The sequence below is a fragment of the Camelus dromedarius genome, chromosome 19, assembly GCF_036321535.1.
Source record: "Camelus dromedarius isolate mCamDro1 chromosome 19, mCamDro1.pat, whole genome shotgun sequence".
Lineage (NCBI taxonomy): Eukaryota > Metazoa > Chordata > Mammalia > Artiodactyla > Camelidae > Camelus > Camelus dromedarius.
This window is the reverse complement of record NC_087454.1, coordinates 31,051,546-31,173,441: the sequence shown is the minus strand read 5'-3', so window position 1 is coordinate 31,173,441 and position 121,896 is coordinate 31,051,546. Positions and strand designations below refer to the sequence as shown.

Below are 121,896 nucleotides of genomic sequence, written 5' to 3'. Positions count from 1 at the left end.
AAGTATTTTTGCCCCCAACTTTTTTGTCCTGCCAAGTATTAAAATTAAACATTTTTCCAATGGAAGTCCTGAGGGAATCTGTTTTTATTAACAGAAAAGAACGTGTATAACTATTAACTATTTCCATTGTAAATAAATGGTTATGCTTAAAAGTTTGAAGATGACAGAAAAGCAATTTTTTTTTTTTTTTTTTTTTTACATTTAAAGCCTCCCTGAATTTGCTTCCTTTTTTCCTTGACTAAGTGAAAGAAGTTTCAGGCTATTCTTATGATAGTCACAGATCTCCAAATAATGAAGACAAAATTAACTGATTCACATTCTGTGTAACTTTTGTTGACTACCAAATAGCAAACAAATGCTACCAATGAGAGTAGAGATTTCTGTAAAAACAAGACATAGTCCTACTACTAGTGGCTTATAATCAAATAGGATTTGGAGCCCTTGATAAAGACGCTTTATTCCTCATTGAAAGCAAATTTAAGAAATGTTATCTCTTCATTTAGATATATATGCTAATTCACTTATATGTATAAGGAACAAAGAACTGTATATAATTAAAAATAATATATATTTCTCAACGAGAAAAAAATCACTTGGGAAGAGAAAAAATGTGAAAGCCAAGCAAAGAAAACTCAGTGTTAAGTATTATCGATACTAAGCTGAACATAAATACCACATAGAGTTGTGTTATAACAAGGAAGTGAGATTGAAAGGTTAAATCTTTCAGTAATGGAGACAAAATTCCTGAAATTTTCATTTTTTTTTTAATTTCCTGTGGGTCATTTTGGAGAGGAACAAGATCATTTCAAGTTGGTAAAATAAAGCAAAGTTCCAGGAGACATTAATGAATATGATTTCACTGGAAAAGTGTGAATGTGATGGGACAGATGTGTTGGATATACAGGGTTTGGTCAGATTCTGGAGGGTCTTAACATTAAGCTAAAGCACGGTGACTCCACTCTAAAATGTACGGTAAAAGCAATTCAAATACATTTTAAAATGTGTAAGACAAAAAATGCCGTAAAGAAAAACCTGTTTTTGGAAGATTCAGTAGCACTGGACTGGGTCTGGGTTGTTGTGAAGGTAACGCAAGGCATTTACTCGGTACCTAATCAGTGTACTGTAACTGTCGGTTGGAATAATAATTGGGAGATCTGTATTTTCATCCTGGCTCTGCTCCTAACTTACCAGCAGGATCAACTCTACCTCTCTGGGCCTCAGTTTCCTAACATATAAACGACAGAGTTAAACCAGATGAACCCAAAGAGTCTCTTCAGGTTAAAAAATTCCAGTTATTCACGTTGAATCCAGATCTCAGGGAGCAGTCTCAGTACTTAAGTGATGTTTTCACCTCAAGCCCCTCAAGGAATAAAGCTAAATAAATTTTTTCATGGTCCAGTTTGCATATCATTATTTTGATCCAGTATTTACTTGATTTAAAAAATTATAAAATACACACAAAAAACCAACACAGAACAGTTGAGAACTTAAGTACATAGTATTATTTTAAAGATATTTAACAACTCAATTTATACAGGTTGACAAATGCAATGGAAAGTAAGACCCCTATGGATTTTAAGAGATTAAACTCCACATTCTGCAAATCTTATATAAAAAAAAAGCCAGTAAGCCTGCATATTAGTACATCACATTAAAATATATTTTAAAGTGTACTTCCCCTCTTAAATGGCAGTGATTATGCAATCGTGCGACCACAGAGCACTTGTATACTTTTTCTGTTCAGCATCATCCATGTCCATGATGAATTCTGTTCGCTCAGCTCCAAGGTCTTTCCTGGATCTGAGCTTTCTGAGTTTTCCTGTAACTGCCTGTAACTGCAGCCACCCTTCCAGGAATGCCCGCTGTCTGAGGCTGGGGAACAGGTGGCCCAGAGGCAGGTCTGAAGAACTTGCTCCCCTTTCTAAGAAAAGGGATGTGATTCAGACATACCTGTATACCACAGGCAGTTTGTCCTTGTCACTTTTTAGGCAGGCAGCTTCGTCAAATTAAGTAAAATTCAGGCTAGAGACAGCTTTAGTGTGATTTCTGAGTTCTCTCTCTCTCTGGGGCCCCTAGTGTCAGGGATGGGAGATTAAGAAAGGATGTGTGTCAGAAGGGGCTGACTGCATCTTAGCCTTGCTTTTAAAATGCCACCGAAAGGCGGATGATAACAGATGTTTCTTTACAAAAGGACCCGTCCACCTGAGCTTTCATCGAGTGAGCTGCGTTTTTCACACACTGAGATTCTTGAGCCCTAGGGAATGGGATATGTGACAAAGCAAACACTCCTCTCTGTTTTCCTCCAGGTCGGATCTGCGGCTGCCGGCAAGGCCTTAGCCTGCGCCGCGGAGCACTGACCGGTGAGCACAGATCACCTGCCGGCGGGGCACTGACAGAAAACCGCTTCTTCCCCTGAGATCCAAACATCACCTCTACGTGATGTTTTTCATTCTCCTGGCAAGAAAAGGTACGTCAGCTTCCGTCCACACTAGGGCACCTTAACGTGTTCATTCACTCACCTCCCTTTAATTTACAATGTGTACACTTTCACAGCAACAGAAAAGTGACTTAATCAAAGTTCAGTCGTAAACACCGACGTAACAGGTCACGTGTCTTGGTCGCTCTGTGTGTTTCCACATTCCTGTTGCCTGCTTCAGGTTTGCGAGGCCACTCCCCTTCTGGCACTTGCTCCTCTAAGCAGGCCCTTCAGCAGAGAATAGGATCTTGAAGCTCAGGTCTTCTCGCTCAGGGTAAGTGGTGGAGACTTGATTCTTCTTTAGGAAATGCAGTGCTGGGTCTCACGGGGTGGCCTTGTGTGATTCCAACCAGATTGCTTTTGAACAAAAAGAGGAGTCAAAGAGAACTTGGGTTTCCAGATAAAAAATAAAGTGCTGCCCCCTATAAATCACAGTCTCTGTGGAGTAAGGTGTCTTCCTAAAGAGGTAGAAACAACAGGGGGATGTGCTGCAGATGCCCATATGTCAGTGACACTGAACACTGTATCTTTAAGGGCTTAAAATGGACTGACTCCACTCATCTCTCTGATTTTTTCATAAGTAAGCCAGAACACCAGTGACCAAGGGGTCTGAAAGATTAACCAAAGAAGTTAGTGCGTATTTCAAAGCAATTATAAATATTCTGCATATAGGCATACACATCTTTGCATGACAAAGTCATTTTGAATCTACTTAGGCTGCAAACAAATACGTTGGTATTCCACCTTTGGAGAGCACTGTATAACTGGCAGAGCATTTTCATGTCATTTCTCACTGATTTCTCTGAGCAATTTACATCGGAAAGGAAAGGGACTGATACCCTGATTTTACAGATGAGGACACTGAGGGTTAGCAATCAGACGTCTGTCAGCAGGTGGAGGCACTAGACCGTGGGCTTCTGGCTTCCACCCCAGGGTTCTCTGTGCTGAACCATCACTAGATAAAAGGCTGGGAGCTGTCATTCCTGAACTGGGCTCCTTTCGTCTGTATGTAGCTGGTGTACGGAGCAAGACAAGGAGGCACTTAAGAACTCGAAACTCAAGATGAAAGATTATTGTTTGAGAGGCAGGTCATAAAACCAACACCTGATGTGTTACAAAACAAATATAAAAATTCACATAAATGGAGATAAGTGCTTTCAGCTTAGAAAGAACTGACTATGAAGGTGTAACTATGCCAAAAGGAATTGTAAGGGGATGAGGGTTATTCAATAATAAAAGATGAAAACGCTGAAGACACAGAGGGAGATCACAGAGTAAACACTGCCTGGCAGTAACCATCAGGGAAAGTGTGTCTTGGGTCCAGTTCCTATCTGGTTTGGTTCATAGGTTAAGGGTAATATTGATCAGAGAGAAATTCTAGTCACACTCGAGTAGGGAAGTGAGCTTCAGCAGTTAGAATGTAAAATGTATTTGGTGGGAGAGTTTGTAAAGGAATATTTATGTCACACGTGTTTGGAAATATTGAGCAAGTTACACGGGTAGACTGAGAATTTACTAGTGGATTTAGGGGAACACATCTTGGTCAGTTAAATGTACAAAGATGCAGACAAAGTAAAGAAGCTGTGACAATACAGTATTCTGGTGACAATAAAAATGAAGGGAGCCAAGGATCTAAGTGCCGCTGGACTAGAAGCAGAGGTCTTAGTTAAGAACGGACTGCGCAGTCATTCCTAATGGCTCTGCTAGTCAGCCTTCAGGAACCAAACTACAGCAAGTGAAATAAATATGAACCAGGGAGTGAGCAAAGCGAGGCCGTAGGACCTCGACCTACTGGAAGGGACTGGGACGGAGTTTAGCTGGGCTCTGAAGGGAAGTTCAAGAGGGAGATCATATAACCAAACAGCATCGTAGCATAATAACGGGACAGACTGAGGCTCTTTGCAGAAGCTCATGTAGGCAGGACACGCTTACTTGGTTTTTCCCTACTGGCACAGTGGTCCCACTGAAAATAATCCAGGTGTATGTGAACCCATGTTGTCATAACTGCTGGGAGAAAAAAGCAGTTTTTCTCCACGCCTGTTACTGTGCGGCTGAGCACAGAAGGGCTCTCAGGTTGATCTTCTTCAAAGTTAAGTTTACAAATAAGCTCTTGCTGTTACCATTCTCTGTTCAGCAAGCAACCTTCTGATCATAAGTTGGCTCCCCAGACAGCTTGAATTTAGCTGTCCAGAGGACTGTGGCATCTGGACCATTGGCCAAGTATGTTTCTCGGTGTGGATGAGCCAGTGTTGTGGCCCCGTCATCAGTTTCAGTGAGTTCAGCTGAAGGGAATCTGAGTGTGCAAGGCCAATTTACTTGGAAGTACTCACAAGACAGGCTTCTAAGCTCACGGTCCTGCCCGGTGAAGGACCAACAAGGCAGCGCCACCCTGGTGCTCTTTGGTGGTGAGCCAGCCTGTCTCTGGTAACACCTTTCCATCAGCACACGCTGCTCTCTTTTTCTTTTAAAACTTCTATACCAAGCTGCAGGATCTTGAGAAACTCAGTATATTCTGTCTTAGGAGCATGTGTTTAGAGTTGAACAGCCCTGCAGTCAGTTCCCAGCTCTGCCATATACTAGCTACCTGAACTTGAATGAGTTTCTTATACTTTGAGCTATGTTTTTCTCATCTGAAAAATGAGGATAACACCACCTGTTCTACTAGGTTCTTGTGAGACTTAAAAAATCATTAATCTGTGTAAGGAGCTTTAGCCCAGAGCTTGTCATATATTAAGTACTCATTTTGGGGGTCATTTATACATCCTGGGTCTCATATGTGAAGAGAATGGGTCAGATGAAGGGGTCTTGGGACTCCCTTGTACTTGGATATTCTGCCTCCTCTCACCTCTTGTGACCCTAATTTTGTTTTCCATCCATGGTCTCACCCATCCTCATCCTCTCCCACACTAGAAACATCAAAGTCCCATTTCCTTCTTTCCCTTGCTCCCTTTTTCCGTATGATCAGTTCCTAAGTCCTGAGGAGTCAACCATAAATGTCCCTGGCATCTGTCTTCTCTCCACGTGTACCGTCAGCTCCTGCCTGCACCACTGCCCAAGCCTCCTCTCGTGCATTCTGGCCTTCAGAGCATCTTCTGCATGGCTGCCACAGTCATCCTGTCCCCCAACAAATCTTAGTACATCACACCCACATTTAAACAGCTGGCTGCTAACTGTTGGGTTTCACCTAAACTACTGAACTTGCCCCACAAGGTCCTTCTCAGCCTGGTCTTTAAGTTCACCTCTAGCATCCTCTCCCACCACCTCCCCTCTGAGGACCTGTCCTTCAGCCGCATAGAATCTTCGGCAGTTCCTGCAGGCGTATCGGGTCCACACATGACTTGATGCCTCTGCTCATGGTGCTGTTTTGGACAAACACCTACTGATCATTCAAAGCTCAGATCCAGTATCACCTCTGGTAAGCCTTTTGGGACTTCCCAAAGGGTTAAAACCATTTTACTCCACTCCCTCTGTTCTCACAGTTTGTCCATAGCACTGGCAAAACACTAACATGGCCTCCTCAGTAAGACTATGTCCTCTGGAGTCAGACTGACTGGGTTTGAGTCCCTGAATCCAGTAGTTAATACCTAGACTGGCCAAGTTATTTAGACTCTGTAAGCCTGTGTCTCCTCCTCTGTAAAAGAGAGATAATAGTAACCCACTAAACAGATTGTTGGGAGAATTCAGTGAGTTAAGCCACGAGCATGGTTAGCACGGTGCTGGCCATGTACCACGTGACTCAATGACATTAGCTTTGTAAGTTCTGTGATCTGAGCTGCTGCCATGTCTGTCTGCTCTCATCGCATTGTAAGCTCCTCTAGTGCAAAAAATAGACATCTCATTCCTTAGTGTTACCAGCACTTACAATAGCGCCTGGCCTAGCAGGCCAAGTCAAAATTTTCCTTTCCACTAAATATCCACAGATTTGAGATAATTTCAAAGTATAATCAAGACAATCAAAATAATGTTTTACAAGTTAGGTCTGCTTTTGTGTCTGACACTGCCAAGGACTTGGCTACGAGCTTCATGTTAATAGACGGATGCCTACCACCCTTGGTGATGCCGTTTATCCCCAGAGCTTCTGCTGTCGCCTGCAGGTAGACAGTGCTCAGATCTGAATCTCCATCCTTTTCATTCTAAGATCCAGGCCAATATATTAGTCTAGTGACCTAGGCATCTCTTCTTAGATGTCCTGTGGGTATTCCCAAACCTAACACATCTAAACGAAACCTGTTATTCTACCACAAAATCTTTCCTACAAATGGTCCCCACTGTAGGAAATGACCTCATTTGTTGCTGAGGGCAGGAATCTGGGAATGAAGCCGACTTTCCCTTGTCTTCTCCACCCATTTCCCCATCCCCATCCCGTCATGTTTTCAGTTCCTTCCTGCCTCCTAGATATCATTTAAATCTACCTTCCTCTGTCCCCACTGTTACACTGTAGTCCAAGTTGTCATTCTCTCTCGTCTGTCACTACTCCTGGTCTTTCTCAACCCAAGCGGCAGCCAGAACGGTCTTCCCAAAGGCACACAAGTCACCAAGACAACGCCCCTCACTCTCATGGGTCCCACGGCCCTCCCCAATCTGGTCCCTGCCTCTCTCCGGCCTCCCTGTGCAGCTCTCCTCCGCATCTCCGTGCCTCGGCTGGCTGGGTTTCCTTAAGTTCTCTGCACTCATCATGTTCTTTGTCCACTCCACCTATTTCCTCCCCCTAGAAAGTTCTCCTCTGCCCTCTTCACCTGGCTAAGTCCTGTTCATTCTTCAGATCTCAATTCCAAAGTCCACTCTCCAAGGAGGTTTTCTTAATCTCCCAGCCCGGGCTCCACTTACTTGCTCTGTATTTTCATAGCACCGTGCACTTTCCCCCACCACTCGTCACTTCTAGCTTCTTGCTCAGTTTTGTCCTGACCAACACCGGAAGCTCCATCACTAGAGCAGGGGCTGAATCTCTTCTGTTCATCCCAAAGCCAGGCTTGGAGTACAGGGCTTTGCATGGAGTCGGTGCTCAATTAATATTATTATATTATATTGTGTAAAGTTTTGATTGCTTGAATTTCTAAACCCATGACTCATTCATTCTTTCAAATATGTTCTAACTTACAAAATACTTGAGTACCCTGTTTTGTTACATTATGTTACTTACCTAAGTCTATCTCATTCTATACCTTAGTTCATGTCGGTTAAAAAAAGAAGCATTAAACCAAATTAAAATGAGATAATGCTTTCTCACTAAGCAGAGCTTTGTGGTACTAAGTATTAATGGGTAATGCAATGTTTACCATGAAAGTAACAAATTTTGTTTCAAACAGTAACATTTTCATAGGAATGGCCTCTAGTATGACATCTGTCTCAAACTAGAATATTTTGGCTAAACAGCAAACGGCTTTACATTTCAGAACAATCTATCCACTGACTTTATCACAACAGAAATATCAACCTATTCATTTCTGATGTAGCTGAATTATTGTACCTTCATCTACCAAGAAAGGTAACAGGACTCTGAGGAGAGGTGAAAGAAAACAAAAAGAGATACAGAAAAGAAAGAACCATGGTTTGGGAGCAGAACCATGCCAAAAACCAGAAGAGAAAAAATGGAAATATTTACAGATTGGAAGTAATTTAACAAAGAAAACAAAAAGAAAGGCAGGAAAAACCAGACTTTACCATTCGCAGCCAAGATGGTAAAAAGCCTTTATAAAGACTCATGAATCCCTCTCCTTGAACAGCTTGAATCAAGCAGTCAGTTGATGACTTATACAAAAGGCCCCTAAAAAGGAAAGAAAACAATTTGGCTAACTTTCTTGTGTATAAATAGGTGTATAAATAAATTTTTTTTAAAAAGTCTTAGGAAATGTACTTAAAATTTTTCTGCTAGTTTAGAACAAGTACTTTTTGTGGTTCTAGGTATATGTAGATTACTTCTGTCAAGTTTAAAAATATTTTCAAGGTTGATTCTTCTGATTCACCCTGCCCTTGGTCTTATAACTTAGACTTCACTCCACCTGACCTAGTCCAGAGAGAATATACTGATTTCCATCAAATCAAATGACCCATGTTATACTAAGTGAAGCAAGCCAGAAAGAGAGAGAAAAATACCATATGATATCACTTATACGTGGAATCTAAAAAAAAAAAAAAAAGACACAACTGAACTTATTTACGAAACAGAAACAGAAACAGACTCACAGACATAGAAAACAAACTTATGGTTACCAGGGAAGAAGGGTCGGGGGAAGGATAAACTAGGAGTTAGGGACTGGCAGATTAAAAACTACTATATATAAAATAGATAAACAACAAAGTTCTACTGAATAGCCCAGGGAACTGTATTCAATATCTTGTAATAACATATATTGAAAAAGAATATGAAAAGGAATATACATCTATGTATAACTGAATCACTTTGCTGTACACCAGAAACTAACACAACATTGTAAACTGCCTATAGTTTAATTTAAAAAAACAAAAAGCAAATTACCCATGTTACCTGTAAGTCATAAGCTTCTGAGGAAAGTGATCTGTAAATTCTCAACAGAGTATATTTTTCAGAAACTCTTTGAAAACAGCAAAGTCACAATAACACCTTGTATCTAAGTAACATGATCATTAAATTAACTTATTTCCCCAAATGCACAGTACTTTTTGGTCAAACATAAAGCAGGAAATTGCATAAATACAATTTCCTGGTTGAACACACAAACACAACATAAACACAAAAATACAGTTCTATCAAGAATCAATACAGGGAAGTGCCTTTAAAGAACAATATTATTAGAGACATTCAGATACATGGATACTGAAGACTTTGTATCTACCTTCCTTGTTTATCTCGTGGTTGATTCATTATTCGGCTTTTGATGACATCTGCGGGTGTCCCCAGAATAGAAGCTACCAGTCCAGAACATAAACTATAGATACAAATAAATGAAATTGAAAGATAATATGTAGCAGGCTCTAAATTTTAAGCAAAGGGGATTTGATATTTAGAAAGAATGGAATACTAAATCTATCACTTACAATATTCTTCATAATAACACTCTTTTAGCTTAAAAATCAATGCTAAGTTAATTCACTAAAGAGGTAGAGGAAAAAAAATTAAAAGAATGTCTGGTCAACAAACATACACTGAATGCCTGCTGGTGGCATTCAGGCACTCTTCTACGCAGTAAAAAGGACAGATGAGATCCTGTCCCTCAAGGCACTTAAACGGGGAGAGGCAGAGGAGAAATGAGTAATTTCGGATGCAGTTAAGTGCTGTGTGAGGTGGGATCGTGTGATAGGGAGTAAGCGGGTGATGGGCAGTCATGGAAGGCTCTGGGGTGATGGCAGGTCTTGACGTAGGTGCTTCTGTCTCACCAGTCAGACGAGACAAAAGCAGCAGGCAAAAAAGGCTAACTTGGGTCTGATTTTATTCTAGACCTGCAGGGAAGTCACTGAAAGAATTGTAAACAGGGGAAATCACATAATTTGGTTAATAATCACTCCTTCTTGAGAAAGGCTTCTTGTCATTACTCAAAGCAGACAGAATGGCTGGGGCCAAGCCACTGCAGAGTAAATCAAGATTGTGTGAGTGAGTGACTAAAATGTGAAGAAATTAACAAGCAGTTCATCCATGTATGTGGGCGTGAGAGAGGCAGTACAGGAACATGATGGAAATTCCATAACCAGAAAAGCCAGGAACTGCTGGCAGCTTTTCCAGGAGAAACAGAGATGGTGAGACGAGGGGTGGTGGTCCGGCGTCACAGAAAGTGGAAGGCCCAGGGCCCGGGAGCTGGCAGCCGGGTCCACAGACTGGGATCAGGGGAGCAGGAGGAACAGCTTCGGTTGGGCCAGTGGGAAGCTGGAAAGGAAAACTGTCGAAAACTTTTCTGTCCTTCTGGAACATCAACTACCTCACAGAGATCAGGACCACTGAATTCTGTGCCCATCAAGGCCTTTGAAGTTTCTAAATCTCCAGGGTCAGGAAGTTGACGCTGTGTTAGGAATCCTCATACTCTCTTACCCTGATCTGTGGTCACAGAAAGTACCAGACTCTTTCTGACTCCCTTGGGCCAGGAGTTATCACTCAAAGGAGGAACGCACTTTCGAAATACTTGAATTCAAGAGAAGGATCCTAGTGACCTATTTACGTATTCTAGCAAATGACCCAACTGTGCATATAACTTTCCTTGGGTCTCTGTGCACACGACAGGCATTGCTTATGTGGGAAGAGCTTCCGGTTTCACCAACTGTATCCCAGTAGGTGCAGCCCACTGCACTTTCCTGTTTGTTCAGATTCTCCCAATATCAAAGTTTAACATCATTGATTTCAATATACCTTCATGTTTTCACACAGAAACGTCTCCATTAACATGAAATTCATCCAAGTTCTGAAACTTAGGTCTACCAGAAACAGCATACAAGACCAATCAAGAGGTAAGGAAGAACAAGGCAACAGGGTAGAAACAGACACACAGTTCCCCCTCTTTGCTCTGAAGGTTGGAGGGAGACACTGCACTTGTTTGTTTGCCTCAGAGAGGCCGGGTGCCAGCTCAGCCTCACGTGTAAGTGCCGAGAGTGGAAACTACCTCTGCCAGTGTTCATAGTATTGATACGTTCTATGTTTAAAACGTAAGTAGCCCTCATTAATAAGTCGCCATTAATTAACTTATTTAGGATTAAAGGATTTGTTTTTACCTGCATACTAACCACACCAAGGACCCCCTTCAGCACGTGTGGCCCCATCTGGCACACACAGACCCTAGGAGGCAGCTGCGAGTGCCCCGCCTCATCCTCTTCTTATTAAACGGTTTTCAGGAGGTAGTGTGACCTGGCTAGACTCCTTTGAAAAGGTAAACATTAAAAGAGAGCAAATAATGTATGAAGGAGGCCTCAGGTAGGATGGTGCCTAGAGTCAAAGTGAGAAGACAGGACGATAAAAGGAACGTCAGTTTCACAGCTACTTGAAATGAACATTGCTGCTTCTGGCTACCGACCTATGTCATAGCTCCTTGCTGGGGACACCCCAGAGAGAAGCCCAGGGCGTGGCTAAAGGGATAATGGAAAGAGAGCGATTGGGGGTGTCTTCTGTTCTCTCCAGGAGACCAGATGGCCATCTGCAAGGCCAGTCTGTAATATTCCATCAGCACTGGTCAGGGTCAGCCATCCTCTCCAGGAGCAACTAGATAATCATGCTCGTGTATCGTCTTCACACAGTGTAGGCTCGCCCTTTGCACAGTCTCACCTCTCAATAGCTTCATGCTTTAAAAAGAGAGATAAGGGGGTGGTTCTGGCTCTTCTGTTCTCGATAATGCCCAGACCATTAATTCAGTGCCCTGCCTTTCCTCTGCCTCTCGTATTAACACACCTTGCCACCTGCCTCCCCACCTCACTGAAATCCTAGCCACCGTCTCTGCTGCTCCTGCCCTGGCCCAGAACTTCATTTTATTTACCCCACTGTTTTTAAGTATAAAAGTATACAGAACATACAACTTAAACCATTTTAGCCGTATTAAACCACACAGTTCAGGGCTTACACCATTTTTATTCCCCTTCATATGAGATTCCTTTTCCCCAGATGTTGATGGCTCATATAAATCTCCCTGATTGCACAGCTACAGGCCCCTCAGACCCCCATGAGCACTCATTCTGTCCTGTGACACTGCACTGTTTATCTCCGTAGATGTGAGTTCATGGGTAGCAGCCTTGGAGCTGCCTCACATACCCACATACTTATCCCAACCCATTTAAATACCTGATCTAGGGAGCTCAGGAATGAACCAAGTACCGATCATCCCATGTTCGCAAAACCTCAATCAGAGAACAGTGGGGTGAAGTTATTTCAGATTAGGGCTGGAAGACAGTGATGGGGAATCTTACATCTTTCCAAAAAAGACAGATCCGTTAGGTGGAGCAGCACACATTAGGCGGATTTACACCTGCTGAGAAATCTTTGAATCTTAGATTAGAAGTGTGGTATTTCAAAGACCGTTTGGGTAGAAAGACAATGAAAAAGAAACAGAGGTACCACCGCTGTGGCCCTGTCAGACCTGAACACCCTGCTCCCAGAACAGATCGTGACGCTGAAACAGACAAGCCTCTCGAAGGATGAGAATATCTCACAAGATGACTTGACTGGCTAGTAACTGGGGAAGAAAGTCTCACAGGCAGAGAGGACAGCATGAACAAAGGTAGTGAAGGGAAGAAGGCCAGGGTGGCACAGATGTCATACAGGTGTTTACAGGCACAGGGGTAACAGAGGCCTAAAATCCTCACTTGTCTCTGTGGAAAAAGAGGCTGGACTGACTACTGGCTACAGAAAGGATGGCGTAGCTTGTGAACACACCTGGGTGAGAGTTTGGAACATGAAAGAAAGGTGAGCAAAGACATATATAGAGAGATTGCCCTAGCAGCACCAAAGATAATACTTATTTTAAAAGAGAAAGAATGAAGAAAAACTACTCTAGGAAAATTAAGTTAAGGTGAACCTGAGATTCGGAATCATTTATATCTATATCTTTATCTGTGTATCTCCAAGTGTCATTGATTTGGCAGTATTAATATTCTTTGGGGGTTGTCTAAACAGCATAAAGGGTTCTAGAATTTGGAAACAAGATGAGTAGCAAAATAAAAATCACTATAATGTTAAGGACATGATATAGCTACAAAGTAACTCACTCTGATGGATGATGTGAAGTCGTGCTGCAAAGAACTGAAGGTACTGCTCCTTTCTAGGATGAAGACATCTCTGTCCATCAGGAGCCACAGCCCTCAAAACAATTATCTGTCTCCTCGGTAGGCCCCTCCAGGTGGTTATTTTTTCTCTCCTCCTCCCCCCGAACTCTACAGTAAGTGGCCACTTTTTTTTAGCACTTACTGTACAGTGTTTTTATACTTGTCTTGTTTTCCTCCTTGGTAAACTCCCTGGGAAGGGGTGTGGTTTACCGTCTGTATCCAGTGCCGGGCCTCAGACGGTGCCTTTCACATAAAAGATGCTCAGACGTATCCGCTGAATTGAGTTGGAGGATCAGTGGTCAGAATCCGACCCTGGGGTGGCCCCACCAAGGTGCAGACATTCTGGGAAGTTTAATCTGAAACCTTCTGCAACTTTGTCCCTCTCTTCCCTATCTGAACTGCCACAAACTTTTATAAATGTACTATCACCTTTTTCTAAGGGCAATTCCACTAGGTTCCCAATCAAAAGAGACAAGAAGTTAGAATTTATGTCAAACATGGAAGAAAAGGTGAGATGGGAAAAAACCAGAGAGAGAGAGAGATTAAAACAGTCTTACCTTGATAAGCCATGAGTCATGATGTTATCCTCAAGTGGTGTATTCAATACCAAGTAGTGTTTCACTGTATCGTAAGTGGTTAAATCTGGCAATAGATAGAAGAAGAAAGCTTAAATATCATTCATTCAACCATGAATGTCTTTTGTGTCAAGAATATGCTAAGTTTGAGGCAGGAATGTGGACAGGGAAGAAAGATCCCATTCTTGTTCTCAAGCAGAAAAGCAGAGCTCCCGATGGAGGGGGAGGGAAAAAGGAAGAGGGACAGACACTCGGTTGTAGCCTCTGAACATCTGAATCCAGCAATGCTGAAAGTCAGCCTAAACCCTGCACTTTTCAGTGTTTGAGCTGATGAATTCCTTTTTTTAGCCTCAGTTAGGTTGAGTTGAGATTCTGTCACTTTTCAACAAAAGATCCTGGCCATTATTCTACATTAAGCTTTTTATAGACTTTTTTTTTTTTTTCTAATGACAATGAAGTGCTGTCAGGTTTTAAACAGGGGAGAGATACACCGTAGTCCTGGAGCTTTATAAAGGCTATCTACACTGAAGTATAGGGAAGTGAACTGTAAAGAGAAAAGAATGAGCAGATACGTTTGCTCATTCACCAGATATCTGAGTGCCTACCATGTGGTGGGTGTTATTCCAGGTGCTGGGGAAAGAGCCTCGGACAAAGTGAACAAAACCCCCATTCTTTATTGAAGGATGAAACAATAAATAAGTAAACCACATGGCGTTTCAGATGGTAGCAGCTGCCCTGAAGACAAATAAAGCAGGGAAAGGGGACAGCGAGTGTGCGAGGGTGGGGAGCAACGGTGCATGTGAACTTTAAGTAGGGTGATCGGGGAAGACCTCGCGGTAACATTTGGGCAGAGACCTGAAGGAAACTTGAGAGAGTAAACTTTGTAGGTGTCTAAGAGAAAGTGTCCCAGGCAGGACCACAGGATGTGTCACAGCCCTGAAGCAAAAGTCAGCTCTGTGTGTTCGAGGAACTGCAGGAAGACTGGTTTATCAGGGGCAGAGGGAGCAAGAGCCAGAGAAGGGGAGGGTTTTGAGCAGAGTGACCAGGGTTACTGTTTATGGCTGTTCTGTTGAGAGTAGGCTACAGGGAGACAAGGCAGGTTAGACATGAGACCATGGCAGTCGTTCTGGTGAGAAATGATGGTGGCTTGGATAAGGGAGTTGTGGAGCGCTGGTCAGATTCTGGGTGTTTTAAGAAGGAATCAACAGGATCAGCCAGCGGACTGAACATGGAGTGAAAGAAAGGAGGCAAAGATGACGGCAAGACTTTGCACTTGAACAGTTTGAAGAACAAAGCTGCTAGTTATGGAGATGTAAAAATGAGCATTGGCTAATTTAGATTTTTTTTTTAATAAGATGGCAGACGCTGATGATCTTGGTAAGGGCAATTTCAGACGCACAGTGGGACAAAATGGCTGTGGGACAGATGTGGGGAGGCCACTTGGGAGGCTTTTGCAGTGGTCCAGCAGGGGGAGCTGACACGTGGACAAAGGGGTGGCTCCAGCGATGAAGAGAAGTGGGTGAATTTGAGGAGTATCTGGGAGATAGAACTGGCTGGATCTGGTGACTCGTTGGCCATAAGGAGTAAGTGAAAGCAAAAAGATAAAAATCATGCCTAGGTTTCTGAGTCGTTCAACTAAAAGATGGTGAGGTCATGTTTTTGAGACTGGGAAGAACGGAGAAGGAAGTGATTTAATGAAATGAGTTCAGTCTGGATACATTCAAAGTGATAGAACCAAATAAGATAACCAAATGAAAATGCTGATTAGGTAGCTGGAACTTGGAAGAGAAATCTGGGCTGCAACAGATTTCAAAGCAATGAATTGAGAAACTATAATCAGAAAGGTTTTTTGACGCCCAAAATACCCACCAATACGATGCAGTAGACACTGATGGACTGAAACAGCAGCATATGAAATAGATTCACTTCCTTCGATGTTTAAGTGATATGTTACTATAATTCTCAAAAAATGCTATTTATCAATTTCTTAGAATCACATAATTTTGGTCTTAGGATTCTTTCATTCATTGATTCATTCATGAAATGTTTATTGATCACATATGAGGGACCGGGAAAATAAAGATAAATAAAACACAGCCCTTGCCTTTAGGGGGCTCAAAGTCTAGAGGAGGAGACAGCTGTGTAGTGGAAGGCAATGAAAGGAGGTGAAAGCTACTACAGATAAGCCCAGGGAGCTACAGAAGCACATAAAGGGGCGTCTAACACAGCACGACTGGAGAGGGGTGGTTGTCAGAGGTTCAGGGAAAATACAGGAGTGGAAAAGACACCTTAGCTACATATTAAAATATCTGCAGGGGAAAGCTCAATAGGAGAAGAGGGAAGAGGACAGCGAGAATGGAGGTGAAGAAGAGTTTGGTGTGTGGGCAGTGGCACCTTTCAGTTCATGACTCTGCTTCCATCTCTGCTGCAGAATCAATGAGTTGCTCAATGCCAGAAGGCACAGGTTGGATCATGCAGACCTGTGTTCTGTTTTGAAACTCCCACTGTATTCTTTGAGTGATGAGAAGCCAGTGAAGGGTTTTAAGGATATCATTAACACATTCAGATCTGTATTTTAGATAAAGCGCTCTGGATACTGGGTACCAATTTGAGGACAGAGAAGACCAGTTCGATGGCTGTGGCAGTGGTCTAGTTGTGTTTTGACACTTAATGTTGTAAAAATGGTCATTTTAAGGATACTAAGGTAGTAGGTATTGGAGGTGGGGAAACTTTCTTTTTTAACTGAAATATAGTTGATGTATAATGTTTTTCAATTTCGGGTATATTAAATAGTGATTGACATTTGCATACATTATGAAATGGTCACCATGATAAGTCTAGTAACCATCTATCCCCATGCAAAGTTATTATAATATTACTGTAATAATTCCTTATGCTGTATATTACATCCTTGTGGCTTATTTATTTTATAACTGGAGGTTTGAATCTCTTAATCCTCTTCACCTATCTTGGCCGCCTCCCCACTGGCAACCGCCTGTTTGTTCTCTGTATCTGAGTCTGTTTTCATTTTGTTTTGTTTGTTTTGCTTTTTAGATTCCACATTAAGTGAGATCATATGATATTTATCTTTCTCTGTCTGACTTATTTCACTTTGCATAACACTGGAAGGGGGAAGGAACTTTTAAGAAACATGCAGGAGATAGAAGAAACTGAATATAGGAAGTGCGTGAAGGGGATGAGTTAAGGAAACACTCAGGTCCCCAGCCTGCAGCGCCCTGCTGTACAAGGTGGATTATGTGGTAACAGGAGCAGGGTTACTGGGGGGAATGATCTGCAGTCTGGATATACGACCACCACACGGTTACATACACCAGTGTGAATCTTAGAGGAAGGTGTAGGGTGGAGAGGAGACCTTAGAAATGGTTTGGTCTTCTTTCATTATTGTCACAATTTGCTAGTTTTAGGAAATCCTTTGCATGCATCATTGTAGAATAAAGTGACAATGCTCTGGGGAAAATACTCAATTATGAGATTACAATATACAAGAAGACTGTTTCCAATATGAATTATTAAAAATACTAAAACAAAAATGTTCATTTTCCCTGATGTAAGTGCTTACAATCATAATGATCATGGCAGTTAGGACTTCTCAGAATTCAATAAAGTTTCCATTACCTCCCATATTCACCAGCGCGGCTCTTTGTATATTGGGTACCCAGCCTGCCCAAAGCCCACGTATTCCTCCTTCAGTGAAGATTTTTGCAAACGCATGATGCACACCACGAAACCTAAAGGAAAACAATCATAATAATAATGAAATAATGAAATAATAATGAAAACTATGCACTCCTGTGGATGGAATGCAACTGGGTAAGCTTCACCTATAGCTGTTATGATCTGGAGTAAAATAACGTCTTAATTATCTAGAATTCTTGGAAATTAAAACTGAATACTTTGGCTTTATGAAAATGTATTATCTCTTCCTTATTTTGCACATTTTTCTGTACACAGATGAAAAATGGTGCTGAACCATGAACCAAATCTGGAAACCTCTGATAGAAAATTAAACAAATATAGTCAGAAATGCCTGGTGTCAAAGGCCACCTTACCAGTTAGCTAGCTGTGTGGCTTTTACTCAGGCACTAAACTCTGAGTCTCACCAAAAAGATAATATGACATATTTATTGGGCATTGATAATTGCTATCATGCCACATAAGAAATATGCTCACAAATGACAGTCATTGTAGTTAAAATTTATTGTGCACTTATTAAGCACCAGACTTTTTATATCTATAAGATACATTTTATTCCTGAATACTCCACAAAGTGTGTATTATTATTCCAATTTATATTTGAAGAAACTGAGGCTTAGGAAGGTTAAGGAACTTGACTAGGGTTACAGAGCTGTAATGTGGCAAGGGCTGGATTTGACTCCCAGGCTATCTGATCCAATGTTCATGTTCTTTGCACCAACCTTAAATATTTTTTTTAACTACTATATCAAACCAAAAATTTCCAACGGTAGAGACAAAGAAGGAAAAATACTGAGGTGATCAGTTAAAACTCAGATATTTCTGGACCCCAACAGTTAGTTCTTTCCATGGATCCAGCCAAAGCATCACTTCACCCCGCTAGGTAGTAATTAGAAGTTGGTACAAGATGGCAGCATGGGCTCTGGGATTCTGTAAACTACTTGGCTAAGTCAGAGTGGTACCCTTTCCTCCTCTACGGTACATATTACTTATCTCCCTGTTTGGAAGGGGAGCCTGGACTGCTGCAGCCCAACCTCCTTTTCCACGGAGTCAGCTAGAGGGGCAGCAGAGCCCAGGGCAGCCCCATACCCTCCTGCACCTGTGTTTCAGCCGCACGTGTGCAGCGTTCAGAGAAGCAGACCTCACTGTCCTCAGCTCAGGGTGTCCTGCACTTTCCCTCTTTCCTGGGAAAGGTCAGTCAGTCTGTCTGTCTGTCTGCCTATCTGTCTCTCTATCTGCAACATCTGCCCTTTTCCCAGGGGAAACTGGCTAAGTGGTGTTTTAATAAACTGTTGAACAGGAGGCCCTTTGAAGAAAGGCAGACTTTGACAATACAGAGTAATGCAATCAGAGGATTTTATATCACAACACCATTGAAAAAAAAGTCCTTAAAGTTGGGAAAAGAGGAGGAGCAGAATTATACAGGGAAGTAGGAACAATCTGCAAGGTCAACCTTGCTGTTTCCCTTCTTTTGAGGAGAGAGGGGAGGAAAGCAAGCTTTCTGGCACCTGATGAGCCAGGCACTCTGTCACGAAAACCATCTGAGATAGCCCCTTTTAAAGATGAAGACACAGAGACTGGAAGTGTTAAGTGACTTCCACAACGCCAAGCCACAGTGGCACACCTGGAATTCACACCAGGGCAAATGCTAATATCAGACGCTTTGTCTGGTCAGCTGCAGTAGAGGACAGGTCTAGCTACTGGCTGGGAGAGCAGCAAAGAGTTAGGCACAGGTAGTTTGTCCGGTAGAGAGCACCACATACACCTCATCAGGCAAAGAAAAGGTCCATCTTAGCTCTCCTCTTAGTGAACATCACTTCCAAATGCAGAGAGTCAGGGTTAATATCCTCACTGAGTGCTGGGTGACAAAAATGGGTAAGTCATGAGGGAAATGCTCAAAGCATGACGGTGGCAAAGGGGCAAGGAAAGGTACCCGTTAGTTGGAGAACTTACCGCAGTGGTTTTCCTTCAAGTTTCCTCTTTCCTTCCATTTGCATCTGAACCTTCACTAGGTCAGTTGGGTTGGCTAAAAATTGGCCAACAACACCAGCCATCATCCCTCCGATCACTGATTTCCTAGTTAGAAAAGGAGATACATTTTTTTAAAAGGTTGCTATTAATTTCACACATTTTGTAGGGAAAAGTACCACGCTGGTACAGCCTCTACATGAGAGACTGAAGACAAAGTGAAGCAAAGGAGAGATCCAGATAAACAACAAAGGAAAACAGATCGTTTGTCTGTTTACTGAGGGCGGGGGTCAAGGACCACAAGGAGTCAGAATTCACATCTGAACTTTCAGGGGCCTTCCGTGGCCTGAAATGCAAAGGAAGGACAGTTGCTTCAAAGATATAATTTAATTGCCATTTAATTCTGACCATAGGGGAATAGAAACAGCACTGATGTGATCAGTCTAACAGACAAAGGCTGGCAAGTCCAATTTTATAGATGCCTGTTTGAGTAGCTTTCCAAAGTGAAGGGGTTTTGAGAATGGTCCTCTCTTTGAAGAAACTCTTTCTGCCCTGGGGCTCTTCCTCTTCCTCACCTACCGGAGCCAACAGTGACCAAGTCTGAACAAGTGTGCTTGAACATGCTGTGAAGCCTTCCTCCTCCCCCCACTCCAGCTCCTCTCCGCTCCCGCCAGGCCCCGGTCATCTTCTGCCTCAATGACGGCAGCAGTCTCTTGTGGGGGAAGGGGTAGTTTCTCTCCTTCTACTCTAAAACAATGTTTTAAGAGACACAAATGGCTACAGGGTAGAAAAGGGCCCCTCTCCCCAGCTCCTCCCTTCTGAAGTCATCACAACGACTAGCTTCTCTTTTACCTTTCTAGAGGCAGTAATGATGCATCCACCGAATGTTTATTATGTCCGGCACTGTTTTAAGCATTTTGAAAACTATCATTTAATTCTCTTATCAACCCTGTGACATTCGTACTACTGTGATTTCCTTTTTAAAGATAAGGGAACTGAGGTGCAAAGCAGCTAAATGACAGCTAGTATAGACAGTGAGTGGTACAGCCAGGAGGGAGCCCCCAGCAGCCTGAGCGCAGAGCCCACGGTCTTAAACAGTAAGTTACAAGTGATGGTTAGTGCACACAGGAACATACATGCATAAATCATCTTTTTTTTTTAAAGTAAAATACAGCATGCCAGGTTGTATACTGTTCTGCACTTTGATTTTTTCCCCCCTAATAGTATGTCTTAAAGGTTATCCCTGTGGGTTCATATAGAGCTGCCTCATTTGAAAAATAGTTCCACAGCATCCCATTTTGTGATTTCTCTATAATTTACATAATGAGCTAGCTTTTCACTAAGACATTTGAACGTTTACATGGCATCTGATAGATCCTGCCAAATCCATTTCCATACCACCAGTAACCTGTGAGCGTGACTGTTCCTCCCCATTGCTTTTTCCTGTTGGGAATCTCATAACCACTCCCTCCTGTGACTGTTACATAATTCTAATTGTTTGGGCATCTGTCTCTCTTATCCTGAGCCCAGTGACAGCAGGGACCGTGTCTTTTTCATCACCATAGCCTCACCGTGAAGTACAGGACTGGCATGGCGTAAACAATAAATAACTCGTGACTGAATGAATTGTTCTGACGGGGTCAAAGGACAGGGAGCCAGCCCACCCTGAGACTTGACTTCACAGTGACATATTTCCTTCCGGCTCCTCACCTATACCTTTCCCTTCTGGAAGGAATTACAAAATACAAGGACTACTCATCTATTCCTTTCCAACTCAGGGAAAGCAATTATATAATGTATAGCTCAGTACATTACAGTTTTTCAAAAACAGGTAAGAGATTTTGCCTGGAAGGCGAAATTCTACTTACTGCCCTTTTCTTATAGTCGAGACTTGGATTTGTTTTTTTAAGCCCAGAAAAGATACTGTATCTTTGTATGTTAGTCATATAAAACCTACCCCATTCTTTCAATAGCTGTGTTATATTTCCCTGTATAGATATGTCATAACTTATTTGACAGCTTCCAAATTGATAGTTACTTAAGGTTAAAATGTTTGCTATTATCAATACTGCTACAGTCAATATCTCTGTGTGTGTGTGTGTGTGTCTTTATGCAGATACAAATATTTCTGACTGATTATAATCATAAAGAAGGTGTTGCTAGGTCAAAGGATTACACATTTTTAAAATTTAACAGGTATTTTATGCTCCAAAAAATTTATAATAACTTATATTCCCATTAGCGGTTTAGCGGCTAAAAGTAGTTTTAGCTTATTTCCCTGATGATTGGTGAGGGTGAACATGTTTACATGTGTAATGAAAATTTATATTTCTTTTGTGAACTGCTTGTTGATATGCTTTCTTTTCTTTGGTGTTCTTTTATTGACCTATGGAAGTTCTGTATATTTTATTTAAAAATAATCTATTTTTGTTTCTTTTATAAATGTTATAAGTGATATGCACTTCCATGTATCATCTCATCTAATCCTATAAAAAAACAAAGCCTGGTGGGAGGTGTCACTTCCACAGCGGAGAAAACCGAAGATAAAAAGGTGAAGCAGTTTGTCCAGGCAACACAGTCGTAGATGAGGAATTTGAGCCCATCTTTGACTCTAAACTCTAGGGTTTCTCAGTAGAAAGAGGAATTAAGAAGGTGCTCTATAAGAATCCTTTAAATTTTAACACGTTAAGTAACATAATTTTTATACGTTTGTATACAGTGTGCAGTAGATGCTCAGTTATTTGGATTTATATTGTAATTGTCATTTTAGGCCTGTCACATGAAGCAGTTTTGGTACAAAGGCACAATTTTATACAAATCTAGTGGGTAAACAGTAAAGATTTTAGGGCAAGGGTACATTCCTGTCTCTTTTTTAATTGAAGTATAGTTGGTGTACAATATTAAATAAGTTACCGGTGATTACAAGTTACAATATACTGGTCACAATTTTTAAAGGTTATGCCCCACTTATAGTTACTATGAAATATTGGCTGTGTTCCCCGTGTTGTACGATAAGTACGTTATTTTCAGAACAAAACTTACCAAAGGGGATAATGCTTATCTTCACCTTTGCCAAACACAACCTCACGGAGATGTTCGTAAGTGACCATTCGCCCTCCAGAGTACACTGTGCAAAACAGATCATTGAAAGGGTGAGCTCAGCCTTATGTTTAATACACCAGGAGGACGTTTTGACTTGGCCTAGTTGATCTCCCTGGCCATGTCTTTCTCTCATGAACCCTGTGCTTTTTTTTTTAATTGAAGTTTAGTTGATTTACAATGTTGTGTTAGTTTCTGGTGTACAGCACAGAGATTCAGTTATACACATATAGATTCTTTTTCATTATAAGTTATTACAAGACACTGAATGTAGTTCCCTGTGCTGTATATTAGGACCTTGTTGTTTATTTTATATATAGTAACTTGTATCTGCTAATCCCAAACTTGTAATTTATCCCTAAGTAACCATAAGTAATGATAAGTTTGTTTTCTATGTCTGTGAGTCTCTTTCTGTTTCATAAATAAGTTCATTTGTATCATTTCTTATTTTAGATTCCACATATATGCAATATCATATGATATTTGTCTTTATCTTTCTGACTTACTTCATTTAGTATGATGATCTCTAGGTCTACTCATATTGCTGCAATTGGCATTATTTCATTCTTTTTTTATAGCTGAGCAGTATTCCATTACACACACACACACACACATACACGTACACATACTGCATCTTCTTTACCCAAGCATCTGTCGATGGACATTTAGGTTTCTTCAGTGTCTTTACCCTAGTCTTCTGAAACATGGTCTCTTGCTGTTTCTCCAAATGTGCATGCCTTTTAAAGCCTCAGGCCTTCTCAGATTCTGTCTGATCTTTCTTGAATGGATTCTCCCTTCTCTGCTTTGCTAACCCCTCCAACTCTTTCAAGATTCAACTCGAAGAACATGTTTTCCAGAAAGGGCCCACGGACCTTGCCCCCAGGGTTCTGGGCTGCCGTTGCCCCTGCCGTGCTCCTCCTTCGTCCCCCTGAACTACCCAGGCGTACGTCCAATACAGCGTTTATCATATTGATTAGAGATTCACTTGATTTTCTTGCTCATCTTTGCATCAGAGCGCGAGCTTTACCAGGCAGGTTTTGTGTATTTTCCTGTACTCTATATGCCCTAGTACTGAGCTTGGTACACAGAAGGTATTTTCATTCAATATTATATGAAGGTAATTTTTCAGTCAAGTGTCAAACAATATGAAATGAATCTTAACTATAAAACCACAAAATACAAATGAAGAGAAGTGAAGCTCAAAAGGATAATAGGAAGCAAGGAGAAAGTATTTCTTAAAGAGGAAAAATCATTAAAACCAGTACATGGTATTCATATGGAGAGCTTTTCTTGATATTTCAGGAAGTTTAATGCAGTATTTTAAGATACTCCGAAACAGACGAAGTACCAGAACAGTAACAGTCTAATCACACTTCTGGATAGTCCTTGATGAATACACTCTAACGTGCTCATTTGGAAAATTGAGGCTTTAAAAAATACAAAACTGGTAAATATCCATGCCGGCACTTTTCTGATCAAGGTCCCTACGTACTTGAGGGACCATTATGAACAGAGAAGAGAAAGATGCCACACCCGTCCTCCCTCCTTTGGAAGACAAGTTATGTTCCCCTGTCCACAAGCTGAAAACCGAACAAGCCCTGCCTCGGTGATGCCCCTTTGGAAGCAGGGCACAAAAGCTTTCTCACCGCTAGGAATGTAGTCTCAGCTATTTTCCTCTCAGAGTGACTCATGGCCCACACAGGTAGCCTGGGGAACTGAGGCCCAAGTCCCCAGGGTTGTGTTTGTCCTGTTGCCAGCGTGGGATTAGACGGTCCTCCCTGTTCTCTGTCCGATCAGCTTGGTCTCTGACGTAGGGGACAGAGACTGGTGAGATCTGGCCTTGCGTGCCAATGTATTTTAATTTTCAAAGAATGTCACAAAAAATTTAAATGTGGTTTCTCAAGTGGAAAAAAATCAATTATTCATTTTTTTCTTTCTTAAGTGTAAAAAAAAACTTTTTCTTAGGAAAAATTTTCAAACATACAAATAATACAGTTCCCACTATATCTAGCATGGAGATTTATCACTTGCTAACATTTTTACCATATTTGCTTCATTTTTTTTTTTGCTTAATTATTTTAAAGTGTATTACAGACATCATGACATCATGACAGTTCATCCCCAAGAACTTCTGTATGCATTTCTAAAACCCTAAGGCAATAATTGGTAGTTAAGAGACTGTATATTCATTCATCACCTTAGCAGAAGACAACTAGCTGGCTTTTGGACACAGCTCAACAGAAAAGCAAAGGAGACAAGCACAGAACTCTGAGCAAGCTTACCGGCTAGAATCAAGATAAATACCTATGTGTCTGTAAATGGCGGGGGTCACTCCTTGCCAGAGCTTTAGGAAGCCTTCCTCTTGGATGATCCCGAGTGCCGTGCGCACCATGCCCCTGTAAGGAGCAGCCTCTCCCGCGCCACCTCCCAGCCGAGCAAGGGCGGCTTCTCCTTGTATCTGGAGTCGAGTTTTTGTGAGATCGAGGGGAAAGGTTGCTAACAACAAAAACAAAACAAAACAAGGGGGAAACCCGTAACATTTAGAGAAACAGACACAAATTCTGAAAATCGCAGTACCCATATTTTAGTCGCCACAAGATGAGTGTTCTCAAATTTTGGAACACATCAGAATCAGAGAGGGAGATGGTTAAAATTACAGATTTCCTAGCCCCACATCTGTGGAGTGTTAGTAGGTGGATGGGGGTTTAGAAGCCAGCTGATTCTTATGCACTCCCAAAGTCAAGAATCACTGTCCCAGAGCAGCCCCAGGGCACCAGAAAGGGCGGGGGGGGGGGAGTGACAAGTCTTGGGCTCTTTTCAGTGAGAAATTTCAGTCTAAAATCTGCTTTTGTCCTCAAGTTTTGCTTTCCAGTGGGAATCATTTCAGGTATCCATAGTCTGTGATGTCTCCTTGACTGCAACCATAATTAAGATCCAGTGTGACTTTTAGAATACTGTGCAGGTTCTTAATAAATGCCAGATGAAGCTGAATCTGTCATTTCATGGCTGATGTTCACATGTGGATGAATCGCTGACCTGATGTTTGAGATACACAAGATGAAATATAGAGTTTATAATGTCTTTTATATGCAAGGGTGGCAAGCTCAAAATTCTTTCAGTTAAGGCATATATTGAGTTGTTTTTCCAGCGCCGATGAGTTTTATGCACGGCCACCATACAGAGTACCAAATGTACTTGAAAAATTTTTCCTAATGATTACTAGAGATAGACCTTTTCCTTAAAACAGAGTGAAGCTAACTGCTCCTTCCTTCATAAGGAAGATCAAGCTCATAACTATATATACACGATGATTCAGATAAGTTCGTGAACATTATTGACATTATATGTCGTCAGTGACCACCACCTGATACAAAACCGTAACAATGCCTTTTTGTAAAGAACACAGAGTCAGGGGAAGAGCTTATTAAATCTTACCACTGGTCTTTGGAAAAGTTAGTATCTTGCTGATAGTTTTCCTGCAACAGAAGTGGCTTGCGTATAGAGAATTTAAGCAATGCTTTATTGACATGTGAAACCTTAAGAGTCTTAAGATAGAGGCACCTCTATATTAGCATAGGTTATGCCTCTCAAAATCATTTTGGTTTTTTTGCTGGTTAATTAAATAATGCTTTAGGTTCTGATCCTAAATTGTTTTTACGCAAAACATGTCATATTTCGATTCCCTGGCCTCCCATCCCCAGCCTCCACACAGTTCTTAACAGGAGGAATGTTCCTTTACAAAAGCCATTGGTCATAGGGGCAAACATCAGGTTAAAAAAAAAAAAAACACCTGGAAATATATCTAATCATTCATCAGTCTGCTTTTAGAGTTAAAAGTTGAAGAACTGTATTTCAGTAAAAACAATAATAAAAATTCTCTATCAGCTTTGGGAGAAGAGATAAAAAGAGAGAGAGCCCAAAGAGCCAGAGTGGAGGTGCACAAAGGGCAAAACAACAGATCATGTGCTGGCTCTGCTGGAAATATGAAGTTAACTCATGTTAGAACAGGACAGACTAACATTTACAAATGATTTAGCACATCAGAGCTACTGCTTTTTTTCTTTTCTTTTAATGGGCAAGAAAATGAAAGAGTAATCTTAAAATGCACAATGAAGAACACAGGGATGCGACTCACAAAATCCTTGGACTAAATACCTCCTGTTTGTGCAAGGGCATCATAATTCTGCTCTAAAACTTAAGGTAGCCCTTTAAGTTTTCCCTGACTTGCTTATGCAGATGTAACTGTCTTCTATGCTCTTATGATACTTAATAACACCTTCATTATAATAAGTAGTATAATGTAATTGTCTGTGCATGTCTCCCCACCAGCCTGTTAGCTCAAGGCTGGGTCATTTTAAGGATACCTCCATAGTCCTCAGCATTGTAATTTTAAGTCGCAATTAACGGTGCCCTGCGTTTAGACTTAGCGTGTATATATTATTAACTTCTCAGACTCCTGCAAGGTAAACACAGTACAGATGAGTTAAGCTCAAAGAGGTCAACTGGCAGATATTGAGAGGATGCTCCGTAAGTGATAGGTTAAGAGCTTAAGTCCCACAAGTTGGGTCCACAACACAACGATATAGTGACGCTACTTAAGAATATAAACAACAGACATGATCTCAATAAGGATGAAAAGTGAACTGTTGTATTAGAAAGGTCATCCTCACGAAAGGGAAAATGATTCCTCTAGAAAGAAATGACAGCTCATGAAGCTTCTAAAAGGACACGATGAGGCGTAATAGCAAACAGGAGGGGGACGACATTGGAAGGAAGAGACCTTCGTGACCTCCAATCCCTCCTCCTCACAAGGCTGGCCTTGCCACCTACCCCGCCACACCTGCCCGCGGGACAGGTGTGGACCGAGAGGGCTGCATCCACCTGGAAACCAAGCCACCCGCCGGGTCCCCCACCCCCGCGCGGCCCCTCGACGACTCGCGGGGGAGGCCCAGGCTAGGCGGCCGGGTACCTAGCTCGGCCACGGTGGCCGCGCAGCCCGACAGGAGGAACTTGCTCGCGCGGGGCCATCTCTGGGTGAGCGGCAGGAGCCTCTCCTCATCCTCTGGAGCCGACATTCAGCAGCAGCAGCGCGGGGCGGCAATACGCCCCTTCCGGCCCGCGCCCCACGCCGCGGCTGGCCTGCCACCCAGCCAGAGCGGCCCCCCCTCAGCCGGCGTGCGGCGAGGCGGGGACCATTTCCCTCGCTCGGCTCGGCCAGGCGGGCCCGGCGAACCCGCAGCCTCCCTAGCAGCCCCAGGCTTGAGCAGTCCAGCGGGCAGCGAGCGGAAAACGACGCGAAGCTCGCGAGGCTGCTGGGAAGCGTAATCCGCGCGGCTCCGCCCCTCACGGGCCGAGTTCTCTGATTGGGCGAGAGGGCTGCTCCGCCCGCCCCGGTCTCCGGGGCAACGGCGCTGTTCTCCACCCCCTGCACCCGCGCCAGCTGGGCCCAGACTTGAAAAAGTGGAGGTGGGAGGGAGCGATGATGCAAAAGTTAGTTAAAAATTGGGGTGGGGAAAGGAGGCTACAGATACGAAGAGGAGCTAGCTGCAACAGTTGCCAGAGCGGAAAGGCTGGAAATTCCGGTGGGGCCCCTGTTCCGGGACGAAGAAACAAGTACCACGACAGCAGGAGTTTCCCCCTGTTGACTCAGGAAGGTGCTGGACAGAAACATGGAATTCATTTCCGCAACAGTGATTATAATCCTAGGTTGTGTTGCTCGTTTATTATTCCTTCGGTGGAGGAACTTGCGTGGACCCCCATGCATAGGAGGCTGGATTCCTTGGATTGGAGCTGGATTTGAGTTTGGGAAAGCCCCTCTAGAATTTATAGAGAAAGCAAGAATCAAGGTATGTGGCCCCAACAGATCGGGTTTGCAGAAAAGATAATGTTTTCTTTTTTATTTTCTTTCATTGGATCCCAAGTGCAATGTTAGAACCCGGGGAACCTACCTGCTGCCCACAATTAAATGATCTAGCCGTTTATGAATTGCTCAACTAACAATCAACAACTATGTCTTATGCAAGGGTTTTCGACAGGAATAGATTTTTATCAGGAATTACAATGCAGCTTGTAGTTACCTTTTTGGAAGCAGAGTACTAGTTCATCACAGTTTAAAAATCCTAAGAGTATACATATTAACTAAATGCTTGCAATGATTGGGAAGACAGAGGTGTAATACAATTAATTTCAATTTATGGAAACGCTTAATAAATTAGTACCCAAATCAGAGTTAACACCAGGCCATTGTAAAAATTGCTTGCAAACTTGGTCTTTACAAATATAGTGGGAACTGTATTTTCAGCTAGTGTTATTACTTGACGGTGATGTGTCCATTTTCACTGCACACCAAGGGTATTAGTAACTGTTGTTGCAGTACATGTTTTTGTCTTTAAAATAGCTTTTAAATATGTTTCTTTCCAAAATAGTATGTAGGTTACTGCTAACATTTTTCTTTGTTTCAACCAGTACTTCAATGAGCATTCTTGTGTGAGTGTTCCTGTGTGTTTGTATTGTGTAGTTATACTTTTTGCACTTACCTGATTGTTTCATCAGAATAATTTCCTAAAAGTTAAATCTTCCAAAGGACATTAAATTGTTTACTGTGTTACCCTTGCAAAAGGATGTAACAATCCTTTTTCTTTTACCTTTTCTTTTCCTTTAAGTATAGAGGATTACCTATCACCTCATATCTTGGCCCACACTAGGTATCATAATTCTTTTGTTTGATAGATGAAAAAATTATCTTTTAAAGAAATAATTCTTTGTCTGCCATAGCCTTCCTTAGGCATACAATTTTGATAAATTTTAAGGAATGTTTCTAAAAGCTTGTCTTAGAAGGTCAAGCAAGGTCACAAAGATTATTCTGTTTTCTTCTAAAAGGTTTAGAGTTTTGCATTTTACATTTAGATCTGTGATCCACTTAGAGATAATTTTTTGTGTGGTGTACATAAAGGGTGAGATTTTTTTCTCCATCTGGATGTCTAATTGTTCCAGTAGCATTTCTTGAAGAATTTTCCTTTCTTCATTGAATTGCCTTTGCAGCTTTTCACAAAACAGTTGACTATACATGCGTAGATCTATGTCTAGCCTTCTTATCCTATTCCTTTGATTTTGAAACTTACTCCTTTGTTAGCACTACATTGTATTAAATGGTATATAGTTTTATATAAGTCTTTAAATAAGGTAGTGAAAGGCCTTTTTTTTTTGTAATTTATGTGGCATTCAAGATTATTTGCATTTTAATATACATTTTAGAATTGGCTTGTCAATATCTATAATAAAGATTGTTAGAATTATGATTGGAAGTTTGTTAAATCTATAGAAAAATTGAAGGAGAATTATCTTTTTAGTGATATTAAGTCTTCTAGTCTATGAATGCTATATATCTCTCCCATTTATTTAGCTATATAATTTCTTTCAGAAATATTCTGTAGTTTGTTTTGATGGGGTCTTGCCTTGTGATTAATTATTTTCTGAAGTATTTTATACTTTTGAGGTTATTGTAGATAAAATTGTTTTCACTTTTGTTTTCTAGTGGTATCCCTTGCACACAAAAAAGTACATTTGTTCTTTGTATATTAACTTTGTATCCTGTGACTGTGCTAAATTCATTAGTTCCAGCAGTTATTTTGTAGATTTCTTAGGATTTGTATATATGTGTAACATACTCTAAAAAACAGATAAATTTATTTCCTGTTTTCTGATCTTTATGCCTTTTATTTCTTTTTCTTGTATAAATACAATCAGTAGGACTTCTAATATATCATTAAATAAAATTGGTAAGGGTTGACAAGTTTGTCTTTTTCCTAACATTAGGGGAAAAGTGTTCAGTATTTCACAATTAAATTTGTTGTTACCAGTAGATTTTTTGAAGGTGCTTATTTCAGTCCTCATCTTTGATCCATGCTCAGAATTCACAGATGTCACAGGGAAAATAAATAGTGATCTATTATCTGTTTACTTCTACACAATTCTCTCCTCTGTGGAGTTTTAATCCATTTAGTTATTGTTTCCCCAGCTCTCTGATGCCTTTGAAAATATGATCTTTGTAATCTATCCCTCTTTTCCTGGTTGCCAGTGAGATCCTTGGCTTTGGTCTTATGTATTGTATGGTAAAGTATTTTTGGTGGGTTTCTTCACCTATAAGGAAGTTCTTCCCCCGTTTTTTGTTTTGTTTTTTGTTTTTTGTTTTTTTTTTTTTTTAATTTTTCCTATAATGCGAAATTTTCTCTTTTAGTTTAACCATACTGAAAGGAGTTGGGTTGCCTTGGACCAGCTGTCAGCAGGAAGATTTGGTTGGAGGCAGTTGCTTTGCAGGTTTCTATGTTTTCTGTCCTCTCTGGCTACAGTGAAAATGTCATGCCTCTGCACTTCTATGCCTCCTCTGCTTCCGGGATCTAATCTTCCAGACTGGAGCTGTCACCGCTGCTCTTCTACAGCTGCTGCTACTAAGGGATGCAGCCCACGTCTTCCCAGGTGTTCTCCTTGCTTTTAGATAATCGTGCTTTCTGAAACCCTCTGAACACTGTCTGCATCTTCTTTTACCGCCTCCCTCAATTTCCCCTGGCCTGTTCATTTCAGCCCATCTCACAGTGATTCTGACTCTGTGTATTGCCTTCTCCTATCTCCGAGTCTATACTTCTGACCTTTTACTTTGTTGAACCTGCTGGACGTTCCTTATTCTTTCCTACATATGCTTGCAGCATCCACTGTCAGGTCTGCCGGTGTCAGGTGCTGGGGGCCGCACTTTTGTAGTGGGTTAAATATTTTCTTACTGTTTAGCTGAGTACGTTTGTTGCATTCTCCTTGTGGCTCTGTGTGATTTCCCGGAAAGATATAGAACCATTCAGAAAGAAGTAGCCACACTGTCACTACCAAAATTGGAAGTCTGTTTTCCTCTTTTAAAAAAATAGTTTTTTTTTTTTCGAGTAGGTTTATATTCTAAAGGCATAAACATGTGCACAATGAAAAGTACTCCTCTCATCTCTGTCCTCCGGCTGCTGAGTTTTCCTGTTTCCATTCTCCTGTGTCACCTTCAGAGACAGTCTATGAATTAGAGATGTTTGCTTCTGAAACGATGGCATAGTTGTACTTTTTCCTATTCTTCCCACTAAGTACAGGTAAATAATATCTGGACATTATATATGTATAGGACAAACATAAAAAAAATTCTGAAAGGCAGCGAGAGGAAGGCGGGCAGGACAGTGACCACAGGATGTGAGGAACAATATGGCAGTGGTTCCTTGGGTTTTCTTTCTGCTTTATGTATCTAGATTGCGGTCTAGAAAAGCCAGCAACCTGGAGATGCAGATGGATACACATTAAAAAATAAAAAAGCCCCAATAAAAGCCTATGCTCTCTAGGTAAAGGGCCAGGAAAGGAGCAGCCTGGCAACACGGAAAACTTTTAGACACTAACTGCTCCACTCCAGCCAAACAGCATGGAAAAAAATGATGGCCTCACCTTAGTCTGCAAGTGTCGAGTGGAGATCCTTGCCAGGATGTAATAAAGTAACTGTCAGCCAAGGGAGGCTGACGTGGGGTTCTAGGAGGTGAGCGGCCCAAACGAAAAAAATGCATGAGGAGTTGCCATACTGCCGGACAGACTTCAGCCGGAGACACCATGGGGTTAACACTTTATTGCCACAGGGAGGTGCACACCTATGATGCACCTGTCCTGCTATGTTCTCTGCCAGCACGTGCGCAATCTGAGTTTCTTTGTTCATTAGGCTTACAGAATATCTCTAGCACATGCGTACTTCTGTTTTCTTTGTTCTAAATCTTATATAATTGACGCATGCATGGAACAATTATTTACTGCATACTATAAACATGCTCTGATCGTGGCCTTGGGTCCCACGGCCTTAACTCATCTCAAGGCCAGCTCACAGTAACCCCCTCCCCCTTCCTAGCTGGGCTGGTGTCAGAGGAGGCCTGGAAGAGGGTTAGTGCCTTCAGCACCGCTCAGCAGTAATGAGCCGGTTCCCACGTCAGCAGCCTGGACTTCACCAGCACCAGCGGCAGCAAGGAGCCCTCTCCCATGCACTGAGGTGCTCGCCCACGGGCCCCAGAGGATGCAGGGCTCTCACCACCACTCGGCAATAAAGATGCTACTCCCTCACCCCTAAACCAGTGGAGGTCATGCGGGAGCAGTAGTGAGGAGCCCCTCCTTCTCCCAGCCACAGAGGCATAAGAAAAACCTAGTAGGGAGATTTACCTTTTACTCCCAACCAGTGATAACAAGGAGTCATTCTGTCTCCACATGTAAATGGAAGCTGAGTGAAGAAACTAAATTTCTATCCGCTACCTGCTAATAATGAGGTGGCACCCTCCTTCCCACAGCAGAATAATGTCACAGGAGGCTTGGAAAAACAGATGGTTTAAATAAGATTCAGAATGTCATAACATAATATTCAAAATGACCGGGTTTCAATGGAAAATCTCTCCTCCTACCAAGAACCAGGAAGATCTCAACTCGAATAAGAAAAGATGGTCAACAGGTGACACACATACTAGAATTATCTGCCAAGGAGCTAAGGGCAGCCATAATAAAAATCCTTCAACAAGCAATTATAAACACACTTGGAAGAAATTTTTTTAAAAAAGTCTCAGCAAAGAAATAGCACATATGAAGTAAAAACAAATGGAAATTTTGAAACTGAAAAATACAAAAACTAAAAAAAGAAAAAAAAAATCTATCAATGGGTACAGTAGAGAAGAAAGAAAAAAGAATCAATTAATCCAAGATAGATCAATACAAATTACCCAATATGAACAAGATAGACTGGAACAAGAGAAGATAGACTGAAAAAAAAAAATGAACAGAGCATCAGGGACTGAAAAACTGTAACAAAAGGCCTAATGTTCATGTTATCAGAGCCCCCAGAAAGAGATTACGTATATAGATGTGAAGTTTCTTAACAAAATATTGGCAAATAAAACCCAGTAATATATAAAGGGACTTGTACCCCATGACCAGGAGGGGTCTGTTCCAAGGATTCAAGGCTGAGTAAGCCACCATGTTAACAGGCTAAGAGGAAGAAGCATGTAATCGTACTAGTTGATGCAGAAAAAGCATTTCACAGATTTCAACACCCATTCATGATTGAAAAAAAAAACTCAGAAAATTAGTAAGAGAGGAGAACTTCACCTTGATAAAGAACACCTACAAAAATCCTACAGCTAATAGCAATCTTAAGGGTGAAAGACAAAATGCTTCATCTCTGGTTGGGAACAAGCAAGGAAGTCTGTTGTCACTACTCTTCCTCTCCACAGTGCTGAAAGTTCTACTGAGTGCAATAAAGCAAGAAAAAGAAATGAGACATACAGAAAGGAAGAAATGTCTGGTCTGTAGATGATGTGACTGTCTACTTAGAAAATCCCAAGGAATCTACAAAATAATCTCCTGGATATAAATGAGTTTTGCAGGATCTTAGGGTACAAAGCCAACAACTGTATTGCTCCAAGCTAACCATGAACATGTGGGAGTGGTTATTAAGAATGCAGTACCATTTACAAGGTCAAAAAAGCTTAATAAAAAATACATAAGCACCACGTCTACAACATCCCGTGTGTACTTGCCTTTACTTCGTAACACTCACAGTGCTGACACCGTATAGAAAGGAGAACAAAGGGAAAGCCAGTAAGACAGAGAACCATTGTTACAGAATTCATAACACTGCACAGGATCATTTGCACGGTGTAGTCTTTTCACAGTAAGTTACTTTCAGCAACGGTTCAATGTTTGACCTTGGCTGTTCTACACTGTGGCCCGAGTGCCTCTGCATGTCACAAAAGGCCACTCTCCTAGTGGACAGTTAAGAACTCTCATTTGAACAAAACTTCAGCAAACAATGAACATTACTCATCTTCATCTAAGTGTTAATTAACAAACAATTGTAGGTAGGCATGTTGGGAAGCAAGGTAGATGTCTGGATGTACTAATGGAAGAAATTAAGACTTTACCACCTGGGGGCTCCATGATCACTGGGCCCACAGTTGCACAGGAATGACCACGTGCCATTTCACACAGGTCTAGAAATGACTGTCATACTGAAGTACTTAGAGCATAAATGATATTTTGAGATATTTATAATAGCTGTAATGGAATATTAAAAGTATGAGTGGTGGGTCTAAGAATATACATGTTGGATGTGGTGTGGGAAAGTCAGTGTGGCCACAGGAGGAAGCGAGAATGAGGCTTGGAAGGAAGATTATTATATTCACAGGTCCAAGACGGAGGTCACCGCATGCCAGTCAGGGCCGTGCGGGGAGGCACCCTGTCGGTCAGGAGGCAGGAGATGGAAACAGGAGAAAGCCAGGCCAGAGCCTTATTTGGCCTCCTCTGGGAAGGCAAGGCCGGCCAGGTTACCCAATTTAGGATTGATGAGTTTGAATAATTTCCGAGGGCTTTGGGCTATCGGGGAGGTCTCTGGGTGCCTGGTACTCAGCCCTGGGATGATTTAGGGCAGGGGAGATGTTGGCTCGGTGGATGAGAGTTAGATGAGGAGTTAGTTGGGGGTGTAGACTCAAGACTGGTTGGTTTCCATAGGAAAGGCGTGCTCCTGGTTGGCTGAGCCCTCTGCTCTCTCAGAGACTCGGCTGGTCCCAGGAGGGCCGTCTCTACCCAGCAGTGAGGCCACCAAAGCCAAGCATCAAGAATAAGAAAATAGAGCTAATATAGTTGGCCGTACAATCACTGGATGCCAAATAGACACCAAATCTAAGCAAGTACAATTGGAACGGTCGGTTCTTTTGCTAACAGAGTCGTGGGTAAGACTGGTTTGTTGCCTCCATTCGTAATTGAAGAAAATGGTAAATGATAATTAGAAGTCAGTGAAAATAATGAGGTCCACAGGAAAGTCGTGGACTCCCTGAAATCAAACCCTGCACTAGAGGTTTGTAGACTCGTGGGAGTGATGTGCTAGAAAACTGACGGTGCAGGAGGGAGAAGGCGCACACGCACAGCAGAGAGAGCATGGCATCCACGATGCCCATGAAGGGGTGTGGGCCCCTCACGGGGGCAGGACCGCCGTCCGTGTCACCCGAGGGGAAGCGTGGGGAGTGGGTACAAGTGGGTGCACATCTCTGTAAGACCTGGTGGTGAGAAGCTGGGATGCCTGCAGAGCAGGCGTGCGCTCTCAGAGGGCAGAGGGGTGGGCCCGGTATTCAGGCGAAAGAGTCATTTTGGAAAGCGAGGAAGCGAACGCGTTAGAGAATGTTGGGGGACTGCAGGACGTGGTTGAGTGACCACAGCTTCATGGCAAAATCAGTCAGCAGTTTACATCTTCTTCTTGAATAAAGTTGAGCTGTGGGTTGTTTATAACCTTACTGATACCTTGAAAACAGTGTTCAAATATCACTGTTTGATACCATTTCTAATTCTTTCTAATTATTACTTCATACCACCAGAAAGGAAGTTGCAAGCTAATAATAACATGATCCAAAGGAAGGTTAAGAACTTTGACAGAATAAATGAGGATTTATATTATTTAGATTTTGCATAACCATTCAAAATTAATAACTAATTACCATATATAATCATAGTTTTTTTTTATCTTGACTATAACTTCAGTATTGGGGTTCTTGAGGAACACAGGCTTAAACACAACCCAGGGCCCAGTAAAGTGTTTATTTGAAATGCTTACTAATACGATCTGTATTGATACGTTTTCTTTCAGTACGGACCAATATTTACAGTCTGTGCTGTGGGCACCCGAATGACCTTCGTTACTGAAGAAGAGGGAATTAACGTGTTTCTAAAATCCAAAGAAGTAAATTTTGAACTAGCAGTGCAAGAGCCCATCTACCGTACAGGTAAACAACATTTGCAGGTCCCTCATTTGAAATTCAACATCAAAATCCAAGCGCATCTTCAGGCAATGACCACATCTTCACTCCTCTGTCAAGAATGATGCTGGCCCATTCTTTTATTATTAGGGTAGGGATAGAAGGGGAAAAGAGTATGTGATGAGTTTGGTCCCTGAAAAACAAGTTATTGGCAACCTCAGACATTTGGATCTCAGTTAGACACGTGTTAGAGATGAGGTCACCTCACTGAAGTTCCCTTTGGGAAATGTTGGAATCTGCATCCTGTTGGATATTTGGAATCTGTATCCAGCTCCCAAGATGTCACCAGGTCTGTTCTGCTGTGTACACAGCTCTGGGCTTGGCCACATGTTGCTCCTCTGCTCCCTGAACACTGAATTGCACCATTAAGTAAGCCCCCTGACTGTGGCACTTCCTGACAAGTCCATAGGGCTGGTAAGGTCAGTGGGGCTTAGCTTCATGTAATTGGTGCCCCTTCACTCCCCATCCTCCGGGACTGCTGGGCAGTACTCGTCAGCATGCTTCAGAGCGACCGTCCGCCTTTATTTCTTCTGCAGCTGCAAACACGCGTGCTGAGGCCATCTGTCCTCCCGAGAATGCGGAGCTGGTTCATCTTGTGCCAGGTTCTCTTCTCTGCCTTCACAGAGTGCTTGCCTCTGCCGTCCGTGGCTTCTTTCTCTTTGTTTCCCTCTCTGCTTCTTTCTTGAGTTCATTTTCATATAGCTTCTCGTGCATTTCTTGCTGTTGAGACAAGAAAGTTTGTTTGCACGGCTGTCAGTGATCCATAGCATGATTACTATTTCTCGTTGCCTGCGTGAAAAAAAATCACAGCCTGAGGGTTACGTTTTTGGACTATTTAGTGCTTCTTGGTATTTAGACTGTGGAATTCCAGATAAAAGAAGCATAAATATTTTGAAGGCTCTTGATCTGTAACTTGACATGTTTCTTCAGAAAAATATGCCAACTTAGCTATCAGGTGTAAGTAAGTGATCAAGTTTTTTCACCTCTGCCTCCCCTGGGGATTTTGTGCTTAAATATTTCTACTTAACAGATGAAATATGTTAATGTTTACTCTTTTTTTTTTAACATTTTTTATTGAGTTATAATCATTTTACAATGTTGTGTCAAATTCCAGTGTAGAGCACAATTTTTCAGTTATACATGAATATATATATATTCATTGTCACATTTTTTTCTCTGTGAGCTACCATAAGATCTTGTATATATTTCCCTGTGCTATACAGTATAATCTTGCTTATCTATTCTACAATTTTGACTCTTGAGCCAGCTCTCCATTCCTCTCATATTGTCCCTTACCATACAGAAGATGTGGACTCAGGAAATGTAAAAATTATTCTAAGTTAACTTACACAGAATGTAACCTACACATAGTAGGATGATGAATATATGTTTTGAAAACCTCATATTGAAGACAATACAACAGGATTAAAGAAAAAATGCAAAGAATAATGAATTTAAGGACTCAGACTGTTAGCACCCTGACCCAACCAGAAGTGTGTATCTTGAAAGGAGCACAGACACTAATAGAAAGGATACAGTGGCGCCAAAGCTACTCCTGGGGTTGGGAGATGCCTGCTGGTGGAAGTGATATTCACAGAGACACATGAAGGAGAAAAGAAATTAGCGGGAGAAATGTATGGCTTGTAGGTGTTGGGGTCCGGGGTGGGGATGGGATGAGGTTGGTCAAGTAGAAGTGTTCTGAGTGGATAGAATGGCTTCTGAAGATGGTGAGATGTGTAAAAAAGAGCGAGTGTTTTCAATTTACCTGCAATATATATTTGGAGGCAGAAGGGGCTGGAAATATTGGAGAGACAGAGAGATGGTAGAAGGCTTGTAAACGTTGTTAAAGATAGGAAGCCAAGGAAAAATTTTAAACATGGAAACAGAGTCACTAGCTTTGTGTTTCCCAGAGGCCTTCTTAATCACCCATCCCTTAAAGTGACTTAACCTGTAGGCTTTCTCTGTCTCACAGTCTGTGTTGAATCCTCACCCACCTTTATTTGCAGGAGGTGATTTGATGTCCTGGGTGAACTCTGACTGTAGCCCCTGCTGACCATTGAATAGTGAGGTATATGGATTGTTTGCTTCAAGGAATTGTTGCTTCTTTTGAAAATCGTTTTCTCTGTCTACAGCATCAATTCCAAAGAATATCTTTTTAAAACTGCATGAAAAACTTTATGTCATGCTGAAAGGGAAATTGGGGTCTTTCAGCTTGTATCAATTCACTGGACAACTGACTGAAGAATTACATGGACAACTGAAGGATTTAGGCACTCACGGGTCCAGGGACCTGAACAGCCTAGTCAGGTAAATAGATGCCTTATTATTTAACCTTGAGGTTTTTTGTTTTGAATAAAAGAACTTGATGCCTATACATTGGACTTCAAAAATTATCTGGTAGATAAGTGAAGTCTACCTAACTAGGCAGTTAAAATTATATTAGTCTCTTAAATTCTAATTAATGGGCAATTTTCAGTTCACACTTCAATTTTAAGGTGAGCAAATAAGCCAGTAAAATCATTTGAACACATCTACAATAATTTCTCCCTCGTCGTCCCATACAGTTTTGTACTCCCTACGTGGATTTCCCTCTTATAATTGCCATGCATCCATCAGAATTTTGATTAAACATTGAATTTGTGATTATTAGAAGAGGACATGGAGAAGACAGGGAAGAGGACAGAATTAGAAAGTAGATGACCAGGGTCCAGGAGATGTTTGTGAGACTCGACAAGGTGGCTGGCGGGAAGTCACCATGGACTTCAGGGCTAAGCCCAGCATCCTTTGAGCAGGGAGGTGCTAAGAGGCAGGTGAGCCAGGCGAGGACAGTGGAGAGAGCCAAGTAGCCCTCAGCCGTGTTCTGTGGCTTTCCTGGACACACGCCTCGGGAGATTTGGTGAATTGAACTCACCAGTGAGGCACTTTTCTGTCTCAGTGGGATATGGGGATGCTGGAGGCAAGAATCAACGGTTCAGACTCATAAAACACAACAATGTTTAATATTTTGTTAGAAGTCCGGAAAGAGAGAGAGAAAAACAAAAATAAGGACAAAAACAAGCAACCAACCAAACTTTCAGTCTGCCTCATGTCTACAGCAAAACAAAGCACATTCTTGAATAACTTTGAAACCTTGGGGAAGGGAGATCCTAAGAAATTTCTGTAAGGAAGAGATGGTAAATAAAAATGGACCAAACAGTACTTAGTGTTACTAGTCTAGGGCATATTAACAGTCTCTGATACTCTCCTACATAAGCATAGCACAGTGAGCATCATACTCACTCGCGGGAACACTTATTAATGATAGATACTGTATTTCAGTGGGCAGTGGTTCAGATTTGTAGGAGCCTGTGAGATATTAGGAATTTGCTGACATTGCCCTTGATTCTTTGGGTATTTTTCTTTTTTTGCTGCTTTCTAAAGAGATGGGTTGTATCTTAATTACTGTTATTATTTGCTAAATAAATGCTTTTTGCGGTTGTATCAAATCAGTCTATTTCTGTGTATCATCTCACGTCTGTCAGGATCTAACAATACTTGCTTGGAAAGCATTTAACAATCTTCAGATACATAAGACCACAATTTCAGTTACGCCTAAGTTATTTTGAGCATAGTAAGCAAATATTAAAACCTCAAAGAATCTGTCACCTATTACTATCTGCCCCTAATACATAGCTATTAAATAATGCCTTCTTTTGTATCCTGCGCCGTTCTTCTTTGGCCATCACCTCTGACGTTTTACGTATTTCTGTCTTGGCAGGCAAATCCTTTACCCCGCCACAGTGAACGTGCTCTTTAAAAAAGGTTGGTTTCCCACAGACGAGAGAAAAATCAGGGAGTTCCATCAGCATTTTCAAGCTTATGATGAAGGTTTCCAGTACGGGTCCCAATTGCCAGAATGTCTCCTAAGGTAGAGAGTTGTTTTCCTGTGTTAATCCCCTGACCAGGCTCCTCTCAGCAGTTCCCCCATTTCTCTCACTCCCTTGTTCTGAGTAGTAGAAGTGGAAGGGATGGAAGTTCTTTCTTGTGACCGGTTTGGTGTGTGTGTTTGTGAGAGAGAGAGGGAACTGAGGGAGGACCTGAAGAAGAGAGATGGATTATTTCCATTTTGTTCTCATTTTGAGGAACAAAGGAGTTGGGGGAGAACGTGGCAATGAAGTGAAGCGTTTACTTTGAGCCTTTTGTCCCGTGTACAGCTTACTGCTGTCACACTGACTGCTACAGCAAGGAACCCTGCTACGTGGTCAGGTGTGACCCAGGTCAGACTCAGACACTGTCCTTATCTCCCCGGGGCAAAAGCAGGTGTGGTCAAAAGGCACTTCTCAGAGTTGGCGCAGATAAAATTTATGAAAAGATTTGAATGCAAAGTAGCATGTGACTTTTTAATCTGTTGGCAGCTGGTCTTCAACGGTGATGGCCAGAAAAGATTAAAAAGCTCTTAGTCAGTTTGCTTTACTGGACTTAACCCAGCAGCGGGTCCCCAGGCTAGTTTCCCATCCTCCTGCAACTGCCAACAGCCAGAGCAAACACAGACTAGACCAAGCAAGTCCTGAGCCCCGTTTCATGTTCTGGAGCTTTCCTGGACACAGCAGTCATTCAGTGCCAGTGCTTTAAGACTTTTGCAAACATTTATTTGCAAAAGATCCTAAAAGGCTGCTGCCTTGCCCCCTCATTTTTCCTTGTGGACTAATAAGTCTGAAGGTAGACTTCTTGTGAAATTCCGGCTGAAAATGAAGAAGATATTTTGGGGAAATAGTTAAAATTCCATAAGCATTGCCCCTTGTATGCTGTGACCTGTAACTCCTAAAGTGCTTTCAAATTAATTTATACACATATTTTTTTCTCTCACCTAGAAAATGGTCAAAATCCAAAAAGTGGCTTCTAGCGCTTTTTGAGAAAAACATTCCAGATATAAAAACACACAAATCTGCAAAAGACAATTCCCTGGTAAGTATTCCTTAGCTTTTTTTGCTAAAATACATGAGATGAAAACAGTAATAAATGACAATTGTTAAAGAAGTGTTTTTGCTGAAAATCATGAGATGAGTTGGATACCGTTTTTGTGCCAGGCACTGACTGTGTTGGACAGTTTGCATACATTATTTTATTTTTCCATCCTCACAACAGTGAGGTAGGTATTAACCCTATTCTACATAAGAAAACGCTGAGGATACGGGCAACAAAATAAAAAATAGTCTGAGGGATTTTTTTAATTGATTTTTTAAAATTGATATGTTACACAGCGGTTGTGTCAGCAGCGACAGGTGGAGTTCCAGCAAATTAGGCTCGACAGAGTTAACTTTGTTCTTGAGGTCAGCACCGCTAATTGTTTCTTTCCTCAAATGCAAGGACGCAGTGTGGTATAATTTAGAAAGCAAGCTGAGGGGAGGGTATAGCTCAAGTGGTAGAGCGCATGCTTAGCAAGAACAAGGTCCTGGGTTCAACCTCCAGTGCCTCCCCTAAAAGTAAGTAAACTTAATTACCTCCCCCCCCCAAAAAATTTCTTTTAATTAAAAAAAAAATAATAAAAAGCAATGCAACAGATAAGCACTACTATATATAAAATAGATAAACAACAAGGACCTACTGTATAGCACAGGGAACTATATTCAATATCATGTAATAACCTATAATGGAAAAGAATCTGAAAAAGAATATACATATATATGTAAAACTGAATCACTCTGCAGGACACCTTAAACTAACACATTATAAATCAACTACAATATATATGGCGGCCATGTTACAAGAAAAAAAAAAAAGCAAGGCTCTGAGAGTCAGGGTCCTAAGTGTCCCAGATCTGTGGTTCTCCATTCATTGGTCTCCTAGACCAGTGGTACCCATGTCACCTGGGAACCACTCAGTCAGAAACCCTGGGAGCCCAGCCATCTGTGGTTTAATACGCCTTCCATGTGGTTCTGATGCTTGCTAATGAGTGGTCCTCAGCTCTGTCTGCTTATTAGAATATCTGAGCGCTTCTGAAAACTACCTGATTCTTCAGACTCACCCTCAGGGACTGGAATTCGTTTGGCCTGGGCTGCCCAGGCTCACATCCAGTCACCACGGCGTGCCCTCGGGCTTGGTACCCAACCTCTGGGCCTCATTTTCATCACCTACCTCGTAGAGTTGTGGGATTCAATGAGTTAACATTTGTAAAGTGCTTAGAACATAGTAAGGACACTCAGAGTTTGTCATCGTTCCTCTCACTGAAAAAAAATCACTCCATATCTTTTAGTATTTAAAGATTGCTTGCTTTTAGTTATGATAGCAAGTGTTGTCACAAACCACTCTGCTTAACCCTGGAAAGGAGGATAACTTTAGGGAAAAAGGAATGTGTGGGTGTTTCAGGCTCTCCCTCCCGAATGAAGGCAGTAGGTAGCTATGCTGGAGTGCCCTTCACTGACACACTGTCTCCACTCAGGATTCTGTTTTACAGACACGTCCAGACAAACACACATTTTTGTTTGTATTATTTTTCAGGATTTAGGGGTGAAGCCACATGTGTATAAAAGCTGCCCCTAAATAGATCTGTAACCTATGAGCCTAGAAAATAGGGTTTTTAATGCCCCAGTTACAACTCCCCACCGACAGTATTTCTCACATAGCATTTATTTTTCTTACTCGGAAGAAATGAGGCACTTTAATCATGTGCTCTAACTCCCTATTGGAATAAAGACAAAATTTGAAATTTGCTGTAACTAATCCAATGTTTGTGACTGGGGCAGAGTTCAGTCTGAATACTCATGAGCTGCGTAACTTCATTTTTTTTTTTAATGTTTTGTTCCTGTTTTCCTCCAGCAGTGTTCACACAGAGTTTATGTTTTTATACCCACATATAAAAAAAATGTGAGCTAAGAAGAAAATAAAAGATTCTGTTGTCTTTCACTGCCTAAGTAGATTTCAATGGCCTGGTTAAGCAAAAAGACCAGAAGATTTTTTTTTTGTCTTTTAAAAAATATTATACACACATTTTATCACATCATAGTTTTATCACCTTTTAACATGAGCAGTTTCTCCCATGTTACCCTAGATGTATATTCAACTAGTAGTTTCATTTCAAGTTAATACTATACTGCAGAATAGCACATCAGAATGAAAGACATTTGTAGGATTTTTCATGAGCTTTAAGCTTTGTGCCATAAATTGTAAGCACGATAGAAACCAGGAGTAAATTAAATTTATACTCAAATTATTTTCAAATCTGCTAATCCATTATTACAAAAACAGTCACAATAAGACGGCCCTAAGGCTTATGAGGCGCTCACTCTGTGCTAGGCCCAGTGGTTACACATTTCACAAATTCATGGCTCACTTATTTTTCGCAACCGCTTTAATACCCAGATAACTGGGGATTAGAGCGATTAATCACTCTGGGAACATTACATGCCCTTGTAAGTAACAGCAACAGTCTCTCATCATACATTTTCTTTGGTTGTGATGTATTAGTTATTTTCCGTATTACAGGATCTGAAGCAAAACCCCTGCATTCTGGTGCAGTGCAGTTCTCTTAATCCCTGCTCCGTGGGAGTTAAGGGCTCTGTCTCTAAGGGGCAGAACAGCTGAGAGTGTGGGCTGGAGCCCGGGCCAGGCTCACAGGGTTCGAATCCCAGCCCACCCACCGACAAGCTACGTGTCCCTAGCAAAGTTCCCTGACTTAGTTGTGCTTCAACTTCCTCAGACGTAAAATGTCAAGGAAAGTAGAGCCACTCCTTGGAGTTGCGGTGAGGACCGAATACTTAAATACTTGCAAAGCACTTCAAACACTGCTTGGCCTCGAAAGCAGTGACTGGACATGAGCTACCATTATTTCTGTTGCCTAACGCGAGTCAGTTAAGATTCAAAGTGCACGAGTCACTTAATGAAAATGTTATGGTGTCTGAATTTCTGCCTCGTGGGGTTGACTGTTGGCAAAGGCAAATCTGGGAAACCTTTCAATGAAGGAAATGCTTTCAAGGAATGTGTGTCATGACCTGAAAGCAACCACAGTAGGTGGCCTCGGATGGGGCCCTGATCTGACCTGGGACCATCCATGTCACATGTCAGTGCTCTGCGTGGGTTTAGTGTGTCGCCGTATTTATAATGTACTGCCTTGGTGACTCCCTTACCCATGATGTGCAGACTGAGAATTTGCGTGGCAGGTGAGGGGTGGGGTTTTCTCCTGAACGCTTCAGAAATCTGTTTCCATGTTGCTTCCATTTTCTAAGAGTGGAGGTTTATTTATCCAAAAGAAATTTTTTTAAAGGTAACATTTGTCAAAATCGTAATATGTACTCAGTTTTAAGTATCTTACAGGTAGTAACTCATTTAATTCTCACACCAGTCCTCTGAGGTGGGTACTATATTACGACCACTCGATAGATGAGGAAATTGAGACACAGGGCTTAAAGTTAACTTGCCCAGGGTTACCTGGCTCGTGAACAACTAAGCCAGTTTCCAGTTCCACATCTTGGAAATTGCCACTTCATCCTCACACCAAGCAAAAATCTAAACAGACCGAGAAATCAGCTACTCTTCTTGGACAGAGAGGACAGAGGGCAGCCCCGAAGACTGGAGAGACCAACAGGCAAATACAGGGAGCTGACACTTCCCAGGGCAGAGACGGGAGGGTGGAGACGGCCGTGGGAACCTGCACCAGGGCAGGAAGACCCAAGCCGCAGTTTACGGACTGCCAGAGGCTCAGTGTGGACGATTCTCAGAGTTAAAAACTCCACAGGACACAGTCATGGTGGGGGAGGCCTCCACAGTCCTTGAAACTTACCTGCGGGAGCTGGGCCAGGTTCCCACAGTAAGTATCAGAGAAAAATCTCCTTGGGCTTCCCACAGGGGGCAGGGAAAAGGAACAAGTCTGAACACCAGAGCACTCCCTTCTCCTTAATCAGTCCTGCCCGCAGCGGAAACTAAACAGAGCTTAACCTGCTGGAGAATTATCAGAGCCTAACTGAGCCGGGTAAGGGAAGTGTCCAACTGCAGGCATCTCCAGCCATCCAGTCCCACCTAAGTGGGGAGAAAAAAAACCTGAGAAACACTTGTGAAGTTCACAGTCCGGAGGCACAGGCTCACAAAAAGACAGTGCTAATCACAGGGCTATTGAATGCTACCCTCCCCTCACACCTCACCCCCACATCTCTGAAGACCTATTTATAGCAGTTCCTTTTACCCAGCACTTGGCAGGCTATCAAGAGAAAATTACAAGGCGTAGCATAAGGCAAAACAAAACAAAACAACAACAACAACAATAACAACAACAACAACACGACTTGAAGAGACAAAGCAAGCACCAGAACCATACATGGCAGGGATGCTGGAGGGAGCAGACTGGGACTTTGAAACAGTTACGATTCATATGCTAATTACTTTAATGGATAAAGTAGACAGCACGCAAGGACAGGTGGACAGTGTAAGCAGAGAGATGGAAATCCTAAGAAAGAACCAAAATGAAATGCTAAATAGAGATAAAAAGAAACACACAGCAGAAATGAAGCATGCCCTTCATGGGCTTATTAGTAGACTGGACACAGCTGAGGAAAGATTCTCTGCACTAGAGGATGTGTTAGTGGGATCCTTGAAAAGAAAAAAGCAAAGAGAACAAAGACTGATAAAAAAAAACCGTACAGAAAGTGGTTACCTAACTACATCAGTAATCACTTTGAATGTCAGTGATCTAAATGCACTAATAAAAAGACAGATTGTCAGGGTGGATTAAAAATACTGACTATATGTTGTCTACAAGAAACTCACTTTCAATATAAAGACACTTTAATATAGATTAAAAGTAAATGGATGTAGAAAAAATATACCATGTGAACACCAGTCAAAAGAAAGTCGAAGCAGCTACGTTACTTTCAGACGGAGCAGACAAAACCACGGCGAATGTGAAAACATCAGTGGTTGTTAGGGACGGTGGGGAGATGAACATGCAGAACCCAGAGGACTTTTTAGGACCATGGAATTACTCCATATGATATTGAAATGATCGTAGATGTCATCACGCATTGTCCAAACACATAGGTGTGAACTCCAAGGTAACTGTGGACTTTAGATGACTATGATGTATCAATGCAGTTTCATCCTCAGTTAAAAAAAAATGCACTATTCTGGGGAGTGATGTTGTTGGTAGGTAAGGCTGTGCATGTGTTGGGGTAAGGGTTATATGGCAAATCTCTGTACTTCCCCCTCAATTTTATTGTTAAACCTAAAACTGCTCTGAAAAATAGTCTTTGAAGAAAAAACGAAGCCAGGATTTGAACCAATGCAGGAAGAGCAATGAGCTCCGGTGGCCCTACTCCTAATTTCCACACAACCTGTTAAATATGCAAATCCTTTAGCATGCCTGAACTGGCAATTGTAAGAATGGCAAAAATGTAGTATCTTTCTGATGAAAGAAAAATGCATGGTCTTTGTTTATTAACTTCAGGCTTTGTCACAGAGCCCTGGTCTGACAGTATTTATTTCTTTCAAGCAGACGGTAATGCAGGCGGTGCTGGATGTCTTAGAGATGGAAACAAATGAACAAAAGGGTCCCAACTATGGGCTGTTACTACTTTGGGCCTCTCTGTCCAATTCTGTCCCTGTAAGTATATTAGTAAAGGAAGGGTTGCATTTCTGTCTACTGTACTTTCAGGGTTTCCCTTCATTTTTCTTTATTTTTTTTTCAATCTTTCCACTTATTATGGGGAAGAAAAAGACATAATAGATTTGGTCTTCAGATAGAATAACAAAACCGAATGCCTAATAAGATCTGATAAGATCACATAGGAGGCGAGCAGAGAGCTGGAGTGTATTCTGTCCTCTGGAACGCAGCATGTCACGGGCAAAGGGAAAAGTTTGCTCTTTGGGGTCAGTTGCAACAACAGTTGTGTATGGAACACCCTCTGTGTTAGGCAACATGCTAAGTCCCGGTGTTGCAAAGACGAGTAAGTCTTAACCCCAGCCATTTATTGGAGAGAGAGTAGGTAAACGGATAGTTTCAGGAAGAACTGGGCTTTGAATCCAGATATCCCCAGCCATCACCATAGAGTCTCATGGAGGCAACTGAAACTCTCTGAGCCCCCACTTCCTTATTGGTTAAAAAAGGGGGGGATGATACAACTCTTAGTGTGTCCTAGACTTGGGTACTTAATAAGCGGTAAGCCTCACTTTTCTACGAGGTGGTTGTGAGGGTTCAAGGAGATAAACCTGGCTGCTCCCCAGTGAACGTGAGTTTTTGTCTTCCGCTTGACCCAGTCTCCCTCTGGGCGCCATTCCTGTTTGGATTACTTGGCATCACGGTCCTGTAACCTACCCCGTGCATGGAGCTGGTGACACTGGAACTCACAACACTCCTAAAGAGAGTAGAGATTTTTGAGCCCTTTGTTTTTAAAGCTGTCACGAACGAGAGTGAAGCCCTGAGATGTGTCTGGCACTTCGTGCTCCGTGCACGCTGCTTTCTTGCGTGAGGAGGGTCTCACATTCACTTAAGAGGCACTAATGTTATTTGAGAAATTAAAAGGGTAACCATTTCATTTATTTGTTTTCTAGTAAACCAGAACATTCAACCCATCTCTAATGATAAATGTGGCTATTTTTCTTTTTTTTCCCCTAACAAATAGAAATAAGATGTGTGAAGTGTTATTTATTTCTCCTTCCTCTTGCGAAGCTTGTGGAAAGCTTTCTAAGTACAGATATTCTGGTTTCCTTTAACCCATTACAAACTAATTGAGTAAAGAGAGGAAACAGAAAATCCTGGCTTCCCTGCTCAAATGCATGTCAGCCACTAAAATAAGTATTTCATTTGGCGTGGGCAAGTAAAAATGGTCCAATCTTTTCCCCTAATATTATTTTCTAATTTTTATTTCATATACGATTTTCTTGGAAACTGATTAAGCAATAGCAAAATTAAAAAGAAAAAAAAAAAAAAAAAAACCTCCCAAAGCAGGAACAAAACAGCCACTCCTGTCACAGGATTAATTCTCAAGATCTCATGAGAAAGGGACACAAAGCCCCGTTGATCTGACCCAGGGGAAGTCGGTTCTTTGGAATTTGTTCCTGGCACTGGTGTGAAAGAATCTAAATCATTAATTTCAGAAGGGATGTAGTGTCTGATGATTAGCAACAGTTCCATCTTGCTGGCTCTTCCTGACCCTCTACAGAGGCAGCTGGTGTGCGGGCAGAGATCCTGGAATGGCTTTAGAGTCAGGTCCAAAGCCACATCCCAGCACTGGGTGACACTGGGCCAACTGTTTAACTATGAGCCTCAGTGTCCTTATCTATAAAACAGGATTAATGTTACCTACTTCGTAGGATATTGTGAACATTTTGTGTATATATATATTTTTTAAGAGAAGTAAGCCTTTACTTCCTTGTTTCACAAATAAAACTGAGTTGGCTGCAGCATTATATTCTTAAGAAGTGGAAACAGTCCCTAGTACAAAGTAGGTACTCAGTAAGTATTTGCTTTCCTTTCTTATAAAAAAGTTACACCATGGTTTCAATCAGAAATTACTTTCAATGGCCCACTAACAGAAAACTGCCTTGGCTTCCAAAACCTGACCTCTCAAGTGCCCAGGGGTGGGAGTGGCCACTGCTGTCCCCACTCCTGTGACCTCCCATCGCCGTCCGGAGAGCGGCTGGATGCCCTGCCAGAGTGCAGGTGGTGGGGCTGTCCTGTCCTGTGTGTAAGTCACATTCCTCTCCTTTCTTCCACCCTGTGCTCTGTCTCAAGACCCATGGAACTCAAGGCCTGGGACAGGGCGCCAGGAGGCTCTATTACGAGACCAAAGTCGGAGAACTTAAGTGGACCGACCCAAGATACTAACCATGATTTATGAAATTATTTCCATGGGAAAACCATTTCCGAGTTCCAAGAAATTCCTGACTGTGAAATGAACCTTTAAAGAACATTTCCCCCAAAACTAATCTCAAAACTGATGTTTTACCGTTTTTAAACACTCTTGAGTCGTGACTGCCTCTCCCTTACCCCCACCCCACCCTCAGCTCCCCCGCCACACAGCATTTCTTGTCCGTACCATCAGTTGCCTGAACATTTAGCTCTTTTCCTCCTGTGTCAGTCTCACGTCCTCAGTTAGATGTGAAGGTTCTTTGTGCAGGTTGGATGTCTTATACAAATTTGTGTTTACATTGGCTGGTAGAAGACTATCTGGCCTGTGAATAAAGACTCCATCAATATTTGTTAAACCTTCCTTTGAATAAAGGATGCTGTGGGGCGTACTCAGTTCATCTTCTCCCTGACTCAGCCCACAGGGCTTTCCTCCCCGTCTCCTCTCACCTTTGTTCTTACCTCTCCAAGGCCATGGAAAGACACTGTGGTGGCTGCTTCTGGTCAGTGAGCCAGGTGGCCCTTCTCCTCTTTGCCCAGCCCTCACAGTGGTCTTGAGCCCACTGGCAAGATACTAATTGGTACTCATGGGAGCCATTTTTAACTCTTTTCCCAGATGTGATGAGCAAAGACCCCAAGGTCCCATATTCTTATTTGTTGATTCAGTGATGTACATAAACTTCTTATTTACTCTTTCCTCTTTTATATGCCTATTCCTTTCAAAAGAGTCATTCTTTTCATTAAAAAAATTTTAAGTAGAAAATAATATAGATTTTTAGAAGAGAAATCTGTAAAGGAGCCATCAAAACAGTAACTAACACCATTGGGCGGTCATTTACACTTTAGCTGACTTCCTTGAGTTTGCCATAAAAATAAGCATTTCCCAATTTTAGTGAATCTCTAAAACTCTAATCAAACACGTGAAACTCCGAGCCCCCCTGTTGTGTCACTGAAAATCTGTGTACTGTCACTAAGGTTTATTTTTCCCACGCATGAGCTCTTGACTCTAAATAAGATGGATTGAGCGTGGAGTGGTTATTAATTAAAGTCAACAACTCAGCACTTCCGCCTGTAGATGCTATAGAAAGAGCCTGAGAGGGGAGACCAGGGGGAGAGAGCTCTCGGAGCGTATCTCTTCAGCAGAAATGGATTAGATGGTCTCTAGGTTTAGTCTTTCCTAATCTGGATAATGCCAGAGAGAGTGGGTCTCAGGACCGTGGAGGCGCTGGTGCTGCCGTTCACTTAATTCATGTAAATGGCACCATGCTTATCCCTGCCATATCAGTTTAAGGTCACCAGGAGGAAAACACTGAACACTACTGAATTTGGCTCTCTCTGCGCACTTCCTTACGGGTGACTGCTCTTCCTCTTTTGACCACAGGGGGGAGCGCTGGGATTATTTAAGGTACTTAACGTTCCCTCCCCAAAGAGAAGAAGGCAAGTTACACCAAAAATGTTGGCTGAGCCTCTTCAGAACTGATTTTCTTAGGTGAAATCTCTCTCACAATACATGTTTACAGAAGGAAAAATGAAAGGGAAACCCAAGCTTCTTTTAATGATTTAATGCATGTTGCCTTTAATGTGTAACCTAAAAGTAGAAGCAAAAACATCTACCTGAGTTAGTGGAAAGTTAATTTCTTTTTAAGGAAGGATAGTTTGTTGACAATCCTGTGTTAGTCTCAGATGCACAGCATAGAGATTCAGTATTTTTGCAGATTATACCCCATTGTAGGTTATTCCAAGATACTGTATATAATTCCCTGGGCTGTATATACAGTATATCCTTGAGGCTTATCTATTTTTTTTTAATATAGGAGTTTGTATCTGTTAATCCCAGACCCCTAATTTGTCCCTCCCCTCTTCTCTCCCCGTTTGGTAACCACAAGTTTGTTTTCTGGATCAGAGTCTGTTTCTGTTTTGCTTGTACATTCATTTGTATTATTCTTCAGGCTCCACACATTTGTATTATTCTTCAGGCGCCACATGTAAGTGACATCATATAGTGTTTGTTTTTCTGTGTCTGACTTATTTCACTAAGCATAATATTCTCTAAGTTTATTCATGTTGCTGCAAATGGCAGTATTTCATTCTTTTTTGTGGTTGAGTAATATTCCATTTTACACACACACACCACATCTTCTTAATCCAATCATATGTTGTTGGGTGCTTGGGTTGCTTCCAAGTCTTAATTATTATAAGTAGTGCTGCTGTGAATATTGGGGTGCATGTATCTTTTCAAATTAATGTTTTTGTGTTTTTTGAATATATACCCAGGAGGGGAATTGCTGGATCAAATGGTAGTTCTGTTTCTAGTTTTTTAAAGGAGCCTCCATACTGTTCTCCACAGTGGCTGCACCAACAGTTTACAGGGTTTATATTCCCTTGGGAGGGAATTTATATTCCCACCAACAGTGTACGTGGGTTCCCTTTTCTCCACATCCTCACCAGCACCTGTTATTTGTAGACTTTTTGATGATGGCCACTCTAACTGGTATAAGGTGATACTTCATTGTGGTTTTGATTTGCATTTCTCCAATAATTAGTGATCTTGAGCATCTTTTCATGTGTCTGTTGGCCATCTGGATGTCTTTGATGTGTAGCAGTATAATTTTATCTTATAATACAACAGTGAGGAAAGATAGGAAATAATTCTGATTGGTCTAGAGCGAGAACTTGAACACATGCTCTGTTCAGTGATACCCTGGGAACTTGCAAGCATGTCCAGTTGGGTGTGAAAGGACCCTATTTTTGATATTGAGTACTCTCATAATTTAGTTTATGAGATTTTAGGGATAGTTTCTGGGACTTATTTAAAATTGCCATGTTTCATATGCAGAATATATGATTTGTTGGTTTATTTGTATTGTGAGGAAATTAAATCTTGAAAAATATCTTGGTTTTGGATTAACATTCCTATGTGTCATAATTTGTTGTTTCTAAATGCCTACTGTGTGCCTATGTAACATTTTATATTGCTTATTAGTAAAATTTAAAAATCCTGCTTTTCCCATTTTTAGTGAAGATAGTTTAATCTATAAAAACAATATGGTGAAACTATAGTAACAGAATAAAATTATAAATTTGACTCCTTGGAGATAACATCTCTTTTGTTCATAAAATCTACTTGTTTTCAAAGATGCTCTTTACTAACATGCTTTTAAACTTAATGTAAATATTTTCTGTTTCTTTTAGATGTTTGTGGCTAATACTAGGTCTGGTTTTGCTCACTTTCAACGCTTACATTTTTTGACATACGTTTTTCTTTTTAAGGTTACGTTTTGGACACTTGGGTTTGTCCTCTCTCATCCCAGTATCCACAGGACCATTATGGAAGGCATATCATCTGTGTTTGGCACAGCAGGTACTAAAACCAAATTAAAATGCATAATTGAAGAGACATCTAATAATGTGTGCTTGTCACATGTTGTGGGCAAAGTTAAATGCCCGTAATTTTACAGAGTTTCAAAATAGTCCAAATTGAACATAATTTGTTATGTGTTTCAGGATGTAAACTGATCAGGTAGAATCCTAGAATTTAATTACTGTTGAGGATTTTGGATTTCATCTAGTCCAACTCCCTTATTTTCCAAATGGTGAAATAGATCATGATTTGCCCAACTTCCTTACTTAAACATAAAAACATATAATTCACAGGGTGTTTCTTCTAATCTCTTGACCCCTCACCTCAATTGAGCTACAAGACCATAGTTTTGGAATTCAGGATTTTCCAGATTTTATAAAAGTAATATGGTGCACATTCTATATATTTCTTAACAGTACTAATAGGGTGTATGGCTGTGAGGTAAGGCTATACCACCAAAGGGATTATTTTAAAAGTTACAGTTGTTAGAGGTTTTGGGGGTTGAAACTGCAAGTACAGATTGCTATCTTGCCCTTTTTGGTTCAGATTTGGGCTCTTAAGTTGTCATCTGTTTCAAAAAACAGAAATAAGCTTGAATGGGGAGGGTTCCACTACTTGTTTATTCAGCATAATTTGACCTGTTTGGGGGTAGATATAAAAAAACCTGTAAAATGTCAAAGTATGTATTCTGAAATAGAAAACAATAAATAACTTGGTTTTGTTGGAAGAATACAATATAATGGGAACACAAAATGTATGATGCCAATTAACAGTTATCCCTTCTCCCCTTCATGATTGATGAAAATAGTTTATTTGGATTTTTAATTTGATTTTGCCTGCTTCTTATCGAGTTAAACCGACATTCAAATTGGCATGACCAACGTGAATATTGAAACCATGAGGTGAATCAGTAGATGCTAGACTGTATTTCCTAGAAACAGTGAGCATGAGAACCATCGAGCACCGACAATGCTAGCCGGTTAGATTCTGGAGATACATTGGTGGTCGAAAGAGACGATGACCTGCCTTTATGGGGCTTACGTCTACAAAGCTCATGGAAATGTGCACGCCTGCATGCCTGCACGTGACAAAGGGAACGCGTCCTCGATCGTCACACACTCACCTTTATCTTACCAGAAATAAAAAGGTAGGGACGGGGGTGTCTGGGATAATGTAGGGAGCCTATTTGGCCCAAAGGCCACAACAAAAGTGTTACATTAATTGAAATTTCTACTGTGCTTGAATCGTGAGCTACTCAACACAGTTCTGATGGAGAAAGACAATGCGTTTTCTCTTTTTCTATGTTCTTGTTTATTTTTGAAACCTGTTATTCTCCTCTGACAGAAAACATGTTGAACAGTGGTGCCAGTGTGCCAGCTATGCTCTCAGTGCTTTCAGTTTATGAGACTTGTAGAACTGAAATCAGTTTAGAATATATCAAACTGTTTTTGCCATGCTTATACAGAAGCAGTTCAGGTCAATTCATGCAAATGATGCATCAGCTCAAGAACTGAGATGTTGTGGGAGGATGCCCTTTGGAGGCTGATACCGAGGAAGATACCCATGTTCCCATAAGAAAGATGCTGTCAGAGAAAGAACAGTGAAGTGCATAACATAAGAATCTGACTCAGGACGGCCATTCTCCCTTTCTTATGCTCTTTTCCATCACAAGATTACCTTTTCCTTCTTTGGAGATGTCCTCTGTGAATTTCCAACTCCGCATCTCTCTCGCCTCAACACTTACCACTAGAGGCCATCCCAGGCACTTTACCCAACTTTCCTGTAAAATGGGTCTTAGGGTAAAAGCTGCTGCTGAATATTTGGTCCTTTGTGTCTGACTTCTTTCACTTAGCATAATGTTATATTTATATGATGATGTTTTACATTAATTGATTTTCAAGTATTGAACCACCCTTGCATTCCAAGGATATGTCTTTAGTCATGGTATATAATTCATATAAAACATAAGATTTTTACATATGTTGCTGGATTCAATCTGTTAGTACTTTGTTGAAGAATTTTGCATCTATATTAATAAGTTATATTGATCTATAGTTTTCTTTCTTATGAGAAAACTGGTTTTGGTATTAGAGCAATTCTGGCTTTATAGAATGCCTTCTGAAGCATTCCCTCCTCTTCTGTTTTTTGGAAGAGTTTGCGAAGAATTGATGTTAATTCTTCTGTAACCACATGGTAGAATTCACCCAGTGAAGTGATCTGGTCCAGAAATTTTCTTTTGGATAAATTTTTTTGATTCATTTCATTTCTCCACTTGTTAAAGTTCTCTCCAGATTATGTATCTCTTCTTTTTAAAATTTGAGCTATAGCTGACATATAACATTGTATTACAAAATTTTCATTGGAAGAGTCAGAAATTTGATTCATGACTTTCAATCCTGTCACTCACTAATTGTGTGACTTTGGATAAAAGAGAAAATTTACTCAGAGCCAACCAGTTGTGTTCTGATTTAGCAGCAATTCCAACTGGGGACATACCAACACTGTCAAGTGACCAGATGCTACCCTACATGGTGACACTGACTCAGTGGCTACACTCACCATGCACTGATCTCTGCTCGTAATTATAAACAAGCATAAAAAGTAGCAGAATGATAAATGAGGCCCAGATCCTATGGCAATGTTCTTGGCAAATTCCATGTTGTTTGCATTATTTTAATCGGTTCATCAGTGTTACTTCATTGCATTTCAGCATTTTCATTTATTCTTGAAATCTTCTGTGTAGTCACCTCTTACCCATATTACAACACATATGCAACTTTTATCCACTTGGATGTGTCCCAGTACCATCTTGCTAACCTATAACAACATTCTTGGAAGACTCCATCATGGCGCATCAGAAGCCTGAGTCCCTCCAGCTGACTGGAGTCGCTCACTCTCGTTACCCCTCCGCAGCCTGCCAGGGCTCCATGGCTGATAGCTGGAGTTGTGTCTGTGATAGATTCTTGGCCCTTATGCTGCACATCGACCAGAATATTGAGGAAAGAGACCAAGTAGCAGAGCCAAGGCCACTCCCATGGAGCTATGAGTGCAGGAAAGTTATTTTATTTAAAAAAAATTCTCTCCACTCCCACTGTCAGCTTAACAATATGAACCCAATATCGAGATTTTGGAGGCAATAGCATATCATACAGGAAATTTCTTACATAGCCTCTTTTCCTTTTGCCAGCCCAGCTTTTAAAAATCCTAGAATGGACCAGAAAACGTTAAATTATGCCAGAGCTTTTCACAAACTTACTTCTTATTCATCGACCTTGAAGAACACATGTAGATTACCTAAGAAAGTATTTATAAATGCAGGAGATTTTATTCGAAATCCCCTCCAAACAGACAGTTTTGTTGTCCTCTTTCCCCCTTGGCCTTAAAGAGCAAGATGGCGTCATTTTGAAGCCTGCAACTTGCTGCTTTCCAAGCCGCTAATCCAGGCACAAAGACCAAGGTGAAACTTGCACGTGTGACATCTGGCCCGTGAGGGATTTCCCAGGAGGCTGCATTTCCTCCACCGTCTTCTGCCCCTGTTACCTGGAGTGTGTCTTGTGACACTGTTCAAGTCAGGAGATGTGGTGCGAGGTCCTGCTCTCCTCATGCGCTGCCTGGCCTCGGCAGGTGGGGAGGGATGCCTCCGAGGGCTGCAGGTTATTTACGAGCTTGGGGACAGGCCCTGCTCTGGCACTTCTCATGTTACTGAGCCTTACACTGTCTCACCCCAGAGTAGCACTGCTTATCTGCTTTATTTATTCTCTGCATTCTTCATTTGGACACAGTTCTTTTTTCAGAGTGTTCTGCTGGAGAATTATTCAGGAATTTGGATAATTTTTTTGCCCTCTTTAGAAAACACTGAGATAAAGGCATTCAAGCCAGGTCAGCATCTCTCCAGAGAACACAGTCTAAAAATTGAGCATCGCTATGCAGAGTTTATAAAGAAAATTTTAGATCAAAATTGACTTTTACCTTTTAATATCTACCCAGTGTTGTCTTGTCTCTTCAATGTCACTACCTTTTATTTATTATGTCCTTTATTCCTTGAAAAAAGCATAGCTGTGAAGAAGGCTTCATTTTATATTCCAGTAAATATAGGAATTGATAACCTCTGTTTAATACATGAAAGAAATATTTCTGCAAATAACATAAGGTATTATTTTTTCAGAAGAGAATCTTATTTGGTTGACTTGGTGTAGTGGCATTAAACTTTTCTTTAAATGACAGTGAGATTTGGTATATTTTTATATGTGCATGTACAGATGGAAGAAAGGGTGGGGAGGGTCAGTCTTTTGACTCTTGACTCCTTATCTGCCCTCTGTCTTAATAACCTGCTCTAAGCACCGCTGCAGTCCTTGGTAGCTTTCTCAATTCATCGTTATCACTGCCTCTTTCATTCTTGGTCTGTAGTTGTGAACATCAGACTGAAGCCGCTGAGCAGAGTCTACCTCCAAACGGTTATTGCTTAGAATTTTTCAATAGGTGTCAAGCAGAATACCGTGGGCTGGTTACCAAATCCCAGGGGAGGATTCCAAACACTCCTGCCCACTATGTCTCGGTATCGGAGTTGCCAAGGGACACACAGTGCCATCCAGCGCGGGATGGAGCAATGCTGTTTTCACATAGAGAAGAAACAGAGCAAGACCTGTGGCCGAAGGAGGGAAACTGGCCCCTGCGCACCCCTCTCATCCCACAGGGGAAGGAACCCTGTCCTTCCCTTGGAGGACAGCTGTCACAGTGCGGTGGGACAGGTGCCATATTCTGCGCACACTTTAAGCTGAGACAAGAGTACTCACAGCCCCTGAAGCAAGGAAAGAGGTTCCCACACTAGGTGACAGGCCTGGCACAGGCTGGGCTCTTCGTCTCTTGGCGAGGAAGTGTCCCGGGCCCAAGGCCCCTCTTATGCAGCTAAGTTGGGGCTGAAAGGCTCTGAGCATGAGACTGCCTCTCCCAACAATAGGACTATGTGTCTTTGATAATAAAAATTTATCCTAAAGCCTTCAGATGCCAAAAAGTCATATCCAACCATGGGAAAGTCAGAAGAACCAGAACTACAGGTTCAGAGTTGGCTGAGGTGTTTGGAAGAAGCTGGTGGCTAGAGGGGAGAGCTGAAGGAGGTGAGGCTTGCCAGGCTCCAGCTACAATCCCTCAAGCCCTGATGCCCACATTCACCGCCCCCGGGCACGCTCCAGGCTTAGTCTCTGCTTTCCCCAACACCTTAAGCTGCTGTTAAGCCTGCCTTCCCACTTTACATGCATCTTTCTTATTCCTTTAACTGGTGTTTCTCTTACACAAAGACATTGGTTTGGGGCAGGACCTAGATGGATGAAGCTATACCATTTTTTAAAATATACATTTTTTTAAACTATCACAAAAAGTCGAAAAAATCAGTGAAACAAGAGCTGCTTCTTTGAAAAGATAAACAAATTGATAAATTGTTAGCCAGATTCATCCAGATAAGAAAGAGAGGGCCCGAATAAATAAAATCAGAAATGGAAGAGGAATCACAACTGACACCACAGAAATACAAAGGACCATGAGAGATTACTACAGACAATTATGTGTCGACAAATTGGACAACCTGGAAGAAATGGATAAATTCCCAGAATCAGGAATCAATAAATAATGGGCCCATTATGACTGCTCTGGCTGGTCCAAAGGAGACCTTCCCTCAGCCTGAAGAGCCCGAGTTTGTAGAGGTGAGGAGGTGGCTCCGTGCTTGTCATGAGGCACTTCCTGTGTCCTGCCCTTCTCTCCTTCATATGGTTTTACACCACAAATTCTCCAAGAATTAATATTTATCCTTGAGATACAGGTGTGTCTCTTTTGTACGCATGTGATTTTAAAAAGAATTTGGGAGCGAACATAGAATTCTTTCTATTTGAAATCGAATTTTTGAAGGGTCTTTCAGAATAATAAGCTTACAGTTGCTGGATATGGCAGTGCAAGCTTTGTGTTTTGAAAAAACGTGGGACTATCTTATCTTCTGCATGAGTGTTTTCACCTCTGGAACTTGCCTGGGTGGACCTCTGACGGACCTTTACTTCACCTGCGAGAGGTTTCTGTGAGATACGTGAATGAGGCAGCAGGACTTCACCTCCAAGGATCCACTGGACTCTTTCTGTAATTAACTCATTATCTTTTTCTTCTCTCTCTCTCCCTCTCTGCCTTTGGTATTGGGAAAAATAATATTTACTCCCAGGGAAAAGTTCAGTCCCAGACATCATTGGCCACATGAAGGGAAAGTTGGGTCTTCTGGTGCAGGATGATTAGGTGATGATCGTAATTTGCCTCTTGCTTAATGAACTTCGCTGTGCAGCCTTGCAGCTCACTGACTCCTGTCTCAGTCATCTCTCTCTGTCCCTGTGACCCTTTGTTTCTCTCTCCGTCCCCGTGACTCTTTGTTTCTCTCTCCAGGTTTACTTACCCCTGTTCCAGCCAGTTTCTCCCGCTGTGTCTTAGTCCTCAGGTATAGAAGGAAATACATGTTTGGAGGAGGGGAACGGTCACTGGGGTCTCTACCCAAAGTTTAAAGTTAATTTTCCTTTCCTATAATCAAAGGTCAGTTTCACAGTATTTCATTTTACGTTTAAAAGAATAACTGCAGGAAGGGGTTCACTGCCGTCCCCACGTGGGAGACAAGTCACCAAACAAATCTTCCTATCAGTAAAAATTTCCAGCAATCTGTAATTAGCATAGTCTCGTTGCCTGTAAGTGACTGACAGAGGGTCAGTGAACACGTAAAACCTACCATGAAGGATCTTATCTACTTCGGGACATTTCATTCACTCTTATTCTTTCTGAGATGAGCTAACCTTTTCCAGTGACCGTAGGTGTCTTCTGAGAAGAAAACAGCAGTTTTGTGAATGCGTGAAAATATTCCTGGAATAAAGTAGAGCTATAATTTAAAAAAAATTGAATATTTCGTATCATACTGAAACTTTTTAAATTCCTGAAATGAAGGAAAGGATGTAAGGTACTACTTTTATATTCCTCTGGAATGCTGTAAAATCTTTTCTTACTCTTTCTCTTCAGCTTTGTCTCTGTTTTCTAAAAACTGATTTTTTTTTTCAGGAGCTTCTCTTGAGGTCTCCGGTTGAGACAATGTACCAGGAACCTAGTTTCCTACCCTCATTCTCTGACAGCGAGCAATGCCATTGTTTCATCTCCTTTTAGCAGAAGTCATAGAAATGCTGGATTTTTTTTCAAAGCTATTACATAATTTCCCCAAATAACTAAACACCAACTTTTATTATTTGATAGTGCTCTTTAGAGAAATTGTTATAAAATTTGGGAAGCAAATTTCATGACCAAATTTTGGTAGGAATCAGTGTTAAGGTTATTACATCAGAGTCTTTATCTTTTCAGCCTTTATCTCATGCATTTTTTTATCCCAGTTCCCACTCCTCCACATATACTATGACCTTTTGCACACACCTTTATTTTAAACATTCTAAACAAGCTCTCTACAAATATGAGAAGACAGCCTCTGTGAAGGAAAATGCCCTTACGGCACAGAGCAGCACACAGAACTGGGAACCACACTTTCCAAAGTAAAGAGAGAGGAGGGGGGATGTGTAGAGGCGCCCACTCTAAATTTCAGTGGCGTTTACCGTTCACTTCTCGTCGTCTCTCTGTGTGTCCCTTAGTGGATAGATACCTGTCTTTCATTTGTGGGGAAGTATTCACCCCCACCTTCTGATTCAACCTCCTCAGAACTGTCTCAAATACAAATGTATACTCAGCAAATGCCTCCCATTCTTTTTTTTTTTTGGTCAAAACATGGGTTATTTTTCCAAAATTGTTAAATCTGAATGTAATATTATTCCAGGACTATAGGAACCAAATTTTTATATTTTGTATTTTGTGTGTTTATTTATTTACTCTGTGTGTGTGTGTGTGTGTGTGTGTGTTTGTGTAATGGGGCGGGAGCTTGAAAAACAAAGGAGCTGGAGAACCTGTCTCTCAAAGAAGGACCTACTAGAGTGAATCTATTTGAGTCATGTTCTTTTTTTTTTAAGCCCAATAAATCATATTTTTCCGGTTAATTTTGGAATTTACTTTTTTGTTCTGCCTGGGTGAGTGCTACTCACCCTTCCAGGCTTGGCTGAAACTCCAGCCCTTGGCAAGAGGGGATGAACACCACTGACACTCAAGTCCTCTCTTCTGAAACCTTTGTTATGTTTATTTATATCCTGATATTATTTTGTGTCCAAGCTCCTCGAAGACAGTGACTACGTCTTTCTCACTGGTTTCTCCTGTTCGGGGAGGCGGTGGGACACGGTGAGCAAGGGTGAGGGCTTGCAGTGTGGACAGACGCAGGTCTGAAGCCTGCTCTGCACTTTCAAGCTTCTCCTTGGACCCGTGATGGCTTGATAGCTGGCAGATGGTAAGAGGAATCAGTGAAGTGGTCCACAGTGTTTGTGACATAAAATGGCCAATAAACTAGTATTACTCTCGTCCTCTCTCTTACAGTACCCATCCTTGGGCCAGCATGTAACAGATGTGAGGCAGATTTATATTGAGTGAATAAATGCTGAAGGAATAGAACTTTAATCTATTATATGTCCTTAACAGATATAATTTACAGTTTCTGTGTCCCAACATGCTTGTCATCATGTCTGTGGAATCCCAAAATTATATATAATATTTTAGAAACATTCTTTGCTATTTCTGAACTCAAGAATCATTCTTTCTCTTTTATTTGGTTTCAGATAGTCTATGACTTGATTTGACTTTTATTTGCATTTATGCCAAGAGTTAAACAAACAGATGCTTTCTGCATTCTACCCTGGATCACCCACCGTTTCCTCCCTGGCTGTCTTCTGTACTGGTCCCAGCTTCCACTAGGCCCTGGCCCTTGTGATGGTTATGTTGGCCTTCTTCCAAGTGGAGCCTTCTAATTTTGGAGTCAAAACACTGGAAGAACAAACCACAGATGTGCATTGAAATATGCACAGTATGGGTACAGAGCCATTTCTAAGAGTTATAATAAGAAAAGGTCTTTAACCTAAAGATGTTGTTTGAAAACAACATATTTCCCTTATGTTTTCTTTGTCTAGTCTGAGAACACAACCTTATTTTTCCTACATCACACTGGGATTTAAAAAAACAAAAAATATTTTATCAAAACTTTTATTTTCCAAGTGTAGTCCACATCTCTCCTACATTTATAGGTCATAATAGATTCTAAATATTATTTTCAACTCAAAACAAGCTTTTGTTTCTGTATTATATAATACAGACTGTTTTTTGCACTTTGTAATTCAATTAGCCTCATAAGAATACTTAATAAAAAACCTTTCTCCAAAAGAAGGTCAGAAACTTCACCATCACTAGAGCCTAGACTTTTATCAAGGCCAAAATTATGTCTGTCCCATAACAGTTGGTCACTTTGGAGTCACACAAATCTGATTTCAAGCAGAAATTCTGACCGTTGGTAGTCATTTATTCTTGAGCAAGTAGGGAAATATTTATTTTCTGTGTCCTATAGCTGCAGTAAAGTTAAAAAAAAAATAAGTACAGGGCTTGTTTGATGAATTTGTCTAATGTAGATGCTCTAAATAGATTTTTAAGGGGAGAAAACACTTTTTAAAGTAAGATTTAAAATCTAAATTGTAGGTTACTGCTACTTTATTTATAATGTCCATTTGGCAAGGAAGCTAGGGCCACCTTGGTTTCCAAGCTAACGTTGAAACTGGTCTGAACCCCCTCCCAGGGTTCTAAGGATCCTTGTGGGGAGAAGCGGCCGGGGCGGCCCGGAACAGAGGTCTGGGCCTTCCTCCTGCCTTCGGCCTCGCATTTCCTGGCTTCTCCACTTCTGCTCTCTTTTCCCTTCTGCACGTTCTGACTCCTTTCCCTGTTGTATTGCCTCCTCGACATCACCAAGTCTTTATTTCCCCAAGTGTTAACTTAAGGATGTGCATTAGCCGACTTTATTAAAATATTAAAAATATGGGACAAGGAAAGGGGAAATTACACAGTAGCCAGAAATAACTTAAAATTGAGTATTATGACATAAAGGTGAGTTTTCTGCTCTTAAAAGTTCCACCTGCCATTTTGCCCGCGGAGAGTTTTCTTTCATCTTCTAGGTTGTCGGTCACCTGCCCCACAGTCGGGTCCCCTGTCCTCTGGCAGCCCTCCAGCCCCCCGTTACTTACCTGGAGACCCCAGCAGCCCCGCCTCCCTCTGGCTTCCTCTGCAGAGCCACTGGCTCTCCCCTCCCCTTCGTCACCACAGCCATTCAAGGTTGCCCCCACAGGGCTTCATCTTCTAATATATGCCACTAGGCAGTGGTCTTCTTTCTAATTTCTTTTCTTTTCTTTTTTTATTAACCCAAGTATAGTCTAAAAGAATTTCAGATCCCCTCATACATTTTAAAAGCAATGTCCTAAAGTTTGTTATCTGGTGTTTCAATACCCTCCCTGCTTTCAATTATCATAGAGTATTTTACATCTCACAGAATGGTTTCCTTGCCTGCACGGTGTGCCAGTTAGCTGTGTGCTGGTCCCCGACCTCCTAGACTGTATTGCAAGGACGCCGTCGTTGTTGTAACCCTGGTGGAGCTGGACTCAACTCCAGGCTCTCACTCGCTGCTCAAAAATCTGTCAAGTTAAATGGAGTGTGTGGACGCCCCTGTGGGGCTTAATAGAACCAGAGTTCAAAAACCCTGGTTCCCAGACTCCACTAACCAAAAGCATTTGCTCTGACTCCTCAGGAATTCCACATGTATTGACAGCGAAGGTTTCCCAGGCAGCACTCATCCAGCCCTCTCCTGCGGGACAGGCTGGCCTTAGAACAAGCCTCACCCAGCAACGACGAGAAACGACGCAGGAGACCCACATTCCACTCTTACCTCCTCGTTCCCAGTGCAGTTGGGAAGCAAATGTGAAAGCTGGTTTCATTAAACTGACAATGCTGTTGACTTTTATTAAGCAAAAACTGTCGAAAGCAAATTGAAAGCTGAGTTGTTTTAAGTCATTTTCAAAATGTAAACATTTTACTTGAAATATCATCAGTTAAACTGTCTAATTTGACCCGAGGCCCTGACCATACTTTGGTCCATAAAAAGATCAGCCACATTCCTTTTTCAAGGGCCTTCATTCTAAATATTAGCCAAAGTATGCAGCTTGCAGTAGGGACATTTAATGCACTCGTGTTTAGAGAGTGCATCACTCTCTGTGAAATACACAGGTCCCACCCCCACTTCCCTAATACTCTTTTTGGGCCTTCTGAAATGTATGGTTAAAAATCAAAAGCAAAAACAAAAACAAATCAGCAGGGAAGAGATAGAAGAAGGAAGTCAGGTGGCTTCTCAGATCTTTTACTTTGTATTTTGATGCCAGTCTATTTTTTTGCTCTTTCCTTAAGTGGAATGAGAATTTTACCAAGAAAGAATGAGTAAAAACCAAACACCTTTCTGACAGGGCCTACCCCGGCCGTTTGATAGCCACAGGACTGTGAGAACCAAGGTTGGATGCCAATCCATCACGTTACAGTCATCAACACTGGTTTAGATTTTTATGCCATACATTGTATCTTGGTATGGAGAACGTGATAAAAAAAAGAGGCAATAAATGACTAAACTCAGTATGCAAACGTAACAGTAATAGTAACACTTGATGCCAGAGGCAGTATTTAACCAATGTTGATGAACTTACATAAAATCACTTTCTGGACTCCTTAAGTCCATCTTTTTTTTTTTTTTCTTTTTCTCTTTGCAGGTAAAGAAAAGATTGAAGTGTCTGAGGATGACTTGAAGAAACTCCCTCTAATTAAATGGTGTATTTTGGAAACCATTCGTTTAAGAGCCCCTGGTGTCATTACTAGAAAAGTGACGAAGCCCATTGAAATTTTGGTGAGCTTGGTTTTGTCTTAAAATAATGAACTTTGTAGAAAAAAAAATAGTAGATATGTTGCCTACTTATTGTTAGATAGTCTCTTAAGTTCCATTAAGAACTAAGTGACCCTGGTACAGGTTACTAATAAGAGTTGTGCAGCAACATTTTGCTAATATAAATATTTACCTGTTGGCAATGATTTTAGCTAAAACATAACTCTTTCAAGAACTTTTTGGCTATGTGATTCTTTATCAGAATTACTATAATCCTGTGTCCATCGAGCAGGTGGGTTGGGTAGTCTGTTCTCTGCTGAACCAGCCAGGGAGTGGGTTCAGCTGGAACAGCTTGAGGAGTTGAGGGTGTGAGGGAAATCCTTTAGGATAACTGGAAGGCAGTTTCAGGCCACAGATCACAGGTGCAGGAACAGACAGCAGGAATGCCGTGGATAATAGCGACCGACATTAGTAATTAGCACCCGAGCTAAGGGAGGGAGGTTCCTTCCACGGGCAAAGTAGGAGAATGTTCACACGTGCACCATGAAAGGTGTGTGCACATAGCAGACACCCAGTTCAGTATTTGGTGAATCAATCAGGCAGAACAAATATATATATTTTTTAGAATGATTGACTTGGGGCCTGAATTATCCAGATAGACTGCATTTAGTCAGCCCTCCACTCTTGTTAGCCTTGTTGTTGTTGTTGTTGCTAGCTTTTTTAATATACACCTTGAAAACGCTTGGATTTAAATCAAGAAAATTTTGTAGTAGTGGAACACAAAAGAGGCAAAAAAAAAATCCAAATTTTATACAAGTTGCAACTTGCTAAACCCAAAGGAAACGTGGTTTATTTGATTGATCCTATGTAAATTGTAGCGTTCAGTTTCTGTGGGATTTTTACAGTTTTTGCTTTTAAATAATCAAATTATTAATTACTTTAAACTATGAGTATAAAAGAATATAAATATATATATTCTATATTGAGAGGAAATAGACAACTTGGTGCAATTAAGTAGAGCAATGCATTTATTACTCTGAATTTTTCTATATTTGTCATTGAACTTTATTAAGCTTTATGTATATTCTGGCTATTAAATTAATTAGCTGAATTGCAGAATAGTTATTTGTCTGACAAATAAGTGGGTCTTTTGGTTGCTATTTTAAACATACGGGTCCTATACAAGTTTTGTTAGATTTATACCTACATATTTCAGTTATTTTGGAGATTTTGTAAATGGTATTTCTGAAAACATTGATTCTCCATTGTACATTACTTGTCTGCAGGAATACAGTTGATTTTTGTGTGTTGATCTTGTATCCGAAACTTTACTAAATCCACTTATTGGTCCTAAGCATGGGGGTGTAGATTCCTTGGGAGTTTCTGTGTAGACAATATTTTAATTTCTTCCTCTCCTATCTATGTACATACCTTTCGTTTCTTTTTGCTGCCCTATTGCTCTTGGCTGTAACTCACCACACTATGTTGAATAACGCTGGTGACAGCAGGTACCCTTCCCTTGTTCCTGACCTTAAGGGGAAGGCATGTAGTCTTGCCCCAGTAAGTATGATGTGAGCTATAGGTTTTTGGAGATGCTCCTTATCAAGTTGAGGAAAGTTCCCTCTATTTCTAATTTCCTGAGAATTTAAATCATAAATGGATGTTGGCTTTTATCCAGTGCTTTTTCTGCATCAGTTGGTATAATCATACACTTTTTCTTCTTTAACCTGTTCATGTGGTGGGTTACATTTACTGAGCTTTGAGTGTTGAACCAACCTCTCATACCTGGTATAAATCTCTTTGATGATGGGATATATAATTCTTTCTATATGCTGTTAGATTAACTTTGCTACTATTTTGTCAATCTGTTATTTAGTAATAGATCCCAAGTCATTTTCTGTGTCAATAAAAGACATCTACAGCATTTTGAATTGCAGTGTAATCTAATGTATGGACCTAGAGTGAATCCATATACATATTCAAGAACAGGGAACTGTTATAAACAGTGCAAAGATGGACATTCCTAGAGCTAAATATTTGTGCACATTACCAATTATTTTCCTTAGTATAAATTTATATAACTTGGCTCTTTTAAGCTTCAGATATTGTCTAAAACAGGTGGAATGTCTCTGCTGAATATATGAACGTGTTCCCAGGAATCTGGATGATGGAAGACATTTCAGATGGGATCATCTCCATCAAGTAGGGGCAGAGGCTCGCATTTCCTGTCCTGCGGGCCAGCTGGTCAGGGTTCCTTGCTGTGGGCACTGAAGTATTCACTGCTCTTTCCTAGTGGAGTCTGAGCAGGTCCGATTTTTGCTCCTATAACCATTACTTTCTTTTTTTTCTGAATAAGTGAAAATGGTCAAACACTGTGCTTTCTTTGATTTGCTCTATTCCAAGAGCAAAGAGGAAAAAAAAATTTTTTAAGTGTTGGAAAATATGAATAATTAAGAAATGTTAATTATCTTCTCAAGGTATTAAAATATGCAGTAAAACTACACTAATTAAAGTGGCATGATACTGGTGTCAGACCAGTATGTTTAAAAATAATAATAACGACAACAAAAAACTAAAACTACCCTTACTAGGTAAAGCACCAGAGGGAAGTCTGGCCAGTTGATGGCTGTCTTTTGTTGTCAGCACTCTGGTTGTTTTCCTTTCTAGTTTTTTCTATTTTTCTGAATTTTCCAAAATTTCTAGGGAGCAGTTTTTAATCACACGAAAGGGTATACTTTTAATTTTTAAAATACTTTTTTTTTTTTTTTTAGCAACTAACACCAACCAAGCTCCTGGCCAAGGTTAGAAAGAAAGAATGTTCTTTGGGGCTCCTCTGATTGATACGTTACCTTTACAGAATTCCTCTTTTTTCAAGAGTCTGCATTTTTTGCACCCACTTCGGTCTTAGCATCCTTCTTGAGTCACAGCAGAGACTCCTTCTCTCCCCTCTCAGAGAGCCCATCTCCAGACTAGCAGACGAAGCTCTTCTGGCCTCACAGCATCCCTGTGCAGTGGGCTGGCCAGGTTCGCCTCTGTCTACCTGGCAGGTGCGGTTATGGCAACACAGAGTTGTGACTCCCCCTTGCTGCGATCTGTGTCCCTGCACTCATTTTGTCTCCCTCTCGGGCTTTCTCTTCATCTGCTGTGTTAACAACGACAGGGCTGTTTGAAGTGGGCGTGATGATGTCCGTTTGCTCAGAGGGTTCCTTTGATACAACCAGCTTTCACATTCTTTTCTGCAGCTCATCAGCCTGGCTTTTGCTGCTGCAACGGGAACTTCTGTCTGGTCTTCTCGCTGTTGTTAATGTGAACACTCTTACTGAGGCCTCCTTTTAAGTCTTCCTGTACTAGCCTGTTTTGTAGGAGGGACCATCAGCATCTCCACATCATGATCATAGGTCAGCAGCCACCGAAGAGGGCTGTCAAGGGGAGGGGAAGGGCAGCAGCTGCCTGGATTGGACGCATACCCCACGGCTGCCCCCAAACCCATCAGGGCCCTCCCCAGCTGATTTCAGAGCCAGTCCTGATCCCTAAGCCTCAGTTCGAGCAGAGCTAGAGCAAAACTGGGCTCGCACAGGTCTCTTTCTGCTTTCAAAACGGTAAGAAGATACAAGCACAAGCCTCCGTCTCTCCCCGTTTTGATCTGACCCTCTCCAGCCATCCTGGTACTCAGCTCCCATTGGAGCCAACGTGGCTTCTCTTGGGTTAAAAGCACGATGACCCCCTCCCCACACTCCACTCCCTGCTCCCGTAAAAAGACATGGTTTTAATTGCAAGGTGCCAACGTTCTAGATACATCAACATGAAGTGTTTTGCAGACAGCTGGAGGACACTTCACAGTTACGCAGGGTGAAACAGGTGTGCCTTCTGATGATCACCAGTGGGAGTCATTAATAAAATGTCTTCACCTCGGTCAAGTTGGTCGCTCTCTGGCGATCTCACGCAGTGGGCGGGCGCTTTGTCCTCTGGTTCCTGAACAGGGTGATGCCAGGGTGATTTTGTGAGGTGGTTTTTAGTTCCTGGTTGTGGTTTGAAAACCTGTTACAACGTGAATGGAGAAGGACCACGCAGACATATGGTCTGGCATCAGCTTCACAACCGCCACGTCCTCAAACATGAAACCAACCCAATAAACACACAACACCTGCTTTGTCCTACATCTTTCTAACCAGTTGTCTTCACAGTCTTCCTGCCTAACTAACAACTCCTGCTAGAGCAGAACAAACAAACAAACAGAGTCTCCTGCCCCTTGCCTGACGCTCTGTCAGCGTCCCCAAGGACGGGACACCCCCCGCCCCTGTTCTCTGTGCCAGTGTGGCCGGTGTCCTGTCTCAGAGTTGGAGTCTTCTGTTCCCGAACCTGGAAATCCGCTGTGGTTTCCATCCTCAGGAGCACTTGCTGCAAACCCCAATATTGAACATCAAAAGCTGCCATAGAGTGGAATTAAAACAGTTTCTAAAAATTTCACAATTACCTAACGTTTTCCCCCCTTTCGCCCCATGTAACCACAGATAATGTACATGTAACTGATCAGCATTAATAATCAGTCATTGCCTATGTTGGAAAAGCTCCAGGGAGGAGGTTTTCTCACCATTGATTATACACATACGTCTTCTCTGTAGTATAGTTGTAGCACTGTTTTTAATGATGCAGAATCTCTTTAAAGCAGATTTCAAAAAATGACTGCAAACCGATTTTTTTCTGTCACAGAATTACACGGTTCCTCCTGGTGACCTGTTGATGTTGTCTCCGTTTTGGCTACATAGAAATCCAAAGTATTTTCCCGAACCGGAACTGTTCAAACCTGTAAGTTATCTCTTTCCATACACGGTGTCCTTGGGTTTTTCTCTTTCCACCAGGAGTATGGATTCATAAGTTAACTAGGGCTATCTCATTAAGTGGCCAGGTTTCTCTAGTACCTAAGGCTACAAAGCACAGATAAGATTTGCAATATAGATGCTATAACATTGCCGCATCAGGTAGAAAAAGTCTTTGGAATAAGCTTCACCAACTTTTTAAAGTAAATTTTTGTGGGAAACCAGCAGGACATGTGAAAGTAAGTGTGCTTAGTTCTGATAGAAGTCTTACTTCATGTTCCTTAGGCATTTGGTTTCCATGGAGTCCAAAAAATAAAAACGAAGCAAATGAAAACTGTGTCCTACTATTTCTCGGAATTAGGGAGTTACAGGGCTAAATAGAATCTTAAAAGGTCATTTAGTCCATCCTCTGCCTTTAGGTAAAACTGTCGAAACTGGCATCCAGATGTATTCATTGTGCAAACCAAGCTTTCTCCAACAGGCAGGGCTGTCAGTGTCCTGTTACAAAATTTATTACCAAGGGCAATTTTGTGATGGAGCCCAAGGCCTTATTATAAATATTCTTCCTCTTCTGAGGTCCATTCTGTGGTTGATTTACATTATCACCTACTTTTGCCACTTAAGAAAATTCTTGTTAAACTTTTTTACTTATGAGTTCACGTTCCCAAAACATAATTGTGGCTGATATTAATAACAGATTGGAAAAAATTACCAACAACCCTGCAACTTTATATTCAGGGATTAGCTGTCCAGGTCATTTTTAGCCTAGAGAAATAAAGTTAAGCTTATTTATATAAGGCTGATTTGGGGGGAAAAAAATGCTTTCTTCCCACAGGAACGTTGGAAAAAGGCAACTTTAGAGAAGCGCGCTTTCTTGGACTGCTTCGTGGCGTTCGGGAGCGGGAGGTACCAATGTCCTGGAAGGTCAGTGAGGCAGCTGGGCCCCGTTTATCCAGAAGGTCCACAGAAAGATGAGGGCTCAGAGGGGGAGAGCTTCGGCTGAATCCTTCCAAATAGCAGGGGAGTCGAGGAGTCCACGTTCTGTGCGGGCGGCCTGTCATGGTGTGCGATGTCTCTGGGGGGATGTCTAAAGTGGCTTCTGATAGGAGACCTCCTGAGAAGACAATGTTACAGTTGCAGCAGCCAGATGAAAGCCAGGCCTGTGTTTCAAATGCTCAGCTTCGATATAAGTGTAATTTGAAGTGGTTTTTTTGAATGCTACCTGTTTTAAGGATAAAGACAGAAGTACAATATTTCCTTACAGCAATGTTAGCACAGACGTTTGCTGGGGTCACGGAACATCTTTATCCTGCAGCATCCCGGCAGCCTGCTGAGTGGTGTTTGTTGAATTTGTTTGGGTCTATAAGAACTTGCCTTTGACATCTTTTAGAGTTAAATTAATCTAGCAGCTGGGACTCCTCTTCAGCGTGATGCCCTCTTCTAGTGCACGTTATTTACTGTTTATTTATTCAAGAAGAAACTTGTTTGAACATCCTCACATGCTCCAGGCCCTCTGCTAAGCATTAAGAACAGAGCACTGGGCCTCATAAAACTTACACTCAGCATTAAAGAAACCCCATTTCCTCACTGGTGATGGTTCTGTTGGAGAAATGTTGGTACCTGCTTGTAACAAAGTCTTACTCAGTGAACGTACAAATCCTAAATTCTGTATCGGAAAAACTATAGTTTCTTAAGTCCGTCATCTTCGTTGTTTGAACGGTGACACCATTCTGTATTTGCAATAATGACTTACTCCACAGTTTCCATTCTACCCCTCTTTTGTTTCATGCTTTATAATATCAATTTGCTTTTCGTAATTGATACCTCCCCCAACATGGTTTTAATTAATCTTAGCCAACCATGGAAGTTCTATCTTCCTTCTGAGAAGTTGTTCTAGAAGCCACAAGGGGAAGCAAAATGGTGCCTGGTGTTTCCCTGGGACTGGTTATTTGTCCCGGGGTAGGTTCTTGTCCGACACTGGCCAATCAGACGAAGAGGAGAGACTTTTCCTCCACAGTCAGGTTAGGTCTCCGGAAGTGAACAAGCAAGCAGGTGCCAGCAGCAAGGCCAAGCGGAGCAAGCTCCAGCGTGGTGTGGAGGCTGCGGCCAGCGGAGTAGGGACAGGGAAGGGGCCCGGTCCGTGAGGTGTCACGTGCCACTGAATCATCAGTTTTGAGGAGCTGCCCTACTTCCTGTTATGTTAGATAATAAATGTTCTTTACTTTTATAAGTGATATATATTATATCTAATGTGTAGGTGATAAGTGCTAATTTTTTTAAGGCAGTTTGAGTTGGAGGTCTCATCAGTCAGATCTGAAAGCTGACACACCCACCAAAAAACTCCAGAGTTGATACTTTAAGGGAATAGTCTATCAAACAAAAACCAGCAAAGACTACAAAACCCATCCCGCTCACCCTTCTTCTCATGTCATTTTTACTTTAGATAAGCAGTTCTTAAATCCGTAACACATTTATTGTTTTTATCACCTGCTAATATCAGTGCTCTAAGAGCAGCTCTTCTAAAAACCTTCGAGATTACCTGTCAGGTCCCTTTTCATATATTCCCAGTTGCAACTAAAGAGTTCATTATAAGCATCTTTGGAATGGGGCTAGAAGTATTTTGAACCAAGAACTGAAATGTTTTGCAGAGAGGCGTGTAGTGTGGGCCAATGGTCGAGGACTAACTGATGACTCTGGCTTCTTAGAGGGGCTGTTATGACACGACTGCAGTGGCCTTCAAGGCTGATGGACATTGGCTTGAGTTCGGCAGTAATGGGTACAGCAGAGGGGACCGTGGCATTTCAGCTCAATCAGCAGTCTGTTACTGATAAAGAAACTACATGTCTTAAGGTGCTGAGCTCTTACTACATGTAAGGCAGTGTCCTGGGTAGTGCAGAAGCTTCAGGCAAGAGTGAGACGCTCTCAGCCCTCAGATGCTATCTTGGAGAAGCCAAGGAGGATCCCGAGTTTGTAAATAACTGCAAGGAACCCAGGATGAGAGGTGGCCGAGCATCACACGGCGGAGATTCCAGAGACAGGATATCTGTGGTCGGGGTGATCTTAGGTTTTCTGTGGAGAGTGATCTTTGAAGAGTTGGACGAACTTGCAGACTGAGAAAACTGGGCAAAGGATTGTTAAGTACAGCGGTCCACAGGTTAGGGCTTATGGTTTCACTGTCACTAGGGCCAGATTACAAGTAGTGGCAGGAGGAAAGACTGAAAAGTTACATCAGTCCAACCAGAAAGGCCCCTTTATGCCTTGGTCCACAGCTCACGAGGCACTCGTAAAATGTTAAAAAGTTTTGGGTAGGATGAGCTAGGGTGGGGCATGGCTTAGGTTATACGGTTGTGCTAAAGTTCACGAGAGAGACGTGGAGTGGTGGAATCTACCAGATTTGGAAAATGCTTAGAAATGGTGGTCAGTTGAGAGGAAGGATTTGAGGACCGTGGCTTTGAATCTAGGTGTCTGGAAGAGGTGTTAAAAGTAGGGAGATGAGGAGCAGGAGCAACTTGGGGGACAAGATGTTGAGTTTTCCTCTGAAAACCTTTGAGTCTGAGATGTGGCAAGATATATGTCATGTAACCAAAACTATAGCTCAAATATGCGTGTTGGATAAATATGACATAATTTTTTTTAAAACCTCCTTAGTTTAGTTTTCTGTTAAGTTTCTGTTTTTAATAGTCCATATTTTTCCTGTTACTTATTTTAAAGAGCCAACCCATGAAACATTAAAAAAAAAAAAAAAAACCAGACCAAACAGAAAATTGTTCCGGAAAGCAAATGACTTCATTTGGACAGTGTATACTGAGATAAATCTTTGCACCAGAACTTTAATCCCGCAGACCCTTAGTATAATCCCCAGAAAAATCGCACCCATTCTGAGTTTGTATGCCGTGAGCCAATTTATTTTCTCATGTACCAAATACTCAGTGAGTCAGAGAAAGCTGCCTGCAAAGTAGCTGACCATCAATGTTCATCAAGAAAACAGTCTTGGGGCCTGGCAGCTGTCACCCCTTGGAGTTCAGACCACCGAGAGCCCCTCTCACAAGTGAACACAGAAGGTTTTGCTGAATTTAGCAAATAAGTACTCAGTGCTGCCATCAGCTGCCAACCAGAAAGCAGAATGGAAGGACTGGAATTCCTCCTCTGAACGATGGGTGTTTGGAAAATATATTTGGAAGAGGAACGCCTCGCTAGGCACTTCTCTGTAGCCGGGAAGCTCCTGGGTACACGCAAGAAGGGGACTATTCCCAGTAAATCTAGGGCTGGAGAAGTCTAGTGGTTTTGCAGAAAGACAAACAGGAGAAAGCGGCAGGAACTACTGGACTTCGTCAGCCATGGTAGCATGCAAAATGAAGGGTCTTATTAGAGTGGACGTGCCCCTCTTAAACGGTGAATGCAGATGGAGGAACAGGACGGGAGGGGGTTTCCAGTGCTGAGCAGGTGTCTCTCAGAGCTGATGGTCTTAGCAGACAGGGATGTGCTTGCGATACCCACCCCCTGGAATGCGCATCAAAGCCAACAGCCCTGATTCTCCTATCTCTGCCAGAGGATCCTGGCTGGCTGTGTCACTGGGCTAACTGATATGGGTTAAATTCCAGTATAAAACAATAGCCCTGATCTTTGGCAAGATTACCACCCCCCCACCCCACCCCCGCCAACAAAGGCATGTTTGGATAAGAAGAGGGTGTAATAAGAGGAAGGCTGCAGTCCTTGAGAAATGGAAATGAAGCACGGATTCCTCGGGAATGGAAATTGTGATTTCTACTTTTTTGGGTGTGTTTGGTTTCTTCATGTATCCTAGGGCAGTACTCAATCGACCACAAAGGCATGGACTTGTCTTGAATCACTAATGAAAATCACATCGCTGTTGGAAAATTAATTCAAGCATAGGTCCAGCTGATGGTAGGTTAGTAGTATTCAACCTAACAAAGATCTTTTGAGCACCTAGTATTGATATGATTATTCTTTCATTCAATAAATATTTATCAGGTGGATACTGTCTGTCAGGGTAAAGTTCTAGGAGTGACCTTGGAAAACCAAATAATGGATGAAGTACCTTCCCTCAAGGAGCTATAGTCTAACTCAAGACACCTTGATAGACACCGGGGAACCCCAAAGACTCATAGCCTTCTGGAATTGCTTATGATGGAGCTGGAGAGATGAGACGTAGCAGCATGAAAGACAAGCCCTACTTCACAGCGTAAGACGGCACTTGAGAAATGCCAGGTGATCCATGTACATCATAGGAATTCAGAGGAGGGGGCGTTAGAGAAGGCTTAATGGACTAGATGAGAACAATCAATAAACAGCACAGAGGAAAGCATCCCTTTTTGAATGGCAGTGGTATCAAACGTTGAAGCGAGAAAAAAATTCAGTGCTCATAGGAATGTCATGGACCTATATGTCCATTGATAGCAAGGCAGCTCTATATTGGGGGTTTGTGAAGCTCTGAGTACAGTTGTTTTTGTATGTTTATATTAAAGATCATGTAATTTTAATAACTGTGCCTTATTCAGTAAAATATCTTGGTGCAATCTTGTGTTTGAGAAGGGCTGTAACTAGCTTTCCCCTTTTATACTTAGAAATAGCCGCTGGCTTCAGAGGAGCACGCACACTCAGGTTCCCGTGGATTCATGAGAAGTTGCAAGTTGAGTTTATTCTGAGGAATGTGTTACATAAACACGCGCATCCCCTCAACTCTGGTTGATCAATGGAACTGAAGGGACTGGATTTGCTTATATAACCATTTCCTAACAGGCTCACTATGACACGCACACATCCTGGAGGGCAGATGCAGAGGGGCGAGGGTGGGAGGGGTGGATGTGGTTAACTTGAGGATTGAAAGAGGCTGCCAGATCCTTTATTAACTTCTAGCCATGCTTCCCTCTTCTTTCTGCTTTCCTGAGGGGCAGTGACTCACTCAAAGGATCACGGAAGCCATGGACGAAATTGCAGTCATTACTTCCCCGGCCATTTCATTCTGACACTTCATTATGAGGCTAAGATTTAAGTCTGTCAAGAACAGAAGCAGCAATTTAAGAGTGATTTTTTTGGATACTTAGGCCAAAGTGCATCTAAAATAAAACATGTTCCTCTGTGCTCCGAAAATTCCAGAGAAGACCTTCTTTTCCTTTGATTTACAAAATAGATGGCTGGCCCTGCTGTGGCACACAGAGTTCCCGCGCAGGTTTTCTATCAGTGCAGGAAACAAAGGGCGCTTTGGGCTGGGAGTCTCCCCACTGCTTTTTTTCTTTTCCATGGGTTTTCTCCCCTCATTGAACTAAGTTACTGCTTTTTAATCAGTTTGGTCTCTCTGTTGTTCTGAAAGTTTTAGTTCCTAGGAAAAGAGGACTGGAATTAAAACTGGGCTATGTCACAGTATTGCCTGTCGGTTATCATCCCCCCGTCACCCAGTGTCTTCTCCTTTGCTAACAGCCCTCATGTTCATCTGGAGACCCCTGGGATGGCGGAGTGCTGATTCCATCCCCCTCTCTGTAGGAGAGGAGGTCCTGTGTGGTCCCTGAGCCAGTCCTCACGTCCCATCCCCATGCTCCTTCCTCCCTTCCCATGCAGATTGATTTCGGTGTTGGCTTGTGTTTTAAGCAGTACAGTTGACTACCAAGTGAAAGTTTCTGTTGAGACTTCTGGGTCCGAAATGATCAGTCCCTGTAGGATGTGAATAAAGAAGCACTTGGGCCCAGAAACCATTGGCAGCTATTTTGAGACGATAAACGCCAGATGAAGCTGGTACCGTTGAGCAGAGCCGCAGAGGCGGACTGGCTTCTTGGTACCCTCACTGAGCGGTCGGAGTGATCTCTGCCTGAGGCTCTGGGTTTTTTAGGCATATGAGGCAATACATTCCCTTCAGTACAGAAACCAGTGGATTTTCTGTCACGTGCAACCAAAAGCATCCTAAGTAATCTCTAATTTCCTTCAAAGCCAAAGTTTCCTTTCAAGATTTATCGAACTCCATGAAATAGTGTATTAACATATTCTAACCACATCAGTGAATAGCTTTCTAAATAACGTGTGCTTTGTAAAGGGGTTGAGTTTCATTTACTCTGGGTATATCACAAAAGAAAACAAAAACAAACGTCACTTCTTAAATCTTTCCTGAAGGCCAGGAATTTAAGATCCACCACGAGATTGTTTCTGTTTGGTGAGAAGTTCATCTTACTGAAGCCAGTGGTATTCCTCTGCCCTTTTCTTGAATAAGAAGGTTTAGAAAGAGGCACCCGATTGCTAGCTCACAGCTCATACATGCAGGAGTCTTTCTTCTGGGAGGACCACCATTAAAATAATCCTGGTTCCAGCTCTGAAAACCAGTGCCCTCAGAGACGACTCCGCTAGAATCCAGTTCTCGTCTTCCCAGTGAGACAGAAAACAGTATCTCAAGTCGAGAAGCCCCCAGGACCTCCAGACCTTTCCCCTTCGCTTTGTCTCTGTCTTTCTCTCCTTTTCTCCACCTTCTTCTAAATATCTCATCCTCTTTTCTTCTGTTTTTCACGCATTTTCTTTCTTTCTTTCTCTTCCAGTCTACCCTGATCATCTTCTTCTCTTCCCATTTTATTCTGAATTTGTTTCCCTTATTTAATATCATCATCCACCTGCTCACCCTACCGGATTTTGCCCGCACCATCACTCCCAATCAAAAGTTTGGTACCCCAGCCGTAATGTTTCCTGCACAGCTGAGGTGTTCTTGGTAATTTTAATTTTGTGTGCTAAAACCAAAAGGTTTGATAAACTACATCTTTTGACATATTTTTTTCCCTTTCTGCTTTATCAAGTTCCTCTAGATCAGTGATTCTAAAATACGGCCCCCAGACCACCAGTAATAACGTTACATGGAAACTCGTACAAAACGCCAGTCTGGGGGCCCTTCCCCAGACCTACTGAGTCAGAAAGTCTGGGAGCGGGCCCAGTGATCTCTGAACAAGCCCTCTGTGCTCTAGGTGGTTTTGCCTCCTGTCACCAGATTGTCTTTCTTTTCCTATAAGATTTCTTAAGGGGCTGAGGTAGTGGGACAGGTCCTTCCCCTTTAACTTAAACAGCCACGCTTCAATGAAGGATGCCTGGGGAAGTGTGTCTGTGTGCCACCTTCTCTGGATTCCAGGGCAAGATCGTGCTATTTTCATAAGCTGCAGCTGATAGCGACTCGGAATATACTTCAGAGCCCCTGCTCCTGGCAGCAGCGGCGTTTTCCAGCCCATGCTGGCGCTGCCCGCTATGACTTCTAGTAGAAGAGGAGAGAGAGAGATGTTCCTTTAAAAAGTGAAGGAGGGATTCAGTCTCAAAATCAAGGCATCTAAAACTGAAATTGTTACTTACCCCGAGTCCTAGCATCCCTGTGGTACTCTCTGCTTCTCTTCCCTGTATCACTGATCTCCTAGACACCTGGCTTTAAGTCACCTTTTTTTTTTTTTTAATTGAAGTATAGTTGGTTTACAATGTTGTGTTAGTTTCTGTGTACAGCATGGTGATTCAGTTATACATATATATATATATATATTCTTTTTCATTATAGGTTATTACAAGACATTGAATGTAGTTCCCTGTGCTGTATATTAGGACCTTGTTGTTTATGTATTTTATTAAGAGTTACTCTTTATCTCTCCCGCGTTTTGGTCTGCTGTGTGCACTCCCACCTCCTAAACCGGGTCATCATGACCTCCCCTTCCCCGCCAGGCGCTGTTATCTCTACTATCAACCCATCTTACTGACCACGTGCAGACGAATTGTCCTTGAACAATTGTCTCTAATTGACACTTTCTTGTTAAGACTCTGGCACCGCTGCCTGCAGGCCAAACTCATCAGCCTGGGACTCCAGACTCTCCAAAATCTGACACAAATACATCTTTCTGAACATCTGACCACGCCCTCCCAAGAGGGTCTGCCCCCAGACCACCATGTCCGTGCTGCATCCGTCCCTCCCCTCTCTCTTGCTCTCGGCTGGGTCTGGAATGCCCTGAGCAACGCATCTCCTTATCTGAAGTCTGTTCCTCCATCAGGGTCTGGCTCAAGTGTCACCTCCACGTAGAGCTGATCACTCCAGGTCATAGTGTTCGCTCCAGACTCCTCATCTCCACCGCCCTTTTGTTTCCACCATTATCTTACGTCCTTACCTTTCCCACTTCTTCACATGCTTTACCATCAGCAGGAGGTAAAGTCCAGATTTTGTTGGACTTTGTATTCTCAGCATCCATGTGGCACTCCTTGGACGTTTATTTATAAATGGGAAAAACATGCAAGTACTCAGAATTTAAGGAATATTCAACATGTTTGTATTTCAGTGAGCTTTATTTGTAGACACATAATGTTGTTCTTGTAAGTGTAAAAAAATAAATGTCATAAATAATATGCCTCATTATTTTCACTGTTTTGACATTAGAAGTATTAAGGAAACATTCCTAACACGAACACAGCTCAGCCTGCTTCTGAGGAGCTTCTGTAAAAGTGCAGATGCTTGAGGCTCATTTTCTTTGCACAATGAGCTTTTAGTGTCACAGATGTGTGCACGTCTGTCCCTGGCATTTTAGACATCAAACAAAATTCAGTAACATGGTAAAGGCTTGAAACCACAATTTTTTTTTTCTTACCATTGCAAAAAGATTAACTTTATTTAGTGAATAATTGAAGTTATTCTGCTAGAATATCCAAATATTTGAATTTGGAGAATATAAGAACTATTATTTTTGTGCATAAAATACTTATTTTCCCATGGTCCAGGAGAAAAATATTTCAGTTGAACCCGTCCCAGAAAATCCCCTTTTCCTGTTTACTCCCCTACGTAGGGCTGTGCTTGTCTCCTCTGCAAAACAGCCCCAGGACAATCATCCTCCTTTGGTTTTAGCCTCAGCAGTTCCCGTCCCCAGAGGAGCTGGTATCACTCCAGGATCCCTCTCTTTCCCTACATCAGCGCACTTCTCAAAGTCTGAGTATGGGGTAACCTTGGCGGCTTTCAGCAGGACCGTCCATGGTTTTCCCTGGGGCCTGAGCTTTTCAAATAGCCCGTGATGGACACACCGTGTCCAGTTCCCTTCAGATATATTCAAATGTTTTTTTCTTCAGATTCTCTACAGAATGGTTGACTGCCATTTCCACATCTCTCCCTAGTTTTAGGATTCATTATGGCATGTAGGTAGTTGCTTAGAAAAACAAATTCTCAAAGCTTGCTGTTAAGCTTGTTAAGGTGTGTCCAGAGTAGCATTTAATTTACGATAATACAATCCCACTACTAAGGCAGCACTCTTTTCAAGGCCTCTACCCAGTGGTCCGTGTGTTGCAAGCTCTTCCCACTCTTGCTCATGGGAACAGACTTCCATGTCTCGGGTGAGCCCTGGGCACCATTCCGCTCATTGCTCGGTAGCTTTCTTTTTCATCTTTCTTCTTTGTCTCAGTAGTTTTCTCTCACACCTGCAGAGATCGGTACTTGGCCAGATACTCAGTGAGACCCCTGAGCAGCTCTCTCTCTCTCTGCTCCTCTTCCCTGCAAATCCTAGGCTATTTGACTTGCCTGAACACTGATCTCTGTCTCCCTAACTTAGTGAGACTGTCAGGTCTGTGCAGGGGTTCCTCTCCTTGCACAGTGGCCTGGAAACCGTCACGGGCAGAAAGCTGGGGCAGCAGGAGGGCTCACCCCACTTCTTTCCTTTCTCTTGGGGATTTTCATCCGATAACTGTGCATCTTGCCCAGTTTTGGAGTTACTTAGGACAGAAGAATAACATGAACTTCTGTTACTCTATCATGGACATTCTCATTTGTTAGAAGTTTGACGAAAACTTAGTCGTGAGAAATTCTGAACCTGCAAATTAGCAAATTTTTTTTTTTTTTGGAATTGCTGCTTAATTTAAGCTGAATCAGTAAACGTTGGGTTGTTCTGTTTCATAGACCTTGACGCACTCAAGGGATGGGATCAATTATCTTTAGCATTTACAGGCATGTAGGGTTAAATTTACATCACAAGTGATTAACTGAAATAAAGTAGGTTGTAGGAATAAGGGTGTTAGTTGAGGGATATTAAAAGTGCCATAGGAACGGAGAAAAGGATGGAAAAGAAAGGAAATTGAATCTGCCTTATGGAAGCCATCACCTTCCAACATCTCTTCATTTACTCAATCAACATTATTAGGCACCAGAGGAGCACTGTGCGCTGTGCTAGGGCCCACCGGTACAATCCTGGAGAGAGATGGCCAGCAAGCAATCACAGTTCACTGCCATAGATGCTGTGGCTGAAAAGTGCACAGGGAGCCACGGGATGGAGAGGAAGGGTACCTCAGCCCAGAAGCAAGCAGGAGATCGGGGAATGCATCCAGAGGAGACTGAGCCTCGGGGGAAGGGAAGGGCTTGCAGCGGAGAGCGTCACCACTCAGGGAATGTCAAGTGTACAGTGTGGCAAGAGCATGGGTTTCAAGGAGGAGCTATGGGGGATAGGAGGCTGGAGAGATGGGTAGGGGGCAGGTTTTCAAGGGCTGGCTGTGGTCTCCTGTGGCATTTAGAAGGAAATGAGACGTATTGACAACTGGGATGTGTGTGTGTGTGTGTTTGTGTGTGTGTGTGTGTGTGTGTGTATCTGTGTCTGTGTGTGTAAAATGAGGAAACAGTGATCAATTTCTGTTTTAGAAAGTTCATTCTAGCGGTAGAATGAAGGATAAACTGGAGAAAAGTGACACGGGAAGCAGGGAAGCCAATCTGGAAGCCCAGGTGATTCAGAAATCCAGGACGTAAATGATGAAGACCTCACTGGGGACGTAGCGGAGGGACTGGAGATAAGGGATAAGGAGAGGGACTGGGGAACCGTTTTGCCTGGGAGGGTGCCAGAGAGGACTGGGTCCTGACGATGTTCAGTCTTCTGATGTTGTGCTCATTAAGGGCCATTCCCCCTAAAGTGATTTGCCTTCCCTGAGGAGAGCTCAAGGAAAAGTAGCAGAATTTCATTTACAGTTTTCTCAGTTTTTAAATTTCTATTTATATGTGTCTTACAAAGTAGATGATAAACTAATACAGCCATATGCATATACAATTTACAAATAAAGGAGTATCAATATATTGTAGGGTATGCATTTTATTTTATTATCAGAGGTGTATGATCAAAAAATCTGGAGGCTGAGTGAGGGATTACAAAAGGAAAACTAAATTCGGTAGTTGTGGGGAATTTGTGGTGCCTGTAGAACATTTAGGCAGTAATTTCCAGTGGTCAGTAAGGGTCTTGATCAGAGAGGAGTGTCCAGTGGAACTTTCTGTGACCAGGGAAATGTTCTAAATACGTACTGTTCAGTACGGTGGCTACTAGCCACATAAGGCCACTGAGCACTTGAGATATGGTTAAGTGCAACTGAGGGACTGAATTTTAAAATTTTGATTAATTTTAATTTATTTAAATTTAAGTAGTCACATGTAGCTAATGGTGACCACACTGGAAAGCTCAGATCTAAAACTTACAGGGAAGACCTGGGCTCTCATTCACTAAGTTCTCCCACTGGCTGGGATTTTACATACATTTTAAAGCAATTGAATCATCCCAACCATCCAATGAAGTGGACGGTATCATAAAAGAAAAGAGTCAGTTCTTCCTTACTCCGTCCTTTCATTAGTAAATGTTTACACCACAGAGAAGAGCACATGTGCTCTGAAATACTTGTCAATTTAAAGATACTCTTTATTGGTAGATAATTATGCATCTTTCACAACCAAGCACCGATTTTATTTATTTATTTTTCTTTCAGGTGGCTTGCTCTGTTAAAGATTCAAATATGCATTATTTTAATGTTTTATTATTATGACTGTAGTCTTCTAGATCCACTGCCAAAACAGGTAAGTGTTTTCAGAGTTTTGAACGGTGTCACTTTTAAATTTGGTATAAACTCTAACCCCTTGGCTTTAATTTCTGGGGATGAGCTGGCTGACCTCCTCACTTAGGCTCATCTTAACAGATGCTCTGCATTGAAGCAGACAGAGAAGATGCGCTCTTAATTCCACGTCTGCTCCATGTGCCCCATTATCACAAGACCAAGACATCTTAGTAGTGTTTCCACTACTCCGTGTTAGGAGTTCCTCCATGAATTTACCAGTTTTAACCCTTTTCCCTGGATAAAATAAATACGGCCTTGAGGTTGGGCCTGTTTCCCTAGAAGGCATGTCTGGGTTCCAAAAGTGAACCATGAGCTTAGGAGGAAAGTTATAGCCCTTGGTCCATTTGGAAAGCCATGGCTTAGAAGAAAATTAACCCAGCAGTAGAAACAGTGAACAGAAATCAAAAGGCTATGACCTTTTCCAACCTCTGACCATTGAATATTCCAGTCATTTAACTCCTCTGTTTCTGTAGTTCTGCTCTCCTAGACCAGTGGCTCTCAAACTGGTGTGAGCATCCAAATCACCTGGGACGGGGGTGCCTGTTGGAACACGGAACACTGAGCCCCACCTGTACAGTTCCTGATGAGCAGGTCTGGGGAGGGGCTGGAGAATTTGTACTCCTGGCAAGTTCTGGGTGCTGCTGGTGCAGCCCACTCTGAGGACCACTGTCCTAGGAATGAGAAAAAGTTCCATTTAATTCCAAATGTTTGGAAGTCCCTTTGAAAACTCTGGATAAAAGGCTATTTAGACTGAGGGTGAAGCTCAGAAATTAAGCATTGCAATCTCAGGGCTATTCACACAGCATTTTGTGCTGGGATTTGCTCTTGATATAATAAGGGCAATGTGTGGACGGATAAATAAAACTCTTGGGTGATATTTCAGTAGAAATTCTGTAAGTGCCTAAGCGACACAGAAAATATTATTTCACAGATATGTGCATTTCAGCACTTTGCCTTGATTTCTTTTGCACTCCTATTTCGAGTACAAGTAACAGTGATAAAAAGCTCTCAAAATCCTATGATGAAAGGGAAATCAAAACCCCCTTCACAAAGGTTTTCTGCCGAATACAGTTTAGTTGGCAAAAATGAAGATCAGAGCCAGGATTTACAGGCACCAAATACTAGTTTCTGGTCTACTGAGGTAGCGTCACAATTTTGCCCAGAACTGACTCAGTATCTAACGATATTTTATCCAGCAAGAAGACACGGGAAGGCCTTTTCACATTAGAAGGATGTCATTTGTCAAAACCACGTGATACCTAGCTCTGGCAATCAGTCGTTTTGACCCAGTCCTTGGGCAGGATTTTTCCAATACCATTTTCTTAACTAAGAATTCTTTTAGTTGTAGGTGTACTATTATACATGATATATTATATGTATTGTATGTTTATTTGTATTTATATATTATGCTTTCCTTATATACATCCTGTTTCTCTTTTGACACCACTAAGAACATTTTTTAAAGAAACGTTACCTCAGTTTGTAAAAAGGTCAAGTCTGAGAGAATTCTCATCTCCAAGGGTATTTCCTTTCACAGTTCTTGTTTTAGAAAGATCAATTAAAGTTATTTAATTATTGGACTTATTTTACCAAGCTGTGGAAGGAGGGGATCAAAAAATGCAGGAAATGACCTTCCAATTAGCCAACTCTTGTAGGATGTGGGAGGGGGGCGGGTTGCCACGGCAGGTTCCAGACACCCCTTCGTCAAGTCCAGGGAGCTCACCAGCCTGGGAACCAGCTCCCCCAAAGGAATTTACTTGCCACAATAGCAAAAATCAAATGCTAGCATCCCTGATTTTACTTTGGTAACAGCCTGGTGTTTTATTTTACCTCAAGCAGTCTTAAGAAATTAATCTTAATTCTCTCTCAATAAGAACCAAACAATAAGGAAACGTTACAGAGCTTCCCAGGATCTGTGGCTGGTCAGTCGTGTCCAGATGCTGGCCGTGGGGACTGTTCCCATTTTGAGCATTCATAAGACCAGCTTCCATTCTCTCACAAAAGCAAGCACATCTTTTGCCAAATAAAAAACTCAGTGGGGTTTTATTTGGTTGGTTGGTTTTGTTCTGCTTTACCCTTTGGGGGAAGGGCATGGATTCTTAGAAAGTCTCACCATACCGGTGGATCCCCCTTCTGGAAAAACACACACTTCTTCTTAGACACAGAGTTGTGGATGCAATTTCAGAGTCCATGGGGCTCTGTGACTCATTCTGTCGACCAGCTAAGAGTCCGCTTGCTAAGGAGCCCATCCTGTGCCCTGTGCATTCAAATCAATGACAATAAACTGACTGTCTAAATCAGATCGCCCTCCTCCTTCCTCAGCCATCTTCCTCCAACCCTCAAGGTTGACAACACAGGTTGCTTTTCTTACTCAAGCTTCTACGCTTCAACAACCTCTTTGTATTATTTGCAATAAACTGAACTCCCCTTGCACCCCCCCCCACATTTATTCCTTATTTATAACTAGGACATAGCGGGACATATCAGAACATTTGGAACCCACAAAATATCCTTTTGGAAAATTATGACCTTAGGGACACTGTGACAGTGGTTCACACCACCAGCACCATGTCGTTTCATGAGCATTTGTCACAAGTGACATCGATGTCTCACTCAGTGATTATAAATGAGGTGTCACAGTTTGGGGGCCAGAAATGTAGGAGGAGCCTTATTTATGGCATCCTCTTTACCCAGGTGAAGTGAAGGGTGGGTGGCACGTGAACCTGTGAAGAGGTTGCTATTGGAATAAGGGATTTGCCTCCTTTTCTGTCCCTTGGATGGAAGGCTAAAATTGATACTTGCCATTGAGAACTCATCAGGCAAAAACTTCCAGTCTTCCCAACGTGAACTCTGTACCATTTTAGGAACAATTACACTGAGTAAACCATAGGTCCAAACTGTTGGCATAGGTCCCTTAACTTCTATATTCCTTGTGCATTTCTGCTTTTAGAGTTCTCTCCATTTGGTGGGTGTCCAGCAACCGGAAGGACAATGCCGAATTGAGTTCAAGCAAAGAAAATGACCTTGGCTGGGCCTAAGGAGGGCCAGGGCCTTCTGGAGGAGTGGCTGCCCCTCATCCACTAGCCTGGCAGCTCCCAGACCTGAGTTCAACTAAAACATGTCACTTCCTTTTATTGTAGGATTTAGATCAAGACAGTGTGCAGATGGGATGTGTGTTTGGTATCTCAAGAGTGGACCAGGAATCTGACATGACTCTCACTGATCCAGAGACCCCAATGCAGGGTTTATAGAAAATGTTTAAATGATCAAAAAAGAGGCATTTCTTAAGAAACTGGAATTTGGTTTCATGCATAGCCGTACCAAAAGTTTAAACAGAATATCATTTGAGTGGAAGTCTTAGTATGTTAAATTCCCTGTGAAGGCAACATACTTAAACTTCTATTTTGAAAAAGGCTCAAAGTCTTAGACTCTAAAAATCATTAAATAATGATTTCTGGAAAATTGCTGTTTTTCTTAATATGATTCTTAACTGGCAATTCGAATTCTTAAGCACTGGTAATCTAATTTTTTTATTAAACAAGTCTAATGCTAAAAGTACAGATAAGATGAAAGCTTTCTAAGACCTGGGAGGCCAGGGGTCTTGTCTTACACTCACTTCTACACCCAGCTCTGCCTAGGACAGAGGCCTCTCTCATAGGGCGTAGTCCACACCCCTATGTTGATTGATGTATTGATTTGCATCTTAATCAAGGTGAAAGCACTCTTCTGACTCCAAGTGTTTGTAATTGTAGTTTGAGATAGTATTTTTCCTAATATATAGAACCTCAAATAAAATGATGCGTCAAGGCACATTTCGATCTATTACTTAAGACTTATACCTGAAATACTTACTGTGGCACCCAGAAAAGAAACCCTGTCATGTTCAGGGGAACCATATGACACATAACAGTGTGACGGGTGATGTCATGATTTGTCTTCTAACAGTCAATGCAGTGCTCCTCGCCTCCTTGATTTCACAATACGGAAGCTTTGGGGCACATCTTGTCCTCAGGATTATTCGCTCCCCTGTGCTAGAATTATCCCGGGGGGCTGGTAATGATTGCATAGTCATCTGTTTCCTACCAATGAGCAGAGGAGTCCCTAGGAGAAAATAAAGTGCTTTGGTGTGTATTAACTCATTGGGACTAAATTAGAGATTCTGAAGCTTGGCTGGTAAGTAGCTCACAGCTAGCTTACAGGCTCAGCGGTCTGGAGACTGAAGGGGCTGACGACAGCAGTTTAAAATCCACAGCAGATCTGAGAACTTGCAGACCACGACCTGGCAGGTGCTTCTAAATACAGCAGGTGTGTTCTCAGGTAAGGTGTGTCCTCCCGAACAGCTGAGGCCTGCCCTGAAATACTGTATTTGCAGATAAGAGACACTTCAGCTGAAATGGCTGGCACTCAGGGCTGGTGTTCATCTCATTATGATTGCCTGGTAAAGGATGAGGGTTAGCTGACAGGTTTATGCACTTTTGAAAAACAGTGCAGACACAGGAGATCTGCTGACCTTTGAAATAAAGAATGGTAAGAGGAGCATACCTGGAGGTCCCTGTATCTTTTTATTTCCCTACCCTGGGGTTTTATATGATGTATATTAATATATATATTCATACACAAACATAAGTGTATATATAAAATGTATATATAAAAATACATATATTGGCACATATTTATACGTGTTAACTTGAGTTTTCTGGAAAGCAGAGCCTGAGACAGACCTGTGTGCAGTGCAGATAGTTTATTGGAGATGTGCTCCCGGGCAGCAGAAGTCAGGGACCGAAAAGAATGCGCTGCATCAGAGTTACGTTACCAAGGTAGGTGTCCTAGCACTGAGGGACCCCGTGAGGCATATGCACCACCTCCCAGAATTGCCCACCTGAAGGATAAGAGGTGGGAGCAGTTATCCAGCGGCTTCTGTTCTCCACCGATTGACGATTACCACCCCCCCACCCTGCCCCCGAGCATGTGACCCCTGCACTTCCCAGCTGTGCGTGTGTGTGGACTGAGCAGGGTTTTGTGGCATCAGAGAAGCTCTAGATGAATCTGACCTTGCGCTGAATTGTTCGCTGCAGCTGAACTCAGAGTTAGGCTGAGGGACGTGACACAGGGCACCGGAGTCATCAGATACACTCCTCGCCCCGCACCACTCAAACCCGCTCGGGCTCCACATCAAGTCAGATCCATCACCAGATCTTCAAAGTGCTACACTCTGTTAAAGTCCTAAGTTCAACGACGAGTTTTAGGAAGCTGTAGTCCTCAGGGCTGCAACGGGACTAGAGTAGAATTAGGGGTGTTATCTGGTGCCTGGAAGAAAGGACAAGTGCCCTTCATCACCAGTGTTTCAAGTCTGCCTTGGGCGCCATTGCTGTCCTCCGAAGTCTCATGACCTCCTGCGGTTTCCGTGCCTCGCCCAGCATGGAGCCTGTGTCCCTCTGCCTGGACTGCCGTGGTCTCAGATCTCCATCGGGCTCTAGTCTCCAGGGCTCAGCCATCTCCCCCGTCGCCAGCCTAGCCGAGGCTCTTTCTGGTTAGGGAGAACCTCTCGCTCCCTGCTTCTCCAGGCTTCACTGTGGTGTCCGTGAAACTCAGTTCTACTTGTTCTTAAAGAGTTGGCCTTGACGGCTGAGAAACCTCACAACCTAGCTAAGTTTTCAGGACAGAAATGACTTAAGTTTAAAAATTCTCTGGGAAGTGATGAGAAACAGTAGCAAAGGAAAGAACAGACTAGTTAAATCGCTGTACTAGAGCATTCTGAAGGTTTATATGTACTTTGATATAATGATACCATGAGTGAAAGATAACAGATATGTTAATGCTATTCATAATGACAATAATGAACACTGAGTGATGCTTTGTATTTGGCAGGATGTAAGCACTTTCCCTGCTTTACCATTCTTCTTTTCAAGAAGAACAAACAAGAAGCACACTCAGTAAGGAAATATTGATTTTGGTCCTCAGTGCCAAGAAATGCGACAAACTAATTCATAAAATGAGCATCCTGAACTTGTTTACGAGACTTTATGGAGGCTGTTGGCTAAGACAGCACGGGTGCTTGTCTCAGAGTTGCTTACATGGGTGAAAATGGGGAAGAGTGGCTTTATTTTTCAGTTCACTTACCAGTCGAAAGAAATGGAGGCCAAGTTCTCACTGAAGGAAAAGAGCTTGCACGGCAGTGTCTTTTTCTTTGCCACCCTCAACAGAGATCATCCGCTGTCCTGTTGAGAAAGCCCAGAATAAAGAAGGGAGGGCCTTCCTGGACTGAAGAGTGGGGCTCAGAAGGAAAAAACTCTAAACTGAGTCCAAGCTGCACAGCTGAGTCATCCCTCGTTGGCCCCGTTTTTCCCTAGCGACACTAGAAGCCTGGCCCAGATGCCAGAAGCCTTAAGACCCTCCACATGCCTCACGTCCTCTGATTGCTGTGCACACATGGCTGTGCAAGAAATAATGCATTAGGAGGCGCCCATTAAAGGCAGAATTCGTGGAGCAAAGATGTCCCAGCTATAGGCCTTTTGGCATCTTTTTTTTTTAACATTTTTTATTGATTTATAATCATTTTACAATGTTGTGTCAAATTCCAGTGTTCAGCACCATTTTTCAGTCATTCATGGACATATACACACTCATTGTCACATTTTTTTTCTCTGTGAGTTATAACATTTTGTGTATATTTCCCTGTGCTATACAGTGTAATCTTGTTTATCTATTCTACAATTTTGAAATCCCAGTCTATCCCTTCCCACCCTCCACCCCCCTGGTAACCCCAAGTCTGTATTCTCTGTCTGTGAGTCTATTTCTGTCCTGTATTTACGCTTTGTTTTTGTTTGTTTGTTTGTTTTTGTTTTTGTTTTTTAGATTCCATATGTAAGCGATCTCATATGGTATTTTTCTTTCTCTTTCTGGCTTACTTCACTTAGAATGACATTCTCCAGGAGCATCCATGTTGCTGCAAATGGCATTATGTTGTCGGGTTTTATGGCTGAGTAGTATTCCGTTGTATAAATATACCACATCTTCTTTATCCAGTCACCTGTTGATGGACATTTAGGCTGTTTCCATGTTTTGGCTATTGTAAATAGTGCTGCTATGAACATTGGGGTGCAGGTGTCATCCTGAAGTAGATTTCCTTCTGGATACAAGCCCAGGAGTGGGATTCCTGGGTCATATGGTAAGTCTATTCCTAGTCTTTTGAGGAATCTCCACACTGTTTTCCATAGTGGCTGCACCAAACTGCATTCCCACCAGCAGAGTAGGAGGGTTCCCCTTTCTCCACAGCCTCTCCAGCATTTGTCATTTGTGGATTTTTGAATGACGGCCATTCTGACTGGTGTGAGGTGATACCTCATTGTAGTTTTGATTTGCATTTCTCTGATAATTAGTGATATTGAGCATTTTTTCATGTGCTTTTTGATCATTTGTATGTCTTCCTTGGAGAATTGCTTGTTTAGGTCTTCTGCCCATTTTTGGATTGGGTTAATTTTTTTCTTACTGAGTTGTATGAGCTGCTTATATATTCTGGAGATCAAGCCTTTGTCGGTTTCACTTGCAAAAATTTTCTCCCATTCCGTAGGTTTTCTTCTTGTTTTACTTCTGGTTTCCTTTGCTGTGCAGAAGCTTGTAAGTTTCATTAGGTCCCATTTGTTTATTTTTGCTTTTATTTCTTCTAGGAGAAAATTTTTTAAATGTATGTCAGATAATGTTTTGCCTATGTTTTCCTCTAGGAGGTTTATTGTATCTTGTCTTATGTTTAAGTCTTTAATCCATTTTGAGTTGATTTTTGTATATGGTGTAAGGGAGTGTTCTAGCTTCATTGTTTTACATGCTGCTGTCCAGTTTTCCCAACACCATTTGCTGAAGAGGCTGTCTTTATTCCATTGCATATTCTTGCCTCCTTTGTCGAAGATGAGTTGACCAAAAGTTTGTGGGTTCATTTCTGGGCTCTCTATTCTGTTCCATTGGTCTATATGTCTGTTTTGGTACCAATACCATGCTGTCTTGATGACTGTAGCTCTATAGTATTGTCTGAAGTCTGGGAGAGTTATTCCTCCAGCCTCTTTCTTTCTCTTCAGTAATGCTTTGGCAATTCTAGGTCTTTGATGGTTCCATATAAATTTTATTATGATTTGTTCTAGTTCTGTGAAATATGTCCTGGGTAATTTGATAGGGATTGCATTAAATCTGTAGATTGCCTTGGGCAGTGTGACCATTTTAACAATATTGATTATTCCAATCCAAGAGCATGGAATATCTTTCCATTTTTTAAAGTCTTCTTTAATTTCCTTCATCAATGGTTTATAGTTTTCTGTGTATAATTCTTTCACCTCCTTGGTTAGATTTATTCCCAGATATTTTATTACTTTGGGTGCTATTTTAAAGGGGATTGTTTCTTTACTTTCTTTTTCTGTTGATTTATCGTTAGTGTAAAGAAATGCAACTGATTTTTGAACGTTAATTTTGTAACCTCTGCATCTTTTGTCATGGAGGGGATGGAGGACAAGGTAGCCCAGAGCAGGGAAAAGAACACTGACCCTGGACTCAGACCTCTCCATCCCAGTGCTGGCTCCTGCATTCACGAGCGCCCTTACTACCTGACCTCTCTCTCGGCCAGCTTCCTAGCCTATAGAACAGGGGTCATGACAACAAGCTACCTCCCTCGAGTGTTCTGGACGAGTCCCCCTTTGAACTCCGAGGCAGCAGTGACGAAAGACATGTCTGCACGAACTTCCCAGCCCCCGCGCTTCAGTTTTCACCACAGCTCTCAGCACTGTCAGACCTAGGAAATTCCTAGCTGTCATTTTTGGGGAAACCCAATTGTGTTTTTTCTCCGTAAGCACTGCCACTCTGCCTTGCCTGTCACAGGTGTCCTGACTCTTCCTTGCAGTTTTAGGCAAACAAGGCTCAGATCTGAGCCCCACGGACATCGTGCTCTCCTTGGCCGGCTTGCTGTGAACCACTTCAGTTCTTTTCTGACTTAAATTCTCAAGGTTTCTCTCTCCCCTACATTCTCTGGTGCAAGAGGCCACAGTGGATCCTGGAACTGCCTTTTCCATGAAAATGCTCTTCGGAGGGGAGGTAAAAACCAGAACCCAACAGACAAGACAGTAAAGCTTATCTAGCCCCCCAGTTGCATTTTCAGCATTCTTTTCCCACGTAGTGTGAATTTGTCATCCAGCCAAAAGGAAAAACAAGTACAAAATAAAATAAAGCTAAGGCCGGATCCTCCAGAGGTCAGGGTCTGAAGCATAAACGGACTAAGCTTCACAAAAGTGTTTCCAGCTGAGCCCTTAAGCCATGGTCCAATTTGAAAGATACTACATGTTGAGATTTTGCTGAGCTTTTTCAATGTCTTTCAAGGGGGTGTCATGGAAAGCCACACTACTTTTGAGGATATTCATCCATTCATCCATCCATTCGCTCATTTATTCATCACCAAAAATGAATCAAGAGAGTGGCAGGCACTGAGCACAAAAGAGAAAAAAGAAGGAAAGTGAATCACACCCTGCTCTCAAGAGTGTCCCTGTTAGGAGTGGAAGGAGACTGTCTCCGTCCCCAGAGCCCTTCTGACATCTTGTATTTTGTGCAATCCTGTGACATAGGTACTCACATTATCTTCATTTTTCAAAAGAGGAAACTGAGGCATGGAAGGGTTGAGGAACTTCGCTAAGTCACACAGGGAGTAGGTGGTGAGCCAGGACTCAGCCCAGGATCTGTGCTGTTCAGTTTGTTGGAGCTGCCTCTTCTGTCTGTAGTCACTGTCAAGTGACTTTACCCCGAAGGAGTGAGTCACAGAGATATTTCAGATATTATGTTGAAGTCTTTCAAATCCTCACACCTCTGAGCACTAACTAGGCAATCATCTCTTCCAGTAATTTATAAGCCCACATATATCTGAGACTTTTAAAATATCACGGAGCAATGCTGTCTACCAGGAGGATGGTTTAGTGCCTTTTTAGTTCTTTCTTTAAAAAATCTATTTTCCCTAAATCTTTTCACACTTCCTATCACTGCCATCATTGGGGGAGTGACACAGAATCGGAGGAAGGAGACTTCAACAGTAATAAGAAGCATTCGTGTTGTCTAGCTTGTTATCTGTGTTTTCAAGATGCTTCCAGTGATTTCCCTCTGCAAATATCAACTGAAGCTCATCCATCATCAGTCCATCAACCCACAGGATCAATTTCCAGACTCCACGTGTGGTGGATGGTAAGTGCCGTAGATGCTGCAGAATTTGTGTAAATTTCCAACAAAACAGCCGCCAGTAGGCAATGACTAGCATTTATAATACTCGATAGTGTAGTTGGGGGTGAGGGAAGTATGTTCAACCATCCACAAATTCTCCCAGGCATTTAGTTTCTATTAAACACTGTTCTTACCCATATATTTCAGCTCACTGTCTGCTTCCCTTTTCCCTAACAGTCATCCATTACCCCCACCACCACCATCACCACACACACACACACACACACACACACACACACACACACGCACGCACACAGATACAACATATATTACTGGGACTTTCTGGAATATAGGGCATGCATCCGAATCATGAGATTATTTGAATAAATTTAAATGTAGAAAAAAAGATAGAAAATAATAGACCATCATTAGCCTCAGTGAATGCTGAAAAGAGTGCTGCTATCAGCATTCAAGAGTGGCCAAAGAGTTGTGTCACCCCTCAGTGGTGGGCATCTCACCCGCATCTCCCAGAACCCGGGGGAGGGTCTACTGTCTGAAGCATGCCCGCAGCCCTTTGTAATATTGCCATCCGCATCTCCTTTCCTGCTGGAAAGGCAAAAGTAGAAGCTGCAGACCCCTTTCTGCGTCTCTTTTCCCTTCATGCAAGTGCCACTTTCTTTTCTCTCTGGTTTTCCTTTGCTGAGCCTTTTCCAATCTCCAGTAAGATCTTCAGAAACTTTTTCCCAAAGGATTTCCCTTTCCTCTTGGGAACGCAGCAGCATTGCATTTCCCAGCCTTCCTTGCAGTGACTTAAGTCCTGGCCAGTGGCATGTGGACGAAAGTGGTACATCATTTCTAAGCCTACCAAAAACCTTCCATGAACCACTTTGTTCCCCTCCTCCTTCAGAGTTTCGGTCGATGGCTCTGAGGCCCTCAGGGGTGCATGGATGAAGTCTGGGTCCCTGAATGATGGTGTGGAGAAAGGTGACCTCCTCCCAGCCTGATGCACATTGACCTGTAAAGACAGTACATAATAAACTTTCAGGGTGTTATGCCACTAAAATTTTGGGATTGTTAGTTCCAACAGATAACCAACCCTGCATAATTACACAGAACTTGTGAAACATCATTTAAATGCTGTGCTGTCCTTTGGTTCAGATTTAAGTAAATTCAACATCACTTGAAAATTATTTCTGTTACCATGCCGTGAAGAAAACTAAACTGAGTTTTCTTAGTTTGGAGTGCAAGTACCATAAAATGAAATGGAACAAAATTAATTGAAACTAGTTTATAATTTGATTTAATTTCTATATTTCATCCATCAGTAAATGGAATGTGGTGAAATACCTTTATATATCTCTCAAACTTTTGTGTTCTTTTCATATGGGCCTTCAAGAGCTATGCCCCAAGGAGCTAGCTTTTATAATTCTGAGCTCCTACTTCAGAATGTAGTTTTATATTTAATTCAGCATGTTTGATTGTTGCTAAGCATCCACTTGGTGCAAATTAATAGTAACACAAACACTAGCTTCAAAAGCTGAAAACAGGATGGGATTGGAGCGGGTCATTGGGGGAGACTAGACTAACTTCCCTCTGCTTTGGAAAAACAGAGAGATTTCACCTGTGAACCCCCAGAACAATTTTTTTTTCTTTTTCTTTTCTTCTTTACTAGAGGGTCCTGGTCTAGTAAAGAAGAGAGTACAGGTACAAATTTGTGATGGTTAAGTGCTCAGAGACTCATTGGCTCCTGTCTAATTCTTATGGTAGGAAATAAAAAAGGCTCATTTGTAGAAGAGAAATGCCTGGCAGGCAGAGATGGATGACACATGGATTGAGCTGATCGCAGGTATGGGAGGAGAAGAAATGGCTCGGTGTAGTCTTGCCAGCTACTGGAACCTGCAAACGAAGCCAAGGATCCGTTACTGCAGGAGAGACACTCGTAGGCCAGCTGACAAACCCAAAGACTGAGCAACGGAGAAGTAAGTTCAAGCTTAGCAAAGATATGTGTGATCATGGTACTCGTTTAGAGAGAAAATCAGGCTGGATGTGTTGAGCCCACCCAAGTCCCAAGTTTGGCCCCTCTGCTTTAAACAAATAACAACAAACTACAACAAAAACAAAATATATGGAAATTCATGTTTACAGAATTGGGTAAATTAGTTACTGATAATTTGCATTTTATTAATAATTGCAATGGTTTAAAATATTCCATCCCCAAAGGAAATGCAATGTCCTGTTCAATTTTCAGAAAAACCCAATGCACAAGCAATTCGAAGAGTGAACTGGTGTCTGTTTTACTTACTGTTGGATCCAGAACCAGAATGGTTTTGGACACGTGGTATGTATGCAGTGCATATTTGTTGAATGAGTAAATAAGTGAATGAATGAATGAAACAACTTTCATTTATACCATGTGTACTTGGCACTGAAGTAGCTGCTGGAAGTGTAAATAAGACCCAACTTTCAGGAATCTCAGATTGTAAGTTGGCACGAGCCAACAAGATGACTTCAGACAGTGATTAACTACAATGAGGAAAAATTGATCAGGATTATGTGATAGAAACTGACTCAGTAAATGTGACGAGGGCAAAAAGAGCTTTAAATCAGGTGGTCAGAGAAGTCCCGAGTGATAAGGGAGACCTGGTCATGGGGACGATCTAGATTTGTCCTTGATGATTTCTTCAACAAGCACTGTATGACATTTATTTGACTCAAATTAACAGAGCTCTGCTTAGTTCATTCTGGAAGCATCTGCTTCAACTGTTAGTCAACACAGTTTACAGGCGTAGACACGGCTTTTCTTCCTAGATCTTGCAAAACTTGGAAAATCCTCAGGCTTTGGGCTCTCCGGGGAACTAACTTTGAAGCTGTAGTATTGAGCAATGTTTTTTAAAATATGTCCCCATAGACAGAAGACAGCCATAGAGGCACCCGTCCAACAAAGAGGTCCTGTGGTCAAATATGTTTGTGACCCAGCTTGTGAACGCTGAAGTCTTGGAGGCATCCAAAGGCAGAGTAGCTCACGTGTATTACATATGTCCTGATGTTTTCTCAACTTACTTTTAAATTTTACTTTAAACTTATTTTCTCCTCTCTGTGCACTTGTAAACATCAAAATACAGTTTGGGAAATATTGTTGTAGTGTTAAAGATGAAGCTTTGGCACAAAGGGAAAAGGAGGAAGATGATTCTTGACCCGTAAGCCTTGCAGTTAATTCTAAAATGAGATATTTACACAGACTTATCAGGAACTTAAAATCAGCTCTAGAGATCATCTTTATATATGTCACCCGCTTTGACTAAACCTGTTGAACTGATAAGAGACTTACCTATGTTTAGTTTTTTGGCTACTGGAGGTTTTTTTTTTTTAAGTTGTTCTGATGTGAAAGATGGATATATTTGGGGTCCTGCTCTTTTTGCTTCCTAACAGTTAACAGTGTCCCAGCAGATCTGCCTTCGCTTTGGTTTGGTTTAGCACAAGGCAAGCAGTAGAATACGGCAGAAGCTCCATGAGGTTTTATATGTGCACACCACCCTCAGTTCCATCATTTCATCACGTACTAGAGATGATTTTAGGCAAATTACTCAAGCTCTCAAAGCTTCGCTTTTCTCATCTGATAGCAGGGATAGTAATCGCTCTATCCTGCTCTTTGAAGGAGGAGTCAAGCTGATGTGAAGGCCCTGGAGGTCAGTGTCATCCTAGCCTCCTTCTTGAGGACAGTGTATTCTCCCCCTAAAAGTCTTCAATGCCCCCTGGAGATTCAGTGAGAGAAAACAGAATGTTTGCCGTTCGCTCTCACAGTGATGACTCACAGGGTGCTGATTTACTGAATCAATTAGTGAAGTAAAATTGGTGTCCTATTTTATAGGTGTGAAATGAGCTACTCTGCAGGTGCCGTGTGTGATGGCGACATCCAGAGCCAGGGCTTACCTAGACACCTTCCTGTGCCGTTTCACCCAAACCAAGCTCACGGGAGCCGCTGGCCCATGAAGTAGTCTCTTCTTGGCTCTTTAAAGTGTTCTAAAGATGTAAAAAAAGTCTAAACAGGTAATGGTTGGATTCATCACATCAGCTGTATAATAGTAACTGTGGACTGTCTCTAACTGTCTTCCCCCGGCGCCCCCAGCATCATGGGGCAGAGTCAGCCAGCCTCAGTCTTAGGTGACTGCACTGTTTCCAGTGGACCACACGCAACCAAACGCAACCACAATTCAACTTTGATAAGAACCGATTAAGTTGAGCTCACCATTTTAGAAGACTGTTTAACAAAACATAATTTTAGGGCTTAGAGAATGTCCATGAAGGATTTTTTTTTAAGCCCACTGGTACAGAGCCACTACCATGTCACACAGTGTCTTCAGTTCTCAGGAATTCTCTCATGAGTCACTCCTAATGTTAACCCAAAGTGGAGCTTATGGTATGCTCTCTTGGTCTGATTGTTTAGTTTTAATCTTAATGTTGAATTCAGAGCTGTGGAATTTGGAAGAGGAATCACACTACAGGCATGAAGGAAGGGACACAGTGTATCGTGGGAGCTAGGGGAGTGGGAACATTCCACTGCATACCATTCTTTCTCCTAGGATGCGTTGCCTCCTGATGGAAAATGGGTATGGTTGCTAAGTGCACCTTGTTGCGTCAGAACACTAGAGGAAAACTAAGTCAGGAGTCTTGGATATAAGAGGCCGGAGACTTGGGGTCCAGGTTTGGCTCTACCACTTTACTACCTTAGGCAAGTCGCTCTCCGAGTTTTATTTCGCTCTTCTGTAAAATGATAATTTCATAGATTATTTCTAAGCTATCTTCCAGTTTTCTGACTCTATCCTAGTCCAAAACCCATAGCCTTTTCTCTCTTTTCTGACTTTTTCAGGACGTTCAGTTATCTCTCTTTTAGGCTGCTTCTTTCCCAGTTAGCTTTCTGTTAAATCTTTAACAAGAAGCCCCCTTATGCTGGGCTCCACAGGGTTCCTACTGGGCTGTCAAGAGAGAGATTAGGTAGCGTTTGTGTTGATGGAGGTAGAGCCCCCGTTTCCTGAATCACAGAAGTCATGACGTTGAACCTGGAGTTCTAAGTGTTGATCTTTTTCTCTGTCTGCTGTCGGTACCATATTAGATTCCAGTTCTTGGCAAAAATCAATCATTAATTGGTGACTCATCAATCGAAAAGTGTCTCTTACCACCTTCTGGGACCTGAAAGCTATGTCAGGAATTACTGGAATAGTAAGAAAGTTAAGGGTTTGTCTCTATTATTGAGGTCTTTATACCCCAGGTAGAGTGAACAGGCTTGTGTAAAGTAGTAAATGATAACGCAGGCAAAAAGACAGCACGTGTAACTTTGTGTGGTATTGGAAGTCAGAGCATTAAAAACTCCAAGGGAGTGGGTTTTGTGGGCAAAATAATTTGGTTAATGCTTCATGGGAAAAATGAATGCAAACCTGTAAGGAATAGGAAGAATTAGGATGGAAACATCAGATACCGTAACAACTGGGGAAAGTCATGAGGAAAAAAAAATCTGCAAAGATGATGGGGTGGGGCACTGGTTTCCCACTATCTCCTCATCCTGTGAACTAAACCTTGCCAAACCGTGGTTCCAAGGACAAAGCACGACCCACTGGGCAAACGTCCAACGGTGAGGAACTTTCCTGAAACAAAAAGGAAAGGGAATTTGCACAGGAATGTGCATTGCTGTCTGAAATACAGTCATTGACTTGATTTTTTACCTAGCCATTGCAATAGTTGCGTTTATCCTAGGGCCTAAGGAATATTCGGATTATGAGAGATCCTGTTGGCTGCCTCTGCTTTGCTAAAGTTAACTCTCTTAGATAATGTACTTTTTTCCTGGTCATGTAGGGGAGGGTCAGAACATTCTTTCAGCATTAGGATGGAAAAGTGGCAGGAGTTAGTTTATCAAGTCCCAAGTCTGTTGAGGAAGGTGCCAGTCATGGGAATTTCTTTCAGCGACATTTAAGATGACCCAGTTCTTCATTTTATGTACAAGAGAGTAAGGCCCAGAAGTTCAGGTGACTTACCCAAGGTCATCACAGCCATTTATATATAAGAATAGTTGGGTTATAATTTTACTATGATGTTTTTTTTTTCAATGAAAAATGTTGATATTACTTTTCCAATCCCTCTGCCAAAATTGTAATATCCCTTTCTGATCCTGTCCCAAACATGAACCCTTTTTTAACATCTCATGTGTAGCAAAATTTTTATGCCCTTGGACACTAACTTGATGAAAAACTGTACAAGGAATATATATATGTCTTGTGGAAAATTAAAAACTACAGATAAGTATAAAAAGGAAAATTAAAACCATCTGCAATTCTGTCCCTAAGGAAGACCCGGGCTATATATTCCATATGTCTTTCTTATACATTATACACATATTTTAATCTAAAAGTGAGATTTTGCTCTTTTCAACAGTATGCTGTTTTCCTCATTAATATTTGTAAGCAGGTTTTCATGTGACTACATATACTTCTAAGACTCATTCTTGATGCTACATAAAAAAAAAAAAAAAGAATGGGAGCCATCTATCCCTGGTGAATTGCTTAAACCCATCCCATAAAATGCAAAGTTTCTTAAAAACTACTGACCTTGCTTGAAAAAAATGCACTTGGCCATAGATATGCAGAAATGTGAAGCTCTTCCCCTTTTAAAATCAGATGGTATTATCAACTCCTATTTTAAGCTTGTTTATGGAACTAGAATAATTCTGAACATAGATATATAAAGGTGATTACAGCAGGGGAGGTTTGACCTTTAAAAAATCCTTCCCTGTATAAACAAGTTCTGGAATGTTTTAAAACCTCTAAGCCAGTCAATTTGTTTCTTTCGTTCTTTCTTTTTTGATTTGTCATCAACCTGAGTTGTCCATTTGATTTAAAGGATGAAATGGAAATGTATTAGTTTCCTGACTGTACCTGAAGGAGGTGTGTTTGGACACCACGTGCTTCCTGCCTCGAGCCACTGTGGCTCTGCTGGAGTCTCAGGGGCCTTATGATTTTTCACATTCACGGTGGTACCAAATATGCATTCGATAGAACCTGTACTTCAGATTTTGAATTTCGATCTTCTCCCAGGCTGGTGATGTATGGTCCTGTCCTCTCCTGTGACGCTGGGCAATGGGCACTCCCCGTCAGCCACACGGTTATGAGGGTGGACAACGGGTACCTTTACATCCGTACTCTGCCCAACCATTCTGCTTCTCACTCTCACTACAGTATTCAATAAAATACATGAGATATTAAACTTTATTTTAAAATAAGTTTTGCGTTAGATGATTTTGCCCATGTGTAGGCTAATGTAAGTGTTCTGAGCACGTTTAAGGTAGGCGAGGCTAAGCTATGATGTTGGGTGGGTTAGGTGTATTAAATGCATTTTTTTCCCCTAGAGCCTCACTTCTTTTTAAAAAAAATTATTTATTTATTTAATTCTTTTTTTAATTGAAGTATAGTCAGTTGCAGTGTGACAGTTTCTGGTGTACAGCACAATGTCATGCATATACATACATTTGTTTTCATCTTCTTTTTCATTAAATGTTATTACAGGATATTGACTATAGTTCCCTGTGCTATACAGAATAAATTTGGGTTTTTTAAGTCTATTTTTATATATAGTGGCTAACATTTGCAAATCTCAGACTCCCAAATTTATCCCTTCCCACCCCCTTTCCCCCCGTAACCATATGATTGTACTATGTCTGCGAGTCTGTTTCTGTTTTGTAGATGAGTTCATTAGTGTCCTCTTTTTTTCTTTTTTTTAAGATTCCACACATGAGCGATATCATGTGGTATTTTTCTTTCTCTTTCTGGCTTACTTCATGTTTTTAACTTACGATGGGTTTCTCAGGATGTAACCCCATCATAAGTTGAGGAAGATACGTACTCAGGAAATGTTTGTCGATTAATGAATGATCAGGGGAGAAAGTAGAATCCTATTTCTGTCTGTTTCTTCTTAGTTGTTAGACCCTAGAAAAGTTCTTTAACCTCTCTGAGGATCTGCCAAGAGTTGGAGGAGAATTGATACACTTTGGGCTGAAGTAAAGAAAAGCCTCTGAGCCATTATTTTAGACATGTAGTGTCCAGTGTGCACCAATCTTCTTGGCTGAAGCCCCACAACAAATTAAAAGAAGATGAGCACAATTAATGTAATCCATCATATCAACAGATTGAAAGAGAAAAATCACATAATCCTTTAAAAATATTTTTATTTATTTATTATTGTATATTTGATTATTTTGGCAGGAGAGGGGGAAGGTAATTAGGTTTATTTATTTTTAGAGGCAGTACTGGGGTTTGAACCCACGACCTCATGCATGCTAGGTATGCGTTCCACCACTTGAGGTATACCCTCCCCCATCACATAATCATTTTGACAGATGTAGAAAAAACATCTGACAAAACCCAACACTCACTCATGATTAAAAAAACAAAACTCCCATGTACTTAGGACATTTCTGTAAGTTTGGAATTACTTCCAAACAAAATTTAAAAGAAATGTGTTTGGTAGATAGATATAAAATCAATAATGGACAGATGGAAAGGAAGATTAATACACAGCTAGATGGATACGTAATCAGATAACCAGATGAGAGGGAGAGAGAGAGAGGGAGAGAAAGACATTGATGAATGAATTCTGCCTTCTCAGAGAAACTGTAAGCTAAGTATTCAAAATGTATGAGTGGACTGCCTGATCAACGTTAAGGCTGGTTGAGGAGAACTGAAAGTAAACACACTAGAACTATCAGCAGTGGATATCTCTGAATGGCAAGGTTGTGGTGATCTTTCTTTTCTTTGAACCTTTCCCCCCTCCTCTGACCCCTGAAGCATTCACATTTGAAACATGGCTTCTTCTGCTCCATGATATTAGTTGTCTTTTTATATCTGAGTGTTCTGCTCCTCAGAGATATTGCAAGCTAAATATCCAAAAGACATGAATGGACTGCCTGACCAACGTTAGGTCAAGGCTGGCTCCAGGTCAAAGGATTTGAAATGAAAAACTGAAGCAGAGGGCATAGGGGTTGCCGTCTTCCTGAGGTAGGACAGTGAAAGCAGACACAGTTCAGTGGAAGACTTACTGCTTCAGTACATCCGGGCACTGAAGTGGTTCAGAGCACAGGTCTGAAACCCAGCTGCCTGGTCCCTATGCAACCGCTCTCTGCCTCAGTTTTCTCATACGTAGAATGGGGCTAATAACCCTGTCCACTTCAAAGGGTTGATGTTAGAACTAAAACAAATGGATGCTTGTAAAGTACCTAGAATAGTGCCTGGCACTCAAACGTTGGTTCTTATTAAAAGGAACAGTATTTTTTCTCATTGTAAAAGTAATATAGAAAACTTAGAAAGTAAATAGAAGGAATAATAAAAAATTAAAAATCTGCATTCTCAGTGCTCACATATGAAGTTTTCAGATATAATCACCATTAGTATTCTGAACACATTTTTAAATTTGCTTCTCTATCTTTGTATGTATTCATACATATTTTAACTTTTTTCCAAAAAATGGTGTCTTCCCATAGAGAACTTTATAAACTTGCTTTTTGTATTTACAATGTGGTGAACACTGTTTTATGTAATTGAATATTTATATGAACATTTTAGAATGTTCTCGTATTACCTGAAAAACAACTGAACCAGCAAGGGCAGATTTGGCAGCCTCAAGTATCAAACGTCTTTCGTATGAGTCAATAAAGAGAATGAAAACAAGAGAAAGATGTAATTTTCAACTCTAAACACTCAAACAGCAAAATTAGGAAATGTCAGGAGATCGTGTTTAAGGTTTAAGGTGCTAAAAATAGTATTAAGGACATTTAGAAATCAAGCCATGTTCTCTTTTTAGGAGGAATTTAATTCCTTAATTTTGTAAAATAACGTATTAAATTATTGTCCCTCATTTTTCATTTCATGGCTATTTATAGGAAAAGAAATAGCTGTACTTTATTCCAAGAACAAGGAGATTTTTGAACAAGATTTTGAATGCTTTTACAAATTTAGCCTTGATCTGGCAAAAGCAAGTGCTTTCTTCCAGCTATTTGGGAGTCTTACCCCAGCCCCAGTGCAGGCGTGTTCTTTCCAGGTAGGAAGGAGGCTGGGCGCCCACCCACAGAGGAAGGGCTCTGACATGGGGTTTGCTGCGGAAGGAGACACGGTGCAGAGGGTCCACGGCCGGCGGGGAGGAGGCGGTGGCAGCAGGAGCACCAGCGCTGTGGATGGGGGCCGATCCTGCCACTTTACCAGTTCTGTGACTCCAGACAAGTCAGTATCGCTGAGTGCCTCAGTTTCCCCCCGATGGTACCTCCCTCGTAGGGCCCTACCTCCCTCGTAGGGCCCACGGGGGAAGTGCTCCGAATGGTTTTCCTTTCCTTCTCGGAACTCTTTGTCTCGGAGATCAGCTCCCTTCTTGCTCTCCGCTTCCAAATGTCCTCATGTAAACTCCAGAAGCATCTTTGATAATGAGTCTTTCCTCTGGTCTCAGGTGTCTGGCAGTCTTGGGAACACCTGCACTTGAGTATTCGGATAAAATCAGGAGTTCAGCCGTTTAGAAACAGAACCCACCCTCTAATTCCAGTCAATTTAATCCTGAAAATGGTCTCTGAAGGCAAAGCCCCTGTCGTGCAATGAAAACTCTCGGTTCACTCACTGACCTTGGCCTTCCCCACTAGGTAATGAAGGTAGGACCTCTGATTCTTTTCTGCTTTGTAGCTCCAGTGTCTGTCCGAGTGCTTGGGAGGTGATGAATAATAAGCTCTTTTTGAATGAATGGCTGAATGAGTGAGTAAAGAAAATGATGTGAAGACTAAAGCAGTGCTGCCCTGCCCTCCTCAGGCTCCCACTCCGGTTTGGGAACACACAACAGGCAAGGACTGTGCCGTCATCAATCAAAGCACCTCGGAAGTGAACTAGGAGAAGGGGCGAGAGAAGTTGGGCAGGACGATCTGATGAACTGGAAAAGAGAAGAGACTTAAGTTTTGAAGCACTGGTGAGACCTTTCTCAAATTGTCCACGACTATCAGTGACACCACTGAGATGTAGTGGCAAATGCAGCACTGTCCTTGGCACTCTCACCCAGACATGCTAGAGATGGAAGAGAACTCAGGTTTATTCCCCTGTTGGACATGTTAATCTCGCCTATAGCATCTTGATCTGGTCGCTATGGAATCTCATACCAGACTACAATTCACAGTTCCAGATCTGAGATTCCAAATCAAGGCTACCCAGGAGAGAAAGATTTCTCTCACTACCTTAGGGAACACTCTTCAGCCCTTGCCCTTCAAATCCAGATGATTTCTAAAATTCTTTTTTTTTTAAGTCAAAATGTCTGTGATACAGTTGTTTCTGATAGAAGATATGGTCTCTGTACCTTTGAAAGAATGACAATGAATTCTGCTAGTATTGAAGTGAATACTTATTATATATCTTTTTTGTAATCCTCACTACAAATCTACAAAATATGTATTTTCATATCAGGACCCTTTGTGGCAAGTGACACAAAATACAATTCCAACAGCTGTAAGCAAAAAGAGAGAATTTGTTGGCTTAATTGGTGAAAAGCCCAGAGTTTGTGGGTGCAGGCATGGCTGTATCCAGGGGTCCAAACAAGCTCTTTGGCATCCTGTCTCTCTTCATTCTTTGGTCTTGCTTTCTTTTTTTGTTGTCTACTTTCAGGCAGGTGTTCTCTACATTGTGACCTCCAGAAGTTCCATTCTTACATCATTATAGCTCCCAGTCTAGGGGGAAAAAGAACCCCTCTGCCCAGATCTTAGACAGTATCTCATTGACTCTGATTGGGCCATGTGATTACCCCAGATCCAGTCATTGCTGCTAAGGGGATTTGATACTCTTATTGGCCAGATCTTGGATACATTTTCAGTCACATGCTCAAACTTCGCTGTGGGAAGAGCGAGTCCCTCCCTCCTCCAAATTTAGAGTGCTTTTACAATGAGAGACAAGGCAGAGACTCTGGCAACAAACAATCATAACAGATTTGATCTCAATTTCACAAGAGTCGTATCTGAGACTCAGAATAATTATGGTCACACAGCCAGGAAGCAGCTCTCCCAGCCCAAGTCAGGCAGGAAACAGAATCCAGCTCAGGTAGTTAGACTAGCGATGAGATTATTTGTAGAGGTATAGACAGTATTATGGGAAACAGCAAAGCTGTTGAGGTCCTGGGAATCCAGGCACAGCAGGACCATCTTGAGGTCGGAGGGGCAAAAACTGGATCCCAAGAGGAGAGGCCCACTGACAACAAGGGTGACAAAGGGACATCACCACTGCCAGGAGTGCACAGTGGAGAGGGGTATGGAGTGCAAATGAGATCCCTTGACTTAGCTTGCCTCCACTCTGATCTTCTTCCAGTACCTCCCACTGGGAACCAGGAGCCGGCCAGTATGGGAAGCCTCCAGGGCACAGAGCCAGGAGGAGAAGGGCAGAGATGGATGGATGGGTCAGGCTCTGAACCCAGCTCTAATGGACCCGAAAGGTTATAACGACTCCTCCACCCACCTTTCACAGTCATGAGGCGGGGGCGTGGCCAGAGACCTCTAGGCAAGACGCTGCTTCCCTGCAGACTTGACTGACCACTCTCCATTAGCAGCCGGCTTCCAGACACCTTGAATCTGTAGCTTCAAGTATTTGTCCCTGTGGCGAACTGACCCCCTTCCCAAGGTTACCTCTCATCTCATCCCCTGGCACATATATTCAAAACATTTTTATTCATTCAGTGCTTCACCAAAAAATCCCTTAGACTAGAAGGAGTGTTAGCAGGGACCTCTCAGATAGGATCTGCCTCCTTCCTTCAAAGGAGAATTCATTGATTATCCTTTGAGGAATATTTGAGGTCTGTGATCAAGCGAGAACAGACTACTTCGCTACAGATCCCAGCATCTTAAAAATCCAAGACTCTAGGGTTTGAGGAAATGAAATCAGAATTCTGACCATTGATGCAAAAGCCCAGTGCTACCCAAACCTGGGGATCCTGGTTTTCCTGGCAGAACCAACGCTATAACCTCTAATTCCATAGAGGGTGAGCGCTCTGAGCCCTTTCCCCGTGGAAATGTTGAAGGTCTTTCTGTGTTTTGACACAGATATGGTGAGTGAACCTTGTGCTTATTTAAATTTCTGGAAAATGCTTTGTGTTCTGCCTCACACAGAAGGATCATTTTGGAAAAACTGAGGCAGATTAGCCATCGGCTGTCCCCTTGAAGGCTGCCTGGCGTCGGCCCCGTGGTCTACACCTGAGTGCTTGTAAATAGTCCCGAACCTGGTCAGAGGAAGAGAGGACCCTGGACCTGGAGGGCAGATTGAAGTCATCTGGTCCAGCTTCCACTTAAAACAGGCTGCCATGGATCTCTGCCCCTGAGAGTTCTCCTGAGGTAGCGCTTCCCAGTTATAAGGCAGGGCACTACTGCATACGTTCGTATTTTAAAATCCCTTCTTTAGTCAGAGTGGAATCCCTTCGTCTCTCACCGGTGCTTTCCCTGCCTGCTGCGTCGGTATTGGGTGAGCAGCCTGTCTTGACCACATTTCAACTTTCCAGATCCTGCTGACAGCTGTCACATGTCCCTTTGGTTTTTCCAAAGAAGCCCAGTCTAAAAATGGCCATTTTCTCCTCACTGTCCCTCACGTGACTTGACTTCCAGACTCCTTCTTCCTTGGTTTCCCAGCAGCAAACTCTCTCGAGTTTATTATTTTCTCCAACAAAATGTGCCTTATGCTCCACAAGGCCTGACCCAGGCAGAGCACCGCGAGGCCACGGCGTCCAATGATGGGTTAGGATTTTGTTTGGTTTGGTTTTCTAGCTGCTGTGTCATGATCTTGGCTCACAGGGAGCCTGACTTCAATAAAAACCCCTGGAGCTTTTCACAGGGACTCCTGCCAAGCCACAGCTCCTCCCTCAATATTTGTGGAATTGATAGTTATAAAAATAACATTCACATTTTCTTTTATTATAAAAGAAATACACGATAATTGGAGGAAATTTAGAAAATGCAGTTAGGTAACTTGCTGGGTTTTTTTTTTTTTTTTCTCACCACCCAGCGCTATCTGTAGCTCTTCCTTCGGCACTTATGAAGGGTAGCAAATGAAAATGCCAACAGGGTCCAGGCAGGTGTCGTAAATTTGTGAAGGGAGCTGAGAGTGAAACGGTAGGGGCATGGGTGAGCCTGTTACCCTCAGGAGAGAGCAGGTGTTACTCAACCAGGGTTTCCTATCATCTCGGAAAGGGAGGGCTCCAAAAAAGCAGAACCGGGTATTCTGTTTTCTTCAAGAAACACTGTAAATGCAGAATTTTATGAGGAATCATCTTATTAAGTATTGGCAATTATTTATGTGGGGCAAAAATTCATGTCTTTGGACCTTCTTGGGTCTTGGAGCTGCCAGTAAGGTCTCTGGTCTCTCTGGTGTAGATACTGCCATTCTGCCTTCTTTCTTCTCTCCATGTCTCAGGAAAAAAAAAAAAAAAAAAAAAAAAACGTTGATCCTCTCTATATAATGGCCAACAAGGACTTGTGATCACCCAAGTTAACTCTAGGTATCTTTGCTTTAGCCACCCGCTCCTCCAGGATTGCCCTGTCGTCCCCTCTTTGACGTCTCAGACTCACTCTCTTTCTCATTTCGTATCTCTCACTCCATCCCCGCAGCTTCTCCAGTAAGATTTGGTCCCCAAGCCCCGTCTCTTTGCCATACTCACCACCTTCAGGCTGTGGGCCAGTTCAGTCTTTGGAGTTTTCAGTGACCCATATTCAAACCCTGATCTGCATGTGTCTAGCTGTCTGACCCCGTGGAAGATGGCTGCGACCTCTAAAACTTGGATTCCTCCTAATTTTGGAAAAAATGACGTTTACCCAGAAAGATGGTCTAGAGGAGTAGCCGCAGTGTCTATAAAGCACCTCAGGGAAGCACAGCTGTTGTGATGCGATCGTACTTGGTTTATGGATGGACTGTTCTCCCTGACTCGATTAGGAAGTCGTGGCTGCTCTAAAATACTCGCTGAATAAATGGATAAATAAGGAGTGAGTTTGTGAATATGATGGAAAGCTCTAAGCCTGCTGGAGGATCTCAGTTATTCTTAAAGACAGAGATACAGGGACAAGGAAGGAAGACAGGGGCTTACCCTGGGTAGCTCTGGTTCTTTCCTCTCTGATCCTGCCTTTTTATGTTCCAAAGAAATGCGGGCATCAAATCAAGTATCTTCTCAGACTCGTATTAGCTTTAATAATTAATTACTAAACGGCTTGTGGACTCTGTGATTTTCCAGATACGTGGGAAACAAAACTCTCAATTCAGATCTCTTGGAAATAGTCTGTCTCACTAGAGACTGTTCCCACAGGTATCCAGCCAGGTAGAGAAACCACCAGAGGAGGCAGGAGCTAGGAAGCTGTGTTAATTAATTAACCAGTAGGCTGAACCATAGAGAACGAGGCCTTTGTGAGGCTGGTCCTTCATATTGGGCTAATAAGAGTTTGTTTCCACTTCTGTTGAGACATTTGTTACATGCTGGCCAGTTTATAGGAAGTTGATTGCTGTCATGTTCTCAGAATGAAACTGGAAGCTCTTTGAAGACAGTCATGTTTCCCTGATCTTCCGATTTTCCATGTGCCCAGCTCAACTTTGCAGTTACCACATATTCAAGAACTATGTGTAACCTTTTTAAAAAAAATAACCTTTTTTATTTTGGAAAAAATTTCAGATTTACCGAAAAGTTGCAAAGACAGTACAGAAAGTTCCCATACTCTCTTCACTGCGTTTTCTTAGTGTTAACATTTTATATCATCTTTGTACATTTGTCAAAAGGAAGACGTTAGTAAATTCACTAAATTAACTAAATTAAGTACTAACTTAGTACTAAATTAAGTTCAGATGTCACTAGTTTTTCCACTAATGTCTTTTTCTGGGATCCAGTCCAGGATATCCCATTGCCCTTAGTATGGGTGGCATTTTATTTTGAAGATCTTACATTACTTTAAATGTCTACACGTGGAAGGGAAGGAATCATATATGTACACACCGTTTCTGCATGTCATAATTATCTGAAAAATGGTTGGCGCTTACCAAACGGTTGGAATATATTCTTATTCTGTGACAGGCACAATTCCAAGTGCTTTATATGTACGGTCATTTTTTTCCCTCACAAAGACTCAGTGAGGTAGGTATTAATATTATCTCCATTTTATGGATAGGAAATTAAGGCTGGGGTCACACATGTCACTTAGCTACTCAGGGCCATGGTTAAAACCCAGAGAGTCAGACTCTCGAATGTTACACACAAATGTAATATTGGAGAAGAAGCTGTCAATATGTGAAAGGATTGTGAAGTGGCTTGTTTTATTATTGTGTTGTAGTAAAAGGTGAGACAGAAAAAGTTATTCTTCTTTTCAGATGTATTTTCTGGGTCTCCCATTTTTCCATCCTCCTCTTTGGAAGGCAGGGCCGCGTGACTCGGGCAGACAGAACTGAAAGTCCTGACGCCCTAGCCTCGAACTCCCTTCCTGTAATAGGTATCAGAGTGTCATGTCTGAGAGCTGGGATATAAATGATAAGTGAATGTGGTTGGTCATCATCTTTTCCCATCATAAACCTCTGCCCAAGGGCTCTCACGCTGGGAGAACAGAGGTGTTGAAAGAAAGAATGGAGGTGCACTGGCAGAGTAGGTGGACAGGCTCAAATGGCCTGCTGGCACCTTCAGACATGGAATGTTCTAAATATGTCTCAGCTCCAGAGACTGAAGCTCCGTCTGATTTACAATGGGGACACTCATAAATGATCAGCTATTAACCAACCAAACAAACAAACCCAAAAATATGCGAAAGAAACAACTCTTCTTTAAACTCAAACTTTTTCTCTTTCCTCTTATTACTCAACATAATAATCTGTAGAACCACTTTTCATTTGGAAGTTCCCATTGGGAACATAGAATTCATTGCATAGATTTATAGTTCTGATTAGTGGCTGATGAATTAGTGCATAAACAGGTCCTCGTACTCTTTTGTGGCAGTAGGACCAAGCTGTTGGGGATGGAGTCGTGACAGACTGTGAAAACAGATCATATCAAGCTCCACCCCCGCCCCATTCATTATGCATTTAACAAACCGTACTGAAACCTTCTATGTGCCAGACATGGGGCCACATCCTCTCAGAAGAGGTGGCAAACATAAAACTAAATCATCAATCTTAGTGTTGTAGTTGTCCTGAAAGAAATAGCTATTCACAGGGTTTTTGTTTTTGTTTTTTTGTAGTACTTTAAAAATTTATTCATATCTTATTTTGTGCCCTTCAGTAAAATTATATAGTTTTCTTCATGTAGATTTAACATGTTTCTTATCAGCTGTATTCCCAGATATTTTGCAGTTCTTGTTAACATTGTGGATGGTGGCTTTTTGCACATGGTATTCTTTCCTCATTTCTTAGGAAAATAATTTTAGCTTTTATAAAAATCATCAAGCTCATTATCATGAAGCAATGCCACACAGTAAAGTACAAAGAAGAAGGATAAAATATCAATCAGATTCCAGCACCTTGAAATAACTATCACCCTTTCCAACAATCAAACTTCCCGGAATATTATACTCTTTAAATCTGCTCCGATTCCTTTTAAAGTTTTTTTTTTTCCTGAAATAACTTCAGATCTTTTAAAATTATCTTATTGTTTTCCTCTTTTTGCTTTCCATATCAAAACTCTGATGAATAATAATTATTATTAATATCACTATTTATTATTATTGTTATTTTACCACATTGATCCTTAATTTTCTGTGTGCTGAGAAATGTCTCATTGAACACAGGACTTAAACTCAATGAGCTGCTGCCCAAATGAAGTTTGATGGTGGGCAAGTAAGAATTCAGTGAAGTAAATTTAATTTAATAAGAATGAACTAAAATAGTAACTTATCAGCCTCGGTTCTTCTTGGTGCATCTTTGGGCCTAGGATGAGCTGAGTTTTCAGTATTTCACTGTCAAATGTGGAAAAGGTGGGGCAGTTAGTGGCTTGGCAAGTCTTTTCACAAGCAAGTAGACAATCTATTTTTATTGAAATCTATAAGATTAGCTCTAGAAAGAACTTAAAGATTTTATAAGCAACTCCCCTTCCCCAAAATTTACACATGATGAAACTGAGGCCCAGAGAACCTCGCCTGATGTCACTTGGCTAATTAATTAATAGCCAAGGAAAAACTAAAAATTTAATTCTCTTTTCCACTTTTTTAGCAGCAGTTTTATTTATGACACTTATTCCATATTCATCTGCAAACTGTTTTTGTGGGTACACTAGGGAAAGGAGGTTGCAGCTGCCCTAAAGCTGAAACTGCAGGTTGTATAGTAGTATTTCCAGAGTCCAGGTAAGAGGATGTCAGAGGGAAGGATACAAGTCCTGCTGATGGTCTGCACCTGATCTGGGGAACTGCGCTAAGGTCTCGGGCAGCTCCTGACTGCGCAGGTGAGGGGAGTAATGTTTCATTGGATCCCAAGTAGTCTTCCTTCAGTGATAACTTTGTCTTTCAATCAGGTGACCAGTAGCCATCAAATTTGTGTGTGTGCCTGTGTGTGCATGTGTGTGTCTGCGTTGTGTGCATGTGCATGTGTGTAGGGATGGAGAAGCCAGGCGTGTCTCGGAGGCTCTCACAGCCAGTCTCATCCAGCAGGCACTGTGCTCCCATAATCCCCAGTCCCAGGCCGGGTGGGGTCCAGTCCTGTTTCCCATGGACGTCCATGTCCAGCATCTGAACTGCTATTTCAGAGACAGAATGTTCTAAATCAGGTTTTCTGTTTTGGCAGAGGAACGGAACCCTCTTTTCTAATATTACTTCTGTGGGAAAGTGTTTTCTGAGTTCCAGACAACTCAATTTACAAATACACTTTTGGGATATGACCCATTTATATATATATTTGTGTGTGTGTGTGTGTGTGTACACACACACACACACACACGTAAGGACTGTGTTCTGGGGGTAAGAACACTTCCCATGTGGTACAAAGTGCAGGTGTTTCTTATATTGACCTTATTCAAGGAATAGCATATAACGTGCCTAAAATCTGAAACATACTCCGTCTGTCTTTCAGGAAGGGATGGCTATAGGCTTAGCAGCTCCCCATAAGGTAGGATTTAAGGGTCCAAATAGCCTCCCACCCCCATTCATGCCCTCCTTGGTCTTAGAAAACTATCCGAAATTATACAGTACCAATTAAGGTAGGGGTTCAGTGTGTGCAGAATCAATTTGTTGGGCATGACTTTTTCTTGAAATGTTGCAGAAAAGTGTGTTACAGCTCAGTTATGACAATGACCTGGATCCGGGTGAGAGACTAAGCAGCACTCAGAGAGTTGTAGAACTCAGGTTTATTATGTCAGCAGGCCCAGAAGAGTTAACACTCCAAGCTTTAGATACCATCTGTGGGTTTACACAGGCCTTTATAGGCTGCCAGTTTACACTTTGCAACATCTATGCAAATAAGGTATAACAAAAGTTGACTAATTAGGAACAAGCTTTGTAGAAATGGACCAATCAGGAGGGAGAGAAATAACCAATCAGGAGTGAGGGAAATGGACCAATCAGGAGGAAGAGAAATAACCAATCAGAAGTGAGCTCCATGCAAATGAAGTACTACAAATGGACCAATCAGGAGTTGGCTCAGGGAACCAATAGAATTTTAGGGGTAAGTTCCACTTTCCTAGAAGTAAGCCAGTTTCAGAGGCAAAAAGTGAGATAAAGCCACTGGGCTAGGGAACCGGGTGGTGCTGGCAGGAAAGTAGTGGCCCTGCCTGGGGGTCCTGCTGGTCTTTTTTATGGGGCTTCCCACCTCAAAACCAGTGTCCTTGGTTTTGTTTTCACTTTTTAAAATAGATTCTCTGGCCCCTCCAGAGACTCTAAGTAGGTGAGGGATAGGAGTCTGGAAACTGTAATTATTTTTTAAGAATTCTTTATTCTCTAGAAAACTCTCATCAAGTCACTTTTGAGTCAAGACATTTATTGATTCACTGATTAATTCTTTTAATTGTTCATTCTTTCATCATACATCAAGGTTTGCTCATGCAGTATGGGTACTGGGTACTGAGGGTAGAAGGACAAGAAACACAAGCATCATAAGGGAAGAAAGTGACACAGGAGCTACTGATAGTGTCTGATGGGGTCTGGGAGACTGCAGTCACAAAAGGCTTTGCAGAAGCATTGACTCGGGAGGTCACAGCTGAGTGCTGGAGCATCTACGTTCTTGGGCCAGACTGCCTGGACTCACAGCCCAGCTCTACCATCTGCCAACTTAGGATCTGCCAAGGTGCTGAAACTTTCTATGCCTCAGTTTTCTCATCTGTCAAATGGAGACAGTCTGAGGACTTAGGTCAGAGAGTTGTGAAAATGGAATGAGCTGATGTAGGAAAAGTGCTTAAGACAGTGGTCTCGAGCTTCGGCAGTGGTCTCGAGCTTCAGCAGGTATCAGAATCCCCCGGAAGTTTTGCTAACACCAGGCTTCTGGGTCCCACTCCAAGTTTCCAAGTCAGTTGATTTGAGATAAGCCTGAGGATGTGCATGTCTAACAATTTCCCGGGGGATGCCAATGCCGCTGGTCTGGGGACAACTCTTTGAGAATACTTCCAATGATAGTAAGCAGCATTTGTTGCTATTCTTTTCAGCTGATCTTTGATGGAAACACTGGAGAGTGTCACGCAAAGGCACCTAGGCAGAGGGAACTGCCAGTGCATAGCCCGGAGGGCTGGAAGCAGAGGGCAGGCGCCAGGAGCGGAGAGAAACAGGCTGGCGGGGACACAGGATGCATTGTGGCCGCCAGACTCTGAGGAACCTGGCCCTGGGTAAGTATAGACATTATCTGAGAGTAACCAGAGAGCCTGTTATCAGCCATTAGCACCTTAGCACAAATTAATTTATCGGAGTAGCCTGTCACTTTGTCAAAGCCTGGAGGACTCTGACTCATGCCTGGTGAATTTGGATGGCCCTAGGAGACTGGTCCTCCTTCTTTGGAAAATCACCCCACACCAGTGAGTCCCGGGCAGCTTTGAGGGCACTCAGCTGCCCAGACCCCTGTCCTCACGAGAGGACTTGTGGATCTGTGATCACACCTGGAATTGGCCTCTTGGGCTCTGTACACTCATACTCCTGATATCCAAACGCATCTGGCTTATATTTGCAGACTTTAAAAAAATGCAGTAACATTAGAAGGTTTATAATATATTTGTCTATCTATCTAGGAATATTTTCCATACTCTGAACCACAAAAGACTTATTTATAACCACATTTTCCAGTCCATGGACTGTCAAAAGAGCGTTAAAAACAAAACACAATCCATCCATCTTTGTGTTTTCTGTTTTTGTGATTTTTTTCCCCCTTTTGGGCAAACCGAGTAATTTGCAAGTTTTAGTTTCACAGACAATTCCCACACAGCAGCCCCTTGCACACTCTTGTTTCTGCGAAGGAAACACAGATCAGCTTAGCTGCCCTGTGGCTGTTCTCATGTGTGTCGTTTTATCCAGCACCTTATCTGTGCTACTTTACACACTCCAGATGCTCCAAGGCCACGTAAGAGCCAACGCAGGCAACAGTGGCTTTCCTCCTGGCCCGGTGAGCCTGGGGCCACTGGGAAAGCAGGCTGTACTATTTTGGGCATGGCATGCTGTAACGAATGGAAAAAGAGAAATCAGAGACAGGCAGTTTTCCTCTGCTGTCTGAAGAATAACACGATGCGTCCTGCTAAAGTGAAGAGAGAGTTAGAAGGAGGGAAACTGATTTCACTGCGGCATCCAAATGGGAGGAGGAGGAGGTGGGCGGGTGGAAAGAAAGCTTTTATAGGAGAAGATGCTCTGGGAGGCAGAGAGACAGAAAACTCACATCCAGATTGGCAACTGATGGTCTTTAGATTGCTCTTTAGCCATAGAACACTCTTGTGAGGGCAGGGTGTGTACGTGTGTGTGTGTTTATATGAGACAGACAGAGCCGTCCAACCTGCACAGAAGGGCCCTGCGCTCGGTTTAATGCTCTCCTGAATTTCTTAATACGGGGCCCTGTATTTTCATTTTACACTGGGCCCTCCAAATTGGATAGCTGGTTCTGGAGAGAGAGTTAGTTCCACTGATTTAAGGTGGTTGAAATTGGCATTATTTTTTTTTCATATTCTTCATTTTTAAGACTATTCATTTTCGAATATATGTGCCTCAACCTTTTCTTTAACCATCCTGTGCCGCCCGTGTGCTTCGTTCACCTGAAGTTCTCATAGCTTGTAACATAACCATGGCTGTTTGGCTTCTCTTGTCTTAGAGCAGAACTCAGTAAATTTTTTTCTGGGAAGGGCCAATAACTAGTATTTTCAGCTTGATGGACAGTTTTGGAATCTCTATTGCAACTACTCACCTGTTGTTGTAGGGAAAGCAGAAATACGTAAATGAATGAGCGTGGCTGGGTTCCAGCAAAGCTTGATTCGCAGAAGCCTGTGGGGGCTGGGTTTGGCCTGGGGGCCACGATTTGACGACCTCTACCCAACAGCACGCTACTCTTTTTGATGATGATGAAACAGATGATGACACGATGACGATGGCTGTCATGTACTGAGGCAGACTCTGGGCCAAATGCTTTATAAGCATTTTAGTATTTAATTTTCACAACCTTATATGGTACAGTTATCATGATCTTGACATTACAGATGAGAAAAGTGGTATTTAGAGGAGTAAATTATTTATTCAAGGTTATCCGGCTAGTAAAAAGAGGAGGTGAGATTCAACCTTGAGACTCCTGCTAGACCCCAGTGTTTCCAGCCCTTCACTTCTCATATCTGGAGCCCTTGACCTTTGCCTGAAATCCAGCCCCATCCTGGTCTTTAGAATTGAGCCAAACTTTAAGTGAGGAGGGTGTCAGAAGGAGCTCCAGCCTCATTGATACAATCCACCGTCAGGCTGTCCTTAGCATCTTCTGAGCCTCTTGATTTCCAAGAACCAGTCCCCACCTTAGGATCTGGGGTTTCTGTCTTGTCTTGGATTCCGTTTCTTCTAGCTTTTTGTTCGTTAATAAGCCAGGTGCTCCATGTGAGACTCCCCAGTGACGACGAGGTGCTGAGACACGCTTTATTTTTGTCTTCTTTCTTGTTATTTTGAGACCACAAGGGTTTTTGGACTGGATCTGGCCCAGTGGTAGAGCCAGTCTCCTTCCTCTGCCCCCATCTATTCTCTCATCTCCATGCTTGGTCAGCCCCAAGGGTGGATCTGGTCCTGGCTGCCCCTTGTTAGTCATCAACAGGGCCAAAGCCAATCCCATCCAGAGGTAGTGTGGTTCTTTGCAATGAAAGGTCTACCACCTTCTTACTTTCCTCTCCAAATTCAATTCATGTTTTCAGCCTGGCCCGAGAGCCACCCTCTCTCCTGCACCTCCCCGCACCGCTCCAGGACTCACAGTGTTCCTGTCTTCCAGTGCCCATCACACAGCCCCATCTTGTGTTTTCCTCCAGTTGCCTTGGGAGCTTTCCACTTGTTTCATTTTTCTTTCAAAAGCCTTTTGAAACAACTCCTATTACTTTTGCTTATTTTCCACTGGTGGGAAAGATGGTGGACTTTATTAGGTACTGGATATTGTTGATCATCACTGGGGACTGTTGATGGGCTGGTTACTGTGTGAGGTCGCCAAGGCGAGGGAAGACCCATCTCTCATAGGCACGGAATCTTACTAGTGGGAAAGGGAGAAGTGGCCATGACAGCTATGGCCTCCCAGGCATGACCAGCCTGGCCTTGGTCTTCGCCTGTTGAATATACACATTGTCACAAAACATCCTAGGAGCATGAGCTATCAAGAGAAAAGCAGGATCTTCTGCACTCACATCTAAACAGAGACAAAAATTTGAACATTGTCCAAACTGCAAAAATGATCCCATACTCCCCAATCCTGGCTAATATGAGTGACTGCTGCTTCTTTACCAATGATACCAGTGATAGCCTTGCTTCATTCTCCCTGCCTTATAGATAAGAGTTGTTAATATAGCCAACCCAAAAGGTATCCCTGCTTTATAATTAGCATCCAATCTAAAGTACTGCTCCCTTAAGCCCTCCCCCAAATCACTTAAGACAAGTCCAAATCCTGTAAGTCCTTTCAATGTCCTCTCACTGCCATGCCCCAGCGCCTCCATGGTGTGCGTTCTCCATCACTGCAGAGGGCAATAACCCAAGTTGTTTAACTACAGGTGTGTGCGTGGTGCTCTTTGGCTGGAGGACACTGACATTAGCAATTCCTTCAGCTATCAGAAACATACTCAGTCATCTTGACGTTATGTTTTCCACCGAGTATGTGTGTTCTTCCCCCTTCCCCCACCCAGGAACATCTCTTGAGCAGTTAAGAGCAATCACTTTGCCATAGGACCCCTCTCCCTGTTCCCTGCTTTGATGAGCCCTCTCCACCCCTTCACCCCACTCTAAATGCTGCCAAGGACCAAATAAAACAAATTAACTTTGGATGCTTTGAAAAGTGTTTCTTCCCTTCTTTCCACTTCCATTTCCATGACATGATGTCTTGTAAACCCAGAGTGATATATGTGGTAGCCTCCACTTTCAGACTGAAAATCTGTCCTGCTCCAGTTTATTTGAATTTAAAATTCAGCCCACTTTGATGTTTGCGGCTCTACAGCATGAACTGCTATATAAAGAGCATGCATCTTGCTCACACGGCATACAGCTCATCTAAGGCTGTAAGGAATAGCCTGACATTTAGGTTGGGTACAGGGTGCTTTTCTAGGAATAAATGCACCAGATGAGCCAGCCTGATGCAGGGTGAAGAATGGTTACTGGATGGAGACCGAGAAGCCTGGAATTATAGTCTGAGTTTTTCACAGACCATCACTTTGACCTCAGTTAAGCCGTATTCTGTTAGCCTAAATTCCCTGTCAAGAACTGGACATTATTGAAATCATACTCCACGCCCGGCAGTAGGATAGGTGACTCGTGCCATCCATCAGGTCATTTGCAAACAGTGTAACGTGACAGGCATTCTACAGGGAGAAAGGACTGCAGGCCTGCTGCTGGCCTACATCTTAAGACCTTAGTGTAAACATGTGTAAACGTGAGCAGAAGCATCAAACCCAAACGGAGGGACATTCTGTACAGAGGAGGAAGGCCTGGAAGTCGCTGGAAGTGGCTACATTTCCTTACACACACAAGACTCCAAGGTCTCAAACCAAACTCCTTAGGCTTCTCTCTGGCTCAGATCACCAGGGCTAGGCCACCTATTTGTGCGTTGGTTTCCCCATCTGTAAAATGAAAACAGGAGTTGTCCCTGTCTCACAGGGTAGTATAAAGATTGCGTTCATTTATAAAGACCAACTGCAGAGAACAGTGATGGGTACTTAGTAACCCGTTAAAACTATATTTAATGGTATTGTTTTTGTTCTTATTAGTAGCAATAAGTAATCTTGAAATTTCCAGATAAATCCAAACCCCTATAATCTCTCCTAGTGAGGAAGCAAAGAGTCTGAAGTTGCCTCTGAAAAAAATATAAGCATGTATCTTTGGAAAATATGAAATCCTTCCAGGGTCATAAGTGACTAAGAATAAGTTGAGCCTGGACTATCTTGTACCAGAAACACTCAGGGGGATGTGTCCATGGACACAGAAGCTGGCTTGAAGGGTTGAAGGGGCTCTGGCCAACTCTGGGGTGATGAGCATCGAAATAATGATATTAATACATTATGACCCATTAAATAAACCAGGAGTCTGTGAGTGCACATTTATATTACTCAATAATTAAATGAGGAGAAGAAAAACTCTGCAGTAGAATGCCAACTAATTAACGCAAAAGAAATGACAGAAGTAGACACACGTTAGTGTGGCAAGTCAACATCACGTGGCACACACAGGATACAACAAGAACACAGCATCACTTTTGTGGTGTGCTGGCCTACATCTTAAGACCTCAGTGTAACCATGAGCAGGAACATCAAACCCAAATGGAGGGACATTCTGTACAATGACTGGCCCACAGTCTCAAAACTGTCAAGGTCATTGTTTGAGATTGAAGGCGATTCAAGTAACATGACAACTGAGTGATGTTTTGGATCCTCTCTTAGATCCTTTTACAAAAAGTGTCTGGCAAAGAGTATATCAGAGTTCTTTGTATTATTATTGTAATTCTTCTGTAAATTTGAAATTGCTTCAAAAGAAAAGAAAAAATATATATTCCTTTTCATATTCTTTTCCATTATGGTTTATTACAAGATATTGGATGTAGTTCCCTGTGCTCTACAGTAGGACCTTGTTGTTCATCTATTTTATATATAGTAGTTTGTATCTGCATATATATGTATGTATAACTGAATCACTTAGCCATACATCAGAAACTAACACAGCATTGTAAATCAACCATACTTCAATAAAAAAAAGATGTAGAAAATGAAAAATGTACAGCTATCAGGAATACTTTGTAGTCATAAAAAATAATATTGTTATTGACACTGAAAGCATGAGCAACAGCAACAACAAAAAGATAAGCTGGACTTCATCAAAATTTAAAACTTTCGTACTTGATGGTGAGGACACTATCAAGAAAAAGACAACTCACAGAATAGGAGAAAATATTTGCAAACTGTGTATCTGGTAACAGATTCATATCCAGAATATATGAAGGACTCTTATAGCTCCACACACACAGACAGACACACACAGAGAAAGAAAAACAACCCAATTAAAACATGGGCAAAAGCCAACAAAAAAGAAATACTTTGGCATAAGTTTAATAAAATATGTGCATAATCTGTATGAAGAAAACCACAAAGCTTTGCTAAAAGAAATAAAAGAAAAACTTGATAAATGGAGAGCTATTCCATGTACGTGGATAAGAAGACTGACTATAGAAAGATGTCAGTTCTTCCCACCTTGATCTTTTTTTAAATTGAAGTATAGTTGATTTACAGTGTTGTGTTAGTTTCCAGTGTACAGTATAGTGACTCAGTTATACACACACATATATACTTTTTCTTACAGGTTATTCCAAGATACTGAATATAGTTCCCTGTGCTATGCAGTATGACCTTGTTGTTTACTCTGTATATAGTAGTTTGTATCTGCTAATCCCAAACTCCTAATTTATCCCTCCCTGCTCCTTTCCCCTTTGGTAACCATACCAACTTGATCTTTAGAGTCAATGCAATCCCAGCCAAAATCCTAGCAAGTTATTTTGTGGATATCAACAAACTGATTCTAAAGTTTATACAGAGCAGCAGAAGACCCAGGACCAACATAATATTGAAGGAGAAGAACAAAATCAGAGGACTGACGCTACCTGATCTCAAGACTTACTTTGAAGCTACAGTAATCAAGACAGTGTGATATTGGTGAACCTTAAACTTAAAAAAAAAAGAAAGAAATCTGTTGAAAAAATAAGAAGACCTGTATCTGAGTGGTAAGAAAATGGTCACGTTCATTTTTGTGACGGCTAACACATATTGGGTACTACTGTGTGCCCGGCATTGTGCTAAGTGCTTTGCATGCATTGCTCTATTGAATTCTCACATTAAATCTTACATTTTTCCAACTTTGTGAAATTTCTACAATAAATATATTACTTCTAAAACCAGAAAATTTTATTTGTAAATTTATATGTACATAATAGGTCCTATTAAGATGAAGGTCTTCAAGTTGGTGAAGACTGTAGGAACTACTTACTGTAAGATTTTGTTTAAGGGATTGAAGATGTTTTACTTGGCAAGGGGGCCTTGAAGTGAGTGATGATGGCTCTCTTCACATATTTGAAAGACAGTCAATTGGAAAAGGAATTGGACTCTGTCTCCATGGCTTAAAAAAGTGAACTAGAGCCACCGAGTAAAGAATCTTAGGAAAGCAAGTTTGGGCTCCACATAAGAACGCTCTTCCAGACAATTCTCTCCAAAAAAGTAATTATCTAATCCCCGAATATTTAGGGATTTGTGTGTTCACCTAGAAAAAGTTTGGAAGAACAGGAGTCTGAGGTCATTTTCAACTCTTAAATTCTGTCTTTATTTATATTAATGCAGATTAATCAGAGAGGAGAGCCAGGGTCTTCCTTTTTGTTGTTGTTCTGTTTTGTTTTTTTTTTTTAAAGGATGCAATTCTATTTCAACCTTGGAAAAAACTGTATGGTCTGAGTGAACAACTGTGAAACTTACAGATTGCTTCAATGCAATTTTAATATTTTTATCAGGAAACAGAAAGGCATAAAAAGCATGAGGAAAAATGCCTATTTATGTAGCATTTAGAAAAAAATGACAGAACACAAAACTGATTTAAATCTTACTCATTCCTCCCTCAGGTTGGTCCGCACACCCCGCCCCCATCTCCCCCACCCCCGCCCTTCTTCCTTCAGTTTTTCCCACTTTTCCTATTATGATCTTTTACATTATTGGCATTTTCCTGCCAGGAGACTCGGCCCTGACGCTATCAGTGACACCGCTCTGAACTGCTTTATTTTGTAAAGCAGAGACTTTGACCGGGGTTAAGTTTGTTGAGCAACAGATCCACCCTAGATTCTGTTGCACATTCAACCGTTTACTGTATGATACCAGCCTCCCACTCCTGTGTTTTCAACTCTCTCACAAAAGGAGTCCTTGAAGCCCTCTGGCCGCAACTCTGGTGGCTGCGAATCCTGGCAAAGCCGTGCGGCCCGCGCAGGGCACCTTCGGTCGCGAGGGCGGGGCCGCGCCAGGGCTCCAGCCAGAGGGCGCGGCCCCCACCCCGCGCAAGCGCCCCAGGACCCTCTAGGGGCTTCTCGACCTTTCCTCAGCCAAAGTCGGGGGCTCCGTCCCCTTGTACGCGGAGTCTCGCCCCTCTACCCGTATCCACCCAGTTTGCTTCTCTGCCAGTTTCTTCTTGGCTGTCACTGCCCGGACACCCTTAGCTTCAGCATCAGCCCCCGACCCAGCCCGACGCCCAAGGATGCCCCCATCCCGGCCGTGACCCTGAGGAGTCCTCCCCGCTGGGACTCCTGGGGACGGGCTCTCACGCTGGGTCCCCAGAGGGTCTTCATCCCCTCCTGGGCACCCGGGCTAGAAAGGAGGGGGTGTGGGACTGAGGGCGGGGGCGGGGGGCCCGGGAAGGGGGAGCGGGTGAGGGACCGGGAAGGGCGCGGGGTCAGGCGGGAGGAGAGGAGAGGAGGCCAGACAGGGGCTCTCGGTTTCCCGGGGTCTGATTGGAGGTTGGCCCGATGAGTCGGAGCTGGGGGCGCGCCCATCTCTGCTGGCTCCTGCGAGAGCCGCCGCTCGGCCCCTCCCCGGAGCCGCTTTGTCCCGGGTGACGGCGGCGGAGGTTGCGGGAGGCCGAGACCCGTGGACACGCGCAGCCGGAGCCGGAGCCCGGGAGGCGGGGCGCGCCGCGCACGGCCCCCCGCCCAGGCCCGTGGGTACCGCGCCCGTCCCCGCGCGCGCTCTGCCCCGCCGCCAGGTGTGCAGCCCCGCCGCGCCCGCAGTCGCCGGCCCCGCCGACCCACCGCCCGAGCCGCCGCCTCCGCCTTCGCCGGCACATCGCGGACGCCCAGCAGGTCGGTTATGTAACGGCGCCCGCCCGCCCGCTCGCCCAGGCACCTTGTCCTGTCCCGCCAGGGCTGTGCGCGGCACCCGGGCCGGGGGACCGCGGCGCGGGGCGGCCGCGCGCGGTCAGGGTAGGGGGCTGGGCGGGGGGCGGCGGCGGGGTCGGGGGGTGGTGGTCTCTGGATCCAGTT

At 42.2% G+C, this 121,896-nt stretch overlaps 3 protein-coding genes across 7 annotated transcripts in view; 2 read left to right on the top strand and 1 right to left on the bottom strand.

Moving 5' to 3' along the window:
• Positions 1-1,479: 1,479 nt before the first annotated feature.
• SLC25A27 (solute carrier family 25 member 27) lies at positions 1,480-27,828 on the bottom strand. Of its 4 annotated transcripts, none has more exons than XM_031434585.2 (9): positions 27,512-27,828; positions 24,847-25,038; positions 22,486-22,570; positions 19,429-19,551; positions 17,398-17,510; positions 13,744-13,828; positions 9,289-9,381; positions 8,138-8,240; positions 1,480-3,085 (listed from the first exon to the last, which is right to left on the bottom strand). In XM_031434585.2, exons 1-9 carry the CDS (start codon positions 27,615-27,617, stop codon positions 3,014-3,016), a joined length of 972 nt encoding a protein of 323 aa, XP_031290445.1. In that variant the 5' UTR covers positions 27,618-27,828; the 3' UTR covers positions 1,480-3,013. The 4 variants fall into 4 exon arrangements, with proteins under 4 accessions (XP_031290445.1, XP_031290446.1, XP_064332633.1 ...); XM_031434586.2 differs by having other exon boundaries at positions 1,480-2,833; XM_064476563.1 differs by lacking the exon at positions 8,138-8,240 and having other exon boundaries at positions 27,512-27,818.
• A 153-nt stretch (positions 27,829-27,981) lies between these two features.
• LOC105101205 (24-hydroxycholesterol 7-alpha-hydroxylase) lies at positions 27,982-85,870 on the top strand. Of its 2 annotated transcripts, none has more exons than XM_010994307.3 (12): positions 27,982-28,388; positions 36,221-36,356; positions 38,522-38,696; positions 40,147-40,296; positions 41,240-41,333; positions 46,849-46,956; positions 52,471-52,561; positions 64,282-64,415; positions 69,102-69,197; positions 70,044-70,132; positions 81,935-82,022; positions 85,011-85,870. In XM_010994307.3, the coding sequence occupies exons 1-12, from the start codon at positions 28,212-28,214 to the stop codon at positions 85,080-85,082; spliced, it is 1,410 nt and encodes a 469-aa protein (XP_010992609.1). In that variant the 5' UTR covers positions 27,982-28,211; the 3' UTR covers positions 85,083-85,870. The 2 variants fall into 2 exon arrangements, with proteins under 2 accessions (XP_010992609.1, XP_064332629.1); XM_064476559.1 differs by having other exon boundaries at positions 46,846-46,956.
• Positions 85,871-121,472: 35,602 nt separating this feature from the next.
• The window catches only part of RCAN2 (regulator of calcineurin 2), a 207,948-nt gene continuing 207,524 nt past the window's right edge, over positions 121,473-121,896 (top strand). Inside the window, exon 1 of the mRNA XM_064476560.1 lies at positions 121,473-121,716. The gene's annotated coding sequence lies outside the window, so the exon portion shown is untranslated. The remainder of the gene's footprint in view (positions 121,717-121,896) is intronic.

Excerpts from the sequence above, each read along its gene's own strand:
- SLC25A27 (XM_031434585.2), bottom strand. The coding sequence starts at position 27,617 with ATGTCGGCTCCAGAGGATGAGGAGAGGCTCCTGCCGCTCACCCAGAGA. Across the intron at positions 19,552-22,485 it reads GATAAGCATTATCCCCTTTG|GAAATCAGTGATCGGAGGGA; the intron begins GTAAGTTTTGTT and ends TTTTCTAACTAG. Across the intron at positions 9,382-13,743 it reads ATGACTCATGGCTTATCAAG|TTTATGTTCTGGACTGGTAG; the intron begins GTAAGACTGTTT and ends TTGTATCTATAG.
- LOC105101205 (XM_064476559.1), top strand. The coding sequence starts at position 28,212 with ATGGAATTCATTTCCGCAACAGTGATTATAATCCTAGGTTGTGTTGCT. Across the intron at positions 38,697-40,146 it reads GACCTGAACAGCCTAGTCAG|GCAAATCCTTTACCCCGCCA; the intron begins GTAAATAGATGC and ends CTGTCTTGGCAG. Across the intron at positions 40,297-41,239 it reads TTGCCAGAATGTCTCCTAAG|AAAATGGTCAAAATCCAAAA; the intron begins GTAGAGAGTTGT and ends TCTCTCACCTAG.